Source organism: Panthera uncia, chromosome A2, assembly GCF_023721935.1.
Source record: "Panthera uncia isolate 11264 chromosome A2, Puncia_PCG_1.0, whole genome shotgun sequence".
In the NCBI taxonomy this organism is placed as follows: Eukaryota; Metazoa; Chordata; class Mammalia; order Carnivora; family Felidae; genus Panthera; species Panthera uncia.
The window spans coordinates 142,366,722-142,510,900 of record NC_064816.1 but is presented as its reverse complement, the minus strand read 5'-3'; the positions used below and the strand labels follow the sequence as shown (position 1 = coordinate 142,510,900).

The 144,179-nt window shown below is 46.2% G+C and overlaps 2 long non-coding RNA genes across 2 annotated transcripts; both read right to left on the bottom strand.

The window, feature by feature from the left end:
• Positions 1-56,823: 56,823 nt before the first annotated feature.
• Positions 56,824-139,595, bottom strand: LOC125930153 (uncharacterized). Its single transcript, XR_007460087.1, has 7 exons — positions 139,491-139,595; positions 138,054-138,149; positions 136,890-137,006; positions 125,104-125,323; positions 61,098-61,276; positions 60,304-60,457; positions 56,824-57,040 (listed from the first exon to the last, which is right to left on the bottom strand). It is a non-coding gene; the product is annotated as an uncharacterized LOC125930153 (long non-coding RNA).
• Positions 80,830-91,910, bottom strand: LOC125930154 (uncharacterized). Its single transcript, XR_007460088.1, has 2 exons — positions 91,828-91,910; positions 80,830-81,013 (listed from the first exon to the last, which is right to left on the bottom strand). It is a non-coding gene; the product is annotated as an uncharacterized LOC125930154 (long non-coding RNA).
• Positions 139,596-144,179: the final 4,584 nt, after the last annotated feature.

Sequence of the window (144,179 nt, the reverse complement as noted above, 5' to 3'; positions counted from 1 at the left end):
ACCTGTACCACCGTGGGGAGGGTCAAACGCTGGGAGGAAACTGCCTTCTGACCCTGAGCTGTATCTGCCCTGTCTTGCCCTGGGGAACAACTTGGGGCTGGCTAGCCACTTTTCCAAATGAAAAACTTTCTGACCTTGTCGACAGCCACCATCTCGTCCACAGGCCAAACTTCACGGTCCCCGAGCACTGCTTGCAGTGCCTAGCCCCCCTCCGTCCTGGCCACGCTCCCCCAGCGCTTGCCGGCTGGTCGTGATGCACCTGGAAATGTCTGCTCCGGGATGGACCCATCTCAGTGTCCAAGGTGGCTGGAAGCCTCAACTCAGCTCTCTTGCCCTTTGTCCTCCTTTCCAAGGCCTGCCCCACTGCTGGCCAGGTGGAGAGGTGGGCAGTGAGCCCCCCACGAAAGGGCACAAAGAAATCCAGGACCCTGTGGAGGTGGCTTCATCCACGGACTGGAAGATGCACAAGCAGAGACGTGTTCCCCCAGCAACGCCTGTGGTGCAGCGGCAGGGACCAGCTGCCTTTTGGCCACAGAGACAGAGCCAGAAGTAGTGGCAAGAAGAGAAAGCAAGTTGCCGTAGCATCATGGGCCTGCACCCCATGCCTTCCTGGGCACGCGGAAGGCAGCTGGCAGGAAGGCAGGCAGGAGGAGAGGCTAAGGATTTGCTGCCTGAGAGAGCAGGGCGATTCCACAGCTGTGGATGGGACTTTGAGTCATCACCCAACCCGTTTTCAGCAGACAGCCTGCCCTCCCCCAAACCACTTGTACCTTGGATGTGCTTCTAGAAGTGTCCACGGTGAAGGCTCACAGAAAACAGCAGATGGCTCAAGCTGGAGTCTTAGGAGATGCCCCGGTTCAGGATGGAGGGGAGGAAATGAAGCCATTGGTGGAGCCTGGGCAGGACCGGGCCCAGGGGTAGAAGGAGAACTGTTTTGAGGTGTTGAGGAGTAGTCAGCCCAGAGATGTAAGTTAACTGACCTGGCCAGGGTGGAGCGGTTGAGCTCGCCTTGGAAGATACTGAGTTTAGCAACACAGAACCCTCCCTCCTGGGGTTAGGAGAGTCCCCTCAACAGTTCAGAGGTTATTTCTTCTCCTTAGCTGGACATCTCAGAGACCCTCTTCAGTGTCACCATGCGTCAGAGAAAGAGGGTCACTGAGGCCCCCATTTGATGGGTGAGAGAACACAGGGAAGACCAAGGAAAGGGCAGAGGGCACGGAGCCAGGGACGAATGGTGCAGGAAGAAAGGATTACTGCAGAAGGTGGTGCCTTCCGAAAGCGACCAGAACAGACAAAGAACTGAATCCAACCAGGAACCTTGGACCCTCGGTCCACCCCCGCCACCCCCCATGCCCCCTTTTCCTGTAGGGACAGCAGAGTGAGTGAGCCTCTTGTCAGAAATGAATATCGCATGGGACAGTTAATCAAAGCTGAACCGCCCCCCGCCCCTGTGAGCGAGCGGTGCTCGGAGGGGAGTGGGCAGCCCGGCAGATGGAGGGGAGGCAGTGCCTCCCCTGGCCGCATCCACCTGCAAGGGGGAGGGGGGGGGTGGCGCTGTAGGGGAAGCACAAAGACTATTTCTTCCCATAAAAAATGATATGAGGTGAAAAACCGTTTACTGCACATTAGGATCCACGGTTGGGCCATTTGTATGTTTTACTGGGATGGTTATGTCACTAAACGAAGCCTGAAAAATCCATCATGGGCAGGGAGCCTGACAGTGGCCTGGTCATGGGAGGGGAGTTGGGGGATGGGGGGGCTGGGCAGAAGAGGAGAAATGGGAAGGGATAGATACTGGTGTCTGGGGGGACTCAGGTCCATGCACTGTCCCAAATCACTGGGGTTCACGTCAGAGGGCCCGGTGAAGCCCCCACCAACTCTGTAGTTACTATTCTTCCTAAACCGGAAGCCCAGAGGTTCCCTCTACCCCAGTCCCTCTCGGCTGTTTCTGGGGATGCACTCATGTGCCACTTCCAATTCAATGAGTGACTTTTAATTAAATTCCTATGTGCTAGGCGGGGGACCCTGTCACCCGCGTCACCCATCAGGACCCTTCCCCTCCATCCTTTGAGCCATGACCAAATCACCACACTTGTGGTTAGAGAAAGAAGTGACTGAGAAGGCCCTCGCAAGTTGGGGAGCAGATATCCCGGGAGCAGAACTCGGCAGGAGGGGAGTGCAGAAATGTCATTCGCGTGGCTGCATTTAATCAGGAGCTCTGTTAATGAATGCCAAGGCCAGCCGCCTGAAACGTCAATTCTGACTTTAATCATCCACCTGTACCTCTCTCCCCTTGCCTCTGAGCAATGTCTAGCTTTAGCAAAAGGGTCAGGAACTGGGGGCCTTCCTGGCCTCCCCAGCATACCACTGACCCTCCGTTATGTGTGACCCTCGGATCCCAGAGCTAGACAGGCCAAGAGAATGTCTGAGTGGAGCCTCTTGTTATCCAGGTAAGAAACCCAGGCTAGTACTAGAACTCTGTTCTCCTAATTCCCCCCCCCCATTCCCACACCCTGCTGTGGCCCCCGGGCCAAGCTTGCAAACACAAGGGAGCCCCAAATCACTAATAGCCATCTTCCCTGACCGCCCAAGGTACAACCCACGACACAAGCAGCCAGGGCATTTGCCAGAATGCAAGACGTTCTCATCCCAGCCTCCTGATCTACCACCTCACTTTCCCTTGTCATAATACATCGTCCCCGGGCACCACCACTCTGAGAAATAAGGACACAAGCTGTAGGCAATGGACAAGCAGTTCCCGGTGCCTGAAGGAGAAGGGCAGGATGTCACTAGATGCCAGGTGAGGAGATACGCTGTTGAGACGGCTGCCCAGACCCAGAACCTCCAACAGCCACGAGGCAGACCGAGCACAAGATGGAGAAAACAGCCACCGATGGTCCTTGACCACACCTGGAAACAGCGTGCGGCCGCCAAGTGGACTGGCGGGATGCTGGTTTTCGCTACAAGTTCATCTGAGGACAAATCAGATGCCGCATTTTCACAGAATCGACTCGGCTGTTCAATTCATCCTTCGAGGCGAAGGAAATGGATGCCAGAAGAAAAAACAATCCCACATGTCAGGTGGGTAGCAAAGATGTTGTGTGTCCAGTCCTGACACATGCAATTTCCTGCAGCGCGAGAGTGAGCCAGGAGTCTCCCAAGGCCCTGAGACCAAGAGTGGATGGTTTACAGAAGAGGTACAGGATCCCAGTGTCTGGGAGGCAGCCCAGGCTAGCGGCAGGCACGCAAAGTCTGGCACCAGGAGGCCTGGGTTCTAATCCCAATTCTGCCACTTACCGGATGTGTGGCCTTGTGCAATTTCATTAACCTCTCTCTGCCTCAATTCTCCCATCTGTAAGAATGGGCAGAATAATAGCACTTGCCTTTTAAGGCTATCTAAGGATTTAACAGATTCCTACTTGCAAGGGTCTGGAACAGTAGCTGGCATGTGATCAGTGCTAGAGAAGTCTTAGGTGATATAAATGACTCTGCTGTGAACCAAGAACACTGAGCCCTGAAACAAAAGGCAGAAATGGTTCTCAGTCAAGAACTTCTCTGCAGGTAAAACTGGGAGTGACTGAAGGGGACACTGCAACCACACACACAATGACTGACATGATGTCCTCATTTGCCTTGGTTCCTGTCATGTGTTGCCTGTGAAATGAGTTCCTAAGACATGCATCTTATTTTCTTATTCAATTTCAAGATAAAATTAGGGTTGTGTCCCTTAGGGAGAAGATGTGCCCCCCCCTCAAAACAAGAGGCTCCCTAGAGAAAGCCTGTTTAAATCACATATTTAAAGAGACATCAATATTTTTCTGACAGAGTATTAGTAACAATAAATAAATTGCCAAATAGGGCTGCAAACTAGCAGGACTGCTCAATATTTGAGTGACAGTTAACATCTCATGGGAAATAGCAGTGACAGCTGAACATGTCACCAATGGCACGGCCTCAATTGCACAGTATATGAGGGACTCCTTCCGGGAGACAGGGGAAAGCCAGGGCCAATGACAGCCAAGGCGAGGGAAAGCCAGGAGGTAAAGGCGGGCTGTCCACTGTGGGACAGCCTCTAGTCCAGAGCTCTGTGGCCAGGAGGGGACAGAGGGCAAGGTCCAGGGCTGAGAGTCATGGGGACAGATCTAGGCCTTCCTAGCCTTGTGTCAATGTGCTAGAAGCTGATCTGAGTGGGGAGGCAGGCAGGACACAATTTAACACCCGTAGGGTTGACGTTGTTTGCATCAGGGAGACATTCAGGCCACTTAGTGAGGCTGATGTGGGAAAGACCCAGAAACTAGGGCTGGGGCCCTGGGAAAACAACTAGCCAAGGTCAGGAGGCTGGGGCATGGGGGTAGAGCCCAATCTCTGCCATGGAGACAGGGAAGGGAGAAAAAGGAATAGAGGGGGAGGCTGGGCACAAGAGACCCAAATGGGAGACCAATGGGGCTTGGGTAAGGAGGCTGCCATTTTCAAGGTCTACGCCCAGCCTGAGGGACATGGCGGACGGAGGTGGGAGGGGAGGGAAAGGCAGGGGCAGGGAACAGCAGGAGGATTCCAAACCCCTTCAGGCAGTGGAGCAGGGGCGGAATGAACAGGGCTGGGGTGGTTGGGGACAGAGAAAGACTGTCCACTACAGTGATGGAACCCTTGACTCTTGGAGCTTCTACCAAATTTTCATAGTAAGCTGATATAGAGTCATGGTCATAGCTTAAAGCCCATCTTCAGCTATGAAAAAGGATGCCCAGAAGCATCTCTGTGTTAGAAATGAGTCGGTAACCCGGAGATGCAGAAAGCCAGCCTAAGGCAAACATTCCTGACATGACAGGAAGGAAACGGGTAGAGGTGCACAGATACTGGGACTTGCTGGGAGAACAAAACTAAGCAGGTATGCAGTGTCCAACCCGGACGGATGGCCCAGAGCACCTGGAAATGGCTTGTCTGTATCTCACTGACTTAGCAAGAGGGCACGACTAATCAGCAGAACCCTTGGTCAGTAAATCTTGTTTATACAAACTGTTTAAAAATGTTCTGTGGACACAAAACTTGTTAATGGACTTTTGGCTGGAGGAGAGACAAGGGACATTGATTACAGACTGCAGGGGACCATCACCTGGTATATATTTCTTTCATGTTCTAATTTTTCACAATAACCATGTTTCTTTCATAATAAAAGGCGATATTAAAACAGAATGTGTTATGGGAAGACATATAGGACTTTTTGAAATAACTTCTGGAAAGCTTGTGTAAGAGTCAGTTCATAAGGGTTTCTGGTGGCTTCACATCAATGCAGTAGCTGTGGGGTGCAGAAACAAGGGAATTTTTTTTAAGTTCTTTATTTTTGAGAGAGAGAGAGAGAGAGTGCACACAAGAGTTGGGGAGGGGCAGAGAGAAGGGGACAAAGGGTCCGAAGCAGGCTCTGTGCTGACAGCAGAGAGCCTGATGCAGAGCTCAGACTCACAAACCATGAAATCATGACCTGAGCCAAAGTCAGCTGCTCAACCGAGTAAGCCACACAGGCACCCCATTATTTTTATTTTTATTTTTTTAGAGAAAGAAAGAGAAAGAGAGAGGGAGAGCATGAGCTGGGGAGAGGAGCAGAGAGAAAGAGAGAGAATCTTAAGAAGGTTCCATGTTCAGTGCAGAGCTCGATGTAGGACTCAATCCCACCACCCTGGGATCATGACCTGAGTTGAAATTAAGAGTGGAATGTTCAACCGACTGAACCACCCACCCACCCCCAGAAACGAGGAAATTCTTACTAGGAGGTCAGAGTGGGGACCACACTCTCCCTGTCCCTGGCTTCTCATCTTACCTCAGGAATTAGGAATTTGCACCCTTGCTGAGGAAAGGAAGGAAGGAACCTTTTGCCCATTCCATTCTGCCCCTAGAGTCAGCCTCTCCCACTCTGAAAGAAGAATCTATGATCAGATTAGCAGGCTTCAAACCCCAGGGAGCTGCTTTTCTGCACCCAGCAGAGCTCATGTGTCAAAAATGGCATGCACCTTGACCTTGACCTCTCTAACCCGTGCAGTATCTTTGCCCTTGCCTACTGGACTCCCCCCAGAGCAACTCCTGGCCCAGAGTTGGGGGAAATATTTGAAGAGGGGTTTTTTGAGGTCCCCTTGTCTTTCCTTAACCCAGCTTTACCAGCAATGAGGCTGAAGTTTTTAAAATTTTTATCTGACCTCTGGTCTATTTCTGAAAGGATTCAGAACTCATGGAGGGATGTGATTAAATGTCATATTTCTAGTCCCTCAAAAACAAAAACAAAAAACCCACAATTATCATTAAAGCAGATTGGCAGAGAAAGCTTCTGATTGGAGGAAAAGTGTCAGGAATTACCACAAATAACATCAATGTAACAACCAACTGTGATATTGTGATAAGTAATATATATTTTGGTCTTCATACACTGTCTTTGGCACAGAGCTCCTAAAACCCTTGGAATTTCCTAAGTGATGAGAGAGATCATGATATCTTTTGTTATGTTAATGAGGTGACTTTTGGAAAGCCTCTAGATAACCAAAGGATGGGAGCTGGTTGCCAGGGGAACCAACCATGTGATGAGAGCCCTGGAACTTTCAGTCCTACCCACCCTCCAGGGAGGGCTGAGGGGCTGAAGATTGAGTTCAAGGATTTAATCGATCATGCCTAAGTAATTAAGTCTCCATAAAAAGCCAAAATGAGGGGTCTGGAGAGCTTCTGGGCTGGTGACCACATGGAGACCTGGGGAAAGGGGTGTGTCTGGGGAGGGCGTGGAAGCCCTGAGCCCCTCCCTACACCCTACCCTATGTATCTCTTCCGCCTGGCTGTCCCTGAATTATATCCTTTCATAATAAACCAGTAATCTCGTAAATAAAATGTTATGAGTTCTGTGAGCTATTCTAGCAAATTAATCAAACCCAAGGAAGGACTCTTGGGAACCTCTGATTTATAGCCAGGGGGTAAGAAGCACAGGTGACAACCTCGACCTTCAATGGACATCTCAGTCTTGGGGGACTGAGACCTTTCCCTGTGGGATCTGATGCTGTCTCCGGGTAGTATCAGAATTGAGTCGAACGGTCAGACGCTCAACTGGTGTCAGAGAATTGTTTGGTATGAGCAAAAACCCACACACATCAGAATCAGTGATCAGAACATTTGTTTATTGAGTGTTTACCAGAAGCCAGACACTGTGCTAAGTACTTTACATGGGGTGTGTGTGTGTGTGTGTGTGTGTGTGTGTGTGTTTTAAATTGTTATCACAACTCTCCAAAAGAGGAAACTGAGACTGATAGATACCAGGGTGGGGATCTTTATGGCAGAGCAGATATTCACACCTAAGCTGACTTCTCAGGCCACCTTCTTCTTCTTTTTAATTTTAGAGAGTGCACACATGCATGCACGAGCATGGGGGAGGGGCAGAGGGAGAGGGAAAGAGAATCTCATGCAGCCTCTACACGCAGCACAGAGTGCGACTTGGGGCTGGATCCTGAGACCCTGGGATCATGACCTGAGCCAAAATCAAGAGTCAGATGCTCAACCAACTGAGCCACCCAGATGCCCTACAGGCCCCCTTCTTAAGCATCACCCATGATAGTGGGTGATTTACCTTTTCCTTATGAGAGGGAAGTCAGTCTGCTTCCCAGGCTGGCGGGACAGACAGCTAGTACAGGTGGGGATTTGCTGCTCAAATAAGCAGTAAAAGGTGCAAAGGGCCAAGGACAGGATAAATAAGGACCAGGACACGTGTGCACCAGCCAGATGACTGGGGGTGACGACTGAGGCAGTCTGGGGAGCAAGACAGGCCTGGGCCATGATCCCCAAAAGAGCTACACAGAAGCAGCCTCTGGAGAGGAAGGTCTGCAGAAATCCCTCAGGCTTGAAGTTTAGGCTCACCTGTTGGCCCAACACCACGGTTATTAAAATACCCTCGTTCCTTTTTTTTGCAGGCTTGGCCACAAGATCACGGACATTGGAACTTCAGGGAACCTTAGAGAGTCCTTCAACTCCCTGGTTCTAGGGATCAGTAAATGGGCCTAGGAAGGTTGAATGAATTGCCAGAGGTCACAACACAAAGTAGGGAGGGAAACCCAGGAGTTCTGACTCCCCTTCCAGTGCTCTTTCCATGGTACCACCTCAAGGCTTGGGATTCTGCCACATGTCTGGTCCTACTATTATGAAACATCTACTTTAGGTGGGGCACTGTGATAAACCTGAACTTGGGAAAAGCCCAGCTCTAGACTTCCAGTGTGATTCATGAGATTGTAGCCATGTTGTGGGATACCCCAAGCGTACGTTCAGCTCTTTGGACTGGATCTTAAACCTTGTCAGTTGTAAAGATGACAACAAATGTGACAGAGAAACACAAGATTGATTTTCTATGTTGAGAGCTACTCCTAATTTATCCACTCTATAATTGCCAATATTCCATACCTTGAGAGACATCTATTCTAGCAGCTCAAGGTACAATCTTAACTCCCTCTTCCCCCCACTCACCTCTCCCTAACACACAGCCCTTGGACTGCAAGAGTTCAATAGTCTTCCCAAGGTCACAGAGCGAGCCAAGGGCAGGACAGATAGAGAACATCACGTCTTGACTTTCCAGGTCTCCAGTGCTGAACCTCCTCTCAACACTACATCACCTTGCACAGATGTCTGTCAGCAGAGGAGAAAAGGTCATGCAAGCAGAAACTTCATAAGCCACCGAATAAAGCACACACGTGGGTCTCGTCCTTGGGGAGGCCCACTGCAGGCAGATGGAGGTGCAAGAAGAGAGGTTCACGAAGCTAAGAGTGTCTCCAGGCCAGATGGTACTGATTTAACAAAGGGTCTGTTTGCAGTGACAGAGGAAGACCCCAAACTCTGCCCCTCCCATCATGCAAGCCTCCCTGCTCTTCTTTTAATAGAAGCATTTTCCCTGCCTTTCTCCCTTCCCTCCAAAAAACCTCACAAATATGTTGTGTGAAATATCAGAACTAATTAGACCAAATGGTGTTCGTATCTGTCACTGGTTTTTCTGGGGGAGAGCAGGCTGTGTCGTGGAGGGAAATTTTGTTAACTAATTAAGGACAGTTTTTAGGGGAGAGTGTCATGTCCCTGTGGGAAAGAGGGATGGGACGACTGGAGAGGGTTCTTGGATGGGCCAAGAATGGAGATAAAGGGCACAGTGACAGCTGGGTGACCGGGAAGGTGGTGTGGGAGAGACAAACAGGACTGAGTTAGCCTTGGGGGCAGCCCGTTTCATAGTTCTTCGTACAGTCAAAAGAGGACACCGTTTGCACACAAGCGTAAGCACACTCCCCGCACCAATGAAAAACATCCATAGGAAGGAGGAGGTAGTCTATCCCGGTTAGTACTTAGCAGTTGTCACTGCTGCTCTGACACAACCAAGACAAGGAAACTGATCTTAGTTTCTTTATATCATACAACTCTCAGCACAATATATGACATCCGTAGTTACCCCAAATTTTTGACTGGAATACAATAGAGGAAGAAGAGGAAATGTTTGTATGGGCCTAGTTTGTGCTGGAGACAAACTAAGATCCTTTGATATCTTTTCTCATAGAGGAATATCTAAATAGAAGTAACAGAAAAGAGAACGTGAGGCTGTCGAGTCAGAAGAAGACAGGAGGAACTTCTAGCTGCCCTCATAAATTCAAAATAGTATCATGTGATAAAGGGAATGGATTAATTCCAGGAGATCAAACTAGGACTCACTGGTAGAAGATATCAGGAGGAAGCCTTTGATCCTAAGTAATGATTAGGACTCTTCCAGAAATGGAGCAGTTCGCTGTGGGCCGGAGGCAGCTCCCGAGCTCCTCGGCATTTGAGCCGAGCTGCCCAGCATTGATCAGAGAGCTGTTCAGGGCGGGGCGCCTGGGTGGCTCAGTCGGTTAAGCATCTGACTCCAGCTCAGGCCATGATCTCACGGTTCATGGGTTCAAGCTCCGCGTCAGGCTGTGCTGACAGCTCAGAGCCTGGAGTCTGCTCTGGATTCTGTGTCTCCCTCTCTTTCTCTGCCCCTCCCATGCTCACACTCTGTCTCTGTCAAAAGTAAGTAAACATTAAAAAAAAAAAAAAAAAAAAAAAGAGCCGTTCGGGAGAGATTCCTGCAGGAGGGCTTTGATGCTAAAGTTCCCTAAATGTGAGCTTCCATGAGTCTGTTGTGCGTCCACAACAGGCTGAGTGTCAGCTCCATGCCACCAAGATGATTTTCCCTGAGAAAGTCTTTGAAACCCTCTTCGCTGGGAAGCCTTTAACAATTTGAGGGGGATAAACAGGAATCCTTCTGGAAATGTCAGGGTGTGGCCGTGGTCCAGGCAGAAGGTGGGGGAACAGGTGCATAGGGACACGGCTAGAAGAAGCACCCCGCAGCACCCAGACTTACAAGGCCAGGCAGGGAGGAGGAGGGGGGAGCCGAGGACCAGGAAGACACATTTCGTTCAGCAGGTGCTCAGTCCCCCAGTCGCGCCAACAGTGGCCTTTCCACACTTCTGCCACACGGCCACCTCGCCTGGCCTGCGGCCTCAGCCCCACAGTGACTTCCAATGAGGTCCGCACTGAGCGGCACAGAGAACTGACCTTGCTTCAGGGGGAGGCACCAGACAAAAGGTGGGCCCCACCCTAAACTGCCTTCAAATTCTGCCTCTGCCACTCATCAGTTACATGGGCAAATTTCTTGACCTTTCTGGCCCCCTCTTGCTCTTAAAAAGGGGTGATCGCATTACTTAGTTCATGGGATCGTTGTGGGGATTGTGAATCTGCGTGGCGGATGAATGCCAAGAACGCACGTGACACCCAGGAAGCGCTACGTGAGCGGCCGGGTTTGCAGGGGCACTTGGCACTCTGCCCTCCAAACTGTCACCGCTGTCCTTTGAGGGATCAAAGAGAGAGGCCACAGTGGTCTTGGGTTACAGGAAGGCCTCCCTCAAGCGGCCAAGAGGGCGTGTGTAAAGAGCTGTGCCAAGAGTGGAGATGGTTCCAACAGCAAATTTCAAAGGAAAACAAAACAAACCAGGGAATGATAGAAGGAAGCCCAGAGCGGAATGTTCCCCGGGGACTGGGGGACTGTCTGCATACCATGTCTTTGACTGCTGTCCTTGCTCTGGAGGCCACGTGGCCATTCTGCCAGGGGCTACCCGGGAGGCCTCCTCCAGCAGCCAGACTCCTCCCGGCCCCCCGTGCAGTCATCCCCCGGGGCTTCTCGCCAGCAGTGGTTTTTCTCCTAAGAACTTTTAAGCGCCTCCACGATAGACTTTGGGGGAACTGAGACGGGTGGCTTCGGCTTGCCTGGAGTCACAGCATGAGCGTGTGTCGGGTCCGGGGCCAGCATCCCCTGCTCCCCCTCTGCTGTCGCCAGGTCTCGCGGCCATGGCTCCTCTCTCTGCCTGCCTGTCTGCTCTATATCCTTCACAAACGTTCCTTTTGCTGGACTAATACCACTGCCCCTGCTCTTTGGCTCTGCTTACTTTAATACACACATAGATTACAGCTACATTAAAGAAGCCTGAAAATACCAAAGCAGAACTAAAGCAATTATTATAATGCAGCCCTAACAGCAGCCGTAATGAGACAGAATTAAAAATGTGCCAGTATAATCACAATTCACTGTTCCCAACGACCTTCCAGAACTGCTTTCATTTGGAAAGTAACATCCAGTCCTGAACTGTCAGATGGAAAGGAAAAATTCAATTGTGCCTCCCAGCGTGGCCTGGTCCCTGGCTACCAGGAGATCTGGCTCTTCCACATGAAGACATCTGTCCCCTGGCTAATGCTACACGCTATTATCCATTTGCTTTGTAGGGGGCAAGGGGAAGGGACGCAGGGGCTGGGTGTTCCTTCAATGGCACGCAGGCTGGCTTATGCCGCTCCCCTGCGTGTGTCACCAGGCCTGCCCGTTCCACAATGGAGCAAATTCAAGTCTGAGCAGCACCGTGCCCTGCACATTGCGGGCACCACTGTTACAATGACAACTCACATTATTTCAGTTGATTCCCACAGTCACCCTGCGAGGCAGATTCTATCATTCCCCCATTTGATGACCAAGGAAGCAGAGGCTTGGAAAAGTTAAGTGATGGCTCAAAACCACACCCAGGGGGTGCCAGAGCCATGACTCAAATCCTTGTCTTCAGACCCCAGAGCACAAAATCTCACCCTGACTTTATGAAGCTGGTATCCTAACAGAAGCAAAGGAGAAGTCTGTTTAGACGGCCTTACGTTCCTTTATTCCGATGGCGGGGGATGGTTGGGGTGAACCAAGGGGAAGAGGCAGTAGCCCCACCCAGCAGGAAAGGCTTCCTCAAGGAGTCAATTCTGACGGAAGTGTCGCAGGGCGTCCGTGGAACAGAACCATTTATTCATCCCTCCTCCCCAGGTTCTGCGCGGGAGGACAGAAATAAGAAGGCAGAGTGCCAGGAGATAGAGCAGCCGGTGGGGGCGGATGCAGAGAAGGTATGGGCCCTTCTCCTCTAGGACGCCCAGGAGAAAACACTAAAGCTCCATGACTTTGCCTAGCTGGTCTCTGCAGCTGAACTGAGCTTTCTGGAGCCTCACTCAAAGGGAAACCTGACCACGTCCTGCAGGGCATGCTCAGTTTACTCAGGAGTCCCAGATGGGGATATTAAGACAGAAATGGGGAAGTTCCCTGGCTCTTCCTTTGTGTTTGGTTTTCACAGACCTGCCTTCCCATCTACGAGTGGGAGACGGCTTGCATCATGTCACAGTGGACAGGAGCGGGCACAGTGGGCGGAAGGAGGGTCAGGAGCCAGCCCCTTATCTTCCTTCCTTCAGGGGGCAGTCAGCCTTTCTTCTTTCCCCCAGTTCCGGGCAGTGAGAGCCCTGCCTGATGCTGGGGAAGATGGCCTGAGCACTCTGGGTCTGGAAACTCTACAGACTTCAATGCCTTCTGACGCGCCTCGAAGGCGTTGAGAGTTCAGAATGACTCTGTCCAGCCTGCCAGGGCCTCTGGAGAGGGTCTGGAGCCCCAAGCTGCAAGCTCTCCATGGGCCCCCTCACCACTCCACTTGAATTGGCTTTGGGAACTGTGATCCCCCCACCTTGGGTTAGCAACGGTAACAAAGCACCTTACGGTTTGACAACAGTTGCATGTGGGTTCACAGTCACCTCCAGGAACCTAGGTCTAAAAGGTCATTATAAAAGGGAACTATTTGCTGTACCGAGGTTGCTGATCGGCTCACCCTGCATCCCGAAGAGGCCGAAGAATCAGGCCGAAAATGCTGGCCTCTCCACTTGTCTCTCTGCTGGGAAAAAGAGCCATTGAGAGAAGCCAACCCCAGCTCTTTCCGGTGCGCTGGCAGTCCCTCTCTGTGAAAGTCCTCCTTCCCCATCCCTATTTTATAGAGAGAGCACTGCTTGAGAGTAATCTGGCTCAAACCAAGTAGAACCATGTGCCTTTCACTTGTAGCCTAGAACAACCTGGGTGGGAAAATCTGGGGAATGTGAGAAGGTAGTAACCCCCAGTACTGGGGGCTAGAGGGGCTACCTCGTCACCGGCCCCTGCTCCTCCTGAGTGACAGATCCCCTCCCAACTGCCAGGCCCAGTTGTGCTTTCTCAGAAGCTGGGAACTTGGGAAGACAAGCACGAAGGAATGAGGAAATAAGAGCTGGGGAGAAATGGGGAAACTGCTGAGGAGTTGGGCTAGTTTCCAGCATGGAAAACGGGGCGCCTTCTAGGGGTGAGAGGCTCCTGACTTTGGCGCTGCGTGGAGGTGACTGTGGAGAGCGCCCTGACTTCCAGCCGGCAGTGAGGTCAACTGAAGATACACCATGACTCTGTGGCGACCCACCTTTCTTCGTGGAAATCGTATTAAAACCCCCAAGGTCCGTACATGTGAAAGAGATTTTCAAGCACTGGCTGCTTTGAGGAACGTGAGACCAACATGTGTCCGACACAATAGGATTTAGGTACCCGATACGTTCCGTGAAGATGCACAAGGGAACAGATGAACAAGCACAGCATCTGAAAGGCCTTTCGTAAGCAGGGAGGGGGGCGCCTCCTGTCCCACCCACCTCTGCTGGCCCGCACTGGCTTAGGGGAGTAGGTGGAAGCCGCCAGCCCCCCTCCTCCAACCCCCCCCCCCCGGGGGCGCTAATGAGATGCACGGAGGGGTCTGCAGGCCTGGTGGAGTGGCTCGGAATTTTTGTTGCTGTTGTTTTGAATATGTCTTTCCCTAGCGCTCTGCCAACAGCTTGTTAGCACATGGCTCTGGTGAGTGAGAAGGCTTTAGATGATGTGATGCCCTGCCCCAGCCCGTGCGGGGGTATTCAGGACATTTGTCTGCACTGTCCCCAGACAGATGCTCCAGAGCCTCCCCAGCAGCCACGGCCACACGGACACCAGGAAACCCCAGGCCTCACGTCCAGGAGCCATATCTTAAAGCCCATCCCCCACCAAAGTTTCTTTTCCCATCTGTCTTGCAAAGGTGTGAATGGGTTTGACAAAGGATGAGGAAGGAGAGGAAAAAGGGAGAAATTAACCGTACCCCCCAATTAGCACATCACCATCACCACACATGTGGGTGCATGTGCGCACGTGTGCACACACACACACACACACACACACACTCATACAAAGGCAGCCAGACATCTGCAAAAGTAGGTGCTGGCCAAAGCTCTAAGTCCCAAAGGGCAAGTGGACAAAGCTTTCCCACCATGCGGTGTAGTGTCCACAGAGGGTAAGGAGATTTGGATTCACGTCCCAGCTCTGTCGTGAGCTAGTTGACCTTAGGCCAGTCACTTCTTCTCTCTGGACCTCAGTGTCCTTCTCCCCACTGTTAGTCATCTCTACTCTTCTAGAAAGCACCAGGATCGTACCATGCCACCTGTAAGTTAACAGCCAGGCACACCCAGAACCACCTCTATCCAAAGAAGGCACAACAGCCTCAGAATCTGTCACAGATTTGAGGAGCAGAGGAAAACACACAGGACTTTATAGCGATAGGACGGCTGACCTTAGCCCGCCAGCACCAAGACCTCCAGCTGCCCAAACCCTGGGGTCCATGCTGTGTGTATTTCCTCCCTTTGTGTATAAAGTCCCTAAATATGTATTTCTGTGTCTCAAACAAGCTGTGGTTCACTTTTTACATGCTTCATCAGCCACCCTCAGGTGGGACCGATCTAAAGCCATATGTTCCTTATCCAGAACCCATTTCTGGATCAGTTCACCCAGATCCAACTCTCCTTCGTCTGGATTCCAAATGTTTGCTGTTTGGACTTCTCACCCATCTTTCTCTGCCTTCTATGGGATTTGACTTCGAATGTTTCCTCTCAGCTAGATTGCTCTGTCTGTTGCAAGGTAATGATGTATGTGGTTCTGAACTGGTTTGAAGGCGTTTTTTTCCCCTTAAATATAGTTTATCCGCTATTTATTTTAATGCTATTAATTTTGTTTTGGTTAGTATTTTCACAGTATGCCCTTCTTCGTTCCTGCTACTTTCAAGCTTTCTGTATCTGTGTTGCAGAGGTGTGAGTGGATTTGACAAAGGATGAGGAAGGAGCGGAAAAGGAGAGAAATTACCTGCACTCCTCCCACTAACACATCACCATCACCACCAACACACACGTGCATGCACAGGCACACACACAAATACTTGTATTACACAGGCAGCCAGATATCTGCCAAAATAGAATATGGCCAAACCACCAAGGCAAAAAGAGCAAATTGCGTTTTAGGTGTTTCTTATAAATTGTATAGTTTTAGACCCAAAGGCAGAAATTCTGTCTTTAAAAAGGCAAAGTTAATTGATTTCTATTTATTGTAATTGCTAATGTGTTTTAATTCATTTCTATCACCTTGTTTTGGGTGTGATCATTGTTTGAAGAGAAGCTCAATGAGTCACTCATGCTTCTCCACGTCTACTGCGTATGCCACGAATGTAAGGCTCTGAGCTCGTTACCTGGTTCACTTCTCACAGTTGTGTTCACATAAAGAAATCTTACGGGTGATCTCTCCCTTTTGAACATAGCACATGCTCACTGTCTGCTCAGAGATGGATTCTCCAAGCACAGTGCTCTTCAGCTGCACACACACTCATTGCACATGCAATGGTCCCTCTGCTTCATCTTCGAGGGGACGTGGGGGCAAAGATGTGATGAAGCCCACAGGATACTCACGGTGGTTGCTGCGTGTGAGTCTTAAAGTCCTTTGTCTCTGACCCAGGAGTCTCATGTCTTCCAACAGCATCCATAAAACAGTAACAGGCTAGCTTAGTTGCTTGAAGTTGAATAAATCAAATCGCAGACTCTTTACAGACCTAGTAATAATTAGCACAGTTATTTTCTCCTTACTTCCTCATATCATGCCTCCTATGGGAGTGATTCTTCTTTCTTTCTTTTTTAGCCTCTATTGCTTTGAAAGTTGTGCATTGTATTTGTCTTCTTTTAGTAGCTAATCCTAAATAACCCCTCTTTAAAAAAATTATGTGTAACAATGTTTAAAGTCAATCACTGTCTCCATCTCCCTTCAGGACAATAAGACGCTTTCCCACCACGCTGCCACTCCTGTCTTCCATGCTCTTTATTGTTATCCGAGATTTCACTGTCACCTTGTTTATAACCACTTTTTCTTATTGTTGCTCTTGCAGTCAGCACTTACTTACATTTACCAAAAAGTTTATTTTTTCGTTGTTGTTGTTGTTGTTGTTGTTGTTGTTGTTGTTTTTCTCACCTTTGCTTCTGCCTTCCTACTCCTCCCACCTGGTTTGGTTTCCATTTCACTGAGTTACATTCTTCAGTTGTTCTTTCCACTGAAATCTGTGAGTAAAAAATTCTCTTGGGCTTTGTTTGTGTTAAAAACTCCTTTTCTTCATTTTTAAATGATGGTTTGGTTAGGACCCGAATTTTAGGGTGCTAGTTGCTGTCCAACAGCAGTGCAAAGGTCCTTCTCCTATTTTTATCTGTTTTTGCTGGTGGTAAGTCTGCTTTTACTTAAATTGTCATTCTTTTGTGTCGTCTGACTTTTGGCTGGAAGTTTTTTTTTAATTTTTCTATTTCTTATTTCTGTAGCATATCTACAATGTGTCTAGATGTGCATTTGTTTTTACTTATTATTCATGGGACCTAATATTCTTCCATTTTAAAATTTAAATGTTTCTTTCATTCTGGAAAACTCTCTTATGATACCTTTTCAAATATTACCTCCCTCAAATATTCTCTGTTTTCTCCTTCTGTCACTTGACTAGATGCATTTCGACTACATATCTATTAACTCCCTTTCATATTTTCCATTTCAAATCCTAGATGATAGTCTCAATGTATCTTCCAGATCACTAATTCTCTCTTTGGCCAAATATATACTACTATGCCCCCCCCCACACACACTACTAATGTCTAATACACTAATCTACACATCTAATAATTTTTTATCGTAATGTGATAGCTTTTATTGCTAGAAACCATCTGTCTCCTTTTTAAAACTGTTTCTGTAATGCTCTGTCCTGGTCTTATAATTTTTATTCCTCCTTTTTAAATAATTTAAATATACTCAAGTCACAGTCTATTTAAGATTATTTCCCCCTAGATCTTGGAATGCTAATTATCCAGGCTGCTGCTGCTCCTAAGTGTCCCTCTTCATAGCTTGTAGCTTTTCACAGATTCTACTTTTTATTGTGAGTTCTTCACAAATGGCATTTGCTTACTTAGGTAATCTCATGTCCGTGGTACATAAATGGTAGCATCATCTGTCTATATAATACTATATGTTTACCTTTGCTAGCACCCCCACTGGTTTTAGCAGTTCTGCATTTATGTTAGTTTCTAGGCATTACTTATGTGGCGTAAATTTGTACACATAGTGAAGGCTTAGGTTTCCAACCGACTCTCTTCCACCCAAGACATTGATAGATGACAAACTTTCTTGAAACTTTCCCAAAAAGGTCTGCTTAGTTTTCCAACTACCTTCAGAAGTTCTAAATTTATGCCTGAAGTCCTCTATCACTTTCTCCCAACTCACTGAGATTTGAGACTTTAACTCCTATCCTTCAATGGATATTAAAACCCAATCTGAACCCCTAAGGTTTATGTCCGGGTCTTAAACTCCCTTTGGACTATCGTGGTCCCAGCTCACACCCAACACTTGGGCTTTGAGTTCCTGCCTCATAAATGACACCAGGAAGTTCTGTAATTGAACTTATTTTTGTTATATGCAAATTTATATATGGGTGGGTGGATGGAACACCTTTCCATGTCCACTAAGTCTGCCACATTGATTGGAAGGCCTCAGTTAAATTGTAACTAACAGCAGGAACCATGTCTCTTCTTTCTGCGTATGCCTCAACCACAGAGCAGGCCCAGACTCACACACAAAGTCAGAACTCAAAGGTTTGTAACAATCTCGGGGTCCGACCCAGGGGCTTCGTTAACTGGACTATCGTACAACCGTGCGATGGATGTGGTGCTGCCGTTTTAAAAGATAAGGAAAATTTGTAAGTGATATGGAAAAATATTTTCCACATCATTTTTAAGTGTAAAAGGTAGGTTAGATAATAATATGCACTGTTCTATTGTATAAAAAATAGACTGGAAGAAAATACACCAAAATGCTAGCACCAGTTTGGTCCCTAGGCAGTGAGAATATGGGCCATCTGGGTTTTATTCTTTTGATTTATATTTCCCATAGTTAACATTTATTTCTTAAATAATAAGTGCAATGAATATGAATTTAGGGTAAAACCTGGTAAAACCACAAATGCCAAAGAAATAGAAAATAGATGCTCTCTTGGGTTCCTCCCTCTCCAGAACATTTGTGGGCTTACAATGTCTCAAAGGAGTGTCCATTTGACATCCACACCCAGGTGTTGTTTCTTTCTGAGCTGTTCACAACTGCCTTACTTCTCCCTGACTCTGGAGGGGTTTTTTGAGCATTGAGCACTGGGCCTCCCCAGACTGGCAGTTGCCCATTGGTCCTTTTCATGATGCCTCTTTGGCCCATGTTCCCATGGTAGCCCTTAAGGGAGAATGGGCCAAGGACACTCCATGCCCAGCACCCCTCTTCAGTTCCTACTCTTACCCTGATTGTACCCCTGACGAGTGCTGCGCTAGGCTGGTGGGTCTGGTGGGGCTTCTGACAGCGCCCCATGCTGTACACAAACCTGCCCTCCTTCACCACCCTGGGCTCTTCCTCATTAACCCACGGTCTTTCCTTCTTCAAGTTTTGTTCTGGACCTCCCTGCCCTCCCCTTCCACTAGACTTCGATGGGAAGCTCTCTATTCTATCCTTAACAGATCTCCATGGCTTTGAACTGTAGGAAGCAGGGACTGGAGTATCTGTCCTCCTTACCCAGAAGGTCCTCTGGGCTCCTTTGGAAAACTAAGTCAACTTCTCCAGTGACCAGCTTTTTCAATTCCAGTAGAGGTATCCTTGCTTGGGTCACAAGAGTGTTTTTATGCCGTGACTGCAGAAAGGGGGTTTCCTACCATCCATACAATTGCCCAATTAGAAGGCAACTCGGGTAACCCTAGGCTGGATAAACGCCAGCATTTCTTGTATATATAATGTTATTAAAACAATAAAGTACTGTAACTTGACTAACCAGCGTAAGGATTTGTACCGTGTCTTGCAGATGAGGGTGGGGTTGCAGAATGTATTACCCATGACCCATGACCCATGACCCAGGAGAGAAGCCAGGTGGTGCTGAGGTTCCACCTTGGAATCTCAACCCGGCCCAGTCATCGGTATCACCCACCTATTTAGTGGAGGCTAACAAGCTATGTAGATATTAGCAGTTTAGATTCTCCCTGTGGCAAGGTCCTTCTTTTCCTAGCTCCATTTTGGGCTGTTTTTGTTCCCTGAAACATCCTCCAGGCAGAGATCAATTAAAAGTAGGGGTAAGGACCACAGGAAGGACCGAGAAAATAGGTCTATGGGAAGCCCTGGAGTTCCTTTGTCTGAGGAATCATTTTTTCCCCCTACCTCTCTCCATTTCACTCTCCCTCCACTCCTCACTCTTGCCTCTGGAAGTCAGGGAGGGGCAGACACTGAGCAGGTGGCCTTGGCTGGTGTCTGAGTCAATGGCAGGTTGGGCAGGAAGATGCTTGTCAGCATACGGGCCAAGGGAACACATGGCCCCGACTTCCTGGGGACAGGAGGGGAACAGGCAGGAGCAGATGAACTGCTAAGCAACAGGGTTGGTAATTTCAGCCAGGGAACTTTCCAGCGATAAGAAATAAGGGAAGGCAGCCAGTGGGGGAGCATGGGAAGGGAGGCTGAGGGACTCGGTAGCCCATCTCTGCACAGTGATATCTCTGTTTATGTTCTTTTAAAAATAAAATGCTATTCTCTGTAGGAAGCTTTTGCTTTTCCCAACTCACAAAGCCGAAGACAATAGAAAACCATCAACACATGTCTTCGCCCTCCGCAGAGGACAAAGTTCCTCACACTCACATTTCAATTATTTCTGAGCTTTAGGTAGCACTATGGCTGAACTTAAACACAGATCAACATACAGGAAATGGAGGTGTTTGGGGGGTTTTAAAAGAAGCTCAGAAGGAAGTATTCCAGAGTGTTAATAGCAGTTGCCTCTAGGTAATGGGATTATGGGTGATTTTTCCTCCTTCCTGTTCTCTTCCATACTTTTCATGTTTTTATGATGTGCATGTGTTGTTTTACGACTTTTAAAAAGCTATTTTAAAACATAGACAAAAGCAACACCAATTACGGAAAAGAAGAACACCGATGGACTGCTGTTTCCAGAACCTACCATGTGGCAGAATCTGGGCCTGGTTTTTAAGTCTGTTATTTGATTTGACCATCACAAGCATCCTGTGATACTGACTGTAGCCTTCGTACAGATGAGGAAACTGAGACTGGGGACGTTAAGTAGATTGTCCAAAGTGACATAGTGGCAATTAGCAAAGTGAGATTTCAACCCAGGTCTGTCTGACCACTTGCTGTTTATGGGAGTGGTGGACAGAGTACTGCATGCCTTCCTGCCAAGTGTTTCTTCAGGTACACATATCTTCATGTTAAAAAGGCCAGGGTAAGGAATCAAAGTGCCCAGGCTCTGAGTGGGAATATGCCTGGTGTGTTTGAAAAAGAGCCTCAGGCCAGCTGGAACAGAGGGAGCAAAGAGTGAGGTGGGGAGCGTAAACAGAGGTAGGGAGTGGTGGGCTGGATCCTACAGGGCTGAATGGGCCTCAGAAAGAGTTCTGGAAAAACTCATAGTTTATGCTCCTGCAAATATGCCCATGGCTGAGCATGGTTGCCTGAGCCCCTGGGTTTTCATGACCTTTCAACACAAATAGCCAACAACTAGAAATTTCTTCTGCTTCTTTTAGTTCAAATTCCCAAGAGTGGGAATCTAGTTGGCTGAGCCCAGCCTGGGTGGGCTTCATTAGGTGAGGATTTTGTGCCCTTAACCAGGGGGTTGCAGTAGGCCAGCTGCCCTGACCTTGGCCAGGATCTGGGTAGTCAGACAGTGACAGACATCCTATGAAGAGAAACTCTGAATGGGACTTGGGTTGTTAATGGGAACCAGGCAGTCAATTCAGAGACAGAATCAAGTCAAGGGGAGAAAGCACCTCCTTCGTCCCTCATTCTGCTGTTGTCCCTTGACATTACTCACTTGGTGAGACACGAGAAAGGGGCAGAAAGTCTTCTGTACACATGGGTAGTTAGATCCTAATGACGGATAGGAATAGGCAAGGAGAAAATATCTGCATTTTTGGATCTACTTAAAATTACGATAAGGAGGAAAACACACCTTTCTGGAAGTGAAAGATTCAGAATCAAGGTTTGCTAAGTCTCTCCAAAAAAGAAATTTTTCTGCTTCTCATCACCTGCTGTCTTGACAACTTTGTGTCTAAGTTTCCTCACGTAGCACACAATGACTTTCTAAACATCAGGAAAAGCTTTCATGAACTCTGGCACTGAGTTCCCATCTGAATCTTCTCAGCTGGGACATGGCATAGCCACCTGTCTCTCAGGCCAACTGAGCCTCAGAAGCCTCCACAGGCTGAAAACAACACACAGGCTCCAAGCCTAGAGCAAGGGGCCAGTGAAGGTTGTGGCCCAGACGAAGTCATTTCAGCCATCCCTGGCCCCAGGCCCTGGGTAAGGCATCCCGATCCTGAGCCCCACAGAGACCACAGAAAGACAGTAGAGTGGGTCTGCAGCAGGGTAGTCACTCTGTCTGTTTTCTCCCCTCCCTGGAGCCCCCACACTGGGCTGTCCTGGTCCTCTCTCCAGCAGACTGAAAATCTACCACTTGCCACTCTGGGCTTTACCAGATCTTAGTTTCCTAGTGTCAGGAAGATCAAGTTCACGTTGCAAATCTCAGAAGCAGTATTCCTCTTTCTTATACAAGAGCCAATGTCTCTGTTGCTGCTTTCTCCCTTTCCCCACTTTCTCCCTCCCTTAGACCTGAGGCTAATAATCACGGGGATGCGAAGCAATATGAAGTGACCCTAGCTCAGTCCCACATCTGTTTGCATACTACTTGTGGTGCACAGCTCATTCCCCCTTCACCGTGGCCCTGTACCTAACCCACTGCACAGCCAACCCACTGCTCTCTCCTCATTGGCCTCTTAGAATCAAGCCCAGAATTCGAATTCCCAGCTGCTGAATGAGGAACGGTTATAGAATAAGGAGTGGGAGGGGGCAGCTTCCCACAGGATAGGACAGACCTTTGAGTGCAGTGCATTGGTGGGATAACATGAAATGATACTGGAACACAGAAACCCTTTCACTGAGGATGGGGAAGGGGGTGCCTAGTTGTTGGGCAGTAGGAGTCTGATTTCTTGTTTTGCCAATCCATTGGGGTTTTGATCATGAGGAGGTGTTGTCAAGAACTGTGGAGGGTGTGAGGCGTTACCCCACTCACAGCTAACGAGTCAGCCTGTCAGAGTTTCATGGATTCTGTCAGAAGACAGGAGACTCCTGGGTCAGAGACAAAGGACTATTGGCTCACAGCAATAACAGTAGCCAGAGATTTGGCATTTATACCAAGTCCTCAGGCCATAGTTTTCACAGGGCACCCTAAAGAGGACTGTGTGATTGATACCTGCAACTCAGTGGCTTGAGTTACAAGAGAAGAACTTGGAAGCTTAGGGAACTCAAATCTGTTATAACAAGTGGTAAGCCTGCTGGCTCTTCCTCCCAGAGAGAGAAGTACTCTTTATTGACTGGAGGGTAAACAGAACTGCCTTCTGCCATAGAAGGAAAAATTATCTCTATCTTCCAAAGAAGTTTGCTATACAAAAATCATTAAACAGCCCAGAACAAAAGCAGTCAGTGCTTCTACTCACAAGATGTTCAGAAACACAAGAGACCTGTTGAGAACTCTCTCTGAATAATGATTACACAGTGCCCAGTTTCAGAGAAAATGGTTACCAGTGATGTCAATAAATATGGGGGACCTGACAGAACAGATAGAAGCTAAAGTGTAATCCAGGTATGTGAATATAAAACAATAAAACATTGACCTACAGGTGTAGTATTTACCATTTGTGTCTGATAATCAGGCAGCGCATAACAATTATGAACATCAGTAAGGATGGGTCAGATAAACCTTTCAAGGCTTACATTTGACTAAAACGTTGTATACCCTAGATCACTTGATGTGGTCCCACAGTGAGGCTTTATTCATTTCTCTCTCTCTATTCTTCAGATTGCATTATTTCTGTTGATTTCTCTTCAAGTTCAATAACCCTTTCTTCTCTGACTCCAATCTAAATTACACATTATGCTTTGTAGTTCTAATGCTTCTATTTAGTTAGTTTTCTTCTTTTCTTTTTCATTTCTCTTCTAAGACCCCCCCCATCTGTTCATTTTAACCATATTTTACTTCAAGTTCTTACACGTATTTGTAATAGCAATGTTAAAAATCTTGTGGCTCACATTTATTGAGATATAATTAACATATAGTATTGTATAAATTTAAGATGTATAAGGTGTTGATTTGATTTCATATACATATATTGCAAAATGATTGTTATCATAGCATTTACTAACACCTCCATAATGTCATATAATTGCCATTTCTTTCTTTTTATGGTGAGAACATTTAAGATCTACCCTAAGGGTGATTTCTTGAACCATCATTTACTCATGAAGCAATTCCTACCATGATTTTTCCTTGGCTCAGAATTTTTCTGGTATACATTTAAATTTCATAAATGTTGCTAAATGAATTATACAAAAAAAAAATAAATAAAAAAAAAATAAAAATCTTGTGGCTAATTCCAGTATCTGGGTCATCTTTGGTTATATTTCTTTGGACTGCTTTTTCTCTTGACTGTGGGTCATATTTTCCTGCTTCTTCCACATCTAATAATTTTTTGTTCTACACTGGGAATTGTAAATGATGTGTTGTAGAGACTCTGGATTCTCTTTCTTCCTCAGAGGAGTGCTCATTTTCATTCTAGCAGGCAGTTAAATTTGACTGGACTCAAACTCCAAAGTCTGTCTCTCCTTGTGGCAGGAAGCACCTGAAATCTCTCCTCAGTTCATCAATCTTCCAGCTTTGCTTTCTTTTTGCTGACTCCCTGGAGTCTCCCTACACATGCCTAATTGTCCTCTAAGGCTTTGGTCAAAGCTTACATGTAGACTTGAGACTACTTTCTTGCTGGCCCCTTTCTTTCTGAGATTTCCACCCTCATTCAGTTACTGTGGCTACCCTAAACTTGTCTCCCTACTCTGCCAGCCAGTGGTTCCCCAGCTTTCTGCTGGAGTTCCAGCCATCCCAGGTGGAGTGCTTGGGAGTGCCCCTGAAACAAAAATACAGGAATATGAATCTCTACCAAGTGCAGTTCCCTACTTTCAAGGATCAGCCTCCCTCTAGCAATGTCTGCCTCTTTGGTCACTCTCTAGTGCCTTCAAATTATTGTGTTTTCTACTTTGTTCAGAATTTATAATAATAATCTCTGGGAAAGTTGGTCTACTATAAGCTACTTTACCATTAAGGGGAAGTAGAACCACACATAAACTGTTTCAGTAACCTGCTTATTCTACACTGTTATTTAAAATGCTGTACATTATTCCACCTTATTGACCATTGTGTTAAACGAAATTTATGTACACTTAACTACTGTAGACACTTAGGATATTTCCAACTTTTGATGTAATAAAGTCAGAGGCTCCCACCACAGAGCTGCACACAGTCATTAATTTCACAGGGAGAAATATGTCTTAGTACTTCCTTTTGTTTCCATTTACCTAATCTTTTAATATATCTATCTCTTATGTTTTATACTGTATATATTATTACAGTAGTATAAGAAGGTAATTTATAAAAGATGTATAGATCTTTGGGGTATCTCCTCAATTTTACTTAATTCTGTTTTACAGATGGAGTATATGATTTAAAAGCTTAGACGGTACAATTATAAATGATGCTTTACTGAATGTATATGTACCTACATTCATAATATATGCATATATCCATATATATGTATATATATGTGTGTATATGTATACATACACAGATACATACATACACTTTGGGCATAATACTTACATAAGACAGTTACCCAGAAGGGGAATTGCTGAGTCAAATGTTGTGCACATACATTTTTTTTTTAAATTTTTGACTCATTCTGTCAGTATCACCCGGTAGTCCTCTAAAAGGATTGTATCAATTCACCCTGAAGCTGAAGAATATGAAAGTATACTTTCTCCTGTAGCCTGCTAACACTGACTACAGTTGGTGGTCTTTTTCCATCTTTAAAAAGGTTTTATTGATGAATAACAATATTTAGGTTTAAGGAGCATATCTTCCTTTACTCATAGAGATGAACATTTTTCATACATTTATCATATTAAATGTCTTTTTAAATTGCCTGTTTATTTCCTTTGCTTTTTCTATTAAGATGATTCATCTTTTATTTAAAAATGAATTTTAAGGGATCTTTTTATAGTATCTCCATCCTTTGTTTGATACGAATGTTACAAAAATGTTTTTCAGTTTATCATTTCCCTCGTTATCTGTTGATGACATTTTCACATGCACAATACTTTTATGTCACCAAATTTATTAGTCATTTTCTTCATGGTTTCTGTCTTTAGAATTATACTTACAAAGTCATTCTACACCCTTCGAGTATATAATCATATCAATATTTTCTCTTAGGACATTCAGTTCACACTGAAATCTTTAATCCATCTGGAATTTATTATGAGAAATTATGCAAGGCAAAAAATCTTATCATACCCTAAAGTCTTGTACATATATTTGGGGCTGTTTCTGGATTTTTTTGTTGAAATCCAACAATCCATTGAACTACTAATATGTTGGTATTATCATCCTTTAATTTTTTTTTTTTTTTTTTTTTTGGCTAAATGATGCATTTTTAACATGGGGCATTACATTCCAAGAATGACATGCAGAGTTCGAAAACTACTTCGTGTAATAAATATTTTAAAAACTAGGAATGTTTTACTTTGAGAAGAGAGGATTCAATGCCTGTCAAAAAGTTGGAATTCAGTAAGTAACCTAAGGCAGTTACGGCGTAGTTATTTTTCAGAGAGGTAAAGATCTGTTATATGGATTAGAACAGATATGGATGACTCTAGCGGAAGGAACCAAGGCAAATGGGTGGACATTAAGAGAGGAAAATTCTGGTTCAACAAGGGCCTTTCCTGACAACTGGGTTGTTCAGCAAGAGAACAGGCTGTCTCGGAGTGGGGTGGGGTCAGAGGTCCCGTTCACAGAAAAAGATAAAAAACCAGGTAACTAATTTTTCCAGGATGCAATAAAAGCAGCATTTACAACAAATGAGGGTCTGGGTTACTTGAAGGACATTCATACTCTAAAGCCCTGGTGTCTATGATCTTATTTCCTAAAAAGACCAGTGTCATAACCTCAACTGACATCAAGCTTCAACAACTGAGAAACCAACAGCGAGTGATCCATAAGGCAATAGGGCTGAACCACTGTTTTCCAAAACTTGAGAAGCTCTGCTTTGTTATTTCTTTGTCTAGGAGGTGGTGGGTGCAGGGCTGAGGCTGGACTGCAGGATATAAAACACATAGAAATTTAATAGGTCCCCACAGAGCCCTCTTTTTTGTTTACAGTTGTAGACGTGACTCTGGGTGCCCAGGTTACAAAGGGGTAGTTCCCCGAACCAGAAGAAGAAAAGTGGCCAGAATCTTCGGATCTCATTTCCATCTTCTGTAGACACCAAGGCACTGAGCGAGGTAGATTCTGTCCCCTCTTCACCTCCATGAGGTCTGAAGAAGAGAACTCTCCTTTTAATTCCTCAGTGAAATATTCCGAGGTCCTGAGAGCTGTCCTATTCAAATACAGTGATTTCATCTATTATTTAATCCACAGCTTGGGGAGAGGAGGTGTCTCAGCCATGCTGAGAGACGGAGCTTTGAAGCCGCCTTCTTTGCGCTGGTTTCCTTGGGAAGAAAGCGGTAGCCCAGAACAGGAGGGCAGAAGTGTCATCCCTCTGGGGCTGGCGTCCCTGTGTAGGACTTCTCATAGCGGAGGACGTTGGCTCAGCAAGTGTCCAGTCACCTGAGCACTCTGGTTATAGTCTTCTGAAGACCCACGCTTCTGACTTCATTAAAGGCACTGGTAGAGGATAAAGCACCATATGCCATCAGCTGTCCAGCCTGCAGGGTAAAGATAAACACTTCCTGGGCACAAGGCATGAGGCAGAAAGTGGGCAGTAAAAGGTGCCACAGACTATTAAGATGGACACGATTAGGCATTAGAACAGAAAGAGAAAAGCTTATGGACTTTATAAACATAATGTTGAGTAGGGAAAAAAAAGCCAAACACAGAAGTTTTGTATTAATCCATTTATATAACATTTAAAAGAAACACATGGCGTCGAAGTCAAGGTAACAGTTATCTTGGGAGGGGTGCTGACAGGTGTCTGGAAGGGGGTACCTGGGGGCTTCTGGGCTGCTGGTCACGTTCTGTTGCTGAAACCAACTCAGTTTGTGAAACTTCATTGAGCTGTGCCTTTATGATTTATGCACTCTTCTTTATATGTTACACTTCAATAAAACATTCCAACCAAGAGGAAGGTGGTAACTTGGCCCTTCTCGGCCCTGTTCGAGGGCTCCCAAGGGTTTATGCCATTTAATTCCGCCAGCATCTGTGTGTGAAGTAGGTGATGCTTTCTTCCTCTCTCCAGTGAAGGGTGCGGAAGCACGGAGGATGGGTCGGAGTGGACTCACCTGGCTGGCAAGTCAGATCAAATCTCGGTCTTCCAGACCTGAATCCTAGGCTCAAGTTTTCACTAAATATTTACCATGTAGAGAGCAAAGTAATACCCCAAAAAACCAAGGAGGGGAGGAGAACTAGGCTTTAGACCCTCTTCAGACTTAGAAACCAGAATCCATGACCCCAAGGAGACCTTGCAAATCGGGGAAGAGTCCGAATGCTCCCAGGGGCCCAGTGAGGCCCGCGTTATTCAGAGACTGATCCCTCGTAGGCTCTGTGCAACACTGGAAACTCGTTTTGGGGGTTCTCTATCACCAGACCGTAGGGATCCCTCCACTTAAGGGCTGGAGCTACTTCACAGACTCCTCCCAGGTCAGAGTAGTGGGGGGAAGAGGAAAGACATACAGAAAATGCAGGTGGCCTGCCCCGATTCAGATGCTTAATCAGATCAGTTAAGCAGAAACATGGCCTCAGACAAAATTAAATTATGGCTTCTTCATGCCCTAGTGGAAAGTTCATTGCCCCAGGCTTCAGGAAACTGTTCCAGTTACTGGCTCTGCCATTAAGTATCTGCTCTAACCTCTCTGGGCTCCATTTTCTTCATCTGTAAAATAAGAAATCTAAAAGATATTTTCCTTACATCCCTTTCAGCCCAGACATAGGATCTAAATTACCAGGATTTAAATTTCTACCAGGAAAAAAATATTCTAACCCCAGATTTGAGCACAGGACTATGAGATTGAGTTTAAGTCTTGACTCAAAATGCAGTACTTTGCAATTTCTTGGAGTCTCAGTTTCCTGTTCTGTAATAAGGGAAGATGAACACTCTTAGAGATTGTTGCTAAGACTCAATGAGTTAATGAGTGATTCTCAAACTTGACCTTGCTACAGAATCACACTGTGGGGGCAGGGGGCTTATTAAAACCCCCTGCTGGGCCTTCCTCCCAGTACCTTTGACTTATCAGGCCTGGAGTGGAGGCCAGGAAGTTGCATTTCTGTCATGTTTCCAGGTGATGCTGATGCTTCTGGTCCCAGGGTCATCCTTTGAAGACCCCTGAGTTAGTATATTGAGAAGCTCCTAACAGAGTAGGAATCTAACATGTTTTGACTCAATCCAAATAGGAACTGGTTCCTCAGTGCTAAAATACAACCATACGGATGACTCATGTTCTTATCCTACAGGCGGTTGGGGTGTAAACCAAGTGTCCCCCGGCTCCATCAGCCTATAGATTCTATTGGGACATTACTAGCATTGATAACCAAATTTACGGTCTCCTAGCTCTGGACTACAAGTTCAGGACCAGATATCTGGGGGACTCTTCATATGTCTAAGCATGGTCTCATGTTCTTCTACAAGGTTCTCTCCTTATTGATGTTGCTCCTCCCCTGCCCTCCAAACCACTCAGCAGCGGTCCTTTGTCACAGCTATTCCTGCTGGTATATTCTAGAAGATGTTGCTTTCCTCGCCAGGAGCTGTCTCCTCACAATGCTGTGGCTTCAAAACCCTGAAGGTGCCAAACATGGCTACCTTCCCTTCAGCACCCCCAGAGATGTCATTTCCTCACAGAAAAGCGAGAACGGCTCTCTTCCACCCGACCACCCTTAGCACTGAGCCCTAACGTAGCACATTTGTGCCCTTCATGGATATATTTCACTGCAGAGAACATGCCTCTTTCATTTCACATCACTGGAATGCCAAGCCTCTCTTCCAGCGAAGTCGGAGCCATGCGACCAGTCTGCCATTGGTTTATAGGGGGGAAATGTGTGTGTAACTTCTGGGTCAAACCACCGAAGAGGGGCTGTGAGTTCCCCATGCCCCACGTCCCTTTCCCAGGGATGTGGGTGCCACATGTTCCAGGGGCATAGTACATGCAACTGTCCTGGGTTCCCGAGTCATTTTATAGAGGCAGCAGCCTTGGAGACATGCTGCCAGCACCGACTTAGTGAGAAATACACCTTTATGTGTAAAGCCACTAAGGTTTTCCCCTATAGCACAATTTAGCCCAAGCTAACACAAAGTTCCTTTAGCCTTGCTGGGACCTCTAAGACTTGGCCAAAAAGTTGGAGAGAGGCCAGAGAAGAGATACCGTAAAGCCCTTCCCATCTCCACATCTTTCCCTTTTTCCCCCTAATATGTTTCCCTCTTACTCTACATAAACAACACTTGCACATAGTCCCAGGGGAGCCACGCCAGAAGGTCACCGCTCAGGAGATCAACCAGGTTTCAGGTTCCAGTTGGAGCTGCTACTTGTCAAGTCTGAAGATAAATCATGTTGAAATTTTTATTATATGTGTGTTGAATTGATAGCCTAATTTTGGGAGAATCGATATCTCTATAATAAAGACTTCCCATCTACAAACATACTGTATCTCAATTTATTCAATTCCTCCTACATTACTTGAACTTTTATAATACTTACCTTATTATAAGTCTTCACATGTATTTTCTAGTGTGTTTTTTTTTTTTTTTTTACTATTATAAACTGCATCTTTTTCAAATTAAATGTTCTAATTTGGTCATTACTGTTGTGCAGAATGCAACAAGTCTAGATAAGCTTATCCTTTTTTTAAAAAAAACCTTTTTATTATTATAATTGTTTTTGAGGGAGAGAGAGAGTGCGTGGTGCACCCATACACAAGCAGGCACAAGCTGGAGAGGAGCAGAGGGAGAAAGAGAGAGAGAGAGAGAGAGAGAGAGAGAGAGAGAGAGACAGAGAATCCCAAGCAGGACGTGCACTGTCAGCAGGGAACCCGATGTGGGGCTCGATCCCATGAACCATGAGATCACGACCTGAGCTGAAATCGCGAGTCAGACACTTAACTGACTGAGCCACCCAGGCCCCCCTGGATAAGCTGATCCTCTACCCGGCAGATCTGACTTAAAAAAAATATTGATACCTTTTCCATCAGCCATTTGGGTTCGTTGTAGAAACTATCAAATAATGTGTAAATAACAATTACATCTTTAACTTTCCAGTTCTTACTCTCTCATTTTATTTTTGTGTTTAATTGCATTTGTTACAAACTTAAGCACAATGTTCACACTAGCGATGATGGATAAGTGGACGTTCTTGCCTTCTTCCTTTAAATAGGAATGTTTCTGGGGCAGCTGGGTGGCTCAGTCGGTTAAGCGTCCGACTTCGGCTCAGGTCATCATCTCACAGTTTGTGGGTTTGAGCTCCGCACGGGGCTTTGTGCTGACAGCTCGGAGACAAGAGCCTGCTTCGTATTCTGTGTCTCCCTCTCTCTCTGCCCCTCCCCAGTTTGCCCTTTGTCTCTCTGTCTCTCAAAACTGAATAAACATTAAAAAATTTTTTTCAAGTAAAATAAAAATAAATGGGAATGTTTCTAATCTTTTGTAATTAATTATAGTATTTGCTATAAGCAGTAGACATTATTATTAGATTAAGACACTACTCTTAATTTGCTAAGGGATCATATTTTAATCACAAATGAGTATTGAGTTTTATCAAATCCTTTTTCTACATCTATTAAGATGATCGATTTTTTCCCCTCATTTCATCTTTGAAGAAAACAAACTGATGGCTGCAGCCAGGATAGAATCAGAGTATCAGATTATCAGAACTGGAAGCTTCCTGAGATATCATCCAGTGTTCTCAGTGGGACCGTGGCACGCAGGGCTGGGGAAACTCGTGCTGTTCAGGATTGTACTACATATTACAGGAGGGCTAGCAAACCTGGCCTTCACTCATTAGAAGCGGGATGCACCCTCTAAGTCATATGGAAATCAAACACTGTCCCTACATACTTACAAAGGTCAGCAGAGGTGCCAACGTGTAACTTGGACACCGCAAGGACCCAGAGTTGTCCAGACCTGCAGGGCTCATCCTAACCCTGAGTTACCAAGTTCTTCCTTCCGATTCACTTTAGAGCGGGTTTTGACTCCTCCCTGCTGTGAAAGTTCCACTCCCGTGCCCCCAACCCTCGCTAAAGAGGTGTTGAATTGTTTGGATTCCTTCTAATTTACTTTTGCTCCTGCCCTAAGCAGTCCTTCCGGGGATCCCTATTTTCCCTCACTGTAAATAATTCTAAAGACCCATCTCTTCTCACACTCGCTCTTCTCTAGAGAGTCATGCCTGACCTGATACCAACCAGTCCTGCCAGTCACACTTCTCAGATGCAGTGGATCTCAGCAGTAAGAGAGCAAACAAAGTGACTTCTCAAGGTTGAAGAGACAGAGGTGCCCCCTTGCATTCGGTGCCCCCCCTCACTTAGCCACGAGCCCTCCAGTAAGAGCAGAGCATCCAACTGCCCCACGCTCTCTCCCTACCTCGGGCACACACACCAAGTGCCAACTCGGTGCTACTCAAAGAGGGCTCTGCCCAGGCTTCCTCAAGCCTGACCTTTTGTGGGTGTCGAGGGATCAACCTGCGGCCCCTTGGGAAGAACTGGTGCGAAGGTGAGTCCTTACCGTACAGCCTTACTTCCCAAACCACTGCATTTGGGGACATGGAGGCTCTGGGCCAAGGAGGGGGTGAGAGGAGGGGAACAGAGGTCATGGCAGGGGTACGAGGACAAAGTTCTGTCCAGAGGACCGACTTCATTGCCTTCCCCTTCGAAAGGAAAGCCAAAGCAGCCAGCTCCACCTTGGGACCTGGGAATTCACCGGGAGCCTTGTGGAGTCATTTTGTCCAGTCTGCCCAACCTAACCAGTACATGTAAACCAGGAGCCTTCCTAGTCTCAGGGCACTTAAGCTCCCTCACTCGTGCTGTTATTCACACATTCCAACATTTCTTGAGTATCCACTTTGTGTTCAAAGGTGAATAATCCAGTTCCCATGCTCGAGTGCTTCCCAGTCAGCTGGGGAGAAATACAGGAACATGATTCCAGGAGAGGGTTCCCGGGGCCCCAGCGGCGGTACATGGAACATCAACAGAAGGGAATGACCATCACCAAGGGGCGGCGGGGGGCGGGGGGGGAGGGCTGGGAAGGCTTCACAGAGAGGGTTGCTGCTCCCTCTGTCTGAGGCTTGTCTGGGGAGTGGGCAGGCAGGTACAGCCCATCCCGGCAGACACTGTGTGTGGGGAGCACCCACTCCGCAGCTCACCCATTCCCACTTTTTCCTGCTTCTCAGGAAGACTTCTGCCCCAATCAGACTGAGGATCTGGACTCCACCCTTCAGTCAGAAAGCATCTGAGGAACCAGGGGGAGGGAACATTAAGATACTACCAAAGATGCCCGCGCTAGGGGAAAAGGGGGTAAGTGCAAACCTGGCTGGCTGGCTCAGCAATGGAGAACTGGCTGCAGGTGGATTCTGAGTCCAATATGGGCTCCTTTTGGTTGCCAAAGGATAAACATTCGAATCACAGTTGCAAGCAACTGGTAGACGTTTTAGAAAGCATTATTCCAATACTTTGATATAAAATCTGCCATAATAATTTCCTCAGTTTAAACTGTCCAATTTTTTGATAGTCATGAAATAAAGAAAGATTGTCAATGATGAACAGAGAAAAAATAGAATGCCCAAACCCTTTAATAATTTACCCCAATGGGCAGCATGATACAAAGGGCATTCTTCTCCTGTCACTTGCTAGCTGTGTGACCTGGTACAAGCCACCTAACCTCCCTGAGCCCTCTACTCATTTGTAAAATGAGGACAAGGATATATACCATGCATGATTGTGGTAAGAATGAAAACAATGTGCATTTGGCAGGTGCTTGATAAATGGGAGCTAGTACTATTATTCCTACGAGCTCAGGAGCAGGAAGATAGCTCCTGTGTCTACCATTTCTAAGAATAATTTCTAAGCCAGAGCTGTAGCCCAGACCATACCTAGTAAGGATGACATTCCAGAGAAAATGAAAATGGAATTCAGTTAACGGAAGACTTGCCAGGTCAATAAGGCAGAGTGAGGAAGTTAGCATCGGTTTCCATATTAAAGGACTCTAAGGGGAAATTCCAGGAAATGCAGCTTATGCATCCATCCACCATCCATCCATCCACTCATCTATGCATCTATCATCCATCGATCCACCATTCATCTATCCATCCATCCATCCATCCATCCACCATTCATCTAACTATCCATCCATCCACCATTCACCTATCTATCCATCCATCCATCCATCCACCCACCATCCATCCATCCATCCATCTATCCATCCACCCACCATCCATCCATCCATCCATCCATCCATCCCAGGAAGGAAATGGGAGCAAGAACACTCAAATGCCACGAGTCCCTGGATGTCAAAAACATGTCCCACCCCAAAGGATATGGACAGGGAAGTCAACAAAGACGAAACACAGATGGCCTGGTAACAAACTTTAAAGGTTTACTTGGCTTTGTTGACAACTTAAAATTTATAAATAAAAATCATACCACTTTTTCCACCTAACCTGTGGCAATGGTTTTAAAACGTGAAATCCTCATGTTTATAAGGGTGCAAGAAACGGTCACTCTCAAGAGTGCTTCTGGGAATCCAATTTGAGGTAACCTTCCCATCGGACAGGAAGAGAGGTAGGGGGTAAGGCAGCTGTAGAGCAGGTGCCCCCCGCCACAACACCTCCAGATGGGATCCGTCTGTGTGCGGTGCTGCCCCAAACATATGCTCTAACTCCAGGAAAATGTGTATTTCCTTTGACCTCTCTGCCTCATTTCTAGAAACGTATCCTTGCACGTAACAACGGCATATACAAAACGTACAGCTATAAAGATGTTCCTCACAGCTTTGTGAGTAATATTTAAAAGCTAGAAATCTCTAAGTGGTGGCAATGGGCACTCAGCCAAGGTGGCAGTGCAGCCTGCTAGCTCCTAGACTCGGGAGCCAGGAGGAATGCACTGGGGTTCAAACTCCAGCTCTTCTGCTCATTCCCTATGCAACCTTGGGCAAAATATTGCCTAAAAACTTGTTTTCTCATTGATGAAAGGTGCATAGTAATGGGATTTACCTCGTAGATCTCAGTAAGGAATGAGTTAGATGGTGCCTGTAAAGCACAGCCCATAGGAAGCACTTTATAAATATTTGCTATCATTAAATAAATTACACTATAACCATATGATGAAATTCACTGCACCCATAAAAAAGATGTTGTAGAAAACTATCCAATGATGCTAGGAAATGTTTATGGATATTGTTAGGTGTAAGAAGCAGGTTATTTACTGTGTGATATCTGGTTTTGCTAAAATATTTTTTTTGCAGAAGGAAAAGAGCAAAACAATTTACAGCAAAATGCTAACCATAGTTACTTCTGAGTGATGGAAGGATAGGAGATTTTTGTTTTCTTATTTGGGCTTTCCTATATTTGCCAACTTTTCCTCAAAAGGGAGGTAGAAAGAGGGCACCATCAGCAATGTGACACTGCCTCCTATTTATTTTTTATGGTGGTGATGGACAATAGTTGATTTTACCTGTAAAGACATTCTAGAAAATAGGGGTAGAGGATGGCGTCCTACCAAATTCCTAACAAACTGCTCCTGTCCCAGCCCTTTTGGGGACGAAATAGCCTAAGAAATCCCCTCACCCAGAGGACGGCAGGTTCCCCAGCCTGTAGGACCCGAGGGGCCTCACCTGAGTCTGTGATGCTACTGAGCACCCACCCTTAGTCCCCTCATGGAAAACAGGTGAGGCAGAGGGGAGGTATCTTCCTTCAGTCTGCACACCCCTCCCTCCCCCTTCACCCTGGAACTTGCCATCTTCTTTGTTGCTGTTTGATTCAGCCTGCCCAGGGGCCACTATTTTCCCACTATGTAAAGCTTTTATGTGTTTTTCTTGACCACCGGATCTTTCAGGGCAAAGCAAAGACCCCAGAATTCCCCCCATATCTAACTCGGCCCCAGTATACAGTCCAGGGCAAGACTGGCTATTTCCTGGCTATGTTCCCTCCAGGTCAGGCCAGAGCCAGGAGGACAGGAAGAAAGAACAAAAGGCAAGGAGTGACGAGCACATCCTTTCCTTTGGGCAAAGGAGGGAGAAGGTGAGTTTGAGGCCTGAGAAAAGTCACCTTCACACCTCCCGCCAAATTAACCCCAAACCCCCAAGTTAACAATGTTTTCCCAAGAGCACAGAGAGGTGGAGGCCAGTGGATATGGATGGCACACAGAAGTAGCTTTTGGGGTTTTGTTTTTTCAGGCTGGAAGCCATGGGTGGGCAGAGAGTCCAGCTCATTTCCAGGGGCTCCATCATCCTTACTTAGCATTTATACTGCAAGGCTCCACCCACAGAGCGCCCCTCCCATCACCTTTGGAAGGTATTCATGGAGCCACAGTGACTTTCGAGCTACCTGCAATTACTCTCCAGCTCTCTCCTGGGTATTTGCACACTTTGGAATGGCTTTCTGAGGAGGTTTGTTTTTTAGATCGTTAACTCCTGACTGGCTGCACCTAACCAGACGTTTAGGGTAAGAGAAAGCTTTTCTCCCCTGTCTATAAAGTAAAAATGACAGCAGTATCTGCTGACTTGCCAAAACCACAGGACTATTGGTGGCGAACGAATGGGATTGTCCCAGAGAGACTAGAAAGTCCCCTGGAGAAGAGGTATTTTAACAGAGAGGTCTGAGGCCCAGTTCTGTCTGACTGCAAAGCCCTGTTCTTAACTCCTACATTCCACCACCTTGGGAATAAACGTGGCTTGCATACTGAGCTACGTTCCAGGGAACCCTGATTGGAACGACCACGTTACAGCAGCAGCCTTAACCTCTCAGCCTTCAGTACCTTCAAAGGCCAAAGTGTCCCCTTCTGGACTGTCCCTACCTGAGAACTTTGACTCCCACCTGCCTCATCCTTGTCATTTTTTAATTTCAGGAGGAAAGTGGCAAGGGATGCCATCTGGGGATAAAGGCGGAAAAGAGAAAAGGCACGGTGAGCACAGCCAGGCGGAGGCAAGTGGCAGCCATTCCCTTGGTGTCAAAAGCCCTTATTCTCTCCTGCTGGCCCCACCTCCCTGTGGCATTGGCTGCAGGGCACGGCAGACGGGATTTCGTCCCACCGTTGACTTATTAAAGACCCCTCCGTTTGGGCAGGAGCTGTGTCTTTTGTTTCTGAGAGCATATGGCATCTTGGAATGCCAAATGGTAAGAGCTGGACTCTGAGGGGCCCCACCTGGGGCCCCGCAGGACCGGGTCAGAAGCTGTGCTTGCCTAATTGAGTTAGGACCTGTCAGGCACCAGTTAGGCTAGAAATACACAGGAAGCTGGAGGAAACTTGTCAGATAGGAAAACAGAAGAGAGGCTGCAGGCAGAGTGGCAGGTGTCTGTGGGACCTCCAGAAGGCAAACACACCCACCCATCGCCGCAAGAGTCCTTCTCTCTCCTTGCGGGAGATGTTTTCACACATCAGACCGCACTACCGTAAACACTGCGATAAGGCAATACAGTGCACATGAGTTGATGCAGCTTGGGGTGAGGGCAGGACGGGTAGATGGGTGGGGACCTGTTCTTGGGCATGTTTGCTTCAAGATTTTGGCAAATACGATTCTAGAGCAAGCTCCCCTCCCTCTGGGACCCCATAACAGGCTCCCTGTTGCCAGGAGTGGAATTTCCCATCATGCTCCCTTCCTCTTGTCAACTGCTGGCACTGCGAGCACTGGAAGGCGGGCTGACAAGGTTAAGGGGAGAGAAGATCTGATATGCTATCATGCTTCTCCGGTCCATGACAGGCAGGCTTGTGTGGAGTGGGCCCATGGCTTTCCTCTGCTCCCCTCCCCAAATAACCCTCCGGTGTGCCAATCAGAGAAGAAGATAAGAAGCTGACTCTGAGTCCTGCTCCCAGAGCCTAAACCTTGAGGCAATTATTTATGGGAGCTCCGCAGTGTCGATCAGCCTCAAGCCTGGGGCCTCCTTTCCACGTGGCACTGTGGCAGCACCACGTGGAAGCTGTCACAGCAGCGGGGACTGCATTCAGCAGGGACAGGAGGGAGCTCTCCCGCATCCCCTGTGCGTCACGCTGGTCCCCATAACTCGACAGCGACAACCACTGGGAGAGCATACCCGCCGCTGAAACTCTGGCTGTGGGACAGACCCTCCCCTATGCGTGGAGGCCAGTAAGCCCCCAAGCAAAAGTCCACACTGACACCCCAGGTCACCTAGGGCAACTCGAAGTGCCTATCAGGGTCACGCTGAAAATTATTTATTGCTGGTCCACAGTGAGGTAAGCACAGAAACTGAGCTAGCATTTTGAGACTGTTACAGCAATGCAGAAGAGTAATTTAGTAGGTTTATTCTAGTAACACAAAGGGGAGTTGTATTTTCCTATCTTTTTATTTCACTTTCCCAGAAACGTATTCTAAAAAATACATTTTTAAGAAAAATATAGATTTTATAAAAATACCATTCTGCAAGAAATTGTCAAAGAAAAACCCTGTTCCTTCATCCCAGATGGTTCGAGAAGCACGAGTCTAGATATAGTCCACTGCTCCAAGTATATGGCACCGAAGCCTCCAGGCCACTGCCTACTTGTCCTCTTTCTTAGGAATTCTGAGAGTGCGAGAGCAGAGAACGAGAGAAGAGGAAAGAGACAGGCAGGCTGTCTGACGGGAAATACTTCCTTCCAGTTAGAGCAGGCTCCACCTGAAACCAGAGAGCCCGTATTCCAACAAAGAGGCACAGCAAATCCAGTCCTTTCTGGAACCCTTTCCTGAGTTGATGACTATGGGGCAAGTCAAAACAAAAGCAACTCTGCTGAAACACTGCAGGCGAGGCCCCTCTGGGCGGCTACCCAGAAAGCCCAAAGCAAGGCCGTCAGCGCACCAGCCCTGAAAACATTCACTCTCGGCCACGGCCACTCTCCTCGCACGGCCTGGCTGCCTCGATGCCCCTCAACACTTCCTTTCCAGTCGGGAGGTTCTCGCCTTTTGAAGAATACAGGCAGATCAGGACCCGCACCCCCACCTATTGCTTAGGCGGAGTAAGTCTTCCAGAGAACATTTTCCAGCTCGAGCAGAATACCTAGTGACTAGAAAACGAAAGCACTGTGGTCACACACATACTTGTGCTTGAGTTCTGACTCCTCCACCCCCTACCCGTGTGACTTGGGCCCTCCGCTTACTCTACTGGGGCCTCAGTGTCTGCATCTACGGAATGGACATAACAATACCTAACACCTACTGAATGAATGGCTGTACTATATGCTACATACTGGCTATTTGCTTTAGCTGGAAAATCTCAACCGTAGGAGATAAGCACGTCTATTCCTGCAGGTGAGGAAACAGGTTTAGAGCAGCTGAGAACTTGCCACGTTTCCACGGCGAGTGAAAGTCAGGACTCCGCGTCCTGTGACCTTCTTCCCAGAGTTCTTGTGTTTGATTATTGTGGGATGTTGTCGTAGCTTCACTACCTGCCTCACGGGACTGCGGTAAAGATGGAGTGATGGACTTATCACAGTACTTTTCCACGTACGAGTTGCTATTGCTTCTGATATGGTTTTCCGAAGGTTCCTCCGGGCCTCTGAATGTCCCCTGGCTTCAAGGCTACCACCTAGGGCAGCAAAAGCTTGGTGAGTTCCAGAAGGAACCAAGCCAGGGTTTCCCTGGCAGGTGGCCCAGCCTGCACATCCTTTCACAGTCCAGGGTCTCCTAGAAATATGCCAACAGCAAATCAAAGGCTCCGAAGCAAATCTCAATAGTTACTCAATTTCAGGCTCTGAAGCATTTCCAGCCCTGCACCTCACATCCAAGCTCTCCCATGTTCCCAGCTCCGGGATCCGTCCACTACATCTTTCTAAATGCTGAGCCCCTCTCTGCAGAAGACCAGAGATACCGACTATAAAAAAGGGGAGTAGGACCAAAGGGTATGGAAGACACTTGGGGAGGTTGCCTGAGTGTCCATAAATATTTATGCCCTTTTGACGAGTCCATGTTGGAGCCAGGACTCTCGCTGGGGCTTTCCGTGGAGGACTTTTAGTGCACGATTAGGGAAAGCCGAATACCAGCTCCTTTCCCTGCCGTGCCCTTGAAAACCTCAGACCCATGCTACTGGTGCATCCTGTTGAGGGTCAATTCTGTGTCAGGCAAGGTGTCCCTGGCATCTCTAACCCGTACAACACACTGCGGCATAGGTATTAGTATTCCCACTTTACAGATCAGGAAACTGAGGTTAGAGAAGATACGTAGCTGGCCTAAGGCGAAACAGCCAACAGGTGGAGCCAGAATACGACCCAGCTCTGATGAGTACTTGTGTCCGAACCTGTCCCCCTCCCAGAGGCTCTCTGTGCCCTCCTCCTGGGACAGGATCCTGGATCCCTACTAGGTTCTAGTTTCCTCCCCCTTCCTCCCCCTTCCCTGAGCTCCTGGAAGGACTTCACTGCACCATCAACATCCCAAATGATCCCTCATGAATTCTAGCTTCCACATCACCCTGCCAGGAGGTGGATGTGTGGGCTCTTCACCTGTCCCTCTTCGAGTCTCATTTGTTTTACTTCCAAGGTTGTGCTACCGAGAGGAAAAGATAGTCTCATTTATTGGGTTGATGCAGAGTGTCTGCAGCCCTTGCTCATTGGTGCTTAACCGCCTCCCAATTTACAGGAGGGACTCATGTCAAAGCCTCTACTGGAGATACCCTCAGCACAGCTTTGTTCCAGGCTTATGGGTTTCTGGAAACACAGAGCAGGAAAATGTCATATCCCTTGTCCCCCAAAGGGCAGTGATGAGTATGTCAGAGACACAGGCTAAGCCTCTGAGTGACTATGTCCCATGTCAGTGATGGCATAGTGCCCACAGTGCCACCAATACCAGAATCCCCTTGGGTGCTGGCTTGTTAAAACATAAATTCTTGCATAATAATGCCATCTGCAATGGAGTCCAGGAATATTCCCAGGCTTCCAGGTGATTCTGACATTTACAGAAGCTGTACAATCTTTGGGTTTTTTTTTAAGTTTATTTATTTATTTTGAGAGAGAGAGAGAGAGAGAGAGAGAGAGTGCAAGAGAGAGCGTGAGCAGGGGCGGGGGGGAGAGAAAGAGAGGGAGAGAGAGAATCCCAGGCAGGCCCTTCACTGTCAGCACAGAGCCTGATGCAGGCCTTGCTCCCCACGAACCACAACCTGAGCCAACATCAAGAGTCAGATGCTTAACCAACTGAGCCACCCGGGCGCTCCCAGAAATTGTACGATCTTTGACTTAGAGCCGGGTTTCCGAAGCAGAACCATCTGGATTCAGGTCCTGACTTGGGGCAAGTTGCCTAACCTCCTTAAGCTTCAGTTCTCCCCTATTGTAAAGCAAGAAGAGCCGTAATGTCTGCCTCCTCAGGCATCGGGACGAGACGGAGAGAAAGGGCTTCGTTCGTGACAGCTAAGGAGCCCCTCTAAGGTTGTCCGCTTCAGTCCCACCACCCCACCTTGAACACAGTGCCCAGACGTGGTAAGTATTCACACGGCAAAGGTCAGACACCTGATGGATTTTGCTCTCACAAACCAGGGGAAATTGAGGAAACTCACCGAAGAGATCATTACAGGTGAAGGACAGTGACTAGAGGGCCAAACTCTTTCTAACTCTAAGCAGTCAACCCACAAATACATGGTGAACACCTGCTGTGAGTCTAACAGTGCAGGGCAACCACTGTTCTTAGCCACCACAACTCAGATTTTACTCGAGGAGATGAGGTAAAAACATACAGGCACAAGTAAAATAAGAATGAACTAAAAGAACAAAGCAGTCATCGAAAGATGCTCCCTGTTGGTTTATTCATTCAGTGTACGTATTCGTGAATTGCCAATCACGTGCCGTAGACTATACTAGAAACCTTAGAAAAAAGGCTGAATAAAAAAGGACTGTATTCAGTCCCTGCCTCAAGATATTTAAAGGCCACAAAAGGAGACAGATCAGCAAATACAATGAGCAAATCAACGTTCGTGATTAATTTACTTTCTTCTGGCTACACGTACTGAAAAAGGTGAAGTTTCACAATATTCAAAATACTTCATTCAGAGACTAGATCAGCCCTAATATGTAAGGAAGGCATCTGAGGTCTGGTTTCCTGTCTCAGAGGGTGCAGCGCTTCGGACTCAGAGTCTAGAGGGAAATATGCCAAGTAGAGCACGATCAAAGTAGCAACGGCAGAAAGTTTTGAAACTCTTTAATCTAAACTTGTATCTTATTCCTGTGGAGTGTGAAAGCACACGTAAATCTGTTCTAAACAGTTAACCACAATGCAAGGCAAGGGGAAACAGAGAGAATGCCAACCCACCTTTAATAACCCCAATAGTGGGAGGAGGCAGAGGGTTTGGAGGGAATCCAATCACATCCACACTCTGCAGACTCACAGCTTGGTTCCTTGAGGCGCGGATTAGCATCTGCTCGCTGCTATCTAGCCAGCGCCTAGCAGAGCGTCTCTGCACAGTCACTGGTGTCTAATCAATGCCCATTGAATGACTGAATGATGCATCTGTCCAGAGGAGAGAATGCAAAGTGCCCAGGAGGCAGCTCACCATCAGGCCAGTGGGTCGGTAGCAAACAGACCTTTTCAAAGTCCGAACGTCTCTGAGTTCCGGACCTGTGTGTCCATCCAACCGTCTCTCTGTCATCTCGTCTGAGATGTCTCGAAGTCACCTCACACGGGGGATGAACCTGTCATCCTTCCTTGCACGTACTTCCCTACGGCTCCGTATCTCAGCGCGTGTTACCACTCTGTCTCGTCACATGTGCCAGAAACTAAGGACACAGCATTGCACAGCGCTCTCCTCGCGCCTTATCACCCATCCATCCCCCAGCGCATTCTAGTTACTTCCTTAAATTCCCTCAAATTCATCCCCTGCCATTCCTCTAATCCAAGCCGGCATCCTTCTCTGGAACTTAGAGTTGCCCCCTGGCTCATCCGTCCACATCTGCCGTCCCTAGCACCCCTCCATCTCGCTCCCCCTCTACCTGCAACACCCTCTCTTCCCATCTGCACCTGGTTAACCCCTTCTCATCCGTCAGACCTCAGACCTGTCCTCTCCTGGACTAGGACAAAGCCCTCTTGCATTGATCTCTAACACACTCCTCTCTCATAATATTTGTCACAGTTGCAATTCTCTTTATGCTCACTGTCCACAGGCCAACTATATTCATGCACCCGGGAACAGGCGGAACGGTAGAGGAAAGACAGTTCCCATAGTAGGGGTTCGGTTTAAGCAAAAGCCTTATGAAGAGAGGGAGGGAGAAAACAGTCATTTTGTGCTGCAGAAGCTTTTAGGGCTAAGAAGGGAGTGAGCCCCTGGCCCCTGGCCCGCTTGGGAAGTGACTCGGACTCAGCAGTTGCAAATTTAAATGCTCACAGCACCCAGCCAGGTCCCATCAATGAGCCAAGCCGGCTGGGGTGACAAGAGAAGGGTGGGGTGGCTACAGACCAGAAAGCATGACCCCTCAGAGAGCAGCTCCAGCCCCAGTGCTCGAGCCTTGTCTTTCGAGAAAAGTCCGAAATCAAAATTTTCTATGCAGCCTCCTGCCTTTCGAATGCTGGCAACTAATTCAGAAATTACAAAAACAATTTAGGAGCCAAATAAAACATATCTGTGCTCAGGTTTCTGCAGGCCGACTCCAGATTGCCACCTCTGCACCAGCGATTTCTCTGTGTTCCCAGCCCCAGCCCGACACGGCCTCGTAATGAATTCCTCCTGCACCCCTCCAAGGACTTGGCATAAAACAGACCTGCTCTGCCGTCTGGTTAGCACTGCGCTAAGCTCCTTACCTCAGTCCTCAGCGGATGCTCCCTGATTTGGCCCTCCCCTGCCCCCCCCCCCCGACTAAATTTCATTCAAGCCTCCTCCCCAGAGCATGAACATCTCTGGACCTAGGCCAACCATGTACCCACAAATGTCTTTGTTTTCAAGACAACTTTTTAAAAGAGTCTTTCTTTGTGGGGGTGCTCAGAAGGGCCGAGCCCACCCTGGATCTCCACTTGGCCTCGCCCCCTCTCCTCCTTTCTCCTCCGCCTCCACCCTGTCCTCCAAGTCTTAGCAGCTCCCGAGGCCAGAAAGCTAGGGCTTGAAGGAACACAGTTTGAAAACTGTTGTCCAGTTCACCCCCCAAAGATTAACAGTGAAAATTAGCTCGCAAAGACCAAGCTGGTAGAATTGAGAGCACTCACACCACGAAACTGGAGAGCCTCAAATGCCACCACCAGTCATCTTCCAAACCCACTACTGGGGGACTACTGCCGGGAATGGGGGCAGGGGAGAGCCTCGGATGGAAGGCACGGGCAGCACCCAGACACTGCCCACTTCAGGAGGCAGGAGTTCGCAGCAAAGGGGTTGCGGGGAGCCCCTGGGTGGCTCAGTCGGTTAAGCACCCGACTTTGGCTCAGGTCGTGATCTCACAGTTTGTGACTTTGAGCCCCGCGTCGGGGCTCAGAGCCTGGAGACTGCTTGGGATTCTGTGTCTCCCTCTCTTTCTGCCCCTCCCCCCATTCGTGCTCTGTCTCTCTCTGTCTCTCAAAAGAAAAAGAAGCAAGAAAGAGCAAGAGGGAAAGGGGTGAGGCTCCAAACTGCCTGATATCCAGATGTCCTACAGTTACCCAAAGCCCTGCAGGTCCTGATTTGTCCCCTTTGAGCATCCGAAGTCCCCCCTTTTCCCCTCTCCTTCCCATCTCCGAGGATGGCACCCTGCCTAGTCACCAAGGCTGACTCTTAACAAGATGCATTGAAATAGTCACCCAGTCCCCAAGACGACAAATTCCATCCCTCAGGACTTCCCAAATCTATCTCCTTTTCTCCATCCTCACGCCCAGAGCCTTAGTTCAGGCCACGGTCCCTTTCCCCAGATGACTGCCCTCGCTGTTCAGATGACCCCTCTTCCTCTTTTCTCGCCCCAGATCTAACCCCACCATGCTGCCAGAGCAAAAGGCTAAATCAGATCTGGCCATGGTGCACCCCATGCCGCAGCCTTACGGGACTGCCTGGGGATGCCCGGGCTCCCTCGTGCGTCCACGTCACCACACCTGTTATTCCAACCGCCTCCAGGGTCCCTTCCCGACCTCCTCATCAGCATGATAGGGCCTGTTATGGTCTGTTGGTCCTGGGGCTCCGGTGAGGCATCTGATCCTACAGAAAGTCTTTCCTCATTCCCCACTCCCTCTTCACTTGCCCTGCTTCCTTCTTTTACCCTCTTTGGATACTGTCATAGAATTGCTTCTGCTGTAACGCTTGTCCTGCAACGCTCTCTTTAGGCATCTCCCTCCTTAGACCGGGAGCCGCTCCGAGGCAGTGACCATGTTTCAGACACACACTGGAAGCCCAGTGCCTAGCACAAAGGACAGAATGAACGGCTGGAACATTCTAGCCTCTGCCTTGTGCCTAGGGTCGGCCGTTTGCAGCCTGAGTCTCAGCACACACGGCTGCTTTTCAGCATTTGTAGTTTATCTCCCTGTGAAATTTGGTGCCAGCTGTGGTCACCTGTTTGATCGCTCTTTGAGCTCTGCCTTTAACTAGAAATTAATTTGGATCACTTAAGCCTTTCTTGCCCACCGGAGAAACGCTGGCTGGGTAAATCCAAAGCTGCCGGCGATTTTTTTTTCCATTTAATCTCTTTCTCTCATGTGCCAACTCTAATTGTGTGCTTTCTGGATTCCTACCCCCCGCCCCCAGTGCTTATTTTTAATCTGCCATCTCTGACCCTTCACCAAACGTTGATTCACCATGGATCTCCACCTTCCCACCTGCTCATCTCAGGGAAACTCAGGCCAGCCTTGCCCAGGGGCTCGGCTGCATCATGAGGGAAGTCCGGAGCAACTGTGAGAACAGAGACCAGACGGGAGAAGTCCTGAACCCCAGTCTGCCAACCCTCCACCCCAGACGACACCTCATGGCGCAGGAGCATCAGAGATTTTTAAAAGCCAATTCTTCGGCGAGGAGTTCTGACCACCAGCAACGAGGGCGCAGAGCACAGTAAAGAGGTCAGGATGGGCAGAGAAGCTGGCACTCACCCATCCTATGTTTGGTAAGATCGTGTCCACTTCCACCGGGGGTCGCCCAACAGTCTGTGCCTGACAGGGAGTACTTCGGCTTCCGGGCTGATCCCAGAACCCCGTTTCATCATCAATACCTCCTTCTCCCCAGTCCTAGTCCCTGTCAATCTCCTGCCCTGCTCTCTTGGCAAGAGCCCATTCACACCTCACACAAGCTCCAAAAAGCAAGACTGGCATGTGTCTGTTGAGAAAGAAAAACCACCTACTGCTCCTGCATGGGATTCAGAACCTCCCAGGAACTTCAGGGGAATCAAGAAAAAACGCATGATAAGCTGTTCAAGGGATTCTGGCCCAAAGGCACACGGGAACTGTGCAGAGGAGCCACCAGGCCCAGGTTTTGCTCAGATAGCAAATGGTTTTATACACACAGTCCACGGCCTCTGCTGCATCACCCTGCAGACAGTTCCTGCAAAATGTACGTTCTTATTTGGGGCAGAGGACGCTGCCATGTCAGTCCAGATCAGAACTCCCTGCTTTCAGCAATTGGCGCCTGTAAGAATTCCAGAGGAAACCTCGTGTGGCTCCCCCTAGCGATCTGAAAAGTCCTCGGCACCTGTCTGGGCAGCGCACCATGCGCATGCTCACTCACAAGGCAAGCCTGCTCTCAAGAAGCTTACAGTCCCGTGGGGGAGATGGCAGAGGCGTAAACAGAAGTGTGAACCTTAACATTAATGTAGAAGATTGATCAGTTAAACCAAATTTCTAGGTATGAGATTATATAACCCTCTGGAGTCCATAAAAAGAAACCATCAGACAAATCGGCCACCTTGCCATTTTCACTCAAGTGCCTGAACAAGTTTCAGTTCTGAAAATAGAGAAATTCTGGCAGCACTTGGGTGGCTTGGTCGGTTAAGCGTCCGACTTGGTCTCAGGTCACGATCTCACAGTGGGTGGGTTCGAGCCCCGCATCTGGCTTTGTGCTGACTGCTCAGAGCCTGGAGCCTGCTTGGGATTCTGTGTCTCCCTCTCTCTCAGCCCCCTCCCTTTCTAGTGCTGTCTCTCTCTGTCTCTCAAAAAATGAATAAAGTTAAAAAAAGAAAGAAAATAGAGAAATTCTAGCTTCATGCTTTTCGAGGAGTATGCGAGGCAGTGTGCAATTTACCTTTGGTGGAATTAGCAGAAACGGTTGGGATTTGTGAATTCTCCTTTCGTTTATATTTAAGACAGAGAAATCCAACTTATTCCATATTCATTATCCACAAATAGACAGGATTTTCCCCTTGCTCCAATCTAGTTTTAAAGGTTATAGGAAATCGTAGAGGAGATATGTAAACTATCCTGACCATGAGATCACATGTTGCAGATAACTGTAGAGAAAAGGGTCCCTCCCTGCCTGCTGATACAAAAGTCACCATCACTGTGTACAAACCCAACTACAAGGCAAGGTTCTAATTAGTCCTCGTTCTCACCCCAAAACTACAAGAATGGCAGATCAACCCCTCCAGCAAACTGTCAGGAGCAGAAACTAAGAGATAATGATGCTAACTGGGATGTGCACCTGTGATGTCATCCCTTACATATTCTTAAAATGCTCTTCTCTCCTGCCTGCCACCCCCCTCCCCATCTTTCTGCTCCTCATGCCTTCTCCTCTCCAGCATCTAACGTTTCTGAGCAAAAAGAGGCATTCTTACTGAGAGGATAGATCAGTGGATCCAGAAGGGGGTGAAAATCAGTGGCCTTGATCTGGCAGGACTTAATGTTTAGGAACTAACAGGAAATAGTCAACAATGAGTATAAATTTGTATCTGCAAATATTGTTTAAAATAATTTAAAAATGAAAAGCAACTTAAATCTTCATAAATGTTGGCTTTGGGGTGCCTGGGTGGCTCAGTCAGTTAAGCGCCGGGCTTCGGCTCAGGAATGATTTCACGGCTCATGGGTTCAAGCCCCGCATCAGACTCTGGGCTGAGAGCTCAGAGCCTGGAGCCTGCCTCAGATTCTGTGTCTCCCTCTCTCTCCCTGCCCCTTCTCGGCTCACACTCTGTCTCTCTCTCTCAAAAATAAATAAATGTTAAAAAAATTTTTTTAATAAAAAAATAATAAATATTGGCATTAAGTAAACTATGATATGCCTATACATAGAATTGAAAGTAACATAGAAGCTATAGAAGAAAAGATGAACAGTTTTGACTATATAAAAATATGAACATTTTCTATGGCAAAAATAACATTTACAATGTCAAAGACAAAAGGGTAAATTATTTGCAGCATATATGACAGGAAAGCTAATTTATCTGATATAAAAATAATTCTTTAAAATCAATAAGGATGGCACAAAAACAGACACTCAGATCAATGGAACAGAACAGAGAACCCAGAAATGGACCCACAAACATATGGCCAACTAATCTTTGACAAAGCAGGAAAGAATATCCAATGGCATAAAGACAGTCTCTTCAGCAAGTGGTGCTGGGAAAACTGGACAGCGACATGCAGAAGAATGAACCCGGACCACTTTCTTACACCAGACACAAAAATAAACTCAAAATGGATGAAAGACCTAAACATAAGACAGGAAGCCATCAAAATCCTTGAGGAGAAAGCAGGCAAAAACCTCTTTGACCTTGGCCACAGCAACTTCTTACTCAACACATCTCCGGAGGTAACAGAAACAAAAGCAAAAATGAACTATGGGGACCTCATCAAAATAAAAAGCTTCTTTCTACACAGCAAAGGAAACAATCAGCAAAACTAAAAGGCAACCGACGGAATGGGAGAAGATATTTGTAAATGACATAAAGGGTTAGTATCCAAAATCTAGAAAGAGCTTATCTAACTCAACACCTGAAAAACAAATAATCCAGTGAAGAAATGGGCAGAAGACATGAATAGACACTTTTCCAAAGAAGACATCCAAATGGCCAACCGACACATGAAAAAATGCTCAACATCACTCATCATCAGGGAGATACAAATCAAAACCACAATGAGATACCACCTCACACCTGTCAGAATGGCTAACATGAACAACTCAGGCAACAACAGATGTTGGTGAGGATGCAGAGAAAGAGGATCTCTTTTGCATTGTTGGTGGGAATGCAAGCTGGTGCAGCCACTCTGGAAAACAGTATGGAGGTTCCTCAAAAAATTAAAAATAGAACTACCCTGTGACCCAGCAATTGGACTATTGGGTATTTATTCAAGGGATACGGGTATACTGTTTTGAAGGGGCACATGCACCACAATGTTTACAGCAGCACTATCAACAATAGCCAAAGTATGGAAAGAGCCCAAATGTCCATCGATAGATGAATGGATAAAGAATATGTGATAAACACACACACACACACACACACACACACACACACACACACACACAATGGAGTATTACTTGGCAGTCAAAAAGAGTGAAATCTTGCCATTTGCAACTACGTGGATGGAACTAGAGAGTATTATGCTAAGCAAAATTAGGCAGAGAAAGACAAGTATCATATGACTTCACTCATATGGGGACTTTTAAGATACAAAACAGATGAACATAAGGGAAGGGAAACAAAAATAATATAAAAACAGGGAGGGAGACAAAACATAAGAGACTCTTAAATATGGAGAACAAACAGAGGGTTACTGGAGGGGTTGTGGGAGAGGGGATGGGTTAAATGGGTAAGGGGCATTAAGGAATCTACTCCTGAAATCACTGTTGCGCTATATGCTAATTTGGATGTAAATTTAAAAAAATAACATAAAAAAAGAACTTACTAAAATCAACAAGGAGAGAACAACCCAGTTTAAAAAAAAAAAAAAAAAAGGCCAGGGGCACCTGGGTGATTCAGTCGGGTGAGCATCCAACTTCGGCTCAGGTCATGATCTCACTGTTCATGGGTTTGAGCCCCGCATCTGGTTCTGTACTGACAGCTCAGAGCCCAGGGCCTGCTTCGGATTCTATGTCTCCCTCTCTCTCTGCTCCTCCCCAGCTCATGCTCTGTCTCTCTTTGTCTCTCAAACAAACAAAAAAAAGTTTAAAAAATTTTTTTTAATAAAAATTTTTTTAAAAAGGCCTATAACCATGTGACAAGATGTTCAATCTCACACAAAGAAATGTAAACTGTACCAGTATCTAGATTCAATTTTTCATCTATAATATAGGCAAAGTCCAATGATAACCAGAATTTTTAAAAATTGTTTTCATTAATCTTTGGTGTTAGTGTAAAGCTGAAGGGCAATCTGATAATCTACCCACATTCTAAATTCTTGAATATTTCCACTTTAGGAATTTGTCCTTGTATATATACTTGTACAGGTCTGTAAAAAATAGATACACAGGGTATTTACAGCAGTGCTGTTTGAAATATCAAAAACCTGGAACAAAGTAACAAATAAATGATGGCATTTCTGCAATGTACCATACAAGGGAACACTGTGCTGCTCTTAGGCAGAATGGGGTAGCTCTACATATAATCATATGTAAAACGATGCCCAAGATATCCTGGCATACTGACTGCTGAATGAATACAGAAAACTGAAGAATATGAATTATGAATAGTCTCATTTGTGATGTATACATCTATTTTTCACATAAGGACAGAAAATGTCTTGAACACCTGGGTGGGTCAGTCGGTTGAGTGTCCGACTCCCGATTTCTGCTCAGGTCATGATCTCACAGTTCACGAGTTCAAGCCCTGCGTGGGGCTCCGTGCTAACAGTGCAGAGCCTCCTTGGGATTCTCTCTTTCTCTTTCTCTCCCTCTCTCTGCCCCTCCCGTGCACACGTGCTCTCTCTCTTGCACAAAATAAACTTTAAAAAAAATAGAAAAAACAGAAAATGTCTTGAAAGATATGAAAGAAATATAAATGGTGGCAAAGGCTAGCACTTGAGGGGAAGGGGGATTTTATACTTTATTTTACATCATTCTGGAATATTTGATTTTTTTCTTTCAAGGATTATGTATTATTCTTATAATAAAAAACAACTTGAACCATTATTAAGAAGCTACTCTGTTACTGGAATTGTTTGGAGACTGGGATACAGTGGTGAATGGATAGACATGACTTCTCAAGTCGGAAATAATACCGTGAGATGAAATAGACTATTGCCATAGGGGAAGGGAGACGACAGCACTAGAAAGAGTGCTCCCACCTAAATTCAAGCAGAATTTTTATTTTGTTGTTGTTGTTGTTTTTATTTAAAAAATTTTTAACATCCATTCATTTTTGAGAGAGAGAGAGAGCATGAGCAAGAAAGGGGCAGAAAGAGACAGAGAGAACCCGAAGCAGGTTCCATGCTGTCAACACAAAGCCCAAGGTGGAGCTCAAACCCACGAACCACCGAGATCATGACCTGAGCTAAAGTCAGACACCCAACTGTTTGAGCCACCCAGGTGCCCCTCAGGCAGAATTTCTAGAGAGAGGAGTAAACCAGAATTGGGGGTGGGGGACAGAATGTGCAAGGAGTGTGATCAGATAGTTGAGGAGGGACTGTTTTTCTTTGTGGTCAGCCTATTTTCAGGAGGCGTTGTGAAGGAGGGACTCCATATTCCATTAATGGCTCAGCCTGAGCATGGGTTGAAATTCAAGGTTCAGGGTTGTGGAGGGTGGGGTGGAGAAAAAAACCTAACTAAAGTTTGGCCAAGGCAACTGAATGGGTATCTTCTCCACATTCATCAGAAACAAAGAGTAGAACTAAACATTTATGAGACAAAGAATGGGAATTTGGAGGGTCTGTGTCTGGCCTTGTCTTAAGTTAATAGGAGTTTACCCCTGAGTCTTAGACAGCTCACACTGGGCAGTCTGCTGCTTTGCAATCAGCATTTCCAGGAACACAAAGGAGCGGGGGACTTCTTGACCATTGCTGTTTTCCAGGAAAACAGGGCTCAGGTAGCATTTAACCTTGTCAAAGATAATCACAGCCTTTAAAGAGCTTTAATTCTCGGGAATTTAATAATTAAGCAATGAAATAAGTAAATAAATACAAGTTATATAATTGTCATCAGACGCTTTCAGAGAGAATTGGTTCTCCCAGCCCCTGAGGAAGCTATATCAAGACCACAGTTAGCTCCTTAGCTGTGCAGATTCAAAAACTCATCTGGATTTGCCCAAGACCAGACTGAGAGATCACTGTAATAGAACAGATGGCACTGAAATGGACCCGATTATGTACAAAGATGTAAGATTCATTACAGCTCAATGATGGAAAGAAAGGATTACCCAATAAATGGTGTCGGGACAATTAACTAGCAATTTGGAGAAACAGTAATTTCAGAATCTCGCTTTATATTATGCACTAAAATAAATTCCAGTTGAGTGGAAGAGTCAAATGTGGGGTTTTTTTAAACATCAAAATCTCAGAAAAATAGAATTGACTATTTTCCAAATGTCTATAGGAAAGATAACTTTATAGGCTCACAAGCAATACAAGGAATAAAAAAGAAAAAAGAGGAAGACCTATAAATTTGACTACAAAATAGAATGTAACCCATAAAAGCAAATGGCAGACAAAAAATACCGCAACAAATGTAACAAAGAGGCACTATATTTAGTATTTAAGACCTCTGTATATGGGTCAGAAACACATTAAGACACTAAAAGGGCAAAAGACACTCACAAAAGAAGTGATATAACAAGCAAACAAGGATTTGAGATGTTCAGTTGCCAGAGAATAAAAAATATAAATTAAAGCACTGAGTTCCCATTTCCCTCTCTTAAATTATCTCAAACTGAAAAATAATCCCTCTGGGGCTTCTGTTTCTGGTTAGGACGTGGAAAGCCTGAAGTGACTGTTGAACCTGCTCTAGCACTGAGAACCAGCCAAGCAAGCCTCATAGTCGTGGTTGTAAAAATCATCGGAGTGCTCAGGATGCAAAAAAAAACACAAAAAACAAAAAACAACAAAAAACTAAATAAACCAGATTCCAGAAATGACAAGCTCTTCCTAAGATAGAAGAGACGCATGGCTGCTTCTATCTATGAAGTGACAGGTAGGAGAGGAATCGGTCGTAAACTCGGGTAAAGAAGTATCAGCCCAACTTGTAACGACATTTAACGGGCATGTGTGAGCTCGTGTGACAGATCAGCATTCCAACAGCCCCGGTCATAGAGCAAGTGTATGCCCACCTGCATGCCAAAGCTTTCATAGACGTCTCCATCAAGTACACAGGTAATAGACCAAAGGCAAAGGGCAAGATAGAACTGAGAGAATTCCCTTTGAGGCATGCAGGATCTTCCCCAACTACACAACCTGCTGTAGACTGGGGGTAAGACAGAAGGCTGAGAAATCCCTTCAAGGGAGCCAGGGTCTCCACCAAGTGCAGCATAGTGGCCTTCCCAAGACATGGAGCAGGCAGAGCAGAGGATGAAGAGAGGTCTCTCAAGTTGCAGAAATCTGGGGGAAGGCCCTAAAACTCAAGCCCACAGCTGGCTGCAAAGCAGAAAGACAGAAAGCTTTCCATGGTTCAGAGAGCTCCAACAGAACTGGGCAGCACAGAAAGATCTCTTGAGTCTCACTGGTGCTCAGAGCCCAAGCCCTAACGAAGAGAGCCTTGGTACCATCCTCAAAACATCGGAAGCCAGTGGTGAACTAGATCAAACTAAAGCTGCAACCAATCCATACCCTGTTCAGACAGAGCCTTCTTATGTCTCCTTCTCTCACATTAGCAGTCTCATGGAAGGCACACAACCTTTCCTGTGGGTAAATATTCTTTACTTCAGTCTCTAGTGATTTCTTACACACAGTGCCCAACATAAATAAGGAATTAAGAGACCATAAGACACAAGCAAACGTGATAGGGTCAAGGGACGAAGAGTAAATAGAATGAGACCCGGAGATGGCTCAGATGTTAGAATTGTCTAGACAGTGACAGTGAAACAAACAGAGTAAGTACATATGAACAAATGGGGAATTTGGAGAGAGAGAAACACTATAAAAAAAGAACCAAATGGACATGTAATTAATTCTTTGAAAGACCACTAATTCTGTTTAATATAAAAAATTGTAACAGCAGATTAATAGAGTTTAGAGCATATATAATTCTTTGTTATCATTTTTGTTTTTATGAAGTGCAAAATAGGCAAGAGAATTTTCTTGAGTAATGAAAATATTCTATAACTGGGCAGAGGTGGTTTTAAAAGTGTCTACAATTGTCAAAACTCACCAAACTGATCTATTAAAATATGGACATTTCATACAACTTACACCTCAATAAAAAAATTTTTTTAATAATATCTTAGGCTGCTGAGGGAGCAATGAAAGCAATACTCCTGTAAATTGGACGATCATTTTCGACAGCAAATTTTGGAATATTAATCAAGAACTATTAAAAGTCCAAATGTTTTGGGGCGCCTGGGTGGCTCAGTCGGTTAAGCGGCCGACTTCGGCTCAGGTCATGATTTCACGGTCCGTGAGTTCGGGCCCCGCATCGGGCTGTGCTGCCAGCTCAGAGCCTGGAGCCTGTTTCAGATTCTGTGTCTCCCTCTCTCTGACCCTCCCCCGTTCATGCTCTGTCTCTCTCTGTCTCAAAAATAAACGTTAAAAAAAAATTTTAAAAAAAAAGTCCAAATGTTTTAAACTTTTTTTTAATGTTTATTTATTTTTGAGAGAGAGAGAGACAGAGTGCGAGTGGGGGAGGGGTGAAGGAGAGGGAGACACAGAATCCGAAGCAGGCTCCAGGCTCTGAGCTGTCAGCACAAAGCCCAACGTGGGACTCGAACTCACGAACTGTGAGATCATGACCTGAGCCAAAGTCAGATGCTTAACCAACTGAGCCACCCAGGTGCCCCAAAAGTCCAAACGTCTTAACTCAACAATTTCATTTAGGCAAATACTCATAAGAAAATTCAAAATAACAAAAAGTAACATGCACAAAAACGTTAACCATTGTATTTTTGTAATAGGGTAATCTGAAGTGCTTCAAAATCCAAAGCTGGATAATTAAATAATGTGCAATAAATATACTTAATAGAATGTATTTTAGCCATTAAAGTTATATTACTATGACTACATAACAGGCTGAAGACATGTTTATGCTATAAGCCTTCACATCCTTGAAAAAACACATATGACACAAGCACTAGAAAGAAAAAAACTATAATGATAAGTCATTCTTATGTTGGGCCTGTAGAAGTATTTTCTCTTTTCAGCTTGGTTATCTGCATCCTGATATTTTTCTTTCCTTTAAAATGTTTGCATGGATGAGCTACTTGGGTGGCTCAGTTGGTTGAGTACCTGACTTTGGCTCAGGTCATGATCTCATGGTTTGTGGATTCAAGACCCACATCATACTCTGCACTGACATTGTGGAGCCTGTTTTGGATTCTCTGTCTCCCTCTCTCTCTCTGCTCCTCCTGCACACATGCTGTCTCTCTCTCACGCAAAAATAAACATTAAAAAATCTGTTTTGAGTAAAAAACTAAAATGTTTGCATGGGGTGCCTGGGTGGCTCAGTTGGTTAAACATCCGACTCTTGATTTCAGTTTTTCATGATCTCACGGTCATGAGATCGAACCCCATGTTGGGCTCCGAACTAGGCGTGGAGCCTGCTTAAAATTCTCTCTCTCTCCCTCTACCCCTCCCTTGTCCCTTCTCTCTCCCTCAAAAAAAATAATATGTTTTCAATTTTTTAGCTTTCATTTCTTTCTTGATATTTTTGCAATATTGCATTTTTCTAAAAACAAGTTTTCTCCAGTTATTCTCTTATCATTTACATCTTTCCACCATTTTCTTTGTTTAAATTTTTTTATTGCACAACAAACCCATGATTACATTTTCATAATTTTTCCTGTATATAAAAGGACCTCAGTCTTACCTGATAGTTTTTGATTTCTAGAAAGCAAATGTGACTGGATTTTGATTTGTGAAAAGAACAAATGGGATAGGCCTTTCCAATGACCTAAATATTTATGCCTGCCAGACGGAATCATGATATACAGCTAAACATTATGTCAATTAATGTAAAACATTAAATACATTTACTCAGAAAACATCTGAAAAGATAGCAGTGGTTAGTCTCTGGGTAGTGAGACAAGGTCAAACTTCTTTTTCCTTGTCTGCTGCCCCTACAGTAAACATGTATTATTTTCTGGGCCCAGTCCTGGCCCAAGTCAAGATCAGGGAAATGCAGTGGTGCCCCAGGCCAGAAGCTTCCCCCACAGCATTTCATCTAGCTATTCATGCTCCATTTCCTGTCCCTTGACCTTGCACTACCTGTCACACTGTCCACATGCCCCAGATCAGTAAACCTGTTGAGTAAGTGCAGGAAGCAGAGACCCTCAGTCTCGTCTCTCTGTTGGTCCCCAGGCTCGTTAGTGTCACCTAGGCAGCCGGAAAAATAGCTACACCTACTTTCCCTCCCCGAGTCACCAACACCAGAGCCTGCAAAGCCATCCTAGCTCTGGTTCCTGCCAGACCTTTATTAACCATGACAAGGGTTTGGAATGCCTGTGCAACATCATAATCTCCCCGTCTCCCTGTAGAAGCAAATAGAGTTGAAGGAGGCTGTGGAGGGTGGACTGGTGGCAGATGTCTCCCTGGAGAGCCCAGCTTCAGCCTTCCTGGCCTACCCGTGTCTCCTGCTCTCGGCTCAGATCTCCTCTCAGGAGTCTGGCCAAGCCTGATGAAGGGGAGCTGAAGGGGTAAACTGCAAATCAAAATGAATCATCCTGCTGAAAAGAATTCAGGGTGGTGACAGACGTCTGTATAGGGCCCTGGCATACTGCAGACAGCACAGAACTCTCTCCCCATGCACCCCGGAGTGTAAATTAGAGAGACACCCCTCATCCCTCCCTCTTCCTGACCCCCAAAGTACTCAGAAAAAGGAAGCATGACCACGCCTAATGAGGAGGGGTTAAGGAACAGCTCAAATTAGAGGGAACCTCATTAAAATCTGTCTCCTCATAGCTATTCAATCACTAATTGACTTTTCCTCCTCACTTTAATTTTGACATTGGTGTCTTGATTAATTAACTCTGTCACCAAAGCCCTAGGGTGTCACAGAAGGACTCACCAGGAGTTTATCTTGCCACATTCCAGCCAATTTGACAGGTAGGCTCTCCCTGGCCAGTTCCATGGGTAATGGCCTGAGCCTGTCGTGGTCCCTTGAGCCCTAGAAGAAGCAGAGACACGTTGTCATTCTCTAACCGTTGGCCACAGGGCCCAGCCAGCAGGAAGAGAATCAGGAGGCCTAGATTGTTGCTTTCCCTCTCTGGCAGCATAATAAATTTCCTTCTCTCCATCTGCATTCTCATATGGGCACGAAGTTCATCACCGACACCGTGGCCAGTGGGAGAGACGGATCACAAGTGTTGTTTCTGGGTAAGCCTTCTGGGAAATCATTCAGTCACTCCCTCGTTTACTCATAGAAGTATTTAACTTGCTTCTGAATGGCCTGTGCTGGACTTGCCGGGAAGGGTGGAGGCCCAAAGAAGTATAAATTATGGGCTCTGCCCACGAGACGTTTATAATTTTAGTTGAAGAGCTGTGACATTCTCTTATAAAAACAGAAGCCAAGATTTGATGTTCAAAGAAACCCCCCCAGGCAGCAAAGTCAATCGTCCTGGATATTTTGGCCATGTGTCTCCCGCCACCCCCACCGCCACCCGCCACTTCTGCGACCTCCTGGCGCGTTTCAAACATGCGCTGAGTAACTGCAATGGAGCCACCAGCACCGGGAGCTTTGGCAGGAGCCCTTGAAAACTCAAAGTTCTCTTGTTCAGACTCGCTTTCTCCATTCTCCCTCCCGGAGTGGAGGGATTAGGGAGCAGGCAACAGACAGCATGTGAGGGAAGGGAAGCTCCCCATTCACTCCCTCCTCAGCCCGCCCCGCAGAAGAGGAAGGTTGATCCGAACTCACCGCTTTGGTAGTTTGGACCGGACCACCTGTGGATGGAGCGGCTCTGCCCTACAGATGGGCTGGGGCTCCGCTCCCGGTCTACACTGTACTGGGAGCTCTTTGTCGTCTTGTGTTGTCTTTCTCTTTTCTCCCCAGTGGCAGAAGTGGCATCCCGCCCCGGGGGCCCACCGTCCTGGAGCATCCCACCCATCCTGCCCTCTTCTTCTCTCTCCTTTCCATATAGAAAAAAGATTCATGACCAGGGATTGAATCTTTTCCTGTGGCATGTGGCGTGGGGAGGAGGAGAGAACAAAAGCCATCATTGTAGGTTTCCTCCAGCCTAATTGATAAAGCCCTCTCTATTATGGTTCAGGGTCCACTCTCACTAGCATTTAGGTGCTATTTTCCTTTTACTGTTTCCTTCATCTACATCTTTCTCCAGGAGACTCCTAGAGAGGAATGCTGTGATCGTAGGCAGAATACGGCTATTCCAGGGTGCCTTGTCCAAAGACCATCCACGAGTGCCTGATATGCATGGAGAGCCTACAAGGCCAAGTCATAGGGTCCTGTCCTGATAGTCTTTTCAGGGCTCTACCCTAAAGGAGCTCCCTTGCCATGTGCTCGTAGCTGACACGCACTTTCCCAGATTGCCCTGCTTCTCAAATCTCCTATTTTCATCCTTGATCTACTTTTTAGCCTACCTTGGCAACCTACAATACCCTCTGTTTAAAAAAAAAAAAAATAACAAAAAAAATACCCTAGTGGCTTTCTATAGTCCTTGGAATGAAATCTAATCTCCTTACCATAGCCTACATGGTAGGCTGCATTGTTGATCTCAACTCCTGCTGTTCCTCTTGTGGAAGGATTATGCATCCCCAACCCCCGACGACATCACTTTTAACCATGTAACTTTCTTGGGCCAATAGAAGTGGCACATCCACTTCCATGCAGAAGCTGGAAGGCCATCACACCTCCACCTTCTCTTTTCCCTCTGCTAGGAAACGGGCAGTGTCCCAGGTAGGAGCTGTCATATCTGCCTGGGTCCTCGAGTGAAGAAAATTTGCAGCCAATCCACAGTGGACATATAGTGTGAGTGATAAGTCAACTTCTCTATTATATACTATTGGGATTTGAAGGTGATCTGTTACCATGCAGATTAGTCTCATCTGACCGACACATTCATTCTATGGTGCGATCTGACCCCCGACCACTTCTCCAAACTCGTGCCTTACCTTCCATTTCCTCACCCACTACATTCCAAACACCCTGGCCTTCTTTCTCTTCCTTGAACATGCCATGTTTGTTCTCACCTCAAAGCCTTTGCATGTGCTGTTCCCTCTGCCTGGACTGATTTTCCTCCAAGGTCTTCACACAGCTGGCCCTTCTTCATTATTCAGATCTTGGTTCAAATACTAACCTCTTAAGAAATGCCTGCCCTGAACCCCATCTGAGGTACCCCCCCCCCAGGCATTCTTTGTCACGTTACCCTGTCTTATTTTGCATCTGCCCACTAGTTTCTTATTTGTTTTCCCTCCTTGGGAATGAACGCTCCATGAAAGTAGAGATCTTGCCTGTCACAATCACTGCTGTATCCCCAGACGCTGGAAGGCCACCTGACACATAAAAGACACTTGTAAGTATCTGTGTCATGAAAAATACACGTCTCTCCTCTCCTAAACTTTAAACCCATTTTCAACTGCCAACTGCACACCTCTTCCCTGAGTTCCTGACTCAACAGACCCAAAGCAGGATTCGTGATGCTGTCCCCTCTTCGCGCCCTCCAATCTCCTTCTCATCCTAGTTCCCGATTAATGACCCCATCGTTCACCCTGCCGCCAAATTACACACCTCGGGTGCTTTCCCGCCCCCCCCCCTCCCTCCCTTCCCCCCCCCCCCCCCCCGACTCCCAATCAGTCACCAGGCTGACTCTCTTTTTTCAACCTCTCTCTAATCCACTTCATCCTCATTCCGACGCACCTGCCCTCACTCGGGCCCTCATCATCCGTTGCCTGGATTATCACAGTCTCTGCAGAACAGGGTTCCCTGTTTCCAATTCTCCCCCCTCCCATCTGTGCCGCACACTGCCACCAGAATTATCTTTCTAAAATCTGATAATGTCACTCCCCTGTTTAGAAGGATTTAAAAGGAGCTCCGGGAGAAAGTTTAACCCCTTAGAGGCCATGAGATACCTCTGCGTTCTGGCACCTGCCAACTTCCCAGTGTGTCTGCCACCCACGGCCGGAGCCCTCACCCCATCCGGCCACGCTGACCAGGGCAGCAGATCCCATGTACGTTTGCGCTCACCGCTCCCCTGGGATGCCCTTCCCTCCTCTGCCCCTTGCCTCCCCAAACACACATACGCACGAACACACACGTGTGCACACACTCCCATCAGCGCCCACCTACTGAGAGCCATCCCTCTCGGTTATCATCACTCCCTCCCTTCACTGCCCCCCCCCCCTGTAGCCCCTCCCAACTCCTCCGTACCCTCCTCCCGAAAACAAGAAAATAGCTTTCATGATGAGCTGGATTCGAACCTCTCTTGTAAGATCACGTGGCACCGTGTGCGCTTCCGGAACAGGTGTGTGAGTTGCTCGAGGGCTGAACAAGCAGCCTTTCTTGTTTGACTCCCCAGTGCTTCACACTCCCGACAGACACATAGCACGTGCTCAGTAAATCTTGTTCCGGTGACTAGACGGATGCATAGAGAGAGAATGATAGATGGACTAATTACACTACGGAGCACTCGTCTGCGTGACATGACCAGGAAGAGAATGCAAATGACAGTTGAGTCAACTCTTCGTGTCAGTTCTGTCCTGAGAAAGCTATCCCGCAAAATGGATACTTGCTTAGTATAACAGGAAGAGGGCCCCAGGTTTTAGGAGCCCTCAGCTCCCGGCCTCACCAGCACGCTGACCGTCTGTGGCTCTTAAGCTCTCTGTCCTGGGTGTCCTCGTTTACGGCTGCTATAGCTTTCTCCCACGTGTGGATTGCAAGAAAGGGCTTTCCTAACGTTGCTCCTGTTTTACAGATTCTAAAAGGGGAATACAGTGATGTCCCCAAACCGCACAATTGGAAAGCAGCAAAGTTAGAACTTGAACTAGGGGTCTCTGTAAGCTGTGTGTCCTCCTCACCCACCTGGGCCACCTTCTCCTCCAAGAACACCAGTAAGTGGATTATCTCTCTTGCCATCACCTCTAAGAAGCGTTAATGCCAATACTTTCTTCCCTGAGGCTGTCTTGAATTGCTTTCCCCACCTAACCTCTCACTGCCCCAAGCGCCTATTAGGGTCCAGCCTCTGGGGAGTGGGCCAGGACCCCTGGCTCCTCACCCAGGAAACGGAGGCTGCCCTCCGACGGAGAGCAGCAAGATCCTCAGCACGGCCACTCAGAAGTCAGGCTGTCATTTCAGAAGATTCAGGTTCCAACTTAATACTATTTGAGGCTCAAAATAACCCCTCCAGTCTTCCTGCTTATTTCTAAATGCAGTTCTTAACAGTAATGATGGCACCTGTGGGGGAGGAAAAAGAAGGGATTTAGGCTGAGAGTTGGTTTCATGTCACCTAAAAGGATTACCTTATACCATCAGAAAGATAATTCCCCTCCTACTGGGGGAGGACGGATTAGGTCTCTACTTGAGATGGTACTTTATGAAAAGATTACTTAAAGATTATAGGACAAAATGGACACATTTGACAACATCTGCTAGGGCTGGGTTTTTTGGCCGAGAAACCATTGTTATTTATGCAATTAATAGATTGCTTGCATTGATCGATGCTCATCTCGAGGCTGTCAACTAGCAGTGTCTACACAATCCTTTGGTGGAGTTTCCTTCCCCACCCCCACCCCCCGATTTTTGACGAAGAATGACACAAAATGACACTGCCTCCATGAAGTCATCCCTGGTCTCTCCACTTAGAAGTGGACACTCTTGGGGCACCTGGTTGGTCAGGTGGTTGAGCGCCGACTCTTGGTTTCAGCTCAGGTCACGATCCCAGGGTCATGGGATCAAGCCCCATGTCCCCTTGGGATTCTCTCTCTCTCTCTCTCTCTCTCTCTCTCTCTGTCTGTCTCTCTCCCCATCTCTGAAGGTGTTATCACCATGCTGTTTTGTGTGGGAACTCCACTTGCCTGTGCCTTCTCCTCCTGGACCTGAAGCTTCTTACACACATCATTACTCGGGGCCCATAAGGCTGTGCATACACCAGACAGTGAAAAATGTAAAGGCTCCTCTGTGCCCCCCAGGTCTCAGGTATCCCCCCAGGCGGCATAGGGAAGGAAGGTCTTGGAGGCTGGCAGGGTCAGGAGGGCACTGGTGTTGCTGGGGTGGGGCTCTGCCAATCTGAATCCTGCCAATGGCTACGCAGTCTTTCAGCCCCTCCCCTGTCACTGCCCTCCAGCCCACGCCAAACTAATGCCAGCCCTAACCCGCATGCCTCAAACTCTTCCCTGCATGAAACAGTTTCTTCAGCCTGGACTGCCCTTCCCTTAGTCCTTCTCCATCCCATGAATTCCTCCTCTGCTCCTTTAGACTCAGCACAGATTGCAGGTCCCCTGTGAAGCCTTCCCTGATGCCTCTAATAGATTCAGGGCATCCTTGTTTTCCTAGTATATGTTATCTGAGACCTAGAAATGCAAAAATCACCATATCTGAAAACATTCACTAATAAACGGCTACTCATAATAAATACTACTTAACAACTATTTACTGAGAGCCCATTACGTGCCAGGCACTGATCCCCACACTTGGAATACAGCAGTGAAGGAAACAAATACCCCCACCCTTGTGGGCTCACACTCCCACAAGGGGCAGAGGGACAGGATATCCATGCAAAATAAACACAATGACAAGTAAACTAAGTAACATGTTAGAGGTTGATAAGTGTGTGCAAAAAGGAAAAAGAAGAGAAGGATAAAGGGTATGGAGAGAGTTGAAGGCGGCAGGAGAGAGGCTAGGGCAGGGCTGAATGGGGTTTTCTGGACAGGCCATCTTCAAGAACTCAGAGAAGGTGGGCACCTGTGTGGCTCAGTCAGTTAAGTGTCCGACTTCAGCTCAGGTCATGGTTTTGCGGTTTGTGAGTTCGAGCCCCATGTCGGGCTCTGTGCTGACAGCTCACAGGCTGGATGGAACCTGCTTCGGATTCTGTGTCTCCCTTCCTCTCTGCCCTTCCCCTGCTCGCTCTCTCTCTCTCTCTCTCTCTCAAAAATAAATAAACATTAAAATTAAAAAAAAAAAGAACTCAGAGAAGGAAAGAGGGAAGCAGCAGAGGACAGCACACTACAAGGAGTGTCCAATAAGCAGCTAGAAACGAAGCCAAAGTGGAAACCACGTGCAGAGCCAGGTCGAGGAGGAAGGAGAGATCGTCCCCGTCTAACACTGCCACCATGGAAACAGAATGGACACTAGGAGTCACTGATTCAGCAACACAGAGGGCATAGGAGGGCTTTGCAAGAGCAGGTTTGGTGGGGGGACCGGAGTGAGAGCTGACCGAAGTGAACTTGACAGAGAGTGGGGAAATGAGAATTTGGAGACAGTGGGTGTAGACAACTTTTGAGGTTGCTGCAAAAGGGAGCAAAGCAAAGGGACACGAACTGGAGAGGAAAGGCATGCCAATGAAAATAATCTAATAGAATGCAAAGCGCCGATGCCACAGGACAAGGGGGACTTTTTCTAGAGCAGAGGAGACTGACAGAACACGTGCACGTGTGCACAGGCCATGGAGAGTCCTCACTCCCCATGGAACCGTAGCTCCGTCCATATTCACCATGTTAGGGACTTGGTTCATTCATTCATTCATTCATTCCCCTCTACCTGCCTGGTCGGGTGCTAGGCACTAGGGAGGCACCGCACAGACAGGGGCAATGGTCTCTGCTCTCCTGTAGGTTACCTGCTAGCGGGGGATGCTTGGATGCAAAAGACAAGGACATTTAGTATCTCCTATAATAAAAGTCCCGATAAATGTTCACATTATGTCGTTATTATAGCTTTAATCAAAATGTATCACCATTCTCTGTCCCCTACACTGACAGCAGTTTTCTTTAAAGGCGTAATATTTATCACTCCAGCACCTAACACTGTTTCCGACACAGGCAAGGAACTTGTGAAATGCTTGTTGAATGAATACGTGAAAAACCTGAGAGATGAGGGGAAATCCTCTTTTAAAACTCCTCCGTTGGGGCGCCTGGGTGGCTTGGTCGGTTGACCGGCCGTCTTCGGCTCAGGTCATGATCTCACAGTCCGTGAGTTCGAGCCCCGCGTCGGGCTCTGTGCTGACAGCTCAGAGACTGGAGCCTGCTTTGGATTCTGTGTCTCCCTCTCTCTCTGACCCTCCCTCGTTCATGCCCTGTCTCTGTCTCAAAAATAAATAAACATTAAAAAAAAATTAAAACAAAAACAAAAACAAAATTCCTCAGTAACAGTCACCTATGTGAGATACTAAGCTACACTTCTCAAAAACAAAACATCCCTGTGACATCTAACACCTCTGTGCAAGCAGTTCCTCACGCTGAAGTATGGAGCAGTTTCCTTGGACACTTTTGACAACCAGCTAAGATGGACTGTCCCTTATCAACTGGATTTTTCCATGGAGTGGGATGAAGTGGAGAGCTGGGAGGGACGACCTGGAAACTGAGGCACCACCAGGTAACAGAAGACTAGACGTCCCGGTCCAGTGGTTGGTCCTGCTTCAGCATGACGACATCAAATACCACTGGAGGGGGCGTGGGCGGTGGCGCACGAAGGGCGTTCAGAGAGAGAAGAGAGTTTGAGGACACTTAGAATCCCCTTGGCTGATAGTCCTAAGCTGCATCCCAAACCATCTCCAGGTGGCAGGAAACAAAGCTTCTAATTCTAAATTGGTGTTTCTGATTGTTTTAATTAGTAGGCCGTCTATGTCTGATTAATTTTTTTGCCCTTCCCGGCTTCCCATCCGCATATATATTTGGCATCATGCAAAAGCTGCTGGCCTTTAAGTGATGTGCTCTGTGTGTCTGGAGATGGGCCATCAAGGAAGAACAAGCAAGATAGCGATTTTTTGAAGAAGTGATGGGGAAGCTGGGGCTTGATCTTATTTCTGACCAATTTCCTGCTTTCTCTTTAAAAATACGAGTTCTGGATCATTGCAAGTTAGGTGGACTCATTTTTAAATTGTACCTTCTGTGACTGTAAGGAGAATTAACTTATAAACCGAAATCTCATCATGACACGAGTTTCAATATGAGATCCTGTCATCCTGGATCCATCCGACCAGGGACTTAACTGCTGAGGCCACCAAGGGAGCTCATTACTGAGACTTCCACTCTTTGTGGTCACACGGTTTGGATACCAGGGAGGGTCCCTTCAAGCTGATGAGGTACAGTGCATTGTGCAGACGGCTGGCCTCTAAAAAAGACCCACCTCGTGGCTGGTGGAGGCCAGCCTCCACCATTACTACTCTGTGACTTTCAGCCCATACTTAACTCTCAGAGTGTGGGGCTTTTTCTTGATTTTTTTTAATTGAGCAAAATGCACATTTATTTATTTATTAATTTAACCAATCATAAGTGGATAATTCAGTGGCATTCCATACATGCACAATGTTGTATAGCCAACACCATTACCTATACCCAAAACATTTGCATCACGAACAAAACCTTTGTGCCCGTGAAATAGTAACTCTCCCTTCCTCTCTCCCCAGTCCCTGGTAACATCTATTTAATTTCCTGTCTCTGTGAATTTGCCTACGCTAGGTACCTCATATAAATAGAATCGTACAATATTTGTCCTTCTATGTCTGGACTGTTTCACTTAGCATAATGTCTTTCCAAGTCCATCCATGTTGTAGCATGTATTACGATTTTATTGCTTTTTATGGCTGAATGTTATTCCATTATGTGTGTATGCCTCACTCTGTTTATCCATTCATCTGTTGATGGACACATGGACTGTTTCCACGTTTTGGCTGCTACGAATATGGGCGTACAAGGATCTGTGTGAGTCCCTGCTTTCAATTCCTTTGGAGACATACCTAGAGGTGGAAATACTGAATCATACAGTAGTTGTAGTGACCTTTTGAGAAAGTGCCAGAACGTTTCGCAAAGTGGCTGCACAATTTGATACCCCACCACCGATGCATAAGGGATCCAATTTACCCCACATTCTCACCAACACTTGTTATTTGCTGCTGTAGCTGCTGCTGTTTTTACAGCCGGCCCAGTGGGTGTGAGCGGGATCTCGCTGTGGTTTTGATTTGCGGTTCCCTGATGACTAATGATATTGGGCATCTTTGCAAAGCCCTGGATTTCATCTACAAAACAATAACAAATATCTGTGCTGCTTACTTCAGGATTTGGGGACAGCGGCACACGACACCAGGGAGGTGAATGCACTTTGCAACACTCAATGCAAGTTACTAATAAGATGACGCTGCCACACGAGGCACTGATGTGTGACTTTTCCTCGAGGTTTGGGTGCTTTGGAACAAAAGCAGAACTGTGCAGTGCATGAGGGCAGTAAGAGAGGACAGGTGTCTCGTTCTCACTGGGCAGCCCGAGCCACTCCCACATCCTCAACTGCTGAAGGCTAAGTTCTGATAACACCCTCTTGCACGTGTTCCCAGATGTTTACAGGGGATCCCGGCCTGAATGTCAACCCTCTCCCTTAGCTGCTGTTCTGGTGCTACGGAATGGAATAAGGTCTGAGAAAGATTTTGAAATTTTTTTCCAGGCACATTTATGTGTGGATTTGACCTTGCAGTTTTACATGATCTTATACCACCAATACCAACCCGACACTGTGACCATGTGACCTGAGACGACTTTTATATTCTGGCTTGTGAGGTCATACAAACACCAATGATTCAAATGTCACTGGCTAGAGCTTAATCAGAAGCTCAGAACACCATCAGATGCCCCTAGGCAAAGTGTTTCTAGAAATTCAGGCCCACAAGAATCATCCCACCGGGCATCCCATGCCCCAGAGCCCTCATGGGGCTCTGACTGAAGTCAAAAATGGGGAGAATGTCTCTCTCCTCCACTCTGGATACCTGGGGAAGTGCCCCGACCTCACACACCCCTTGGAAAGAATGACCCCGAGCACTTCCGTCCACACCACAGGCTGCAGACCCCAGTCTGTGAGTCAGGAGGAGCAGACCCCAAGCTGTCTGTCTATACTCCATCTCCCTCCTTCTCTGGCTTCTCACCCCATGCCCATTCTCCTGTCCCTGGTGTGGCTCCTGCCTCACCTCCATTCTGTAGGGACCAGTCAGGGATAGCACAGTGCAGTACAGAAGCCAAGGTCACGTGTTCTGGAGTCAAGACAACCAGGGTTTCAGTGAAATTGCACTGTTAGCACACTGCAGCCTTGGCCTTGGGGCTTACCTCCATAAGCCTCTGTTTCCCCAGATGCTAACCAGCAGCAAGGAGACCTTCTTTCAGAGTTGGTATGAGAATTAAGGGTTTAGGGTAGCAGCCGGCACGTGGCGTGGCTCGGTCAACGTTAAGTAACTTTATTTTTATATATATTTTTTCTTGCAGTTGCTCCGTGACTAAATCCAACCAATTCTCACCCCTCCGCCATTAATATCTCGGACTAAGTCCCCACCATCTCTTGCCGGATTGCTCTAAGAGCCTGCTTACGTTTGCTCCTGCTTCCCCACGGTGAGCTTGCACACAGCAGATGGAATGCACCTTTCCAAATTAAGTCAGGTTACGTGCACCCCCCACATAAAAATCCCGTCACCTTAGGATAAAGCCAACCCGCCCTCTCTGCCCCTGCCTATTCCTCCTCCCTCCCCTCCCCACCCTCTGCCCAGCCTCCGAGGCCACCTTGCTTTTCCCAGGCCCACTGTCTTGTGGCCTATTCCTTGCTGTTCCCGCTGCTGGGACTGGTCCCCCATGTCCCTTCAGTCTCCGCTCGAATGTTCCACTTTGTCCTTCCTCGTCCACCTTATCTACACTACGTGCCCCTCCCCCAGGGGCACTCTCCGTTCCCTTGCCCTGCTTTAAGTTCTTCATTGTACTGGTTACGGTCTGAATGTTTGTCTCCCCAACAGACTCTTAACGCTGAAATCCCAATGCCCAATGTGATAGTATCAGAAAGTGGGGCCTTTGGGGGGCTGCTTGGTCATGAGGATGGAACCCTCACAGATGGAATTAGTGTTCTTCCAAGAGGACCCCCAAGAGTCCCTCATGCTTTCCGTCACGTGAGGACGCAGCAAGAAGTCAGCAGTCCACAACCCAGAAGAAGGCCTTCGCCAGAACCCTACCACGCTGGTACCGTGATCTTGGACGTGCAGCCTCTTGAACCGTGAGAAACACGTTTCTGTTGTTTATATGCCATCCAGTCTATGGCATTTTGTTATGGCAGCTCGAACAGACTAAGAAAGTACTTATCACTATATAAAATCATACCAACTGTGCATTTATTTAATGTATAGTATTTATTTTGTGCGATATCGATTTAACGCATAGACTAACACCCTCCTAACGGTTCCTGTGTCTTTATGGTGCTTTATTCATCTGAAGAGCATTTATCACCATCCATGTGTTACTCATTTCTGCCTTTTTCTTACTTACAGTCTGTCTCATTAGAACGCAGTCTCCCTAAGGGCAGGACTCTTGCCCAGTGCCTATCCGTGCTCAGTATGGAGCAGGCCTTCAGTAAATATGTGTTGAATTAGTGAAGAAACTTGCACCCACTTCCTGTCTCCTTTCTAAAACACAAGTTGCCTCTCTGGATCCATACCCTTATCCTCCACATCCCAGTTCTCCCCGTGTGGGAGGCTGGCTCATCGCTGGTTCGGAAGGCCTCTCTAATCTCTGGGCACCAGCAATGCAGATTTATTTCAAGTCGACACAGGCCATGTTGGAGCAGCTGGTGAGAAAATTCACCGCTTGTTCAGTGCTCTGGGTTCATGGTCATCAGACACAGGGCCAGCTGTGTGGACACACAGTGTCTCAGAGGGGTCTTTGAGGAGATGGCAGCCACAGGCCAGCATCCCTTCCCTGGCGTCAAGGTTGCAGACTGCCGTAAAAAGAGTGGAGCCTTGACAAAATGGCCTGGTACCTCTCTGGGCTCAAGAGCAGCGTGCCCAGGGGCCCCTCCGCCCTGCGCCTGTGCACAGACTTGCGGGAGGTTCTCTTCAAGTGCCCGGGGAATGTGGCCTTCACTCCTGGCCTATTCTTTTCCATTCATCTTTTCCATTTTGAGCTACTAACACAACACGCTCTCAGCCAGAATACACAAATTGCTACCTCTGCGTGTGCGTGTGGGTGGTAAAATATACATAAGGTTTATCACGTTAGCCATTTTAAGTGTACAGGTAAGTGGCATTAAGTACATTTGAGAACTTGATCCTTCGGCCTCATTTGGCTCAGGTATAACACCTTCCTTATTGACACAAGTCTGCCTTCCCCTGAGGGTCCTTTTTCCACCCTGGTCACTTCTCCGTCTTCTTTGCAAGCATCTCCTCATTACCTGCCCACCAGATGTTAGCATTTCCCGGGGCTTAGCCTACTGATCTTCTCTACACCCTCTCTTGGATGATTATACACATTCTCGCTGCTCTAAGTACCGTCCGTAATTTGATGGCCCGCAAATTTAGATCTGCAACTCACATCCCTCCTCTTGAGTTCCAGACTCATACACACAACTACCTCCTTGAAATGCCCACTTGGATGCCTCATGGGCATCTCCTAGTTAACAAAGCCAACACTCAATCCTCAATTTGTCCCCCTCAAATCTTCATGCTCCTCCAACTCTATAAATGGCACCAATATCCACATAATTGCTTAACTAAGGAAACGAGGCCACCTCCTGAATTATAATCTGTCTCTCTGCCTTCAGTTCAATCCACTACCAAGTCCTGTTGGTTTTGTTTCTCCCTCCAAAGTATTTCTTGACTCCATCCACCTCTCTTCCAGTCACTTCCAAATACGTGATTCAACCCGTCACCAGCTTTCACCTGGATGGCCTCCTCCCCAGATGTTCTCACTTCTGGTCTTGCACATGCACAACCTATTATCTCTGCAGAAATTAGGTCATGGGACATGCCTCCTCCCTAAAACCTTTAATGGTTTCTCATTATACTGCAAATAAACACAAATGTCTCATCATGGCCAATAAATCCTAAGTGATCTGGGCCTTGCCCAATGCTCTAAGCTCATTCTGTAGCTGTCTCCTCTCCCCCTACACTCCAGCCACTCCAGCCTCCTTTTTCCCTTGAACATACAGGACTCTCCACTTCGTGGACTCTTGCCCAGTGCCTGTCCGTTTCAGTATGGAGCAAGCCTTCAGTAAATACGTGTAGAATTAGTGAAGAAGCTTGTACCCACTTCCTGGCTCCTTTCTAAAACACAAGTTGCCTCTCTGGATCCATACCCCTATCTGGGTTTGCATATACTCATCTGTTTCCCGAGAGATACATTCACCTGCTCTCCCCCTGGTTGCCGCTTCCTCCTCCTTCAGAACTCAGTTGCATGTTATGGCTTGAGAGAGGTTTCCCTGACCACCCTCATTAGCTACATCTTCTACCTCTGCATTCTGGTCATTTCTTTACTGGCATGTATTACAATTTATGTTCAGTTGATCATTTGAATATATTTTTTACACCTCCTTAGTGTCAGACACTAAGCTAGGCCCAGGGGATACAACTGTAAACAAAATCTGATATAGCCCATACTCTAATAGAGCTTTAACTGTAGTAAAGAAGAAATATACTAATTTCTGTAAAAAATCACCACTGTGAGTGTGTAATACAAAGGGCCTTAGCACTACAAAGAAATTTCTACTTCCGAGCATAATTAAGAAGCTAGCCATGGACTATGATGTGGGTAGGCTTCCCCAGAGAAGTGACAGGCTTCAGCCGGCATCTGAAGGATTAGCAGGGGTTAACCAGGCAAGAGGGAGGAGAGTGGCTTTCCAGGCAGAAGGAAGAACTTATGCAAAGATCTTTCAGGAAGATGGAGCAAAATGCTAGGAAGGTCAGGGTGGCAGCTGCGGAGAATGAAGCAGAGAAAGGTGTGTGACATAACTGGGGAGCTAGCCTGGAAACACCACGCTGGGATTCGTACGCCCCAGCGAGGAGCATGGGTCAATCTCAGGAAGCAAAAGGGAGCTGTTCAAGGGTTGCAGGTATGAGGTAGGTTAGAGGTCTGGACTCACATGATGGCATCTGCTTTTGCAAAAGACCACTCCAGCTACAATGTGGGAAGCAGCTTGGGGAGGCTGTAGGAGAGCTGAGACACCAGAGGGTAGCTTTCGGGCTGGCTTGGGGAGCCGTGATGGTGGCAGGCATCCTGGTGGCAGGATGGTGGCAGCAGAGGCAGGGAGAAGAGGACAGACACCGTGGGAGGATATTCAGAAATCAAATCAATAGGGATTGAAGCTGGACTCGATAGACTTGATAGAAAGAGAAGAAAGGTTCAACGAAAACTTGTAGATTTCTGACTTAATGGACTGCACGACCACTCACTGAAATAGGGAACACTGAAAATGAGAAACAGAAAATTAGACATGAACTGGGCAGGGGTTCGCAGAGGGAGGTGATCATGAGTTGAGTCTGAGGTACCTTTGGGAAATGCAAATGGAGATAACGTAGGATTGAGAAGCAGTGGTACAGCAGACTTGAGTCAGCAGCCCCGCACAGAGGTGTGAGCTGAAGCTCTAACTTAGGGGTTCACAGATGTATATGCAAGGGACAAAAAATCTGTCCCCCCCCCCCCCCCCCCGCCTACGCCAAAAGTCATATTTGAAATCTTAAATCCCAGTGGGGCCCTTGGGAGGCGATTAGTTCGTAGCATGGAGCCCTCGTGAATACGATTAGTGCCCTCATAATCAAGGTGAACCCCATGGTTTTGAGTCAGAGGAGCTGAGAAGGTGGAGTTTATCTTTAGCTGAGATGAGAGAGTCTGTAGGAGGAGACTGTAGGAGTCTGTAGGAGGAGTTTTGAGTGAAGATCACTCGCTCGGTTCTAGCCTGTTAAGTTGGAGGCGCCTAAGAGAGCTGTCGCGTGGCTATTGAGGTAAGGAGTTCCAAAGAGTCGAGGTGACCTCATCCGATCCCATTGGTTTTAAATACCATCTATTTAAGTGCCATCTATGTGCTGTTGGCTCAACATTTTCTGCCTCCAGCCCTGAGAGTAAGGGTGAAAAAGAGAAGAGGTCTGAGCATGAGGCCCTGGGACATCCCCAGGTTTAGAGGGCAGGAAGATGAGCGAAGCCAGCAAGGAGACTGAGAAGGAGAGACCAGAGAGGAGGAGAGCCAGAAGAAAGGGGTTGTCTCAGAAGCCAAGAGAAGAAAACCCTTCAAGATGAGGAGATGGAACCACTGAATTAAGTACAGCTGATAAGTCCAAATAGATGAGAACCAAGGAATATGGTCACTTGAATAGCAGTGTGGACATCACTGTTGACCTTGAAAAGATTTGTTTCCACAGTAACCCCCAGAGGAGAAAGACTGGGGCCAGTGGGTCCAGACAATTTTCTAGGAGTTTCGCCATGAAGCAAAGGAGATGAATGGAGTGGTAGCTGGAAGGGAGAGTGAGGCTCAAAATAGACTGGAGGCTTTTTTAAATGGAAGAAATAGCAACATATATGCACGCTGATGGGAATGGCTGGCATAATACAGGGGCAAAGTGAATCGTGAATACAAATGAATAATTCAGGACAGAATGGTGGGAACTGCTCTCGCAATGCTCTTGAGTAGGAGAGGGGAAGGGAGCAAGTCCTCAGGTGGAGGGGCCGGTGGAAGGCTGAGGCAGAGCCCTACTTCATCGCTACTGGCAGGAAACAGGACAGCAATGTGGATAGGTGGATCCATATGCGGGTGGGAGCTTTTGCAAGTTCTCTGCCAGTGGTGTTAATTTTCTCAGTAAATTGGGGGAAAAGAGCATCAGTGGAAAGTGAAGAGAGGGATGGAGAGAAGGGGGGCTGAGAAGAGAGAGGGAGACACAAGGGTCATCTAGGAGAGGGAAGGACAAACAGAGCAGGAGGTACAGGATAATTGCTGGGCAATGTTATGGCTGCACATAAGGTTAGTGATCAAATATTTACCGTGACCTTGAAGATTAGGGGGTTTATCTATCTATTTATTTATTTATTTATTTATAATATGAAATTTATTGTCAAATTGGTTTCCATACAACACCCAGTGCTCGAAGATGAGGGGTTTTAAATTATTGATCTTGAAGGTGGAACAGATTCAGGTGATGCCAGGTTATACTTGCAGACATGAGTGATTGAGATGGAACGAAAGAGGGTATTTGGTATTATGGTTCTGCTCATTGGCTCATCTCCGGGCAGGAACTATGCCCCTCCTTTACCACTCAGTGCCCACTACCCTGAGTACCTGTCTCAAAGGAGGTGCTCAATAAACACTGGATAAAATACAAACATTTTACAAATTACAAAACATTTCCCATATTACATTCTGCTCTCTCCTCCTCCCCACACCCCTGTTCTTCGTCTTCCACACTGACTCTTAAAGGTTACTTATGAATTCAACGTCACATTTAAAACACATCCATATTGGGGCGCCTGGGTGGCTCAGTCGGTTGAGCGTCTGACTTCTGCTCAGGTCACGATCTCACGGTTTGTGAGTTCAAGCCCCACATTGGGCTCTGTGCTGACAGCTCAGAGCCTGGAGCCTGCTTCTGCTTCTGTATCTCCCTCTCTCTCTGCCCCTAACCCACTCGCATTCTGTCTCTGTCTCTCTCAAAAATAAATAAACATTAAAAAAAAATTTTAAACACATCCATATTTATGGATGATTACAGCAGTTTCTTGGAGAAGAAACCCAAGGACCGAGCTTATATGTAAAGTTAGGAAAGAGGCCATTTATTCACACCAGTCACTTATTTTATGATAACACAAAACTTTTTATAGGACCTTCTGGATTAAAGCATGTTGACAACTATCATTACCTCTCATCTTCAGAAAAATCCCAAGAGGCAGGTGCAGGGACGGCATCATCCCCATTTGACAGGCAAGAGAATGGAGGAAAGTGCTTTTCCTGGACACATGGCCAGTTAGGGGCAGAGCAGGAGGAAAATCTGCTCAACCCCCACCCCGGCGCTGCACAGGCTGTTCACCTTGAAAGTTCTCGTGATTTTACTGCTTCATGTGACCCCATTGCCCTTTGAATTTCTGATCTCTTTCGAGTACCTGCCCTCACAATCTCTTTTTCTCCTGTTTCCAGCCTCCCTCCCAGGGATACATCTCAGATTTGGGAATGCGGGTTGGAAAATCCAGATCTCAGGGACACAGCTGAAGACAAATTGGCAGGGTATGTGTCCATACGCCGATTCAGCAGCCCCAAATCCAGTCCGTCACAACTAAGGTTCTATACAAGGAGTGGAGCTCCTGGGCTTGCACCCTTTGTCGCTTTGCCCCAACACCCCACCCCTACCAAGGGTCTGGGTGGTTGCTGACATCTATTTCTTTCCTGGAATCCCATGCTAAATACTTGTTACCACTTACTGTGTGATCACTGTGTGTGGGTGCTCTGTTAAATACCATGTGTATTAGAACGTTTATTCTTTTACACTGAAAACACTGCAAAAAAGAGGATTCTTGCCCCACTTTCCCACATAAGGAAACTAGTGCAGAAGGAGGTCATAACTTGCCAAAGTCCCACAGCAATTCATTGGCAGGGCTGAGACTGGAACTCAAGTCTGAACCCAATGTCCTTGCTTTAACTGCCATTATACCGTCTCTCCATTTCTTGCTGAAGAGCAAGAAACAGAAGCAACCTCAGTTAAAATTTTCATGTTAATTATTGCCTGCTTGACTGGGGAACAGATCTACATATGAATGGCAGGTCCTAGCTGGAGATAAACAGTTAAACGGCTACTTCCTGCCACTAGGGGGAAGAGAGAGAGAGAGAGAGAGAGAGAGAGAGAGAGAGAGAGGAAGTTAGGGACCGCGGGGAGGGATGGACACTCCCACCGTCTTTCTCTAATGAGTTCCGCATCGCTGTACTTCCCCAAATGTATAGTATTTGCTACCCATTATAGTACCGTACCTACAGCTTGCCATCCCAGCCGAGACCTTAGCCGTGAGCATTATGACAAAGTATTCTGCTTTCTCCAACTGGTCTTACCCTGACATGGTGTTCTTTTCACAATATGCCACAATCCAAAACTGAACTGCCAAAGAGCGGAGCGCTGAGAGAATGAGGAAACAGAGGTAAGCCTCACAGGCTTACCCTGGAGATTCCCTGCGGGGTCCATGAGGCAGTTCTAGGCTCTCCCAGGCACCAAGGCAGGGAGCAAAGGGCTATGGACATCACATTTTGCTTACTGCTCCTCAAGATATACATTTCCGTGGGCAGCAGGGAGGAGATTACATCATCTTCTGAGTAAATACAGACATGTGATTCCTTTTCCTATTAAACTTAAGCCACATGACCTCAAATTGCATTTTACTTCCCACGACTTGCTATATTTCTGAAGATTTCTGCAATAACCCTGGCATTACGCTTATAATGGAGACAGGTATGAAGCTTTCATTTGTTTTGCAGGGACAAGCTGGAAATAAGATGCCCGAGAAGGTAATGAAGCGGTGGGTGTGCAGTAGGAAAGATGTCGGCTCTAGCAGAAATGCCTCTCCCAGGTTGGAATCCCTCTAGCTGGTGTGTCTAAAAGCCATAAGCACAGATGCCGTGGTAGCAATTTGGATCATTAGTGGGATGTGCTGGGGGACCGCACTATGCTCAAAGCTGGCAGGAAAGATATTGGGCTGGTCTTAGGGAGCCGAGAAGAGCAATTCCACTCATCTCAGGCTACTTAGTAAGGAGAGAATTAACCCACACAGGGAGCCCGCCTAGCAATGAGTGAGCCAGTCCTTTTCCTCGCCCTCAAAGCCCCGCTAAGTTGCTTTTCCTTTCAAGGGGAGTGATGGATTTCCAGGCATCACAAGGCAATCTCACTGTACTTAAAGAACATACGTGTTCTCAAAAATTTGCTTTCTGCAAATTAAATTTTCATATACCAAATCCTACTTTCCCATACCTTTTTTTATTATCAAATCAAGTAACGTTCTTGAGAGAATACGGTCAACCCACTCTTGGGAATACAACACAAGGCGAAAGGCAGCACATTAAAAAAAAACAAAAAACAAAAAAACAGGAGTATTTTTTAAATAAAACTCTCAAAATAAGTTACATGTGATAAGTTTCTCAAAATAAGTTATAAACTACGAATGTAAGTAGCCAGAAATATCTGTCTCCTTGGCCAACAGCTTCATGGTCCAAAGGAAAACCCATAACGATAGCTGAGCTAAATAAAAGAGACTATTCTCTAGTCTTTTAGTCTCTAGAACAGTCTTTAAAAAAAAAAAAAAAGAACCAGGGTGTTTGGATATTAAGCTACTGTCTCTGAGCTTTGTGATAGGGGTGCTTGCAGCTCCAAAAGCCACGTTCCCTGCTTAGCCAGCTGGATTCCCCATAGACTAGGTGATAGGGGCACGTGACCCTCCATGTTTGCCTCACCAGCAGTGCCTCTGAATTCTGGAAGCAGCAGCTTGGTTCCAATTTCCAGTTTTCTCCATGCTCCCAGAACGAGCCTCATTATGCTCCCTTACTTGCAATGATGTGTTGGAACAAGCTTGCTCAAGAGAATTTCAGGGATTTTGTAAGCTAACTTTAAGCAAAATTGCTATTAAAAATTAAATTACAGGGGCACCTGGGTGGCTCAGTCGGTTGAGCGTCCAACTTCAGCTCAGGTCATGATCTCGCTGTCCGTGAGTTCAAGCCCCACATCGGGCTCTGTGCTGACAGCTCAGAGCCTGGAGCCTCTTTCAGATTCTGTGTCTCCCTCTCTCTGCCCCTCCCCGACTCATGCTCTCTCTCTCTCTCTCTCTCTCTGTCAAAAATAAATAAACATTAAAAAAAATTTTTTTTAATTAAGTTACATAAACTCAGTGTATTAGTTAGAGCTGTGCTGTCAGAGCTGTGGTAACAAAGCACTCCAAATCAGGTGGCTTAAATAGCAGAAGTTTATTTTCTCACAGTTCTGGAGCCCAGAAGTGCAAGATCAAGGTGTCTTCAGGACTGGTTCTTTCTGAGGCCTAGGAAGAAGAATCTGTTCCATGCCTCTCCCCTAGCTGCTGGTGGTTTGTTGGCGATCTTTGGCCTCTGTTGGCTCATGGAAGAATCACTCCTATCTCTGCCCTTATGTTCATGTGGTGTTTTCCCCGTTGTCCCGTATGTCTCCAAACCTCCCTTTAGAAGGACACTAGTCATGTGTCCTAGGGCCCATCCTACTGACCTCGTTTTGACTTGATTACCTCTGTAGAGATCCTGCCTCCAAATAAGGTCACATTCTGAGATCCTGGAGGTAAGAACTCCAACATGACTTTTGGGGGGACATGATTCACTCCATAACCCAGACAAATTACAGAGAGGAAGAACAGACAACGATTGCCAGGGTTACAGAAGGGAAATGAAGGTGTGTCTATTAAGAGGCAGCAAAAGGGAGTTTCTTTGTGATGATGGGACGGTTTTATATCTAGATTGTGGTGGTTGTGGTTATACAAATCTCTCTAGGTGATAAAATGTCCTAAAATTGAACACAAAGACATAAAAAAATGAGTAAATGCAAAAACTGGCCCAGGTCTGTACTCAAACTAATCATATTTTGCCAACGTATTTCCTGGTTTTAATGATGTACAGATGTCACTATTGGGGAAAGGGGGAGGATATCGCAATTGGTACAGGGGTACTGTTTTTGAAACTCCTGTAAGTCTATAATTATTTCAAAATGAAAAAGCCTTTTTAAAGAAATAACAGACCCCCCCAAACACACACACACACACACACACACACACACACACACACACAAATAATCCAATTAAAACTGAGCAGAAGACCTGCGTAGACATGTCTCCAAAGCAGACATACAGATGGCCAACAGACACATGAAAAGATGCTCAACATCATTAATCATCAGGGAAATGCAAATCAAAACCACAATGAGATATCCCCTCATACCTGTCAGAATGGCTAGTGTCAAAAAGACAAGAAATAACAAGTGTTAGTGAGAATGTGGAGAAAAATGAATCCTCACACACTGTTGGTGAGAATGAGAACTGGGGCAGCCACTGTGGAAAACAGAATGGAGGTTCCACAAAAAAAAAAAAAGAGAGAGAGAGAGAGAAAGAGACTGAAATACCATATGATCCATTAATTCCAGTACTGGTTGAGAGAGAGAGAGAGAGAGAGAGAGAGAGAGAGAGACTGAAATACCATATGATCCATTAATTCCAGTACTGGGTATTTACCCAAAGAAAACAAAAAACACTAATTCAAAAAGACATACGCACCCCTATGTTTATTTGTCCCAGCATTATTTACATTAGCAAGATATAAAGGCAATCTAAATGTTCATCAAAAGATGATATATATCTTCTTTATCTGTTCACATACACAACGGAGTACTACTCAGCCATAAAAAGAGTGAGCCCATGCCACTTGAGACAACATGGATGGACACAGAGGGTATTCCGCTAATGTGAAATAAGTCAGACAGTGAAGGAAAAATATATTATTTCATTTATATGTGGAATCTAAAAAAAAAAAAAACAAAACAAGTGAACAAAGCAGAAACAGACCAATAAATACAGACCCAAAAAAAAAAAAAAAACAAAAAAAACCCCAAACTGGTGATTGCCAGAGAGGGTAGAGGGATGAGAAAAATGGGTGAAGGGGGAGAGAGAGATACAGGCTTCCAGTCATGGAATGAATATGTCATGAGAATAAAAGGAACAGCATAGGGAATACAGTCAATGATACTGTGACACTATACCGTTGTATAGTGACAGACAGTAGCTGCACTTGTGAACGTAGCATAATTTACAGAGTTGCTGAATCACTACGTTGTGCACCTGAAACTACTATAACATTGTGTGTTAACTATACTTCAATAAAAAATAAGTAAAATCTTAAAAAAAACCAACAATGGTAACTGATATCCCAAAATCATTACTTCCTAAATATTTGCATTTTGCTGTCGTCTGTGCTCTGAGGTCCCAGTTCTGCAGATGCCTTCTTCCCGGCTTCCAACTTCTTCCCTTGTTGCCCCCAGCCACAGAGATGACAGCTGTTTCCCACAGTCGTCTATCTCTGTGCTGCCTCAGTGTTCCCTTTTGCCTTCTGCTCCCTAATACCCGCGTTAAGTAAATCCTTATATTAAATTCTCTGTTAATTATGTTTGTTGTTCTGACTGATAAACCAGTCAACACAAATGTTCTCCAAATGATGCAAATGGCTCCTATGATGGTAGAAGATAAAGCATTTTCATTTCCCAAAACTACCAGAGGCCCAGTCTACGTGCCTCTTCTGATTATACTAGGATTTCATTCTGGAAAATTGGCATTCCCAAAGGATGCTGGGAACAGAGCTTGCATGACCTCAAAAGCACCACAGCAATAGCTGTCCCAATAGCCCAGATACATAAGATTATAAAGCAATCGGAGAATACTACTTTGTTTTAAAAATTAGTAACGATTTTCTTTCTGATTATAAAGGTAATCCATGCTGCCTTGTACAGTAGAGTATAAAGACACAATACCAACATCCAGAGAGAGATAACCTTTAGTATTTATTTTATGTGCTTTCTTCCATAATTCTTGTGATATGTAATATAAACAATTTGTATCTGTCTAAATGTGTAGCTTTTATTTATTTTTATTTTTTTAACGTTTTATTTTTGAGAGAAAGAGCACGAGCAAGGGAGGGGCAGAGAGAGAGGCAGACACAGAACCTGAAGCAGGCTCCAGGCTCTGAGCTATCATCACAGAATCTGATGCGGGGTTTGAACCCACGAACCATGAAATCATGACCTGAGCCAAAGTTGGACGCTTAACCCACTGAGCCACCCAGATGCCCCTATTTTTTTTAATTTGTTTATTTTGAGAGACAGACAGAGAGAGAGGGGGGGGAGCATGTACGTGTGAGAGGTGGGCTGTGGACCAGAGAGAGAGGGAAAGACAGAATCCCAAGCAGGCTACATGCTCACAGCTCAGAGCCCAGTGCAAGGCTTGATCTCACTGTGAGATCATGACCTGAACCAAAAGCAAGAGTTGGATGCTTAACCAACTGAGCCACCCAGGAGCCCCTAAATATGGAGCTTTTAAATATGTAAAATGAGATTGGGTTCATTTATAGATACTGCTACATTTTGAAGATAATTATCAACCACTCTTTTTCACTTTGATGAATAAATATAGGCTTTAGGCTTTCAGGGCAAACTGAGAGAACACGGCTGGAGTTGGCAGACGGACTTATAATTCTCATCCCATGCCCAGCCCAGTCTTCAGAATGGGGTTCTCAAGGCAGACCCTTCCCTGGTCAGCTGCACATGGGATGATTTTGCTGCTTTGGACTCTCCGATCCCCAAAGCAGGGGCAGAGCCAACCTCAGAGGGCAGGCCTGGCCCCACCTTCTGCACACACACTGGGAGGCAGGAACAGAGCACCTGCCACCAGGGGGGGCAGACTTCTCCCCAGCATCCAGGTCTGTCCCCTGGGGAGCACTCAAACCCCCCCAAAGGAGGAATTAGGAGCAGTGGAGTCTGACAGCATTTATCTCACCTGCTAAGTAAATCATCCCTTCTCTCCACAGAGAAGCAAAGCAAGTGAGGACAAACACAGAGAGAAAAGCTGAATGTATTTTCTTGCCAAAGCTCCCTCTTGGCAACACAAGGTCCAAGGAATAGGAAACCCCTCACAGACAGTATTTGAATCACATTTTTTTCAGGTAGTGCTATACTGTGAGCTTATCTGTCATCAAAATATCTTCAAAAACATGACTTCATACTTTTGGAATTTTTCTTATTATAAAACAATACAAAGTCATTGTAGAAGTTTGAGAAATAAGGCAAGCTCCAAGAAGAAAATGAGAAGCATAGTTAATCCCATGATCCCATATAACTACTGCTAGCATTCTGGCATAAATCATTCCTTGTACTATGCGAAGAATTACACGGCATATAGCGTTTGGTAACATGTTTTTCATTTAATGTACCTACAACACCTTTACATATTTTCTCATTCATCTGTTGCCGTGTAACAAAGTACATCAAAACTTCGTGATTTAAAAGGATAATTTAATTTTGCTCATGGTTTTGTGGATCAGGGCCCAACCACATTCCAGGAGACAGAGAAATAGTCTTCATCCTTCCAAGGTCATACAGCAGAAGAGCAGGTAGGATGGGAGGTAGCCATCTTTGGAAAATACAACATGCTGCGTGTTGTTAAAGATTCTTCTTTGTAACTGGAATAGCAGAATAGTATGTATTTTTAAATGTGTTCCTCATTGATTTAATGAATTTCAATCTTTGCAAAATTTAGAAACAGTATGGTAAACACCTCCATGATGAACATTCCTGTACATAAAACTTTATCTGCATCTCTGAAATTTTTATTAGGATAAATTATTCAAGGTGGAGTTACAGAGTGATAGAGTTAAAGCTGCTTGATATAAATGGCCAAATTAATTTCCAGAAAAAACCTAATTTAGATACACTTCACTTGAAAATATTTTGCTCTCTGAAAGAAAAATAGTCCCATCAACACTTTTCTTTGGAAATACAGTTGACTATTTTCATCTGTTATTTTACGAGATACCTGAAATTTTTGCTGAAGATTAATTAAACCTATAAATGAACCTGGGATAAACTGGTCTTTCTTCAGTATTCGGTCTTCTGGAAGTTTCGTGTTCTGCTCTTCCTTTGTATTCATCAGTGGAAACTTACTCATTATTGAATCGTCCCTAGCACATTACACCTTTGTCATTGTTTTAGATAGGATAAAACTGGAGGCTCCTGGCAGCTCAATCGGTTAAGTGGCCGACTCTTGGTTTCAGCTCAGGTCATGATCTCACGGTTGGTGAATTCGAGCCCCATGTCAGGCTCTGTGCTGACAGCAGAGAGACTGCTTGGGATTCTCTCTCTCCCTCTCTCTCTGCCCCTCCCCTGCTCACTCGCATGCGTGCGCACTCTCTCTCTCAAAACGGCAATAAAATAAACTTTAAAAAGAAAAGTTTAAACTGATTATCAATGTTAAATTGGGACAGTGATTATTTTGAATATCTATTCATAGTCATCCGTCTTTCTAATTTGTTATTGGTTCCAGTAACTGGTGACCTGCTTCTCTTAGGTTTTCTGGGTAGATAACTGTCTTAACTACAAGTAGGGGCACCTCTGATCTCCTTTGCAGCCACCCAGCTTGTTTCCTATCTTTTTGTGTTAGCTAACATATCCAGGACAGTATTAATTAATACACTGAGTCAAGACATTTTTCTCTTATTCTTGATTTTAAATAGACTACATCTGGTGTTTTCCCCTTAAATATGGTATATGCTATTGTTTAATATAAATAGTCTTTATCATTTAAAAACGCCTCTATTGGGGCGCCTGGGTGGCGCAGTCGGTTAAGCATCCGACTTCAGCCAGGTCACGATCTCACAGTCTGTGAGTTCGAGCCCCGCGTCAGGCTCTGGGCTGATGGCTCAGAGCCTGGAGCCTGTTTCCGATTCTGTGTCTCCCTCTCTCTCTGTCCCTCCCCCGTTCATGCTCTGTCTCTCTCTGTCCCAAAAATAAATAAACGTTGAAAAAAAAATTAAAAAAAAAAAACGCCTCTATTTCTAGTTTACTATATCTGTTTATTCACAATTGGTACAGAAGTTTCTGAAATGCCTTCTAGACATCTACTGAGACGATGGAGATTTTCTCTTTAGACTTACTGATATAATCTTCTGTTTCCTAATATTAAATGATTTTTGTATTCCCAGAATAACCCAACGGACTCATCATAGATTGCTCTCCTTATATATTCTTGAAATTGATTGGTGAGCACTTTAGAAATTCTGTGTCTATATACAATGAGAATGGTTTGTAACTTTCTATTTTATGATATCTTTCTCAAGGTCTGTTATAGAAATATATTTCTTTTGTGAGGGAATGGGAAGATTTTAATATTTTCTCTACTCTGGAACAGTTTAAATGGCATTGGAATTATTTTATCCTTTAAAAATTAAAAGCAAAACAATGGGACCTAGGTGGCAAAGTCAGTTGAGCCTCCAACTCTTGATTTTGGCTCAGGTCGTGATCCCCGGGTCATGAGATCAAGCCTTGCTTTGGGCTCTGCACTGAGCATGGAGCCTGCTTAAGATTTTTCTCTCTCTTCCTCTGCCCCTCTCCCCTACTCATGTTCTCTTTCTAAAATTAAAAAAAAATTGGGGCGCCTGGGTGGCTCAGTCAGTTGAGTGTCTAACTTCAGCTCAGGTCATGATCTCATGGTTCGTGGGTTCAAGCCCCGCGTCAGGCTCTGTGCTGACAGCTCAGAGCCTGGAGCCTGCTTTGGATTCTGTGTACCCACCTCTCTCTGCCCCCCCACCCCCCGACACTGATGCTCTGTCTTGCTCTGTCTCTCAAAAATAAGTGTTAAAAAAATTTAATTAAAAAAAAATTAAAAGCAAAATCAACTAAAAGTGGAATGTGTTTAGGGGTCAATTCTTTCTCTTCTTGTTAATCTAATCAGTTATGTGTTGTTTTTTTTTAATTGGATCAGACTTATTCATTTCAGGTAGATTAATATATTAGCATAAAGCTGTTTTTAATTATCATTTGAAATTATTGTATCTGTTAACACATTTCCTTTCTCATATGTTTTTATCTATGCATTTTCTCTTGCCATCATAGTATCAGCCATAGATTGTCTATTCTGTGATTTATTTATATTCGTTCTTAGATTTATTTGTCTACTATTATTGTTTAAAAAAGAATTAATTTTTAAAATATTTTCTAAATACTGAGTTCCTTATGTTTGATGGATTATTTTTCCAGTTTCTTGAGATTATTACTTAACTAATTTATTTTATTTTTTGTTTAATTTTTTTAAAGCATTTCAAAGCTATGCATATGCCTTGAATTAAAGCATTGGTTGTATCCCACAAATTTAAGATACTGTTTTTATTTTTGAATTGTTGAATACTGAAAATGTCCTCTCTTAGTAATTTTTAGGGGAATATTTTAAATTTTCAGGTGCTTGAACTATTTATGTGCCCTCTGAGATGATTTCATTATGGTATGAAAATGTCTGCCTTTATTATTTATTGATGTTTATTCTATGAGCTAATGCTATATATATATATATATATATATATACACACATATATATGTATATATATACGTGTATATATATATATATGTATATATATATATATATACACGTATATATATATGTATATATATTTTATGTTGTCAGCACAGCCCCAGAGAAGAGGAAAAGGCTAGGAAGGCCCCCTCCCACCAAAGTATGGTATCATTTAAGTCCGTCCATATTCCTCCACTTCGGTGCCCATCCTAGAAAGGAAGGCAGAACGACAGGAATAAATGTGAGAGAGCAAGTGTCCCAAGAATCTTAGGTTAAGTTATTAACTAACATTATTCTAACATTATTCTAAGTAATGGATGGATGGTCTCAGCTCTGAGGAAATGACAAGGACAGAGAGAGCAATGGACTGCTAGATCAATAAGAACCCTTGAACAGAGCATCGGGGGAGTAAGCATATGGTTTTTCCTTGTCCTGGGTTCCTGAGTACCCAGGGCTTCCTTCTGAGCAGTAGCCCTCAGAGATACAATAAGGATATATGCTTTTTACACATTAACAACAATAGTCAAAGTCAGAAGAAACAGGTTAACACCGCTCAAAACACTGTATAGATTATGTGGATTTTACATGACATTTTAAAATGTTTATTTATTTTGAGAAAAAGAGAGAGAGTGTGTTAGCAGGAGAGGGGCAGAAAGAAAGGAGCTATATCTCACAAGAGCCGCAAGATGTCATAGAAGGATGGTCTGTTTAGTGTTCGGCTGAGACCCGGCCTGAAGACATTACCTGCAAGGATGGTGTATCATCCCACCCTTCAGGGCACAACATATGCCTCATCGCTATGTGGGGCTCTGAGGTGCTATGGGGGTGCTGTGGGGGCTATGGCCCTCAACAGGTACAATTCCTGACGGTTTTCGCCAGCGTTCTTATCGCTTTTCAGCAGAAACAGATTTTTGGAGTTTCTTCCTCTGCCATTTTAGAAGTCAAAATTTTCTTCATCCTCTCCCCTGCTTTGTTCCATCGAGATAACTTGCGGTTTCTGCTAATACATTTCCTTCGGACAGAATTTACATTTGCCTCTGGCAGGAGACACGGGGCACCGTCAATCCCCGATCGTATCAATGCCAACAGGGATTGAGGTGACTCGAAGCTGGCTTCAGTCCCTGCCAGGGACAGACTATTCCTGCTTCATGTTATTCCAGTGATGTGACCAGTCATGGTCTTAACCCAGCTCGTGGGGTTTTATCAGAGCCTCCCGCCCCTGCCAGGCTCCTAATTCCCTAAGTCTGCCAAAAGTTCTGCTCAGCATCTTGGCCCCTCAGCCATGTCAAATGGACTTTGCCAGACATTCTTAGGAGAAAGGAGAAAACTGGCCAGAAGATCCAGGCTCACCTTACTGGGCTTCTCTCTTCTCAAAGAACTCGGCCCAAGAAATCTTCAGTGCCTTGTGAGTTCTCAGATTCTTACAGATTTCTAAAGATCTATTTTGCCTAGCTTTTCTAGTAATTCTCAACAGGAGAATGGGGCTGAACTGCCAATCCAGCTACTAGGGGAAACGGCCCAGTGTTGGCTGTCATTGCTGCAGGAAGTGTATAAAGCAGGAGAGATGACAGGAAGGGTGCACCTCCCAGCTGAGTCAGATACATTAAGTGACACTTCTCAGATGGTCCACACACAGTCCTGCCTCTATCCCATCAGCCAGAAGTTAGTCACGGGCTGCATCTGGGTTCAACGGGAGGGCCGAAAATATAGGCCATTCACATCACTTATGTTGCCACCCTAAACGAAATCTGGGTTTTGTTATAATGGGAAAAAAAAAGCAAAGAATGGATTTTGGGTGAGCAACATGGTCTCTGCCGCATTCCTCATCCATAAAATGGGAATAATATTTATACCTAACTTATAAAATTGATTAAAGGATATATATAAAATGCAGGTAAATGTCTTCACACAGAGCCTGGTAAATGGTGAACAGTGAGTAAGTGTTAGCAACAGTACTATTTATATAGTATAGTAGCTTGAATACAAGTATAGATTATCTCATGATAAACACGGAAAGGAACAATCCTTCGAACTTCCTTTCTCTACTTTCCCACAGTCACCTGAAGCCAATTATAAACTCAGTCAGACAAACTTAGGGATAAAATCCCCATTACCATTGCTTTGTTTCAAATTGTTGAGAACTTGCTTGGTTTCTAACCGCCGATTATACATTTAGCCCATATTAGGTATTAAAAGGCATGTAAGTTTCTCTTATAATTACACTCCGAACTTTCTCAGACTGTCCACATTTTTATATAGTTTCATCCTTTTCAATCTAACAAATATATAAACAAATGTAGGGGTTTTTTTTGGTAGCTTCATAAGACCAGTAGTTCAGGACAAAATCTTTTGTCACAGGAAGGTCCTGGTTTTTAGCTGCTCACCACACTCCTTAATAATTTCTGTATGATATTTGGAGATATTCTGAAAGTTCTCTGCTCTTATTTCTACTTCCTATGAAAACCACACTCAGAGTGTCTTACACATATGGTAATGAGTAAATTATAGGGATCACAGAATTTTCACTCCAACAACCACAACAAAACAACAATACAAACTCTCACTTCCACCTTGTTCCAGGGATTGGATACAAGTGAGTGAGTGTGTGTGTGTGTGTGTGTATCAGTGTGTGTGTGTGTGTGTGTGTGTGTGTGTGTGTGTCTATGTACTGGAACCCCAGCATGGCAACAGTATCACTGTTGGCGATTGTAAGACGGAGAAAAATTACCGGAGGGACACAAATTACTAATTACTTTATTATGCAGTGAGAAGAATAAGAAGCTGTAAGTTGTTTCAGCAAATTCTATTTTTAAGCAAATAATTGTTGGGTTTCCAATGCTCTAAATTAAGTAATTCTCCTCAAGACCTTCCTTAAGTCTCCCTCTTTGAACTCCAATGGCTGGCAGAGAATTGCAGCTGGCTCTGGGATGGGCTTTGGATTTCGTTTGTAATTATTTTTTTTTCCCAAACATGCTATCCTCAAAATGAGATATATTCAGAGGCATTTTTCTTCCCCAGCAATTAGGAGTGGTCTTACTGAGTCATTCCCAGATTTCCCTCTCATTCTACAGGAGGTGGCATTGAATAATATAAAGATATTTGAAAAAAAAAACTTGGAACCAAGGTTAAGACGAGGCACTGCCACCTCCCTGATTTTGTGACCTTGGCCATTGCCCATAACCTTCACCCATGTTGAAAAAGTGAGAAAGCATATTAGCACTTTTTAAACTGAGATAAATTATACATACTCTATGTTGTTATTAAGATGGCCAAGAATGGGAATAGCAAGATAGCAGCATAATCAGAATTATAACAGTGGCTCTCATTTTTCTGAACACTTTGAGGATTTATCATGTGTTTGGCATGGGTCTAGGTGCTTTATAAGCATTAACTTATTCCACCCTCTGACATAGGTACTAGTGTGCCCACATTTTACTCATCAGCTAAAGACAGCGTGAGTAATTTGCCCAACATCACAGAGCTAGGGAGTGGCAGAGCCGAGTTCAAACCCAGACACCTGGATCTAGAGTCCACACCACTGCCTGTCTGGGCTGTAAGTGACAACTGGCCCACAGGCCTGAACACACTGGCCCAGTTCGCTAGCCCTATGCTTTTCAACCACAGGGTCAGGCATCCCCTTGGGGCATCACAAAGGTGTTCTTACGCAGTGACGGTTACAAGAATGGCCAGTTTTCACTAGGAGTAACCAAGATGGCAAGGGAGCAGGAGGGACTTGTGTGAATAAACTGTTGGGGTGCAGGACAGAAATAGGCATTGGGTTGGCAAGTATATATGGGAGCCCAAGGCTGCTCACTACCCCCAATCCACCATCAGCCCTGGAAGAGGGACGGTCTTCGGGACAATTTATGTCTCACTCTTAGATCCTTTTTTCTGGTCACCAACAGAATCTGAGAGGATGGATGGGTCTGTAAGAGTTGATCAGGGTGGGCAGGCAAAGAAAAGACAGTCTACTGAGAGGCCCACGCCACCATCCTTGTAAGAACAGGCATGTCGGTGGGCAGCTTTGGAGACAGCCTGTGTGAAATAAGATGACTTCAGGGGACAGCAGTGGACAGGGCAAGAGGCTGAGACAACCTGTGTCCCTGTCGGGGTCCTGTCTCTGTCATATCTACAGGATTCCCCTAACAAGAGGTGGTAGAGAGCACAGAGAACCCCTAACAAGAGGGGTTGCATGTGTACATGGGGTTGTGGAAGGCTCTGTGGAAAGCACAAAGGGGAGAGCCTCAGTCATGGGCAGAAGGCCTGGGTTGGTGTCTGTGGATGGCCTTGGTATGTCGGGTGCATCACTGAACTACAAACTAGAGATAACAATCCCCAGACTGGCTCGCCAGGCACAGTGGCCATGAGCAACCACCATGACAACGTACTTTGTAAACAGCATCAGAGAGCCCCAGCGAAGACACCAACCACGAGAGAGGCACTGGGCCCCAGTGGCTGGACCCTGGCACACAGCATTTCTGCCAGGTCAGACTTCAAGTTAGCTAGCAACGTTTAAGCTTGAAAAGACAGAATAAAGGAGGACCACATAAGCAAAGCATGGTATGCGCAGAAGATCACCTTGCCTGGACTCCAAAGTCAAAGGAGCTGAAACACATAATGGAGTCTCTGCAGCCTCTGGCAATTTGATCTCATTCAAGGACAACATTAAATAGAAGAGGTGTTCCCGGGCCCCAGGCAGTTCAGAATCTTGGCCAGATTGGCAAATATTTCAGCAGGAAGCTAAGCAAAATTGATGCCAACTTCAATGAATCTCCTTTGTGGCTCTGCAGGGGTCCATGTTTGCTCTGCAATATTTCCCATTACTATGCATAGAAAAGAGAATGTTCCAGTGCCTCATCAGTGCAGGCTTAAGTCAGCAAGCACCTGCAAGGGAGGTGGACAGAAAGAGGTGCTCTGAGGCATGGTAAGGTAGGTGAAGCTAGTGAACCCTGGCAGAGCTGTGGGAGCATCCCCAGCCTTGCAGGGCATCAGGAGCCTGTGTTGCTGCAGGAATGTGGGTGCCCTCAGCAGAGCAAGGTGGGTGCCCTCAGACCACCAAGATCTATGAGAACACAGCAAAGGAACTTCCCCTCTCTGAGCCTTCATTGCCTCGTGTGTGAAATTAATATAATAAACCTAGTCCTGACCCTAACCCAGATTCCAACCCAGTTCCTCTGGGCTGGATAAGGAACAGATATCTGGGTTACATTGTAGTTCAGTGGGGTGATGCGTGTGCTACAGCCTAGTTCGTAGGATATGCTCAGTCCTCCTTGGTACCTGTGTCTGTCTCTGCCCAGACTAATCAGTTCTACCAGAGACAGTTTCCAACCAGTAACTGACAGGCTGAGTCTAAGGAGGTCGAGACACCCTGGAGGGAGGCGGGCGTCCTTCAACCCTAGCTTCTTTGGAGGGTCTCAACCTCAAGGGAGTGTTGCGGGGTGGGTGGGCATGTAGGCAACTGAGCCCAGGAATCCCTGAGCATCTTTCTCTGTGCCTGACTCCCTTAGTCTCAGGAATGAGGCCCGAAGGACAAATGAAGAAGGACACGGAGGGTAGGGAGTAGGTGGGCTCTGGGAGCAACAGAGATTAGCGTCAAGCCTATGGGGGCTGAGATCTCAAGGGCTTCTCAGCAGAGTCTGCCCTGAGGCCCTAAGTGTGCACACATCCCCAGCTGGGGGTAGTGGCGGGGAGCTAGTGGGCAAGCACCCAAGGGCAGGGAAGGGAGACAGCATTTCAAGGGTCCTCCCCACCACATCTCAGACCACCTCCTATTCCCACAGCACTGTGTACACTGTTTAGAAGGTAGCCCCTTCAAGAAAACTGGCAAATCAATGGGAGTGGGGAGCCCAGAGAGTGCGCGGTGGGGTGGGGGGCAGAGCTCTAGAGCTTATATGCGTAACACAATGATTTCCTTAAATGACAGGGCACAGGTAAAAGAGGTCATCAGGTGGATGTGTGATGTGTGTTTATGTGATGTCTGTTCTCGGCCACAGGGTGTCTGGGGACGGGCACAAGCATCTATAATCCCAGCACAGTTCCCAGCACATGGGAACTGGAGCATAGTAGGTGGCAACAGGAAATGTTTTGCTTGTTTTTTTTTTTAATGTTTATTTATTTATGGAGAGAGAGAGACAGAGAGAGAGAAAGAGAGGGAGGGAGGGAGAGAAAATGTGCATGGGGGAGAGGCAGAGGGAGAGGAGGAGAGAGAAACCCAAGCAGGCTCCACGCTGTCAGTGCAGAGTCCAACGCGGGGCTCGAACCCATGAACCGCAAGACCATGACCGGCGCAGAAATCAAGTGTTGGATGCTTGACCAACTGAGCCTCCCAGGTGTCCCCAGAAAACGTTCTGAAAGAATGAGTGAACACGGAAGCAGCTTCTCCAGCCCACGTATGGGTTGGGTCCAGGCAACACCCACATGGAAGAGGCCTGAAGCGGAGCAAACGTGGGGGAGGTCAGATGGCAGCAGCCCTTCTCGCCTCTTCCCCTCCTCCCAGATGCTTCTCCTCAGCACTTGTCAGCACTCACTGGCCTAAAACACAACTTCATCCTGTTTCTCCCTGCTGGAGAGCCTTCCATGGCTCACTATTTCTCATGACATCAAAATCCCATTCTGGCTTTTAGGCCTTTGCACTCTCCCACCCCGTGGTGCCGTCCCACTGGCCACTCATCTCAGCCAGCTCTCCCCCTGGCCACCATCACTCCTGTGCCTCCCTCATCACCTCGGACCCAACCCAAACTGTCTCCAAGAACTCTGCTTGTCTGATGGCTCCAGCTGCCGGGAACCGGCCTCGCCTCGGAAACCTCCAGGTGTCTGCGCCACACGAGGGGCAGGTTGCGGGCCCTATTCTCTGAGTCAGTCCCACCTCAGAGACTAGATTCCCAGAGAAAGGGAAAACTTATCACACATTTTCTGTATCCCTCCCCACAGCATTCAGTCTGCAAATGACTGACAATAATGTCTAAGATAGCAACATAATCCATTAAATTCAATGTAAGCACCTACTGGTCTCCAGGTGCTGGGGATTTGCAGACGGGCTCCCTGGGGAAGGACAAAGGACACCGACAGCCAATTCTGACACAGTGGTCAGGGCTCAGGTGGAGGTGTGCACGAAGATGAGGCACCAGCCCACTCAACAGAGCTGAAAGAGGCTGCTGTCCCTAAGTAGGTGAAGGGCAGAGGGACTGAGCGGGAGTTAGCAGGGCAGGATGTCTGTCTACACGCAGAGGTCACTGCTCATATAAAGGATGGGAATGGGGTCAGAGACTGCAAACGGAGCAGGTGGTCAGCTGATGAAGTAGTCAGGAGCCTCATGGGTCCCACCTCAGGGTTCTGAAGCTTACGGGATATTAATAAGGGAAATGAACCCACTGGTGGATGCTTGATTTACCCACCCCTTTAATGGGAATATACCATCTCTTAGGGTTAGCAGAGTAAGTAACAGGCTTGTGGAAGAATATTCAGGAAAGTGTCTCGGAGCATTATGTGCTGAAAGAAAGGATTTCCCCTCTCTACTTAAGACTGACTTTTGGGGTGCATGGGTGGCTCAGTCAGTTAAGTCTCTGACTTCAGCTCAGGTCATGATCTCATGGTTGGTGAGTTCGAGCCCCGTGTCGGGCTCTGTGCTGACAGCTCAGAGCCTGGAGCCTGCTTCGGATTCTGTGTCTCCCTCTCTCTCAGCCCCTCCCCTCCTCCTCAAAAAATAAACATTAAAAAAAATTTTTTTTTTAAAGACTGACTTCTAATCTCAAGAAACAAGCTTTATGAAAGACAATTCGTTTTTACAGATTACTAAGAATACTAAGACTTAATACTAAGAGTGGCCCCTACCAGAGTGGGAAATGGCCACCTGCCCTTTCATGGAACCTCTGGACCCCCTCACCACACACACCCCCATCTCACCCCCCATCTCACCCTCCCTCCCAAACCCACCTCAAAACTCCTCTTTCTTGGTCCCACTCGGCCATGCCCTAGGTGCCCACAGCTCTCACCCCCCAAAAACCTGTGGGCAAGTTGCTTATGTCTCCAGGCCTTCATGACCTCATTTGTGACAGAGTGATGCATGATCATCAGAATTATGTGATGAGTAAGCCATATACAGCACCTGCCACACTCAGGGCACATAAGTGTCAATCATTACTGGTCCCTTTGTCCTCCCCCACTCAGATCACAGCCCTAAAGTTCAGTTTACCTGGGGTGTGTATTCAACGTTTGTTCAGTGCAGGGTCCTCAGAGAAACTGCCCAGCTAAGCAGATGTTCAAGTAAACTGAGATATGTCTGCTTAGGGACTATCATGCCTAAGAATCCACTTAAATACATATCTGAAGAAAAGAGGGAACATTTCTGGAATGTTTTGCACAACTGCAAAAGTGTCAAGGACATTTGGGACATTTTTTTGGCTAATCCTCCTAAGAATTGTGAACGGGGTTTTTAATCCCATCTAACAGATGAGGGAACTGAGGTTTACAGAGGTCAAGTGTAGCTCATTTTAGTAACTACTTGCAGCCAGGTTCATTTAGGATAAAGAGAGAGTACACACACGTGTATATGTGTATACTGGGTCACAAACAGGAAGTTTGTGACCCCTGGGTCACAAACAGGAAGTCACCACCAAGCCTGTCCTATCACTGGTTGGTTGGAAGACTTTAATTATCTCCCCTCTCTGTGGATCTCAGAGTTATTTTTTGCTTGTGCGTTTGTTCGTTTTACAAACCAGCAAAATGGAGGTGGAAGTAAGTAGGGGTGGAGCTTGGAGCAGGGAGGGGCAACATCAGATAAATGAGCCCCCCACCAGCAACCACCTTACAGGGTTCTCTGCAAGACTTCCCCTAATTTTTACACAAATCACATTTTTCATTTCCAGAACCAGTTTCTCAAAAGCCATCAACCAAATCAGGCCCCGGGCTGTATTTCCCAGCTTTGCAGTCCACGCCTTCATTTATAACCAATGCTGTCAAGCTCACCTGGTAGTTAGCTGGTCAGGACTCACTGCCTTCTCACCCCGAGGATGGTCATAAATGTCAGGAAAGGAAACAAAAAAGAGCACCGTGGCATGTTAGAGCCGGGAGGCACCTCAGGGACCATCTACAATCCCCTCATTTTACAGGCGAGGAGTCGGGGCCCCAGAGGAGTTGAGGGACTCACCACGGCTCCACCAGCAAAAACTGTGCCCAAACACCGGCTCCTAGGCATTTGAAGACTAACCGCGGATCATGATTTCACAGAAATTAGCCAGACCAATAGGCAGTGGGAATTGAAGGTAGTAGGCTACAGGCATGGGGGCTGTCAGGAAAGAAATGCTCAAGGCGATCAAGGTATTTCTTCCTGAAATACACATGTTGTGAAGCAGGCCGTTGAAGGGTGTAACAAACACGGGAAAGAACTTGCCGGAAGACTCTGAAACAGAACTATGTCTCAAAGGCTACAGCACAGACCGTCATTTGTAGCTAGGCGTCTCTGCCAATATCTAATCTCCACTTCCTCAGAAATAGATTTCCTGATATTTTTCCACGGGGCACATGAACACCCACAAGAAAAACTACATTTCCCAGGCTCCCTTGTAGGCAGTTATGGCCAAGTGACTAAGTTTTGGCCAATGAGAGATAAGACAGAAGTGCTGTATACAACTTCCAGGAAGTGTCAGGGAATGACCATGCCTTTCTCTCTTCTCTTTCGGCCGTCTTCTAGTGCAGACGTGATGCTTGTTGGATCCTGAACAGACGTCCTGGACCATGAGATGGCATGAGCAACCAGTTTTGGACTGCCTATCTGCATGGTACGTGCTGGATAGCTAGTTTGTACAACCATACCCTAAACACCCCTGATAATAACTATCTTGAGAAGGTAGGGATCCTGTCCTCCCTTATATTCCCATCAAGCATAATGTGCAGAAGAATGTGTCGTTCAGCATTCAAGGTCAGGAGCTCTGGATATGGCCAACCCACAGCGTCTCCCTTGTAACGAAGAATGTCAAGTTGGCATGCCTTGATCTCCTTGGAATGCTGGCCGTGCACAGAGGGGAGGGCTAAGTTGCTAAGCTACAAAAGCTTGCTGCATGTAGACCCCAGCAGTGGATGCTTTATCCAGTCAGCCACTCCTGGACTCCCCGCACAAAAGTTGCCCCAATAAACCTGTATCTTGATTCCTGTCTCTGGACCTTTTCTTTGGTTTCACTAGACCATCACCCACCCTCGGCTTAGAGTCCACTGTGCTCAGCTACAACTATCCTCAACTTCCTTACATTAGAGCTTCTAACTTGGTTAAGTCACTTATATTTGTCTCTTTTTTTTCCTCCCCACTTGAATCTAATTCTAACTAAAACAGAAGTGGAAGAGGGATAAATTCAAAAGGCCCCAATAAAATCCAGAGATCTAGAAAAAGGAAGCTGGCCCTGTAGAGAGTTAAAGTGAATTGAGAATTCTGGCGCGGACATTCTGGTGGACCTAGAGAATGTTCTAGATAGACCAGTGCTTCTCAAATTTGATTGTGCATCAGAATCATTTGGAGAGCTTCTTAAACCACAGACTGCTGGGCCCCACTCCCAGTTTCTGATTCCATTTTTTCGGGAGATAGAGTCTGAAACTTGCATGTCTAATGAGTTACTAGGATGCTGATGTTGCTGGTTCAGTGGACCACACTTTGAGAACCATTGTTCTAGACTTTTCAAAAACACAAACCCAAATTCAGTTTGGGTGGGTCTCAGCTTTGCATCTCGAACATGGAAGCGTAATGATTTTCAGCTGCTCTCAAATATCTAGGAATGTGGGGAGCCAGGAGAGGGTCTGAGCAACAGCTTGGCCAAGCTGAGCATCCAGCAAAGAGATTTGTGATGCAAATGATTTACTGGTGTTCAGCTGGGAGCAGAAGGGATTTCAATATGGTGAGCCAAATCGAATTCATTACCTGACAATTAGCTCTAAATTAATGCAAGACTGTGCCGCCCAAATGTGCTCTAAGGAAGAGGGTCCCTGACAGCCTGAGATGGGCAGGAAGAGACATCGATCTTAGCTGGATGCAGAGATGGCATTTTCCCAGGATGCCAGCATACCCGGAGCTCAGAGAAGGGCCAGTGCCCACTTGGAGGCCCTCTCCAATCGCACTCCCTCCAGATTTAGTGCTGAGTGACCCAACTCAACCCCATCCAGAGTGGACCTGGTCTCCCAATGCCCTTGCACCTCCAGGTTTGTTCTTCAGAAGACTGCCTCGGCCTCCTCAAGGGCTGGCTGTGGATTCCTCCGCAATGAGATGCTGCAGGATGAAGCTCACTAGGTTTTAGAGGAGCAAACTGTTAGCACTGTATGAGTATATTTGACTTCCTCAATGGAAGTTGCAAATCCCTGAAGGATGGGATTTATTTTCTTATTTCTTTAATTATCTCCCCATTATTTCCCTCCCCTCCCGGTCCCTCTCTTCCTCTATTGCAGGGCCCCTGAAACAATGCATACAGGAATATAACCAGAGTAAATGATGGCCAATGGATTGGGCATCTTTAGGACTTCATTTATTTATTCATAAAAATTATGTGCCAGGATACAGATCATGATGGCCTCTGACCACACAAAACTCATAGCCTAGTCCAAGAGACAGGCAAGTAAGCAGTTAGAAAACAGGAAGGTATGTCATACAGTCCTAAAGGCCTGCATATAAGGGAGTTAAGGCCCAGGGCACTCTGCAGACCACTCTGTTTGCCAGCTGAAACATCCTACATAAGCATTCCAGCTCACGATGTGGACCCTTCCCCTTCCTCCCAGTATAATCCTCAGCCCTGCCTACAGCTCCCACCCTCTACTTAGCATGCAAACAGGTCCCTGTCCAAGGGCATTCTCCTGAGTCCTACCATGACTCCAAATCAGGATCACTGACTCTACAAAGTCAAGGTGAGGAAGCAAGCAGAGACAGGAATACCACTAAGCTAGCTCTGCCCCTCCTCCCTGTAGCTCGCCAGCCTGAATGGCTGACCAAAGCCCCTCCCCCTCCCCACTGTTCTTCCCAGTGTTGCCTGGGACAAGTTCAGGAGCCTCACATTCGCATCCCTGCTAGACCTCACTGAAAGTATTTAACTGGTTTTGACGAACAGCCCCCATTTGTTTCTCCTCTGGTTTGAACTGCGTTGCACTGTCATTCAGAGGAAGGAGAAACAAGCCCATCTCCACCCTTGATCGTACTCTCTCCGAACAATAATTACCTTAGACAATTTGTGGACTGCATCTGGATTTTAAAAAACTAAGAGATATCAGATTACATGCATCTCGTTTTACAAAATCCCTTTCACTCCATTCCCTGTTTTCTTCCTTTTTCTTTTAAAAATGTTTTAACTAGAAAATGTGGTGTATGCACAATGGAGTATTACTCAGCAATAAAAAGGAACGAAATCTTGCCATTTGCAACTAGGTGGATGGAACTGGAGGGTATTATGCTAAATTAAATTAGTCAGAGAAAGACAAATATCATATGATTTCACTCATGTGAGGACTTTAAGAGACAAAACAGATGAACATGAGGGAAGGGAAACAAAAATAATATAAAAACAGGGAGGGGGACAATGCATAAGAGACTCAAATATGGAGAACAAACTGAGAGTTATTGGAGGGGTTGTGGGAGGGGGGATGGGCTAAATGGGTAAAGGGGCACTAAGGAATCTACTCCTGAAATCATTGTTGCACTATATGCTAATTTGGATGTAAATTTTAAAAAATAAAAAAAAAAACTGTTTTAACTTTATTAAGGAGTAATTGACAAATATATCTATTCAAAACATACAATGTGATGATGTGATATACATATGCATTGTGGAATGCATTACCAAGGTCAAGATCATTATAACACATCCATCACCTCACAGAGTTAACGTGTGTGTGCACGTGTGTGGTGACAGCACTTAAGATCTACCCTCGGGGCGCCTGGGTGGCTCAGTCGGTTAGATGTCTGACTTCAGCCCAGGTCACGATCTCGTGGTCCGTGAGTTCGAGCCCCGCGTCGGGCTCTGGGCTGATGGCTCAGAGCCTGGAGCCTGCTTCTGATTCTGTGTCTCCCTCTCTCTCTGCCCCTCCCCTGTTCATGCTCTGTCTCTCTCTGTCTCAAAAATAAATAAACGTTAAAAAAAAAAATTAAAAAAAAAAAAAAAGATCTACCCTCAGCAACTTTCAAGTCTACGACACCACGCTATTCACTATCGCCACCACGCTCTACATTCGCCCACAGAACTTCTACTTTGAACTGAAAGTTTGTACCCTTTGACCGACATCACCCATGTCCCCTCCCACCAGCCCTTGGCAATCACCATTCCATTCTCTGTCTCATGAAATTGGCTTTTTTTGTGTTTTAAAGATTCCACATACAGGCGGCATCATAGAGGATTTGTCTTTGTCTCTCCGTGACCTTATCTGACTACCTGAATCCTTCTTAGAGTTCTGTCCATGTTCCAGAAGAGCAGCGGTCAGTCATTGAACCAAGGCCTCAACACTGGCCCAACTCTCTGCCAGGTGCTCTTTCCATAGACCACGCCCTCCTGCTCACCCACAGGAGACACAGCACACACACAACATGGCACATAGAACGTGCACGTGGTTCTGCGTGTCAAGCCTCCCCTTCCACCCACTCTGCCACCATGGTCATCACACCTGCTTGAACCCGTGCATCAAAATTGTTGTCATGGAGAATAAAAAACGTTGGGACAACATGATGTAGTCAGGACAGCATCTGTATCAGGCAATGTTCTCCAGAGAAAGAGAACCAATAGGAGAGGTGTGTGTGTGTGTATGTGTGTGTGTGTGTGTGTGTGTGTGTGTGTGTGCATGTGCGTGCACGTGTGCATGTTTAAGGAATTGGCCTGTGTCATTGTGGGGCAAGTAAGCAGAAATATCAATAAAGCAAGCTGCAAACTCAGGCGGAATATGATGCTGCCATCTTGAGGCATAATTTCTTCTTCTGGGGGAAACCTGTTTTTACTCTTAATGTCTTCAACTGATTGCACGAGGCCCACCCACATTATTGAGGGTAATCTATTTAGTTGAGTGCAGACAGTAAACGCATTTACAAAATGCCTTCGCAGCAACGCCCTGGTTCGTATTTTGTTGAATAACTGGGCACTATAGCCTCATCAAGATGAGCCATACGACTCTCATGTGACCTACAGTGCTGTCTCTGACATCTGGAAGGTCTGAGCTAGAAGAGTTTTGGGAAGACAAAAGTGCCTCTTCTCACCAGAAACCGAGATGGAATACAAAAGAAGAATCTCCCTTTCTGTGACTCAAGGGGAGGGGGACTACTTCCGTCCCATCCTGTCAGGCAGGGCGGTCTGGATAAAACTCCCCTCTTGTGGCACCGCCACCACACCCTCCCTTGAGAGCTGCTTGCCTTGGGGCAGGTACAGAGAAGATGGGAAAAAACACCTGCTGCAAATAGGCTCCCAGACCCCCAAATCTGCTCACTGTCTCATTTCCTTCAAATCCTGGAGCACCGGTGAGCTAGGGCTCCACACTTTCACTCCCCCTCCTGTAAAAATCCCACCCAGGATCAATTTTCTTGATTCACTTATTCCTCACATTGACAAATAACACCTGCCCTGTTCTAGTGCTTTCCTCTGACTCTGTTTATTAAGAACATTCAAGATTTTTCTTCTCCCGTGATGGGTACTAAAGGCACAAAATTCAAAACTGATCACAGGGAGGAGAGGTCCCCAGCCACCCATGGCTTTGCGCCAGGCAGAGACATTTTATTTGTCAAGGGCTGACTGAGGCAGTACAACTTTCATGGAAAGAGTTCTAGCTCTAGAGTCAGATCCAAGGGTCATCTTGGAGCTGCCTTGAACTCTATGTGGTCTTGAGCAAGTATATAACCTCCATGAGCTCCGACCTGAACACCATGTGAAATCATGGTTTTCCTACCTATAAAATGAGAATTATTGAGAAGTCAATAGAATGGAAAAGCAGCTTTACAGTGTCGAGTGCTGCATGGACCCACTTTGCCCCTGTCCCCAATCCCTCTGAGTTTTGTTACCCACCTGGCCTCAGGCAGCCCCTACTTGGGGGCCTGTTCCAGCCATTGTTGCTGTGTAGATGCCATCACGAATGCACCCGTGATAAAAACAACCACTTTCTGGGGCACCTGGGTGGCCCAGTCGGTTAAGCGTCCAACTCTGAGTGATTTCCGCTCAGGTCATGATCTCACAGTTTGTGAGTTTGAGCCCCACATTGGGCTCTGCACTGACATCACAGAGCCTGCTTGGGATTCTCTCTCTCTTCCCTTCCCTCCCTCTCTTTCCAAATAAATAAATAAACTTAAAAAAATAAATAAAAAAACAACCACTTTCTCATGTTCAAAGATTCTGTTGGTCAAGGAATTCGAAAAGGGTGCAGGAAAAATGTCGAGGCCTCAGCCAGAAAGCGTCTAAGACTGGAGGGGCTCAGCGTCCGGTCACTGAGGACCTGTTCACTCACAGGTCTGGCTATTGGCTGGGCCTCGCCTGCAATGGCCAGAACACCCCCCCCATGGCCTCTCCACGGGACTGCTTGGGCCCCTTACAGTATGGCGGCTGACTTCCCACAGCAAGTGTCCCAAGGGAGCCAGATGGAAGACGTGTTGCCAGATGGAAGACATGTCCTGGCCTCAAGAGTCACAGAGCATCACCTCAGCTGTGATCACACGTCGGCTCAGATTCCCAGGGAAGGAATACAGGCCTCCACCTCTAGCCGGAAAGTCCCACTGCAGGAATAGCATGTGGGATGGGAGATATTGCTGCAGCCATTTTTGGAAAAGTCCATGTAGTAGAAGGTCTAAGTCACTAGATGAATGAACAAGCTGGCAAGTTAGAATTTGGGACCAGAAGTGACACCTGACAGATGTTGTACCCTCCTGACTCCAGGTGTCCATTGTGACAAACACAGCTTGTACCCGTATCAGGGAACCTGGCCCGCACGAAGTTCAAAGCAGGATGTGTCCAGGGTGGGCGGGGGAGACTGCACGCCTGCCCTTTCCTCCCACCCTTGACCCCTCTGCTTCCTCCAAGGCCTGAGCTAGTCTGGTATTTACATCTCCCTATTTTCCACCATAATCTCAGCCTCCCAATCTATAGGCGCTGCTCCCCAGGGTCAGCCCCTTTGACATATTCGCAGAGTATCCTTGCTGCTACAAGTGTGTTCCAAGGAGAGCAGCACTGCCGTTACCTGGGAACTTACTAGAATCTCTCACCACACCCTACACGTATAGAATCAGAACCTGCGTTTTAACAAGATCCCTAAGTGATTCTAAGGCTTCTTAACAGTTGGAACAGCACCAACAGCACCAGAATAGGGGAAAGAACTCGATTTTAAAAACGCAGGCAAATAGGTTTCAGTTCTGGTTTTGTCCATTTATTAGCTGGGCAAACTCTGGCAAATTATTTAGCTCTCTAACCTTCAGTTTTCCTAATAACTGGGTATCATGGCTACCTCAGACGGGGAGTTCTCTGTGTGTGTGTGTGTGTGTGTGTGTGTGTGTGTGTGGCTATGACTGTGACTCCCACAGCTGGCAGCCCTTAAAAGTTCAACTCTGAGGGCCAAGCACAGCCTTCAGCCCTCCCGGACCCTGGCTTGGCCCAGACTTCCCCCCAAGTCTCCCTTCTGCCATGAGGTCCGTCAGGAGACAGCAGGAGTCCAGCTACACAGTCAGAACTGCAGGGAGATGGAAAGACAGACATCCCTTCAGGAGTCCCCCTCCTGGGAGAGATCTGTCTCCTGGATCGGTGGGAGGGGATCAGGGAGCCTGCTCTCCAAGGGAGATGTTATTTATTTTCCCTAATAGACACTGTTTATTACCCACTTACAGGAGTTCTGGCTGGGGCCTCTGTCGCCCTTCAGATTCCGGAAATTAGGTCAATCCCTCTAGAATTTACTTGCACTGGGAAACAAACCTGCCTTGTCATGGCAGCAAGAGGGCCCTGCCAGGGACAGGGTCTCAGTGAGGATTCACAGAATCTCGGTCCCTGCACCCAGGGGCAGTCCCAAGATCACCAAGGTCGCCAAGCTCTTCCCACTGCCAATGCCCAGGTCTACCAGGCTCCAGGTGTGTGTGGTGGGAAGTGTGGGGAGTGTGTGCAGTGGGGAGCTTTACACAGAAATCATACATCACTACCATTCTGGAAAGCAGAAGAAGGGCTGCTAAAAAATGTTAACAGGACAATAAAATATTCAGCAACTCTAAGCCTTTATTTAAAATATGCACCAAAATGGTTTCATGCTTCCCTCACACGACAAGCATTCAAGTGAAGTTTTAAAAACAGTTATAAGTCGGGGGTGCCTGGGTGGCTCAGTGGGTTGAGTGTCTCTTGATTTGGGCTCAGGTCATGATCCCAGGGTCATGAGATTGAGCCCTATCTCAGTCTCCGCACTGAGCATGGAGTTTGCTTGGGATTCTCTCTGTCTCTCGCTGAGGGCCAAGCACAGCCTTCAGCCCTCCCGGACCCTGGCTGTCCCTCTGTCCCTCTGTCCCTGTCCCCCACTCATGCACACTCTCTCTCTCTAAAATACAGTAATAATAATAATAATAATAATAACAAGATGATGATGATGATGATGATGAAAAGAAAGCTCAGTTCTTACTCTATCAGTACTGAGAGATGTAAGTCCTTCCTTAGATCTAACTTAAGTCTTCCTGCTGTGTGTCACCCGAAGCTAACTGTCCAGCACAATAACTACACAGCAAGAACACAGTACACTGTAGTTCTGGAAGACTATCCCCTGAGGGGGCAGAAAAACCTCTCTACATCTTTTGATTGTCATTCTGTAGGGTCAGGTCCAGGCGTGGTAAGGGTCTTGCTAAGCCCAGCCAGCCTCCTCCCCAACCTAGAGTCCAGACAATCAGCAACGTGGAAACTGACCTTCAGAGGTGGGCACAACGCTGTGGGGACGTTTGATATTTCTTTTTCCTAAAGGAAATTGGCATCGAGGCTACCTAGTGAAGTAGATATAAAAACTAGGGAAGTACTAAACCACAGAGATCAGGGACTTTCTAGAAGGCATATGTTATAGAAAATGACTCGACTGTTAATTGGCAGGATGACCAAGCTTCAATTTCACTTCCGGACCTTGGCCTTTATGTCAACATCTAACGGGTCTCTCTGTTAGCTGTCCTCTATAGTTTGGAGGGTCAAATCTTTGCAATTCTACAGACACTGTCCTCCACAGTCATTTATTAGAATCTTTGAGAACATTCAAACCGAGTGTGCAAGCACTATGTAAATGTTAACAATAATTCACAGCAGCCACTGGGATTGAGCATCCCGGGAGGTCACCCGAGGGTCCTTGGAGTGGGGACACAGAGGTCCAAGCTTGGCCTTCTCTGACTCACCATGGGGCTGTGGGCCAAGTCTCGTCCCCAGCCCAGGCCCGTGAGAGGAACCCATCATCCCCACCTCCCACCTGATGGAGACATGCCAGAGACCAACTGATGAAGTGAGCTCTGGGTGCCTGGAGCGGGAGACGCTGGTGGCAGGCGCCCCGTGGGGGGCCAGGCCTCCTCCACTCCTTCTGGCTGATCCACAGTCACATAATCTGGTTAACTCAGATGAGTTCTGAGGAGTGGCTCCCCACAAGCTGTGGAAGGGCCAGATCCCCATCTTAACAGAAAGGGCTTGCTCTGGTCCTTGCAGAGGTGGACCTGGCTTTGGCTTCTTAAAGGCAGAGGTGAAAGGGGTCTCTCCTAGGGAGGTGGGAGCTCTCAGGTCCCATCCGTCTCTAGGCGATTTGGAAGACTTGCTAAACTTCCATCCCAGACCGAGGGCTGATTATTGGCTACAGTATTAACAGGCCACACTGACTGGCCGAGGGGGTCAGTGTCCATGGCCCATGGCTGATCAGGTTCTCCTCCTGCCTTACCCAGAGCTATCTCCACCTGCCCGAAAATTCTTCCCTACTCTCTGTCCTACCTTCACTGCTGAGTAGCGGTTCCTCTGGAGAGTGCTTTCTAAGCTTCCAACATGCCAGTCACCCGTCCATTTATATGGATGTGCCAACAGGAGAGCCTCCTCTCCCTTCCAGAAGCTTCCATCAGAGGCAGAGCAGGACAAGGAGAGAACAGAAGGGGAAGCTTGCATGACCAGGCAGCCAGCACTGGGGTGGTTGGGAGAAGAGAGGAGAGGAATTCCTGGCAGACCTGGGGAGGTGGTGCTTACGACAGATGGGGACCTTTGCAAGGTGATGCCTGTTCTTCATAGATGCCGAGTCAGACGGTTCGGGTATCTGTCCAAGAACCTAGCTCCTGAGAGCCTTCCTAAGAGATGATATTAAGCCCTTGTGTGTCATTTCACACCATTGCATATATGTGCCTGTGTGTGATGCAAAAAGAAGAAAGTTCACGTGGACCACTACAAGAGTTCCTATATACAGGATATGCCCATAGAAGTTTCCAGAACCCCAACCTTCCCACCTGGCCTGCCTCACACTCCCAGGCACACCCCCACTCTGTGTTCTCCCCACCCCCACCCTCCATCAAAACGTCCAAGCCTAAGCTCTCCAGCTCACTTTTCATCTGTAGCCCCTGCTGGGGACTTCCTTCCAGGGGCTCTGGGGACTTCTTTCCAGGGGCTCTGTTAGAGCAAGCTCATGTATACAATAAACGGAGTCACTCAGCAGCAGCTGGCGAATGTTTTCAATGAGTTGGAAAATCAGGTTGAATGTATCATGAAATATGGTGCTTACACAGAAGCTCAGACGGGTGGGCTAAGTGCTTTGTGATTAGGGCTGCCTTTACCCATTCCTCGTCAGCCCCTTCGCTTCCCGCCCCACCTCCCCTTCTCCAGAGTTTCTAAAGTTAAAATCTGCGTAAGTATTTTATTAATATCTTGCCAGAGATGCTTCTTCAAGTAAATGGTTCTTTGCCTTTAGGGGCCAGTGTGATCTTTTGCTTATAGCGGGTGTGTTGGCTCGTGCTTGTGCATGACTCTATGAGTGTGACCTTGTGTGTGCAGGTGCTGAACGAATGTTCGTTGATCTTGCGCAAGTCACCGCGCTTGTGTTTTTGTTGGGTGTATTTTTGCGTATCACACACAACTTGGCCTCCGAGGCTACATATGCTCTATTTTCAGTTTCTGAATGTCTCGAGACATGCTATTCTGTCCAAATAGATGCACAGAGAGGACACTCGGATTGCTACCAAGATGTACTTTCTTAAAAGTAAAGAACCTCCTCCTACCCCCTCCCACAGCCGCAGGGCTTGCAGCACGGGGAAGTCAAGTCTTTGAAGGCCAGCCCCCCACTTCCAAGCGGGGGCAAGGAAGGAAACATACCCTTCCTTCTTTCCTTTCACCTCCCTCTTCTGCCCTCTTCCTAAACTGTCTCTTCCTTCCCAGCCTCCTCCTTCCTTCTTGGTTCTCCCTTCTCCAAAGAGCCAGATGCTAGACATGCTTGACAAGGATCCACACAGCACAGACATGAACGTACAAGAGGGCCACAGAAACTGTCTCCAGCCTTTCATTTCATGGATGAGCAGACTGAGGCTCGGAGATGCTGACAGATTTCTCCCATGTGCCCAAGGAGGTAATAGAGAGCCACAACCAGAGCCTGGGTTTTCCCAACTTCTTCACCACTCTGCCCTGGGGGGTGAGGGAGAGGAAAACCATTTCACAGGCTCTTCCTCACCCCCAACTCAAGCCCCACCCATGTCAGAGCGTCTGGATAACATCTGGATAATGGGAGTGTGGCCCGTGAGTGTCACCAATGAGTAAAATGAGACTACCATCTGACCCCGGCTAACAGCCCATCAGCTGCTTTCCAGGATGTAAGGACTTCGTAGGATTCTTTCTCCAGTGAGCAGGAAGGAGTGGGAGCTAAAATACAGGAGCAATGATCCTGCTGCCATCAGACCTCTTATGCGACTTAACAGAGGCAACCTTGGTCCCCACATGCCCCCAGCTCTGTCAGAGTGCCAGCCAGCAAAACCCACAGAAAGAACTGAGGAGAAAATGCAAGCACAGAATCCCAGCTTTTAGCCCGAAAAAGGACTGAAGACATGACCCTCTAATTCAATTCCTCATGTTGGGCAGGAACTCAGCACAAAGAGGTTCAACGACTTGCCCAGGGTCCCACACTGAACACAGGTTCAGTGTACATTTCTAGAACATCCTTCTGTTTGCAGACCCTTCCCATCCCTTCTCCCATTTAGAACTGGTCCTTATGACACTTCCGTGAGAGCAATGCTGGGCAAGGCCACAGGTTGGACCTGCCTGCAGATAAAGACACTATTCGAGATCACTCACCTACATGGCCGATAGTGTCCCCACAAGCCTAGCTCAGTTGTCTTTCCTCTTTCTACCACACCCTACCATTCCTCTGCTTCACTGGAGATAGAACACACATCAGAGACACACAGAGGGAAGAAGCAGGGACACACGGGTGTGCCCAGGATTTTCCGTATGCCTGGGACTCCGCCCCACGAAGCACTGATCTCCCCTGCCTCCTGCACCCAGCCTGTAAAAAGCCAGACTGACCAAGGGGCTGCTGTGAGAATAGGATTCTTCTCCAAAGTCAGGAGCGCCCTCTGCTGTTAGCACGGAGAATTGCATGGCCCCACTTGGGGTTCAGAGACTGTCCTTTGAAAATCAAGCACCTGGCCTACATCTTGCCAGAGAAAGGAGAAAAGGGTAAATAGACATGGAACCAGAAGCCCTTCCTTTTCCTAGGTGTCTAAGCTGAGTCTATTCTCTGAGGACTCAGGGAGGGTGTAGGAATCCGGAAGGAGAAAGAATAGGGCCTACCTTAAGTCTTTGGGGGGAAATCCTTTCGTTTGGGATTTAGGGCAAAGGTCAAAGCTCTAGCTCCCTCTCCCCTCTGTCCATGTATTTCCAGAAGCTCCTCTCAGTTCAAAGACTGAACTGCACCAATGGAGAGAATGGCCCAATAAGGAGGCCCAAGGAGCCACGGCATCTGAAAATTTTACTATCGCCTTATCAGCCTAAAAGTTCGAAAAATGTTCACTTTGGCAACTCTGAGCCTAGGTCACAGCAGAATGTATCAGCAGAAAGAGTACAGGACTAGGAAACATGAGATCTGTTATGTGCTACTTATTACTCACCTTTATGCCTCAGTTTCCTCACTTGTCAAATGGCCCTTATAGTCCCTGCCTTACAAGTCAGAGCTATGTTCTGCAAAATTCAGTTACATAACAGGTATGGTGCAGCACTAACTAATGGGTATTGTGCCACCCTGTGCATTTTTCCTTCCCAAGAATGGGTAGCCATGGCAGGAAGGTGTGGACAGAGCCACGGCCATCTACCCTGTGCTTCTTCCCTGCCTGGATTCTGACTTTGAAATGTCAACGGATGAATCCATCTTAGCTCCTGACAACGTTACCAGTTTCCCACCTTAAGGCAAGGCATTCTCAAGGTTGGATAAATAAAAATGCTTTTGCGGGGTGGAGAGCAACACTTTCAGTGAAAATCAGATGATCCCTTTAGGCACTGGCCTCCTGGCAAGCAGGGCTGGGAGCCAGGGACACTGTCCCGAGCCGGTCCAGAGAATCTAGAAGGACTGGGGGAGGGGGATGCTGCTCAAGAAAGGCAGGGAGGAGCAGGGCTGAAGTCCTGGGGACAGCACAAGGGCCACAGAACAGGGACACGGGGGGAGGAAGGAGGGAAAAGACAGATTTTTCGAAGTTTAGAATTTTCCTGGGGCCAGACCCGAGTTGACTTCACCTGGCACAGAGGTCAAGAGCATGGGCTTCAGCAAGAACTAGTTGCAAGGTGGCATTTCTTCTCTCTTATGCCTAGAACGGTTGCTGAACCTTCACTGACCTCATCCATACACTAGAGCCATTACACCTGCCTTGACACCCGGAAACTGTTTCATCAGTAGGCAGCATCTAGTAAGTGCACACAAATTATTACTGTCATCATTATTGGTGTGACCATCATTGTCATATCTTATTATGACATATCTTATTTTCTGCATGATTTTCCTTTATTTGAATTTCTGTTTTCTCATCAACAAAAGCGAGAATGATCTTTGTCCCTTCTTAGCACCCAGGGTTGTGGCGGGGAGAGGGAGAGAGGCATCCCAGGTGCATCTGCGGAGGAAGGTTCCAGAGGGACCCAAAATGCTATTATTGAAGGCTAAATGTTCCGTGGCGAAAAGCTGCTGTAGCAATCTTTGCATCCACTTGATTTGAATGGGCACATTACTGTAATGTCCCAGTGCTGCAGTCAGCACGGGAAGGTTGAGCTATTTGTAACCACGAGACACATGAGCAGCATGAAGATCAAATGGTGGAGGGAAGCTCATCTGGCTCACCTGAGAAAACAGGGCTATTTGCTTTGAACACGACTAGAATTGATCCATGGCCACCTGCCTCCGACAGCACTGCCCAGGGCTGCCCGTAGGGAGGGCAAGAGAGACAAGGCGGGGGCAGGGAGAGAGGACGAAGGCAAGCAGACATGCCTCTTGGTCGGACACCAGGAGGGGGAGGGGGAGAGAGAGACAGAGAGAGAGAGACAGAGAGAGACAGACAGAGAGAATCCAGTTATAATTCCAACTCCAGTGCCATAATGGATACTGAAAGTCCTGTCTTACACCTGTTGCTCTGAGAACACCATCTGCCCTCCACAAAGCTTCCCAGACCCCCTCAGATCTGGATAGAGCGCCTCATCCTTGGATTCAAGCTGTTCAGTGAGCAGCCCCAGGCTATTTTGCTCCCTGCTCTCTCATCCAGAGGACAGAAAACCCCTAGGAAGCCGGTCTCCAAGGTTCAGCCAGGGTGGGATGGTAGTGGGGGTGATGCCCTGGACAGCAGGTGGAAACAAGATAGGCAGGATAGAAACATGTCGAGACCCTCCCAAATGTCCCCTGAAGGTTAAGGCTGCCTTGTAGTTACACTGAGCCCTCTCCCACCAGCTAGTCCCTTCGTGGTCTGCTGGGTCCTCCAGCTTTCCCTATCAACACCTCCCTTGATGTTCACTTGAAACTGTCTCCACTATTGAGAGGGGGCTGGGAGGGACATCATCTCGCCTAAATCTAAGTCCCCACGGGATGACCAGGCTCACCTTAGTTTTGTCATCTGTAAAACGAGAGCAGCTGTCAATGTGCTCCAAGGACCCCACTCACCCCTGATGTTCTAACCTTCTCAGCCACACCCTTTCTTCCAACCCCATGCGCGGTGCCCAATCCCAATCGCACTCAGGGCACTGGGCTTCATTTCCCAACCTTCTCTCTCAACTTAGTGTCCCTCTGCCCTCCAGGCTAGCAAGGCCCTTCAGTGATGACAATCTGATGGTCACCTCCTTCTCTGCTCCCTCACACCCTATCACACTATGAACTGCCTCCTCACCCATCCCCACCACACTTGCTGCTTCATTTCACTCCCTTCTTTTCTTGTGGCAAAACATACAGGACGTGATGCTTATCATTTTAACTATTTGTAGGCATATAATTTGGTGCCATTAGGTACATTCACAGTGGGGCGCCTGGATGGCTAAGTTGGCTAAGCATCTAACTCTAGAATTCCTCAGGTCATGACCTCATGGTTCACGAATTCGAGCCCCACACTGGGCGCCATGCTGGCGGTGCACAGCCTGCTTAAGATTCTCTCTCCCTCCCTTGGGGCGCCTGGGTGGCTCAGTTGGTTAAGCATCTGACTTCAGCTCAGGTTATGATCTTGAAGTTCGTGGGTTCGAACCCCGCATTGGGCTCTATGCTGAGAGCTTGGAGCCTGCTTCTGATTCTGTGTCTCCCTCTCTGCTCCTCCCCTGTTCTCTCTCTCTCTCTCTCTCTCTCTCAAAAATAAACATTTAAAAAAAATTTTTAAAAAGATTCTCTCTCCCTCTATCTCTGTCCCTCCCCTCTCTCTCTGAATAAATAAACATTAAAAAAAAATTAAGTACATTCACAGTGTTTTATATGAGAACTGCTACCTATATTCAAAAGTTTGTCATCCCCAGCATAAACTCTGTACCCACTCCCCTTATCCCCATCTACTGTAACCACTGTTATACTTTCCATTTCTATGAATTTTCTATTCTCGATGTGTCATGTAAGTGGAATCATACAATATCTGTCCTTCTGTGGCAGGCTTGTTCCACTTAGCATAATATTTTCAAGGTCCACCCATGTTATGGTATGTATCAAAATTTCATTCCTTTTTATGGCTGAATAATATTCATTATATGTATACACCACACTTTCCTTATCCATTTGTCTGTCAGTGGATATTGGGTCGTTTCTATCTCTTGGCCTTTGTGAGCAGTGCTGCTACAAACATGGGTATACAAATATCTGTTTCCCATTCTCTGGAGTATCTAGGCGCAGAAGTGCTGGGTCACATGGTGATTCTCTGGTCAACTTTTTGAAAAGCTGCCAAACTGTTTTTCCCAGGAGCTGAACCATCTTGCATTCCCACCAGCAATGCACAAGGGTTCCAATTTCTCCACATCCTCACCAACACTTGCTATTTTCATCTTTTTATTCTAACTATCCCAGTAGGCATTCAGCTATTTCATTTCACTCTTAACTCCCCTCAACACCCAAGATATCGTAATTTTGTACAACAGTTTTGTAGGACCTGATAAGCAGCCTAATCTTATAGCACATTAATATAAATAATGCAGTTTGACTGGAAGCTCCCAGCAGGCAGGAACTGCGTATGATTCTCCCAAGGTCGCCATCTTGGTTTCCACACACCGCTAGGCAGCGCCCAAGGGTGGCATGCAGTGGGCATGACTGTTTTCCTCATGGCTGACAGCCTTAGGTCCCAGAGTCCAGATGTCTCAGCCCTTCCCACCGACAGAGGCTGCAATGCCAGAAGACTCAAAAACAGTTTTCCATGAATAGAGAGGAAAAGGACGAAAAGAGGATTTTAAAAAAAGTTGGACAACATTGAGGCTGAAAGGGCAGGCCCCGAGACTGCAAATGGGGAGAGAAGAGAGATTGACGGAGGGAACTAGTTACACAATCAATTCTCCAGAGAGGCAGATTCTGTAGGCTCCTTCTGAGCACCTGATTCTTACGCCTCACAGATCTGAGCTGGAAAATTGCAGAGATGCTGCTGCTGGACCCCCTACCACCCTAGCCCCAAACCAGCTACCATAAATTGAGGGGGGTGAAGTAGCCCCTGGGCTCCTCCTCAGGTGCCCCAAAGAGCTCCAGCTCAGGCCCCAGCAAACTGGAGAATATGGCTGTTGTCAGTGTCACTGCAGGCCCTTTGGGGATGCAGACTGCTCCGGAGTGGGAGGGCCTAGAAACACGGCTGCAGAGGGACCTGTGCAGTCCAGTTAAGTAGTCAATGGCTATGCCCTGCTTCTTCTTGTCTGGACACCCATGCAAAAGGCCGAAGAGATGCTCAGAAGCTCACTCACCCCAGGGCAGGATAAGGGAGATGCACGGAGACAGACATGATGAACACCAGCAAGACAAGAGAGGGGACTGACAGCAAGCACGCATGGGGGCAGAGGCAGGAACGGCACACCGGTCAAAGGCAAATCAACTGTGTAGGTCTACATGACCAAGCTTTCTCTCTCCCCGTCTCTCTTCCAGTTACTATCAAAGCAAAATTTATGAAGGGCTCGAGGCATTGGATATTCCTTGTATTTCAATCTAACTTTTTGCAATCTCAAGTGAACAGCTTGGCTGCTTCTGCCTGTCAGGGAATTTAAATTGCAGATGGGACGGTGAGCCAGCCGCCTTGTACAGGAGCAGCCCCACTGGTGCGCACCATCATTGCCTAGCAACCAGGCTGGGGAGAACTTTATGAAGCAGCAGAAAGTTCCACTCTGGAAAGTGCCCTTGACCCAAGGCACCTCATGGGAAAAGAGGGAGTTTCCAGAGAGGGGACACAACCAGGTAAGAGGTCTGCTCATGTCACAACGGGGTCAAGGAATGCAACCAGGGAACCAACCAGCATGGCTCCCCCCAGCCACCATCATTAGTGTACCCATCTTTGACACAGAATTCCCACTGGTCTCCGCATGGTTTTTGACATTCCATTGTTCGAGAGATCGTTTTAAAACCAAAGATGACTCCCTTCTTCTCTAGGTGGTCTTCACCCCTCGCACACCAACAGTGAGTGGAGAGAGATGGGAACGGATAATGCCAAGACACTAACACTCACACAACACACATACATACACACAGTCACACACATAGATAGGCAGGTGCTTACGCTGCTGAAGAACAAACCACCAGCAAATACCCAGAGCAGGTTAAAGGAGGAGCAAACCCATTATATTTGCTTCCATTTGGATCTCACTTCTCCAGGATGGAATGTGTGTGATTATGGCTTTTGACCATGATCAGAGTCAGTGTTGACTCAGTAAAGCGTTAGCTGAACTTTAGCATCCTAGTCTGAAAGGAAAGGACACACCAATGTGCTTAAGATTGTCATCAAGGCATATGCTTTTACTTAAACAACCAGCTTGGAGAATAAAATGTAAAGAGTAGCCCAATGTGTCTGTTTGGCCAAGTGTGCATATACCGGTGTTCCACCAGCTTTGAGGCATAACGTACCCTCCGCACATACTCGTGGAAAGACAATGTCACATCGGACACCCCCCTCTAGCCTGTGTCCAGGAGACAGCTAACATATTTACCGGCTTCCTATCATGGGTTGAATTTGCACCCCCTCAAAAAAAGAGAGAAAGATGCTGAAGTCCTAACCCTCCAGTACCTCAGAACACGACTTTACTTAGAAAGAGGGTCATCACAGATGTAATTAGTTAAAATGAGATCATATTGGGATAAGGCATCCAATATGACTGGTGTACTTCTAAGAAGAAAGGATGGCTACACGAAGACACAGAGACACAGGGACAAGGCCACGAGAAGATAAAGGCAGAGACTGGAGTGATGTAGCTGTAAGCCAAGGAATGTCAAGGATGGATGGCCACCATCAGGAGACAGGAAGAGGAAGGAAGGATTCTCCCCTACAGGTTTCAGAGGGAGCATGACCCTGCCAATACCTTGATTTTGGACTTCTAGTCTCCAGAACTGTGAGACGACACAGTTCTATTGTTTTCAGCCACCTCGTTTACAGCAAATAATACAATTTGCATTTCATTATTCTGTTGAAAGGGACCAGAAAGGCCCCAACAGTGACAGCATAGTGTGAAACAGGAATGAGTCTGCACATAGGACAGAGCTCAGGCCTTCTGAATGCAGATGCTGGCATGGAGCTTGAGGGCTTGAAAATCTCTGTGACATGGGCCAGAGACATGGATGATGACTTTTTGGCTAAATTGTTATTTTTTCATTAAACGTCCATTCCGTAGATGATCTGTGGACTTTGAGCATACTGTCAGGGGGCAGTGCTTTCCAGAGTGCTAAGGCTGGTGGAGGGCCAGGAGCCCTTGCCCTTGTCTTCCTCAGACCTGTCTGTCCCCCTCACTGAGCACTCCTCAGATGTCGGCCAGTCCTGTCATTTAGCTTGTCCTGCTTCTCCAGGACAGTGAGCATCTTCCAGGGCTGACACCACGCTGTATCCTTCACTGGATCCCACAGAGTGCTGTGCATGGCAAACTGATGCATGGGGCACACAGACATAAAAATCACGATCGGCACAAAGACTCCTAGTCAGTCACCAATGTAATTAGTCCCTGAACCCATTCATTTCTGAACTCTTATCACTGCTTTATTATCAGTACCCCATTTGATGTGAAAATAATTGTATTTTTTTTCTTTTAACTAATTCAAGGTATGTTCACACTGGATGGAATTCAGTGAGGCAGGTCTAGTGGGTGTGATCAGCCCTGAGGTCAGAGACAGAGACAAACATGGGATCCAAGCACCAGACCACTGAAGAAGCTGACGTGCACGCAATCAAGCATTGGGAAAAGATGGTTCTAGACCCTTTCACTTCCCCTGCCTGAGTATACGTGTCACCAGCCTGGTAAATGAAGGCATTTGCACCTTTGGCATTCTTTTTTTTTTTTTTAAATATAATGTATTGTCAAATTGATTTCCATACAACACCCAGTGCTCATCCCAACAAGTGCCCTCTGCATATGAGTCTTTGGCCTTCAATCTCTCAGCTGTCGTAGACACAGGAAAGCATCACCCAGCCCCTTCTTCTGTGGTCAGCAGAAGCCCCTGTAGCCAACAGCTCCTCCAAGGTCAGCCTCAGCTAAGGGCGTTGAGTGAGGCATGGGCATTGAAGGATGGGTCATTGTCTCCCTTACTGTCGTTTCTCACTTCAGAGCCTCCAGGTGTTTGGGGACCCACATCGCAGATTTAGTTCAACTTGCACCTCTTCCCAGCCCTAATTCCTCCCCCTTCCTCCACAGGCGCTAATCCCTAAAAATCATCTTGCTGCCCAAACTCCACCCCAGCATCTGTGCCCAGATGGCCCACACTGTAAACCAACTTGCTCCTTTTTTAAAATTGTGGCAAAATACGCATAGCATAAAATTTACCATTTTAATCAGTTTTAAGTGCACAGTTCAGGGGCAGCAAGTACATTCATAACGTGCAACTATGACCGCCATCCGTCTCCAGGACGTTTTCATCCTCTGCAACTGAAACTCTGTACCCATTAAACACCAACTCCCCACTTCTCCTCCCCCAGAAACCACCATTCTACTTTGTCTCTATGAATTTGACTATACTAGGTGACTCTTGTTAAGTGGAATCATATAGTATTTGTCATCTTGTGTCTGGCTTATGGCACTTAGTGCAATGGATGAGTCTCCAAGATTCATCCATGCCATAGCGTGTGTCAGAAAACCCTTGCTTTTTAAGGCTGGATGATATTCCATTGTATGGACGCACCACATTTTGTTCATCCGTTCATCTGTCGATGGATACTTGGGTGGCTTCCACTTTTAGCTACTGTGAATAATTCTGTGCATATATGCTTTTATCTCACACCAGCTCACCCATATACAAATGGGTCTGCCTAGCCCCTTTGAGGGTGACCAAGAGGTAAGAGGAACGGCAGGCATCTTCACAATGTCCTAATCACGAGGCAAAAGGGGGTGAATGCTCCAGTCCCCCACCACCTCAAGGATGGTTAGCTGGCAGTTCTTGGGAACTGTGGACAAACGGACAACGTAATATTTGTTCTCCAAGGTGCAAAAAGTATACAAGGTGTAGACGTGAGGAATGACAGAAAAGCAGCAGCTCAGAAAGGAAGGGCTCACGTCCTCAGTCCTTTCTGGGCCATGTTCCCCCCTAGAACACTGCCTGTGACATTCCCTGCAGAGGTGACAGGAGGTGGACAAGGGGCTCCCCACTCTGCAGTTTGCCTTGCCCAGCATCCCCATCCACACAGCCCAGGGGAGACCAAGGAAGATTGATATATTCAACATAATAATCCCTGACCTAAGGGGAAAAAATGACTGAATGCCTTAATCCAAAAATAGTTTGGAATGCCTGATGGGCTCCAGGCACAGTGCCAGGCATATGCAACGTTGCCACTGAGACCACCGTTCCACGAGCTGGGGAACCCACTACCTAGGTCTCCAAATAGAATAGGGTGTATAGCCCAACCAGGCACAGGATAAATGCCCTAGTATGTGTCCTCTCTGGGGGGATAGACTATCCCTGCACCACGGACCTATGTTCCTTGACTTCAGGGCACTCCCTGATTCCTTGCCCCATCTAGTCATCCATGCGGTCATTTCATAGTTGTGTTTTCATCTGCCAGGCACCGTGTGGAGGAGGCAAAGGTGAGAATGCCTGCCCAAGTGGGTGAGAGGAACCCCACACACACGATGAGAAATGTGGCTCAGTGATGAAGATCTGCTCTCATCTCAAAACTCAATCAGAGCCTCTGGCCCGAGTCCAGAAACATAAGCACACATCGCCCCCTGCACACGTGGCGTCAGCAGTCAGCGGGTTTGGGAGCGCCACCTCCGGCTGCTCTCAGTCAGAGACCTTGGGCTGATCAGCATTGTTCAACCATCAAGAGAGCAGCACGCCAGCCCCGACCTTCAGAGGCTCCCCCACTACATCCTAATGCCCGCCTCTGCACCACATGGCCCCTGGTGAAGCCTCAAGGACCACCCATCCAAGGAGGGAGTTAGCCGACAGTTGTCATCCCCCAAAGGAAGGCATGCGAGCTTCCCCTGTGTCCCAGAAATCCCACTGCCTGTTGCAAGCCAGACATGATGTATAGGAATAATAAGGCCCCCTTGAATTCCGCATTAAGTGCTGTCAGCAAATCACATGATTTCTTTTTTAATATTGTACATATCTGGTCCCTGGAAAATGATGAGGATGCCAACTCCCCCCAGTTGTATGATAAGCAGGGAGGCACGACCCCTCCCCCAGAGCCAACTCTGAGCAAATGCAAGGAAAGGAAGAGGGAGAGACTGCCTATATGTGTGTTCCCGCATCTCACATTTGGTGCCTGCCCTCTTCTGACTGCCTTGCAGGGAAGAGAGGGTTCACAAACTTCCCTATCTGGTACCTCCTTCCAGCCAACTTTCCATGGCTTCCACGAGAGCATGGCTGCTACATAAATGACACGTGCTCAGAGTCACCTTCCCAACCTCCCCATCTAAACCAGGTCCCCTCCACGATTCTCCCTCCGAGACCCTGCATTTCCATTCCTGGCTTCCCACCTGTTTGCTTGCTCAGTGCATCGCTCATGAGACACCCTGCCCAGTGAGGGTGGGAACCATGCTGTCTTGTTCACAATTCAACTTGCAGGGCCCACTACATTGCCTGGCACACAGGTAGGCGCTCAGGAACCATTTGCGGAGTAACCTCATAGTAAATGCTCAGAAAACCCTGCTCCGGTGAGTTGAGCCACATTTCCTAGAGTCATCAGCACGTCTAGAACTTCAGCACGCATCAGAACTACCTGGAAGGTTGGTTCAACCAGTGACCACTGGTCCTGCCCCCAGGTTCCAATTCAGTAGGTCTAGGTAGGGTGGGAGGGTCTGTGTTCATGTTTCCAACCAGCTCCCAGGCGGATGCGGTGCTGCTCGTCCAGGGGCCCCACTTCAAGGATCACACCCTGAGAGAACTGGCCATAAATGCAGACACTCTTCTCCTGACCCTCTGTCTTCTAGTCGGAGCTGTCTGTGTGAATACAAGTGACAGAAGCAGACAACTGGGTTCTTCAGGACCAATCTGTGCAATCAGAATAATATTATGCCTATCCCCAATAGTGGGAAGGTAAATTGAGGCCAATGGATGCAAAGTGAGGTGAGCTGTTCAGGAAGTCGTGGCAGAAAAGGCATAGAACCCTGTGTACCAGATACACAGCTTCCTATTCCAATCAGTGAGCTGCACTTTTCTGACACCAACTGTAGAAATGAGTTGGCTTCCAAGTGGCTTATTAGAGAACAAATTATTCCCTGTTTTGCCACTCTTTCCATTTGAGTTAATCTGCAAGTCTAAAGTCCAAGCAGGTGCCAGAGTTATTCCTGCAACTGGCACCAAATTGCATTCAGAAAGCACAATTAGCACTTCGTTAATGTGCCTCAAAATGGGATAATCTACATATTACCCAAAGGCGGCCTCGGTCCCCACTGCACTTTACCTTAATGTGCCAACGTACAGGTTGCCCTGCTAACAGGCCTTTGCAGACCCTAGCATTTGCCGGGCAGCAGTCCCGGCCTCCTCAATTGCACAGAGCAAGAAGGATGCCCTGGCGATAGAGATGAAGAACCCTAGATGCATTCTCTCTGCTTCTTCTTCCTGTTCTTTCTCTTCCTAAACTATTCAGTCCACGCACCCATGGGGATGGGGAGAAACGTAGGCACCTGGGCCGGGGCGGAGGGGAGGTGCAGAGGCCCAGAATGGGGCGCTGGAGGCCAAGTGGAGAGAGGAAGGCCCCGCCGAAGGGCAGCTCAGTTCAGGGTTTGGAGCCTGAGCACCGTGAGAGGTTTCTCACGAGATGCTGGGGTGACAGGGGAGGCCTGGCCTGGGCTGTTGGAGCTTCAGCAGGGTGATGAGCTTGAGGAGGTGAGAAGAGAGTCCCTGCAGGGGCAGCGGGCATGGGGTGTGGGAACAGGTGAGCACTGGGAAGGGCTTCGAACCAGGCTGAGGCAACAGCACAGCAGAGTCTGGGAGGCCAAGCTGGATGAGGAGAGCATCCGTGCCACGAAAGGGTGTCAGGAGCAATGGAAGATTGATTACATACAGGGCTGCCAATCAAGTAAGAAAATATGTTAGAAATCACAGGAGCCAGATTTCCCACTATTAGAGAAGGAAGCTACGAATGCAAAAAGGAAGAAAACTAAAGTGAATTCTGAGGTGCTAGATTAGAATTTGGGAATTGTACGCGAATGCATGGTTTTTAGTCTATCAGTAGAAAAATACATAAATACAGACACAACTGTGTAAGTACACGTATCTGCATATAAACGCACGTGCAGGTTACTTCTTCGCTCTGTCCACCAAGAGGGTCTAGGAGCCATGCCAATACCAATGAGCACACTTAGCCCCCAGATCTTGGTTTCTTGGTATCATTGTCCACTGAAAGGACCCAGGGTCCTTGGACAACGGGTGATTCCAGCCAGGAGCAGGGAGAGTGCAAGATGAACCTGGGCATCCCACTACACCAGAAGTAAGGAAGTACTCAGAGAACGGCAGGGACATCTGAGCAGGATACCAAAGCCAACTTGGAAGGACTCCCACTGGGCAGCTCTAAGACTATGGGAGTATCAAAATAAACACCAACAATAAGTTACCATCCACTGATGAAAATATGAAACCATGAGTTCATACTACTATAGATAAATGAACAAATTGAAGTTTGGTAAAAAATGGGCTATTTACCTAATCACAAAATACGTCCACACACAGCTATTACAAAGGGGAAGAGAGTCACTTTGCATTGGTGAAGGGAGGCACACACCACCTTAAGAAAGAAATAGAAGTTAGTATCAATAGGATGGAGACAAATCAGAATTTTGCACCACCCGCAAAGATGCAATGCGTCCCATAGGCTCTCCCACTCTGAGGCACATTAACAAAGTGCTAATTGAGCTTTCTGAATACACAGCAAAAACTGACTCACAGCATCACTTCATGAAACTCCTGCCAAAGATGCGTAGTCTGAATCTAATCATGAGAAAACATCAGACAAACCCAATGTGAGGTACATTAATCAAAATAGTTGGCCTGGAGTCTTCCAAAGTGTCAAGGTCTTGAGAGTTAAGAAAAGACTGGGAGTCTGTTCCAGATTCCAGGAGACCGGGGGGACGTCCCAGTGAAATGCAGTGTATGAGCCTAGACTGGATCCTTTTGCTATAAAGATTATCGCTGCGGCAGCTGACCAGGGTCTGAGGATTAGATGTTAGTGATGTATCCATATATTTCCTGCATTTGATGATTGTTTATGGCCATATAAGGGCACGTCCTTGTTTGTAAGATATATAAACTAAAGGGTTCATGGGTCATGGCCATTATGTCGGCCACAAACTTGGAAATCATTCAGGAAAAAGAAAGTTTTTTTGCACTGTACTTGGAGCTTTTCTATATGATTATTTCCAACATAAAAAAAATTCAAGGAACTCTAGCCATGATGACAGCAAAAGATCGCAGTCTCCTTCAGCCAACATTGTCTGGCCATGCTCTCGATGAGCTCAGTCTGCCTGGGGACTGAGTGAGTCAGCCTCATGCCACTGCAGGGAGGTCATCACGGCCGTGCCCACTGTTTACTGTATCCTGAGTAGAAGAGTGGCTGAGGGGAGGTTGGTGGACTCTGTGCCTTCCAGGAGACCTGCACTGATTTTGGGAAGGATTCAGACTACTCAAACTGGGAAGACGGAAGCCTCTATCACTGACGTGAGCACTGGGTCTTGGGAAGAAGAACACGATCCTGGTGTCCAGTCCCGTGTCTGGTGCTCATGGATGTTCTACCCTCCGCGGCTCCACGCTGAGAAGCTCTGTGCCCTCCTTCTTCTCCTGAGGAAGACTGGCAGGGCAGGACTGTCTACGCTGGAGCATATACTGGAAACCAATGTGCTCCTCTCAGGGCTCTGACCTCCTCCCTGCCAAGGATGAGAAGCCTCCTTCAGTGTAGACTTGAGTTCACACCTGTGTGCCACAGCGTGAACAGAGCAACCACTGACTGACTCACACCCAGGACTCAGTAACCGGGTGGCGAGGGGTCTGAAAACCATTGGTGAGAAGGGAAGACGCAGGCGAGATGAGGCATCTGCCTTTAAATATCTCAGGACACGGCCCAGGGAAGAGGTTGGATTTTCCTTGTATGATTCCAGATTAAGAACTAGAGCAGGGGGCACCTGAGTGGCTCAGTTGGTTGAGCACCCAACTTTTCATTTCGGCTCAGGTCATGATCCCAGGGTTGTGGGAGCCAGGGTCTTGTCGGGCTCCCCAGTGCTGTGTGTGGAACCTGCTTGGGATTCTCTCTCTCTTTTCCTCTGATCCTCTCCTGCTCACACTCTCTCTCTCTAAAATTAAGTAAGTAAGTAAGTAAATAAATAAATAAATAAATAGAGCCAATGGAGGAAGCTGAAAGGGGGTGGAGTTGAGTTCCACATAAGGAAGGAATTTTCTAGTACTGGATCTCTCTGTGGGCTGAGACCCTGGCAGTGGGCAAGCATCCACTGAAAGACCACCCGTGAGGGGAGCCGCAGCTATGACCTCTCCAAAGTCAGGATTCCAGGGAAGACCACCTCACCCCGGCAGGGAGCAGAGTAGGAAAAGGAGCCACAGGCTTCGTGAGCAGAGTGAAGGTGGACATTCCTGGGCTTTGCTCAGGCCAGTAGGACAGTCCCGTGAAGCCAGAGCACCCCTCTCTCACCAGCAGCACACTCTCTGCCACCCCACCCCCGCTTCTCCAGCGTCTAAAGTGAGTAGAGGCAGCATAAATGCTGAGGTCGGCATTTCGGAGAAAGAATTGGGACTTCATAGCACATCAGTGCACCATGTCTAGGACTCGGTGACCTCCCAGATGTGTCGCTTCCCCCCTCCCACCACCACCACCGTGGAGGCTACCCTGAATCCCAGCTTGGCCCATAGTCCAGCCTGTTCCCAAATACCTCTGGCAGCTCCAAAACATAAGGCGGGTCACCTGCCTAATAAACCTTGGCCCCAACCCTCCATTACCAGTTTCTCCTACTCCAACCCTTGACTCACTGTCCCTTAGGCATCATACAGGTGAACAAGGTTCAGGCTGCAAGTTACAGCTCCTAAGTGGGGCAGGAGACTGTGCTCTGCCTCCCACGTCACCAAGAGCTGGGGAAAACAATAAAAGGACACGTGAGTCCCGGGAAAAAAGAGTAGCTGCTGCAAGTCTTGTCATCACCATGGTTCACTTGGAGACCAAGTTTAGGCCAGCGTGGAAAGTTTTCCATGGACCTGTCATCCACTGACAAGTCCGGCAGATACATATATAAAGTATGGTCTCCAATTTGCATTCACTGCTTCAGTTGGATTGATTAAAAGAAGCAGACGCCATGATTTAAAGAAGGCAGAGGAAGGGGCTTTTCAATAGCACGTGGTGGAGATGATGTTAGAGTTTATTGGATTGTCACATTGGATACATTATTCCCCAGGGGCCTGAATAAAGAATTAGAGCAGCAGCGAGATCTTATTTGACATTTGATGTTTCAATTTCCCAGGCAACATTATGCCTGTTGAATTTTCAGCTTGGATGCAGTACTAAGCCGACTCGCATGGCCAGCCCCTCCCTCCTCAACACCCCCACAGGAGTTTTAAGGAAGGGCCAGTTCAGACTTATTAGACATTGTTATTATTCAACTTATACCCCACCCCGATCCACTGGCACAAATCACTTTTACATAACCCATGGATTCACGTCACATATAGTTAGCAGATTTGTGTCTCGGAGTTTATCTAGCGGCAAAGCCCAAAGTTGAGAACAACTGACAGCCAGACATTTTTTTTTTCTGGAAACGATGCTTAATTTACTTATATACTATTTCCGCCACACTGTGTGTTGCATGAGACTGCTAACTGATAACCCCTCTCTGTGGCATCATGTGCCCAAGGTGGAAACACCAGTGAACGTGCCCCTGGCAAGAGAGGACAATGGGCTGAACTGGCAGACCCGAGCCCTGGCCTCCGCCTTGGCTCTGCCTCTCACTTGCTCATAACCTCTAGAAAATTCCCTTGACCTTCCCTGCCTCTGGGATCATACCTGTTCTATTCACTTCACAGAGGAATGGAAAAGAGGTAATGAGATCGTGGATATGAAAGTGCTCAGAAAAACAGGCAGTGCCTGAAATCCATCAGGTTAGGTATCATGTAGGTAGGATCAGGTTTAGAAAATGGGGTTTGAACACCGGGCTATAAAACAAATGTATCTGAGCCACGCTCTGACCTCACTCCTCATTTTACAGGCAAGAATGTGGGTACCAAGGGGTGTCAGGTGGGGCCAGTCAGGTTTGCATGAAACACTAAAGGCTCACGTTACACCTGAATGTCCACCCAATGACCATCGAGCTTCTGCTTGATTATCCGATTTGACAGGGATCTCACTTCCTCAAAGGTAACACCTTCCACCTTTGAAGGGTTTAGGCGCCTTTTCAGAAACACGAGGAAGGGGAAGGAATTTGTGTGGCCTTTTTTCTTCCAACCACTGGTCCCAGTGATAGTTAACAGTGCCCCGCAGACTGCATCTGCTCCCTCTTCCGTGCGGTACTCGGTCGGCTAGTTGTTCTCTGTCACACTCCTCCTGTCTGGGTATCCCTACTTTCTTTGTTCACCCCTCACGTGAGTCCCTCTGTCATCCCGGTTACCCTGCAATCAACATGCTCTAATTTGTCCAGAACTGACTCCAGGCTCATCTTTGCTGTGGCCACCTTGTCCTTGGCAGTTGACAGGACATTCAGGACCTGTTCGGTCACCTTCAGTCTGAGCAGCTACTGTCAGCGGCTCTTTAAATTCAGCAGTAAGCCGGGGGGGGGTCAGGCATGGACAAGTAGAGCCTCATGAGTTCCTAGTCCACTGCTGATACCTGGCAAAAAAGTAAGGCCTTGAAACAACCCAGAGAGGCAGATACAGAGTCTTCAGCTTGGCTGGGCGCTGGTCAGGGGCCTGCCCTCCTCCAAAGAGGCACCCTGCACTTGTAGAAGATGGAAGGAGAGACCCGTTGCCATGGAGACCATCGGGCAACCTAGACTGCCTGCAGCCTGTGAGGAAAAGGCACTGGGAAGGATCACAGTGAGATGCAGGAATTCACCCACGACCACCACCCACCCCGCCATGAGCAGTTACCTAAAGCAAGCAGCACCTGGGCAGTCTCCATCATGGCCCAGGAGGGGGCACAGCTGACGTGAGACATTCTGTACGAGGTGGGAGGCCTTCAGGGGTGTGCCTGTGATAGGTGTGTGATGTGTGTGTGTGATGACACAGCAGCAATGCCTCCTTGGACAAAGCTTCTTTTTCGGGGGCACAACAGTGATATTAACCCTCTTGGAGCAGCTGGAGGGTGGTGACTTGAGGCTTAGCTGGTCACTTGTTTGTGCCCCAGAGCACTCTGCACACGCCTCCCATTAGCACTAATTACACAGCGCTCTAATTATTTGTTTAGACATCTGGCTCCCCCACTGGAGCAGCTCCAGCCCAGGGGCTCCATCTTGTGTTTCTGTCCCTGATTCCCAGCACTACTACGTGTCCCCGGCACATAGTAGGGGCACAGTGGGTGTTGCCTGACTTACTGAACCTCTGCCAAGGGCAAGATCAGAGTAGTCTGGATTTAAAACAGCAGTACACAAGATCAAGGCTCAATTCAAGCAGCATCCGTGGGGCTCCTGTTACATTGGGGCACGGAGCCGTAATGCAGCCAACCGTCGCGGGGCACACGCCGAGCTAGAGGAACACACAGACTGCAACCCTCCCTCCCTTGTGACAGGGACACAGCAGCAGAGGCAAGCATGATGTGCTCTTGTCACAGCACTCGCTAGGAGAGAAACCCAGAAGACCTCACCACTGGGGCGTCCATTTTGCAGGTTACCAAGGGAAGGATTGGTCTCATTTCACATTCATCTAGTTGTTTCAATTTACATACAGTGCAACCACTCTTTTTGGTTGTACGGATTCATGCATAGATTTTGAGTTAACTACGGGAGATACAGAACTGGTCCATCACGGGTCTATTTTATTTTGCTCTGTTAAGTCACTCCCGTATTTCATCTGGTCCCATTTTTGTGTCATATCTGCTTTTAGAGACCTGTAACTGCAAACTGAGTCAGTTCTGTCCAGTAGCCTAATCAGATCTGCCCCTAACTCTGAGTCCTATTGACATTTCAAAGCAAAAGAGCACAGTGCAGGAAAAAGAAGCAAGGTGGGGTGTACCCACTTACCCTGAGAAAGGACTTTTCCTCTAGAATCGTTGGAGCCAGAGCAGGAATCCCATGAGGATGAACTTTGCCCTACACCACTGGTGAGCTCCTGAAAAGTTACACCTGATTCCAATTTTATCAAACTATCTACCAGTCTGTGTTTCTGCTGGTCACCAATCCTCAGCCCCATTTCCCTCGTCCTCCTACCCCCTCTCCCCATGCACTCCTCAGGGTTTCAGGTAAGCAGAAAATTGATAAAATTGCTTGCAAATAAACTTGAATGTGGTGGAGAAATTGCTATTATTTACAGGGAAGCTTTAAAAATCATTTCTTATGGGAATAAATATTTCCCTAGGAGAATAAGCATATGTGAGCATTTTTTTTTAAGCCACAAAAGGTTGGAACTTGGACGTTCACATTATGTTCTCCTCAAAGCAGTTCTGTGGGATGCTGTTGACTCCTTCCAAGTTTGCTGCTATTATCCCGAACACAGTTGGAACTTTGCCTCAGAAACTGCCTCCAGAGTCAATATATGAGCCCACACAAGAAAACCAGCCTCATTTTTTTTTAAGTCACATATGTTGTTGTCAAATATATTTTCTCCTCCCCAATACTTGAGGGCCGGTCTCCATTGATTTTCATTAACCTAATGTCCAACCTCAAGGTCAGGAATAGAGCAGTCAAGCATCATTAATTTGGAATACACTATTTTAGAATAAGAAATAATTCAGCCGGTAAACTTCAGCCCATACATTTGCTGGTCTTGAAGGAAGGATTTGGTAAGCAAACTAATCATATATTGTAAATCTGGAGGAAACTACTTAAAGCTACTTTAAAAAACAAACTTCTCAAGAATTCTCAAGTACGCCTTAAAGCACCCTTTACAAAACCTACTTGTGGATTCATTACAAATTGCCTTTATTAACCAAAGAAATCCCTCCATGGACTTGTAGAGGACCTTATTTTGTTGACCTATTTCCTGTTCAGTGCAATAAAGCTGCATCTGTCTAAAATGGTCTCATAATTCAGACTTTTTGCCACACTCCAGCAAATTCTGACAAAGCTTCCTCAAATTAGTCTGAACTAATGAGGTTTGATTTTACTAGACTGAACCATATGAAATCAGCGATATTTAACCATTTTTGACCTATAAAAATGGCAACTTTATATGGCGCAATCTAATATATTTCTTCCCTGGTGCTCCTTTCCAGGGAACAAAAAGCACTCTCCATTTCTAAGCTTTCTTCATATATTTTAAAGATAAAGTAGGAGAATAGGATTGACTGCCTCAGGCCCCGACCCCTGCCCTTCAGTTCATAAGTACAGAAACTGGAAGATCTTGCAGCAAAAAGTCATTCAAAACAACCACTGCAAAGTGGGACACAAAGAATACTAAAACAAAAATAAACAGAACTTAAAACAAATGATCACTTCTGCTTTGCTATCATGCCAACGCACACCCTCTCCTTTATGCCAGCGTGCCCTGAGCAGATGGGTGGGCAATCTAAAAATCACTTCAGAGACAAAATGCATCTTGCCTGCCCATAAGTGTAACCCATTAAAGCCCAGAGACTCTATACTCTGTCTGCACGAACAAAATCTCCAATATAAGACTCTGAAAGGCTTGGGATAAGAGGGGAGCAAATTAAAGTTTAATAGAATGGAACCTCAGGAAATGGACAAATGTAAATTAGGATAGAGAGACAGAAATTATTCTCATTTTTACAAGGCTCCTCATTAATGTATTTGATAGCATTCTCAGAATTTGTATAAGAAATGCAGGGATGTGTAAACTCAAGAGTTTGAGAACGACTCATCTCTGCTTGGGGCAAGGAAATGGATTTGCACTGCAGCAATAAGGGTTTCTGATGTGTATTAGGAACTTAAGTGGATTGTGAAAGTTAGGAGAAAATGAGTGGGGGTCGGGTAGCAGCAGACCATGAAATGTCTTTGTCTGGAGGTATCATAGAAGAGAAGCCCTACTTTGGGAGATCAAGAGTTGATTCTGTCTTCATCTGACACCACCCACCTTCTGCCAGAGTCCACGGTGGCTGGTGAAAGACTAGTCCACATGGCACCTCTTAAAGTAGCTGCGACCACTGGGAAGCAGGCAGACAGGCATCAGACAGTGGTTTCTTCTGCAGGGCCAGGGAGTTCATCCAGCCCTCAGGACAGCTCCTGCAAAATTACCCTTCTCAATCCTGTTGTAGGAGCCACTCAGGGTTTACCCCCATCAAAGCATATACTTCCTGAAAGAGAAAAGGAGAAAGAGCTGAAGGGGCATCTCTTTTGCACTGTGAGGCAAGGGAGTAGGGGGCGTGATTTGTGTTCAGTTTATTTTTAACTAAGTAACATACAGACATGGAAGATGACAATTTCAGGTAGATCTGAAGCTACAACCTTGCTCCACGAAGCTGCTACAAAAGGCACTTTCCAGGGGCCAGCCCGGTTCACATGCCCTGCATCACAGAAATGAAGTTCTTCCCGCTCCCGTAAAGCCAAACAAACCTGCCACTTGAGTCCCCATTTCCCAGGGACTTGGGTACAGAGTGGTAGTTTATGGCAACAGAATTAATGTGGCTCTATAGGTAATTTGAAAATGCCAAGAGTAGCGAATTATCACATGAAAATGCAAATTGTTCCTTATCTAGGCTGTTCCACAGATGCTATGATTCATCATTGACTGTTCAGCTGTATTTCCAAGTAAGATCTCAGTGAGAAGGGTAGAAAGGCAGGGCCCAGTCATTCTGCCTGGAGAGATTTATAGCTCCTTTTATCCAGATGTAAAAGCACAGGGTGTTGGGTGGGAATATTAAACCTATAAAATCTCAATCTATCATGCAGTCCTTATTTGAAGAGGGCCAAAGGACCCATAAGCATATACTTAAACCCTCCAAAATTTCCTCTCTTCAGCCATGTACACACCTGTCACACAATTCACCCTTCCCTTTGCCTTCTTACCTGAGTAATGGCAAACTCTTCCATCTATCCACCCATCCATCCACTCACCCATACACCCATCCATCCATCCATCCACCCATCCACCCATCCACCCATCCACCCATCCACCCATCTACCCACCCACCCATCCAGTTTTCTTTCATATCTTAACTCATTTTTAGTGGGTGTTTTGAGGAATCCATCAAGACTTTACTGCTGGCCACATACACAGTTTCTGATTAAGAAAAGGAATCCAAGTGGGTTTTCCCGTTTTCTCTTTTCTTAGCATTTGCAAAGGATGCTTGTTAAAAGAGGAAACACCAAACTTGAGAAGTGGACCAGGACTCATTGTGTAAAAAGAAAGAAATCATCTAAGTGCTGAAATGCAAGGGAAGCCATCCTTTACTTAGGTCAGGAGGTAACACTTACATAGCACTCTCTCCGTGCCAGCCTGGTTCTAGGGGCTCTATGAATATTAAGTCATCTACAGAACCTGGCGGATGGGTGTCACCCTGAAAGTCACCAACATACTACACCCCACTTCTGGAAACTATCATGGAGAATAATCACTTAAGCTCAGGGTGCTCCCTGAGGGGGCCACACTCTGTGTCTTATGTGAGCCTCTGCACACCCTAGTATAGGACAAACTAGGATCCAGGTGACTGAGCAGCTAAATGGTTGGTTTTCTAGCTTCCCCTTGTCCCCTTGTAATTCCCTGTGTTTCCTTGTAATTCTCTGTGTGTCTCTTTGCCTCACAATCAGAGAAGCCTGACTAGTAAACAGTCACACAAAAGTTATTCCACAAATAACTTCCTGGACACCAGGGTTTCGGGCAAAGAATTCCTACAGGGGAAGGGTGGGTGGTCACAGTGGAAAGGGAAGCTGCAGTCAGTACCAAACTACAATGGTTTTCGATGGCTGCTGTTAATAAACTGGGTGACTCAGAACAGCAACACATCAAATGCAGCTGGCAGAGTTACGTCGTGCATCCAAACTGGGATCCCAACCCTCTGTCCCTTTCATACTCGGTTTTAAGAAAAGCAGAGTTTCTCCTTTCCTTAAACGCACTGGATGTCCTCCCAGGGTGAAGGTGCACCGAGGATGAGTTCGTGGTCATCCTCATGCAGTAATACCACCCCTCCTAGATCTCTACGTGCTCCACTCCATCTCCTCCCTGCAAATCCCTCTACCCCGCCAGATACCAGTTATCTACACCATAACAAGTGACATCTGGTTGAACCACTTCTGGAAGGTCATCTAGTACTTTCCTCAACTCTCCAAATCTAAATCAGGCCAAGTAGGTATCTTACTTTTAAATCAGCTTGAATCAAGTATAATTTACACACAATAAAACTGACCAAATTTTGATATCTAATTCAGTGAGTTGTAGCAAACATACATACATGTGCAACTACTACCACAATCATGATATAGAATACTTCTGTCACAATAGAAATATTGTGCCTGTTGGCCACCTCTCCTTCCCCTACCTCTCTGGCAACCATTGATCTGCTTTCAGTCTCCACAGCTTTGCCTTTTGCAGAAAGTGATATAAATGAGATGATAAACTATGTGGTCTTTGCGCCTGGATTTCTTCACATATCACAATGTTTTTGACATTCTTCATATTGCTGCTCAGACCAGTAATTCATTCCTTTTCATTGCTGAATAGTATTCCATCATGTGCATTTACTACAATTTGTGAATCTGCTTACTTATCAATGGATATCTGGGTTGTGTCCAACTTGGATCCAGTAAGAATTAAAACCACTATGGCCACGTTTGTTGGTATTAGGACAAAGACTTCAGAGTATGGTGTAACCTGGCATGGGCTGTGTGTTGTGAATTGTCACAGTCTCTGAACCTCTGCCACTGCACAATCGCGGGAACATTTTCTGGGGGTACCAGCCATTCCTCAGTGAAACCTTCCCCCAGAGAGTAGAGCGGGCCCAAGACACAGGTCTCTAAAGTGAGGGGATTTGAAACACAGCCCCATCTGTGGTAAAAGTCTGGATGGAGGTGCCACCTGGCAGGAAGATGGCTTGGGCACAGACAGGATATAGACGGGGTGTGGAGGAAGGCCTGAGACAAAGGAGGGGTGCTTGATTTCAGGTGAAAGTGCAAAGTTCCTGTGCCAAAGACTAGGAAGCTGGGTGAAACTATTTCCACGCCTCCCGTACATGCACATACGCACCCACATGCATTCAGGCCACACTGATCCACCCCAGTAAGCTAAGCAGCACCACCTAATTGAGAAAAGAGCCATTACACCAAGTCCCACTCAACTGCACCCTCCAAGCACATCTCATAGAAGAACAGCACAAGTCTCTTCATCTGCTTGGTGTATGGACTATAGAGTGCTACATAGTTTGAGTTCTACAGGAAACTGGATGCAACTTCACTTGGGTTTCATTCTGTTTGCTAGTTCATTTATTTCAGGTTTTTCTCTTCTATTCTTATTTAAATTGTTTTTTATGGATTTGTTTTGTTTTGTTTTCTCCTTTTTCTTTTTCTGGGATACAGAAAGAGAAAATTTTAGTTTTATTTTCTCTTTTCTTAAATTAAAAAAAAAATTTTAAATATTTTTCGTTTTTTATTCTTTTGTAAATTTTTATTCTATTTAATTTTATTTCATTTTATTCTACTTTATTCTATACATGTTTTAATTTTTTCCTATCTTCTTTTTTAAATTTTCTCTCTTTTCTTTCCCTTTTTTCTCTATTCTATCAAGCTTCTTTCAACAAGCAGAACAAAACACACCTAGGATATACCTTCCTTTATTTTATTTTTTGTTTTATTTTTAATTTTTTAATTTTGGCTTTTTGTTTTAATTTTTGTCTTCCTCAAAAATGACAAAATGAAAGAATTCACCCCAAAAGGAACAGCAGGAAGAAATTACAGCCAGGGGCTTAATCAACAGAGATACAAGCAAGATGTCTGAACTAGAATTTAGAGCCACGACAATAAGAATACTAACTGGGGTTGAAAAATGCATAGAATCCCTTTCTGTGGAGATAAAAGAAGTAAAATCTAGTCAGGACGAAATTAAAAATGCTATAACTGAGATGCAATAGCGAATGGACGCCACAGCAGCAAGGATAAAGGAAGCAGAGTAGTAAATCAGCGATACAGAAGACAAAATCATGGAGAATAAAAGAAATGATAAGAGGGACACCTGGGTGGCTCAGTCAGTTGAGTGTCCGACTTCGGCTCAGGTCATGATCTCATGGTTCGTGAGTTCGAGCGCCGCATCGGGCTTTGTGCTGATAGCTCATAGCCTGATGCCTGCTTCAAATTCTGTCTCCAGCTCTCTCTGCCCCTCCCCCACTTGTGGTCTCTCTGTCTCTAAAATAAATAAACATTAAAAAAAATTTTTTTAAAGAACCATATGATCCTCTCAATTGATGCAGAGAAAGCATGTGACAAAATACAGCATCCTTTCTTCATAAAAACCCTCAAAAAGGTAGGGATAAAAGGATTATAACTCAAGATCATAAAAGCCATATATGAAAAACCCACTGCTAATATCATCCTCAATGGGGAAAAACTGAGAGCTATCCTCCTAAGGTCAGGAACATGACAAGGATGTCCACTCTCACCACTGTTACTCAAGATAGTGTTGGAATTCCTAGCCTCAGCAATGAGACAACACAAAGAAATAAAAGGCATCCAAATTGGCAAGGAGGAAGTCAATCTTTCACTCTTCACAGACGACATGATACTCTATGTAGAAAACGCAAAAGACCACTAAAAAATGGCTAGAACTGATCCATGAATTCAGCAAAGTCACAGGATATAAACTCAATGCACAGAAATCGGTTGCATTTCTCTACAACAATAATGAAGCAGCAGAAAGAGAAATCAAGGAATTGATCCCATTTACAATTGCACCAAAAACTGTAAAAATAGCAAGGAATAAACCTAACCAAAGACATGAAAAATCTATACACTGAAAACTATAGAAAGCTTATGAGAGAAATTGAAGAAAACACAAAAATAATGGAAAAAACATTTCATGCTCACGTATTAGAAGAACAAACACTGTTAAACTGTTGATACTACCCAAAGCAATCTACATATTCCATACAATCCCTATCAAAATAACACCAGCATTCTTCACACAGCTAGAACAAACAATCCTAAAATTTGTATGGAAACCGAAGAGACCCCAAATAGCCAAAACAATCTTGAAAAAGAAAACCGAAGCTGGAGGCATCACAATCCCGGTCTTCAAGATGTATTACAAAGCTGTAGTCATCAAGACGGTATGGTACTGGCACAAAAACAGACACTCAGATCAACAGTATGGTACTGGCACAAAAACAGACACTCAGATCAATGGAACAGAATAGAGAACCCAGAAATGGACCCACAAACGTATGGCCAGCTAATCTTTGAGAAAACAGGAAAGAATATCCACTGGAATAAAGACAGTCTCTTCAGCAAATGGTGTTGGGAAAACTGGACAGCGACATGCAGAAAAATGAACCCGGACCACTTCCTTACACCATACACAAAAATAAACTCAAAATGGATGAAAGACCTACACGTAAGACAGGAAGCCATCAAAATCCTCGAGGAGAAAGCAGACAAAAACCACTTTGACCTTGGCCACAGCAACTTCTTACTCAACACGTCTCCCGAGGCAAGGGAAACAAAAGCAAAAATGAACTATGGGGACCCCATCAAAATAAAAAGCTTCTGCACAGCGAAGGAAACAATCAGCAAAACTAAAAGGCAACTGACAGAATGGGAGAAGATATTTGCAAATGACATATCAGATAAAGGGTTAGTATCCAAAATCTACAAGAACTTACCAAACTCAACACCCAAAAAACAAATAATCCAGTGAAGAAATGGGCAAAGACATGAACAGACACTTTCCCAAGGAAGACATCCAGATGGCTAATAGACACATGAAAAAATGCTCAGCATCACTCATAATCAGGGAAATACAAGTCAAAACCACAATGAAATACCACCCCACACCTGTCAGAATGGCTAAAATTATGTATGTAAAAATGTATGTAAAATCATACATTTGTTCACATTGTTGCAAATGGCAACATTTCATTCTTTTTCATCACTGAATCACTGAGTAGCATTCCATTGCATAATACACACACACACACACACACACCACATCTCCCTTATCCATTCATCCGCTGATGGGCGTTTGGGCTCTTTCCATACTTTGGCTATTGTTGACAGTGCTGCTATAAACACTGGGGTGCATGTGCCCCTTTGAAAGAGCACACCTGTATCCCTTGGATAAATACCTAGTAGTGCAATTACTGGGTCACAGGGTAGTTCTATTTCTAATTTTTTGAGGAATCTCCATACTGTTTTCCAGAGTTTCTGCACCAGTTTGCATTCCCACCAGCAGTGCAAAAGGGGTCCTCTTCCTCTGCATCCTCTCCAACATCTGTTGTTTCCCGAGTTGTTAATTTTAGCCATTCTGACAGGTGTGGGGTGGTATTTCATTGTGGTTTTGACTTGTATTTCCCTGATTATGAGTGATGCTGAGCATTTTTTCATGTGTCTATTAGCCATCTGGATGTCTTCCTTGGGAAAGTGTCTGTTCATGTCTTTGCCCATTTCTTCACTGGATTATTTGTTTTTTGGGTGTTGAGTTTGGTAAGTTCTTGTAGATTTTGGATACTAACCCTTTATCTGATATGTCATTTGCAAATATCTTCTCCCATTCTGTCAGTTGCCTTTTAGTTTTGCTGATTGTTTCCTTCGCTGTGCAGAAGCTTTTTATTTTGATGGGGTCCCCATAGTTCATTTTTGCTTTTGTTTCCCTTGCCTCGGGAGACGTGTTGAGTAAGAAGTTGCTGTGGCCAAGGTCAAAGTGGTTTTTGTCTGCTTTCTCCTCGAGGATTTTGATGGCTTCCTGTCTTACGTGTAGGTCTTTCATCCATTTTGAGTTTATTTTTGTGTATGGTGTAAGGAAGTGGTCCGGGTTCATTTTTCTGCATGTCGCTGTCCAGTTTTCCCAACACCATTTGCTGAAGAGACTGTCTTTATTCCAGTGGATATTCTTTCCTGTTTTCTCAAAGATTAGCTGGCCATACGTTTGTGGGTCCATTTCTGGGTTCTCTATTCTGTTCCATTGATCTGAGTGTCTGTTTTTGTGCCAGTACCATACTGTTGATCTGAGTGTCTGTTTTTGTGCCAGTACCATACCGTCTTGATGACTACAGCTTTGTAATACATCTTGAAGACCGGGATTGTGATGCCTCCAGCTTCGGTTTTCTTTTTCAAGATTGTTTTGGCTATTTGGGGTCTCTTCGGTTTCCATACAAATTTTAGGATTGTTTGTTCTAGCTGTGTGAAGAATGCTGGTGTTATTTTGATAGGGATTGTATGGAATATGTAGATTGCTTTGGGTAGTATCAACAGTTTAACAGTATTTGTTCCTCCAATCCAGGAGCATGGAATATTTTTCTGTTTTCATGTTTCTTCTGCCTGAAGAATTTAATCTTTTATAGTTCAAGCCTGCTGTGGTATATTCTCTCACCTTTTTTCTGGAAAAGTCTTCATTTCCCCTTCATTGCTAACATATATTTGTTAGGTATAGAATTCTAGGTTGAGAAGGTCTTTTATCATAACTTCAAAATGTTGCTCCAATACCCTCTAGTTTGCTTTGTTCATAGTAAGAATTCTGTTACCATTCTTATCTTTGCCCTTTTATACATAAGGTGTCATTTTTTTGGCTGTTTTTGTTATTTCCTGATTGTCTCTGGCTTTTAGCCATTATTATGATGTGCCTTGGTGTGATTTTATGTTTCTTCTTCTTTGATTTGGTTGAAATTGTTGGATCCATGGGTTCCTATTTTTCATCATAATTTAGAAAGTGACTATTATTTCTTGAAACATTTTTCCTGTCCTACCCTTTCCTCTTTTCCTACTTCTAGAAGTAGAAGGAAAAATAGAAAATCTCACAGTTACAGTTGGAGACTTCAATAGTCCTTTCTCAAAAATTTATGGAAGAGTTAGACAAAAGTCTATAATACAATAGGCCACTTCATTTTGTCGCATGGGTCGCTGGTGTTATGTTTATGTTTTTTAGTCATTTTCTTCTACACTTAATTTTGAATCACTTTTATGCTTCCTCAGGTTCACTGATTTTAGTTCTGTAGCATCATGTCTATTGTAATTCCATCTAGTATACTTTCCATTTCAGATACTGTGTCTTTCATCCCTAAGAGTTCCATTTGGTCTTTCTTTGTATCTTCCTCCTCACATTTACATTTTCCTATACTTTTTTGAATAGATGGATATTTTTATAATAGTGGCTTTAAAATCCTTGTCTACTATTTGCATCATCTCTATAATGCCTGGGCCTATTTCTATTAACTGATTTTTCTCCTGTTATTCATTTTATTACCTTCTTTTAATGTCTTGTGTGTGTGTGTGTGTGTGTGTGTGTGTGTGTGTGTGTGATTTTACTCTCATACATAGTTAAGTTACTTGGCATCAGTTAGATTCTTTTGAAATTTGCTTTTAGTCTTTGTTAGGGCAGGTCCACACCAACTATTAGTCTAGAGGTATTTGAGTTCTATTACTGAGAAAATATTCTTCTGAGGATTCTACCCAATGCCCCATTTATTAGATCTTTCCACTCTTACCGGTGGGAGCACGAATTATTCTTACTTCTCTGTGCACTCTAGAAGTGTTACAGTCTACTGCTTTCTAGTGGGTTCTTCCAGCCATGGTGAGTTTCCTCTCATGCACGGGCAGATCTGTAATCAGCCAAAGATACAAGGAGATTTCTCTGCAGACTTCCAGAGTTCCCTCTCTGTGAAATTCCATCCCATTCTCTGTCCTATTCTACCCTGAAAATTCTGGTTACCTAGGCCTCCCCAAACTCTGATGCCTGTCTTCTCAAGTCACTAAGGTCACCAAGCCATTTTGTTCCCATCACCCTCACTTCACATTAGCCTAGAAACCACCTTCAGGAGTAAGCTGGGGCAACCCCAGGGTTCACCTCTTTTGTTTCCCTTCTCTCAGAGATCACACTCCTGTGCTACCTGTGGTCCAATCTCTGAAAACCATTGTTTCATACATTCTGCTTTGTTTTTCAGGTGTTTAAAGTCAGAGCATAAATCTGGTCCCAGTTATTCTGTTATGGCTGACCATGGAACTCAGCACCTATCTTTGAAGAATTTTGAATATTAGATTCCCATATTTTCTGCACTGATCCATCCTGTTTCCCCACTTAACCTCACTATTTTCTCTGGACTCTCTTCTGAACTGCTATATTTTAGATCTACTGGAAAGGATTCAACATAAGTAAAGTGTCCAGGATACTGGTTGGGCTCTACAAACCTCAAGTATGTACTCTCCAGACTGCAGGAAAACAAAAATAACTTAGTATAATGATCCCATGATCTCTTATTAGAGACAAAGGGCACTTGGTCAAATGACCTGACCCTAATCAGTGAAAGTGCTGAAAGTCACCCTGGACTGGAAGTTGAGCAAACCTGGGTTCTAGTTCCATTCTGTAGCTTAGTAGCCGTGTTCATTTGGGCATTTCACCGAGCTCAGTGTTCTCATCTGAACACTGAAGGGGTGAAACTAGATAACCTTTAAGTATCCTTCTAATTTAATTAATTATCTTAGAATCTATCTGCAAAGTAATCCTGACTGTGGTCCCTTCCTGTCCCCTTTTCCACATGGGCAAGTTATGCAAGAACCAGCTTTGCCCTGGTTGTGAGCCACTACTGCCCATCAGTTTTCTAGAAGGCTGAAGAGGATCTTCTGGGTTGGAGGGACCTCAGTGGGACTATCCTGTCTCCATGCTCTAATATGAGCTGAACGCCGAGTCCTCCTCTTACTGGGCCCACCCTTTATTTTGTTTACTCAGAAAGACATCTCCATCATTTCATTTGCCAGCTTCTCCTTTCCCTTCAACAATTTGCCACCATATAAACACAAATTCCATATCTCTGCTAACTCCAACCCTGACAAATCCAATTTCTACTCCCCTCTGCAATAGCCACAGGGTGAAGGATCTTTCCTTCCTCACTCCATCTGTCCCTACCTTGAAAACCACCCACTGGGCTCTCCAACCACCACTGAACAACAGCTCTGGGCCCAGCACAGGGAACAGAGGCAAAGAGTGGGAACCAGCAGGACGCTGCTAAAATCACTTACATTAATAACCCCAGTATCAAATGCTCCTGAGGTTCAGCAATCAAGCCCTGAGAACACATTACATTCCCAGTGGAAATCTAGAGTAGGAAGCCTAAGGAAGCAAACAGCCATCTTCTGGCTCTGGCCACTCCATCTGGGTGACCTTGAGCAGGCACCTTCTTTCCTGGAACCTTGGTTCCCTCCCATCTAAAATACAGTACACCTTTTCTGGACCCTCATAACTCAGGGCTTTTGATAGAACAAATAAGATGATAACTAAAAGGGCAGAGTTTGCTGAATGAAAAGTGGTGGTGACAACGCTGAGAAACTAGCTTTCCTGAGCTGATGAGCTGCAAAGACATGCACACACACATGCACGAGAACTTTCTTTTCAGGCTTTCAGGCTGTTAAAAGACACTGTGATTTCCCAATTCACCCGTAGAGTTTCTTTGTGTTGTCCTGAAGAAAAAGAGAAGGAAGGAGGTGGGGATGGGGGCAGATTTACTCTACAGTTGCTATTTTAGTATCCAGAGGAGCCAGGCTTGTTGATTGCAGAGAGACTGTTATCTCTCTTAGGGCTCAATGAAGGTCACCTTCAAATCTTTTGCTACACCAGACACTCCTTTTCTCATGGTGCTCAGTCCAAGTGGAACCTGGGACCATGTGGGGTTAAGAGCAGGTGGGATGTGTGTGTGCAAAAGATGTCCTGAGAGCTAAAAGAAGAACCCAGTTGGGGGGACAGGTTTGAAATAGGGTAAGGAGGATTTTCAGTGCCCTTTCCTCCAGTAGCTATAACAGAGATCTGTGAGGGTGTGAGAAGTTGATTTTAATAATAATACCCTGCCCTGCACTGGATCCCCCCAGGAAGACAGTGGTCTAAGGGGAGGGAAGAGTTACACATGGAAGTCATAGATCTTCCACTGGACACAGTCACTGCCTCAGAGGCAGGAGCTAAGGAGAGAAACAGAGCCATGAGAAGATTCCCAAAGATGTGATATTAGTTGCAGGAACAGAGGAGAAAGAGGCCATTCAAACACTGATCCAGGCACCCCTCAGCTTTAGGAGGGAGAAACAGTGGGTGCAACCCATGAGGTAATGTACAGAGAAAAGGCCCCTTGGGATAAGATTCATCATCACCCAACCTGGAATCCAGACCCTCATGCCAGCACTGCTGTGAAGGATCCCTGAACTGTAGTCTAAGCAGGACAGCTCCTCATTATCCAGCTGTGTCTCTGTCAGTCTCTCCCTACCATGTGTCTGTCCTGTCCCCACGTACCACTCCACCAAGGCAGATCCCAGAGTGCTGGGCTCTTGGGAGCAGACCTTTGTTGCTGCCTCTGTGCACCCCTAGCAAGCTCTGCATCTCTGAATACAGCCATCCAGCCCGCGCTGAGTCCCTGAGGAAAGGGCTTTGAAATGGAAGGGCTTTCTTATTGGAAGCAGTGGGGCATTTTCTCAAAATCCTATTTTTACCTTAAAGTCTGAGGAACTCCATCTCTACAGCTCCCAGTGGGTCTGGGGATCAATCGGGTTGGGGTGGGAAGAGGGTATTATTAAGAATCAAATCTAGCACACTGTGCTTTAGTTCTCTCCCATTTCACCCTGTGTCTCTGGGCCTGGCCTCTGGGACTAAGAGAGCAGCTCAGGTTTTATTTGGGGTGTGTGTGTGTGTGTGTGTGTGTGTGTGTGTGTGTTGGCAAGTATCCATGTGTGAGCTCAAATTTATGTGCTTACCTTGCCCCTGGGGGTATCTCTAGTCTTCAAGTTGGATGCCTTTGATGGCTGAGTCCTCTCCTGACCTCTCAATCAAACTCTACCCTTGGTGCAGTAATCTGTCTTTAACAACTCCCACTGCAAGTCAATAAAATGTCAATTTAGATCTTCTTTTGTTAAATCTTAAATCTGTGTAATACCTCTCCTTTCCCTGGCTTGTTAAATCAAGCTTATGTTTACCTGCCCCCACCCCCACCTCTTCCCCACCCCCTCAGCAGGACCATCTGCATTTGAGCAAAGGAATGAGATGCTCCAGAGGGGAATTGATAGAAGAATCTTTTGAGAATTGGGAGACCAAAATGGTGGAATCCCTGAACGTCTCTAGTTTCCTTCTACTCTTGGAAACCCTGAGCAAACCAGCTTTCTTTTGTACTACTCAATTCCTTAATTTTCCCCAAGTTGCTTTTCAAGTGAACAGTAGTAATGTGGACAGTAGTCCATAGGCATTAAGAACCAAACTCTGACTCAAATCCCAGCCCTAGCACTTGTTTACTATATGATTTAACTTCCTGGGATCTCAGTTTCTTATCTGCCCAATGGTCATGATAACAATATCCTCATCGCCCACAGAGGAAGATTAAAGGAGTTAACATACGTAATGCACTTAGAACAGTGGCTAGCTTATTCTAAGTGGTATATGCCTATATGCTCTTGCCATGATTTGTATTATCTGGCTTCCTACTAACTATTTTCTCTTCAGTTCAGTTCCTGAATCGGAATTGCTTCCTGTCCACTAGGTACAACCTGGGGGCTAGGTAATTAGAAGCTCCACTCTTTCCAGGCAACAAAAGAGCATATGATGGAAACTATGCCATCAGATACCCCTCTCTGGAATTTGTATCTTGAGCAACAGAACAAAGAGACTGAAAACAACTGGTTGTAGTTGCGTTGTGACCATATGGTGGCTGCTTTCAGGCAGGCCTCGGAGCACTGCCTTGGTGCTCGTCCATCCTTGAGCCCCTTCTCCAGCCTCCTTTCCAGGCTGGGGGCACCCCTTAGGTGAATTAACTAGCTTGTTTCCTTTGCTTACAAGCAAAGAATCATGACCCCCTACAAGAGGAATTCAGGGTTCAGATGCCTCTTCATGACACGAACTTCTAATCTGTCACCTCCTGCAGCCATTACCTTTGCCTTCTGACTCCACGTGCCACCTGGCCCCTTCTCTTTTGTTTGGCAGCGAAAAGAACGGCTAGAGGAGGAGATGAGAGAGTCTCCGGGGGCCTGGGGAGAAACACCAATAACATCGGTCTTCCCTTCCTGGAGGCTCGGCTTCCCCTTCAGCAGCCTCCCTCCTCTCCGACAAGAACTTCTTCATGGTGATGACCACAGTGGTGGCTGACGCAGAAGCAGAAATCGGGAGAGGCAGCTCTGACATCGGCCGCAAACTGCAGGGCTCAGCTTTCAACATATCGCACGCTGCTTCCTACTCCTGAGCAGAGCATTTACTAAACTTGCATTTGGATCAGCCCAGTCCACCCAGAGAATTCCTCTAGGAGGCAGGCTCACTTGCCAAAACTAATTTTCCCAACACTCAATGGATGGGAAGCCAAATCGCCAGTTGGCAAAATAAAAGTGATGAATTGACTTTCCATGACTTGATTTTTGATGGAATTCTCTCAGGCCCCTTGTGCCCAGAAGCACACATAGAGAACCACCATCCTACACAATAAAGTTCGCAGGAAGTCCCACAAGTGTGTTCTAAGGGGGAAGGCTGGGAAGGTGGGTGGGGATTCACCTCACATTTAGAGATCACCTACTGTGTTCCAGAAGCCTTATGTACCCTGTTTTTCATTTTACCCTCCACAATGAGCCCAAGGGCTAGGACACATTGCTTTTATGTGAGAGAAAACTGAAGCTTGAGAGGTAAGTAACTTGCCCACAGTTTCTGACTCCAGAAACCCAGACTGCTCCTTTATGTCATGCAAGCTCCTTGTTAATCCACCTCTTTCCCAGCTCTTGCCTGGGCGAAGGGAAAGCAGTCCAGCTGTAGAGAAACAGTGCCAGTGGGCCACATAGGCAGGCAGAAGCCATGTTAGAATGGTAATCCTGCATATATCCATACCCAGCCCGGACCACTGCTTCTACTATTTGGAAACCAAAAGGCAAGGGGGAAGAAAAATGATGTTCTGGGAGAGTCCTCCATGGGCTAGGCATTGTCACACATGCTCACTTACATAATCCCCCATCTATGAGGCCATTAGAGACCAGGAGACGAGGGCTCCCCGCATAACTCAGCTGGGGTCACATAACTCCCCAGTGGGGGGATGGGCTGCTCAACAGCAGTGTCACTTGGTTTCTTCACAGCAGCAGGTTCGCCCCCACCTTAAGACTCATTTAGTTGTATACCACCATGTTATAGGTCAGTAAGTGAAGGCCCAGGAAGGGGGAGCACATAGGCAGGCAGTTGACTTGGTGCCCCAACGAGGCAAGCCTTTGTTTTCCCTGAGGTGGCATGTGACCTCCTTCTAGCCCAAAATACTTTAAGCCTTTGTCTCTGTGGCCTAATACATGGTCTTCTTTCCCAAAATCCAAGGATTGAGAACTTGCCTGTTGCCAAATTACCTCACGGACTGTGGTTCCTCTAAGCCCTCTCTATAATCCATCTGAAGCTCTCAATTAAAAATCAGCTGTGGAAGCATCCAAGGCCGTTGACTGATGGGCTGCTGTCAGAGGAAACAGAAAAGTCCAAGCTCAGGGATCTGAGAGGCAGCTCTATCACACTTTCCTGAAAGTCAAACCTCACCCTCAGGAGCGCCAGGCTGGCTCAGTCAGTAGAGCATGTGACTTTTGATCTCAGGGTTGCAGGTTCACACCCCACATTGGGTGTAGAGATTACTTAAAAATAAAATCTAAAAACAAAACAAAACAAACAAAAAACCCTCACCCTCAAGCCATACTATCCTCCAGATTTCAGTTTCCATCATGGGCTGCTGGATTTCCCTTCAACATCTGAAGGTGGTCAGCACTACCAATTAGTCCTTCAGTGAGTGAGAACCAGATTTAAGGCCGTAATTGCCCTGGGACCCACATAAAAGTGTCAACATTCTATAGGGATTCTATAAGAAGGTAACAGGCCCAATAGTTTGGAGCAAATAGAGATTCTGGCTCTAAGAGAATGGTAGTCGCTAGTGGAGAATAAAACATATACAGTTCTTTTAGCTCCTGGGTGTTCTACTCTGAAGGAAACTAAGCCCCGAGAATTCCTTCTCTTACAGACTTCTCATATTCCTTGCTTCCTTCCCTTTCCCAAGAGCACTCTGTAGGCTCTTGTCCTTTCTGACTGGGAGTGAGTGTATTGATAGCCTCCTAAATGCTCTAGAGAGAATTTGATTTTCCCATGCCAACTGAGTGATTCATCTAAAATGCCAATTCATCTTCCCCATGCCAACTGGGTGATCCATCTAAAATGAAAGTTGGCTTAAAATTCCAATTGCTTAGGGCAGAGGCATGTATATACCCCAAGGAATACACAAGATACATTGGGGTGCAGGAAGAAAAAAATAAAACTTCTATTTCACTTTATTTTTCTAAAAACAAACTTAGAAGCAATTAAGCTCTACTAATAAGTAATAGGCATCTTGACATTGGTACCTCTCCTCAGTCCATGAAATGTCTTGGTAGACCGGGGGAGCCTCACAACAAAGGGACTGACAGTGGTATCTTCATGTAATCCTTTGTTTTCAGCCCTTTTTTGTATAATTGACCTAAACTGCATTAAGTCCAGATTAATCATAATCCTCAATCCACATAACATTTCATCATTAGTCATTTATTCATTTGAGTATTTATATGTATTTTAACAATGCGGGGCACCTGGGTGGCTGAGTGAATTGAGCATCTGACTCTTGATTTCTGCTCAGGTCATGATCTCCGGGTTCATCGGATTGAGACCTGTGTTGGGCTCTACACTGATATCATGGAGCCTGCTTGGTATCATCCTCTCTCTCTCTCTCTCTCTCTCTCTCTCTCTCTCTCTCTCTGCCCCTCCCCCACTCATGTATGCTCGCTCTCTTTCAAAAATACATATTTTTTAACAATGCAATAAGCACCCATAAATCCACCACCCAATGAGAAATCTAGACCTCCACAGTAACTACCACCTAGCTGTGCAGCCATTCCCTATCTCATCCTCCTGCTATCCCCACCTAAGGTAGCCATCATCCTGAATCACAAGTCTGATGTTTCTTACTTCCTTTTAATATGGTGCTAACTCTCTATAGATTTCTTAAAGCAAAGATTTTTATTTTAGTTGTTTTTTGCATTGTGAAAAAGAGCATTATGCTGTATGTACTCTTCTGAACTTTTTCCTCCCCAACTTAATATTAATTACTTTGCTAAGATTCACCCATATTGCTTCATGTTACAGAAAGAGATTCATTCATCTAGGCTGCTGTGTAATATTCCTTTGTGTGATTATATCATAGTTTATGCATCTGCTGCTCTCCTGTTCATGGACATTAGGGTTTTTTTCATTAATAAATAAAATCTAAGTCTATTTTAAAATTTAAATGGAAATGCAAAGATCCAAGAATAGCCAGGACAATCTTGAATATATATATATTCTCCCAAATACACATATCTTGAATATACAAATCCTCCAAAGGTCTCATATTCAGAATATATAAAGAGTATCAAAATTCAGAAGGAACATAAATGACACAAGAAAAGTGAGCAAAAGACTCAAATACTTCATAAGAAGAAATATCCAAGTGACCAATAAATATATGAAAAGATGCTCAACCTCATTAATGTCCAAAGGAACACAAAATCAAACCATAGTGAGATATGATCTCACACCCAACACAATGATGAACACTTCAATGGCTGACAATACCAAGTGCTGGCAAGGATGCGGAGCAAGCAGAATCTGAAACGTGTTGGTGAGAGTGCAGATTGGTACAATCACTTCAGAATACTAGCAATATCTACCAAAGTTGAACATACATGTAGTGTATGGCCCAGTGATTTCACCACAGACATACAGCCACAGGAAATGGATGCGTATGTACGCCAAAAGACACACGGAAGAATGTTTACAGAAGCACCATTGGTCACAGTTCAGTACTAGTTATAGAGGGAAGTCCTGTCCAATAGTATATTTACTTTATGCATCCTTCACATACCTACACCAGGATGTAAGAGAGACCGGAACATGCTTCTCCCCAGAAGGATGTAAGATGCTACTATCCTCTGGGCCTGGTATGCTACAGAGGCATCCCCAACACCCTTAGAAAAAACTTACTGACTTTCTAGAATATCAACATGGGGAACTAGTGCCAAATACCCATTCAACATCATGCTTTTCTTTAAATGAAAAAAAAACACTGCACTTTGGATTCTAGGTACTCAACTTGGACTAGTCATCATCCTTGCTTATGACCCTCAACCAGCATTATTTCGTGCATGGCCTGCATGTTTGCTCATTCATTCATTCATTACATATTCATTCATCTTTGCTCACCATCCAGTTCCAAATCTACAACAATATGAATAACACGTCTGTGTGTTCCTCACCTAGCCTGGCCCCTGCCCCCACTGCTCTCCACCTGTGCCACAGGTAATCATTATAGCAATGCTTGTGTTTCTCATTCCTTTGCTTTATTTTCCAGTTGTATCACCTATATGTGTAGGCTTTGTATTACATTGTTTTGTTTTAATTTTGAAGTTTAGAAAAGGATGCCGTACCGTATACGGATTTCTAGGACTTGCTTTTTTCCCACTCGTTATGTTACTAAGATTCACCCATGCAGTTACTTGTGAGTCATTTCCACTGCTATAAAATATTCCACTCTGTAAAGATATCATAATTTATTTACCCATTTTTTATTCTGCGGGCTTCTGCGTTGTTTCCAAACAGTGCTTCTGTAAGCATTCTTATTCATGTCCTAACACCCATCACTTCTCACAGCTATCATTAAGACTGTGTTGTTTCTGGACATGTATTTCTGGGAATGTGATAATGATTATAATAATAATAATAACAATGTGATGGTGACAGCAGACATTTGTCTAACGTGTTACCTATGACAAAGCACTTTCATCAACCTGATCCAATTCGACAACTCTAGGCACAGGCCAACCTATCACAGGGTTGGGAAGTAGCCAGATCCATGGTTTCCGGATCTCATTGAATGCATTACTCGGACCCACTTCAGGGTCTCAGGATTTAATTATCATTTCTGCCACTGTAAAAGCTAGTTTCATCACAATATATCATTCAAAATTGGTGGGACATTTTATGTCAGTGGGCATTTGAGGAAACAGGAATCCATCCACAAAGCTCATCGGAGAGAGGCCAGGCCTGGTGCCATCTCCAAAGTTCCTATTCCCCTTCTCCAGCCACAGGCTAGAGGTCCCGGGGCTGCCAGGGAGGTAGGACTCCCCCTAGTACCATCACCAAGCATCCTTTCTCCCAGGATGTGAACAAGTCGCCCTTGACCCTTTGTCGGCTGCCTGTCTCTGCCAGTCCCCACGTCATCTCCTCCCCTGGGAGGCCAGGTTCGTCGGCAGAGTGCCAGCCCTTCTCTGTTCTCCATCCCCATCACTGAATAATGAATACCAGCTAAGTGATGGGCTGGTGCCAGCGAACTCCTAGCAAATCTTCCTGCTGGAGTTTGGATCAATAACACTTAGCTGCTCCTTTTCAACTTAGAAGGCAAGCGGCTGGAAACCCAGCCTGGGCCCTTCCCCTCAGGGAGATGCTGTTCTGATAGCCCCCAAGCCCATCCTCACAGATTCTTGCTGGTCCCCAACCCGCCATGGAGTGTGGGTGCAGGAGTGAAACAGTGTATCTACAAAGGACTGACCGCCCCTCTGTCTGCAGCCCAAGCCCCCCATCTCCCACTAGAATGTGACTGTTAAGCTCCATCTCCAGGAAAGGGCTCTTGTCCTGGGAGCTCAGACTTGGGCAGCCCACAATGGCTAAGGGGAGACTGTTCCGGATCCGTTGGGAGCCATTAACTGTCCCATAACCTTGAGCTTCTTAGTTTGGAATCAGGAAGGAGAAGTGGGAAAGCGGAGGTGTTTACACACAGGTGGTTGATTCAACAGCCTTGGTTGTGCTCCGTGTCTAGTCTAGGCACTATCAGATCCAGGCTGGTTCTGAGAATCACATCCTTTTGTTCTTGAAAGGTCAGGTTGCAGAGTTGAAGGAACAGCAACAGCCAACACTCACAAAGTGCTTCCTTTGTGCTAGGCTCTGCTCCAAGCACTCTTACAATTCTGAATCCTCACAATAACCCAGGGACATGC